This window comes from Theropithecus gelada, chromosome 9, assembly GCF_003255815.1.
Source record: "Theropithecus gelada isolate Dixy chromosome 9, Tgel_1.0, whole genome shotgun sequence".
Lineage (NCBI taxonomy): Eukaryota > Metazoa > Chordata > Mammalia > Primates > Cercopithecidae > Theropithecus > Theropithecus gelada.
This window is the reverse complement of record NC_037677.1, coordinates 85873056-86017234: the sequence shown is the minus strand read 5'-3', so window position 1 is coordinate 86017234 and position 144179 is coordinate 85873056. Positions and strand designations below refer to the sequence as shown.

Sequence of the window (144179 nt, the reverse complement as noted above, 5' to 3'; positions counted from 1 at the left end):
TGCTGAGGATGATGGTTTCCAGCTTTATCCATGTCCCTGCAAAAAACATGATCTCATTCCTTCCTATGACTACATAGTATTCCATGGTGTACCACATTTTCTTTATTCAATCTGTCATTGATGGCTTTCTGGGTTGATTTCATGTCTTTGCTATTGTAAATAGTGCTGCAATAAACATATGTGTGCATGTGTCTTTATAGTAGAATGATTAATATTCCTCTGGGTATATACCCAGTAATGGGATTGCTGGGTTAAATGATATTTCTGGTTCTAGCTCCTTGAGGAATCGCCATACTGTCTTCCGCAGTGGTTGAACTAATTTACATTCCCACCAACAGTGTAAAAGTATTCCTATTTCTCCACAGCCTTGCCAGCTTCTATTGTTTCCTGACTTTTTAATAATCACCATTCTGACTGGCATGAAATGATATCTCATTGTGGTTTTGATTTGCATTTCTCTGATGGTCAGTGATGTTGAGCTTTTTTTCATATGTTTGTTGGCCACATAAATGTCTTCTTTTGAGAAGTGTCTGTTCATATCCTTTGCCCACTTTTTGATGTGGGTTTTTTTTTTCTTGTAAATTTAATTTCCTTGTAGGTTCTGGATATTAGACCTTTGTCAGATGGGTAGATTGCAAAAATTTTCTCCCATTCTGTAGGTTGCCTGTTCACTCTGATGATATTTCTTTTGCTGTGCAGAAGCTCTTTAGTTTAATTAGATCCCATTTGTCTATTGTGACTTTTGTTACTATTGCTTTTGGCATTTTTGTCATGAAGTCTTTGCCCATGCCTATGTCCTGAATGGTACTGCCTACGTTTTCTTCTAGGGTTTTTATGGTTTTGGGTTTTACAGTTAAGTCTTTAATCCATCTTGAGTTAATTTTTGTATAAGGTGTAAGGAAGGGGTCCAGTTTCAGTTTTCTGCATATGGCTAGCTGGTTTTCCCAGCACCATTTACTACCAAATAGGAGATCCTCTCCCCATTGCTTGTTTTTGGCAGGTTTGTTGAAGATCAGATGGTTGCAGATGTGTGGTGTTATTTCTGAGGTCTCCGTTCTGCTCCATTGGTCTATATCTCTGTTTGGGTACCAGTACCATGCTGTTTTGATTACTGTAAACTTGTAGTATAGTTTGAAGTCAGGTAGTGTGACTTTGCTCTTTCTGCTTAGGATTGTCTTGGTTACATGAGGTCTTCTTTGATTCCATATGAAATTCAAAATAGTTTTTCCTAATTCTGTGAAGAATGTCAATGGTAGTTTAATGGGAATAGCATTGAATCTATACATTACTTTGGGCAGTATGGCCATTTTCACAATATTGATTCTTCCTATCCATGAGGATGGAATGTTTTTCCATTTGTTTGGGTCCTCTCTTATTTTCTTGAGCAGTGGTTTGTAGTTCCCCTTGAAGAGGTCCTTCACATTAGCTATATTCCTAGGTATTTTATTCTCTTTGTAGCAGTTGTGAATGGGAGTTCATTCATGATTTGACTCTCCGCTTGTCCATTGTTGGTGTAAAGAAATGCTTGTGATTTTTGCACATTGATTTTGTATCCTGAGACTTTGCTGAAGTTGCTTATCAGCTTAAGGAGTTTGTAGTGTGAATTTATATTAGTTATTTCTTGATTAAATAATGCCACATGACAATCATCATACCACAGTGGCTTTGACAATAAACATTTTTGTTTGTGCATGAGTGTGTAGGTTACCTGGGTGGTTCTGCTGATCTGAGCTCGTCTCAGTGGGCTCACTTGTGCACCTACAGCCTGCTGTGGGGATAGCTTTGCTGATCTTGACTGGGCTCAATTGGGGTGACTCAGGTTGGCCCAAATGTTCTCTCATCCAGCAGGCCATTTGAGGCTTGTTCTTATAGCAGTGCAGGATTCGAGAGAGAGCCAGATGGAGGTATAACCCCTTAAGGTCTGGACTCAGAATTGACCCACTATCATTTATTTTCCCTATTGGCTAAAGCAATCATAAGATGATGCCTGACTTAAGGAGTATAGAGATAGGCCTGGTTCTTTATGGAATGAATATTGCAAAGGATATGAAAATACGGGTGATAGAGAAAACCCCAACTATTTTTGCAATCAATCTACCCCAGAGTTAGACAGACCTGGTTTCATAAACAGGCACTGTTTACTACTTGCCTGATATTGGGCAATTCACTTAACCACTCTGAGGTATTTTTCCTCAATTGGAAACAGGTATTATGAGAACTGAATGAAATAATATATACACAGGGCCTGGTATATCATAGGAACTAAAAAATTTCAATAAATTTCCTCACAACCTTCTCTCCAAAGAATTGCTCTTAATATTATGAAAATTAAATAATTATATTTAAATTTAATTTGGAGAAACAGAATATTAAAACTGAACACATACTTCAGAAAATAATGAGACAAAAGTTTGAACAGTCATTTGAAAAGATTTTGAATAAATTAACTGGAAAACCAAGTTCAACATTATTAAAACCCGTAGATCCAACTGATCCAGTGGGAGCCAAAAAGGGTAGGTCATAAAGTCTGTGTGTCAGACCATAGGGAATGTGTCACCTCCTTTTCTTCATACTCCAAACTTGGTTGGGAGACAACACCAGTAACTCTTTTCTCTTTTCTGTTCTCCACTTAAACATATATTTCTACTCCAAATATATTCTCAGAAGAAGCCCTAGATGGTCAGAGAACTGCCAACCTGCACAGCAGCACTCAGCTAGAGAAACTTGATTTCAGGGATAAAGTATTGCGTTAGGTGTGGGGCCATAATGGTTCTGCTCAGGCTGCTGGCTTTGTTCATAGTAGATGCTTCAGCAACACTAACTGAATGAGTCTCCCAGAGGAAGAGCAACAGAGGTAAACAACAAAGGTGATATACAATGAACATTCACTCATTCTACAAAGCTTAAGTTTCTACTCTGTAGACATCGGGGGAATGGTAAATGAGACAGAGAGAGTTACTGCCATCAAATAGCTTACACTATTCACTTAAGGGAGGAGTATTTGTATTTTCTGCTAATATATATTGGGCACTTACTATGCTTCAGCTATTCTGCTAAGCACTGTATCCATTTTTTTTTTTTTTTTTTTTTTGGGACAAAGTCTTGCTGTGTTGCCCAGGCTGGAGTGCAGTGACACAATCATGGTTCATTGCGGCCTTGACCTTCTGGGCTGAAGCAATCCTCCCACCTCAGCCTCCCAAGTAGCTGGGTCCACAGGCATGTGCCACCACGCCTGGCTAAGTTTTAAATATTTTTTGATAGAGACAGGTTTTCACCATATTGCCTAGGCTGATCTCAAACTCTTGGGCTCAAGTGATCCTCCTGTCTTGGCCTGCCAAAGTGCTAGGTTTACAGGCATGAGCCACTGCACCCAGCCAGCTAAGTGCTTTATAAGTACAAATCTCAGTTAGCCTCCACAACACCTATGAAAGGTTGTTATTATTATGTTCATTTTATAAATGAGGAAAATTAGGTTCTGAGTTATTATACAACTCGCCCCAAATCACCCAGCTAGCATGAGAGGGAGCTGAGCCTTGAACTCAAGTCTGTTTGATGTATAAACTTGGGTTCTTAATGAATATCATTAGAGTTGGATGAGAAGACTTTGTGAATGAATTGGGAAGTTTGTTTTATCTTTAAGTTTTAAATTATTTTTATTTTATTATGACAATTTGAAACAGAAAAAAGTCAAAAAGATTATCCAGTGAACACCTATATGTTGCTACCTAGATTATAGATTTAACATTTTATTAAATTTGCTTTATCATATAACTATCCATCTGTCCATCCCTCTCTCTAACCATTAAGCATCTTTTGTAAATGCCTTTCAAGGGAAGTTACAGGTATCAGTAGAAGTTGGGATTTGAATTGGACCTTCAATGATGCCGTTAGATCTCCATAGGCAGAAGACAGAAAGGAAGGGGCAGCCCAGACATAGGAAAGAGTATGGGTGAAAGAACAGGGGTAGGAATGTGCATGACGACTTCACAGAACAAGAATGAGGGTGTGACAGAGGGTGCCAGTTAGTGTTGAGAAACATGATAATGAAGGGTGGATAGGAGGCTGTTGGAAGAGGGCTTTGGCCAACCAACAGGCAAATGAGTCCCATTTCGATGAAGTAAATACGGGGAATAGGAATGGCCAGAGTTTCCAGTAGAAAGAATATAAGGCACAGTGTCAAGAAATTAACTGTATAGTTGGGTGGGGAAAGAGGCTAAAGTAATGGAAGTATAGCAGTTCTAGTGAGCCATGCATGAGGGAAGATGAGTCTGGAGATCAGTGACAATAGATAGGGAGAAAAACTATTAAGAAAATATAACAGGCCAGACACCGTGGCTCACGCCTGTAATCCCAGAATTTTGGGAGGCCAAGGTGGGCAGATCTCTTGAGGCCAGGTATTCAAGACCAGCCTGGCCAACATGGTGAAACCCTATCTCTACTAAAAATACAAAGATTATCCGGGTGTGGTGGTGCTTACCTGTAGTCCCAGTTACTCATGAGGCTGAGGCATGAGAATCACTTGAGTCCAGGAGACGGCAGTTTCCATGAGCCGAGATCACACCAGTTCACTCCAGCCTATGGGACACAGCGAGACTCTATCTCAAAAAAAAAAAGAAAAGAAAATATAACAGAAGAAATTTGCTTTATTGATGTTTAAATTCAAAAATAATATTTGTTAGCATATAATAATAATTCATAACAATATAATCTAAATTGAATGTTTTTGTAAAAATAGTCTTCTACCTGTGATCTTCAGAGAACACCTCACCTTCACAGAGCTTCATGAATGAGTAGACATTCACATTCTGCAAACAGTGACCTGGGTCAGGCTATGCCAGCCACTCTCGTATTTGTCATCTCATGTAATCTTCAAAGCACACAGAGAGAAAGGCACTATCCCCCCTGGGACAGCACAGGAACTAAAAATATCAATAAATTTCCTCACAACCCTCCCTCCCAAGAGTTGCTCTTAATATTATGAAAATTAAATAATATTAGAACACTTAATTTGGATAAATAAAATAATAAAACCAAACACATATTTCAGAAAATAATAACATAAAAGTTTGCACAACCTAACCTAGTGGAGATATTTGGCAATATCTGAAAAAATTTTGATTATCACAACTAGGGCATTACTATTGGCACCTAATGGGCAAACACAAAAGATGCTGCTAAATGTTCTACAATGCGCAGGGCAGCCCCACAAAAAAGAATTGTCAGGCCTAAAATATCAGTAGTGCAGACCTTGGGGGTCTAACATAATTAGCACAGAGACTGGTATATGTAGCTGCTCAATCCTTTATTTGTTATTTTCTGTTTTTAAAGACTGGGTCTAGTTCTGTCGCTCAAGCTGGAGTGCCATGGCACGATCACAGCCTCGAACTCCTGGGCTCAAGAGATCCTCCCACCTCAGCCTCCCAAGTAGCTGGGGTTACAGGTGCTCACCACCATGTCTAGCTAATTTTTTAAATTTTTTTGTAGAGCGAGGGTCTCAGTATGTTGCCCAGGCTGGTCTAGAACTCCTGGCCTCAAGTGATCCTCTGGTCTTAGCCTCTCAAAATGTTGGATTACAGGCATGAGCCACCATACCCAGCCTCAATCCATGGTTTTTGAATAGTACTGGTGATTTTATTTTATAGATAAGAAATCTGATGCTCGAGAGGTGGGATGTTAAGAAATTTGCGGCCAGGTGCAGTGGCTTACTCCTGTAATCCCAGCACTTCGGGAGGCTGAGGCGGGCGGATCATGAGGTCAGGAGATGGAGACCATCCTGGCTAACACGGTGAAACCCCATCTCTACTAAAAATACAAAAAAAAAAAAAAAAAAAGAAATTAGCCAGGTGTGGTGGCAGGCGCCTGTAGTCCCAGCTACTCAGGAGGCTGAGGCAGGAGAATGCTGTGAACCCAGGAGGCGGAGCTTGCATTGAGCAGAGATTGCACCACTGCACTCCAGACTGGGCAATAGAGTGAGACTCTGTTTCAGAAAAAAAAAAAAAAAAAAAAAAGAAATTTGCTTAGTTTGTCTTGGTAAGAAGTGGCAGAAATGAGATTTTTTACTTTGGTTTTCTGATTTCAAATTCAATGCCTTTCAGTTATACCATGACTCCAGAAAGACAAATGGGTTAAAATGATGACATAGCTTTGAGTCATAGTAAATGAGAGAATGTTAGCACCAGAGACTAAGTGACATTGGAGAAGAGAGTTGTTGGAATCTAAGAGCAGATTGTAGTGATGACTTGAGTTCCTGATATTTTAAAATCTGAAGTGATGGTGTAGGGAGAATGCAAGTGAAAATATTCACTGGCTATCTGGCAACAAGAATTGGAGTTCAGAGGGAGGTCAGAACTGGAAAGGCACTGCCATTGACAGCAGGTGTTAGCTACGGTCATGGGGCTGGGATGGAAATAAACATTAAGAAAAGACAGTGGAAATAGGGGCTAAATTCTAAGAAAATGCTCATAGAAAAGAGTGGACTGGTGAAAGAGGAACCAAAAAAGATGATAAAGAAAGTGGACTCTAGGCTGGGCATGGTGGCTCACGGCTGTAGTCCCAGCACTTTGGTAGGCCAAGGCGGGAGGATCACTTGAGCCCACAAGTTTGAGACCAGCCTGGGCAACATGGCAAAACTCCGTCTCTACAAAAAATACAAAAACTAACTGGGCGTGGCGGTGGGCGGCTGTAGTCCCAGCTACTCAGGAGGCTGAGGTGGGAGGATCACCTGAACCTAGCTAATCAAGGCTGCAGTGAACTGTGACGATGCCACTGCACTCCAGCCTGGGTGACAGAGTGAGGCTCTGTCTCAGAAGCAACAAAAAAAGAAAGAAAGAGAGAGAGAGAGAGAAGGAAGGAAGGAAGGAAGGGAGGGAAAGAGAACGAGAGGACAGAAACAAAGGAAGAAAGAAAGAAAGAGAGAGAAAGGAAGGAAGGAAGGAAGGAAGGAAGGAAGGAAGGAAGGAAGGAAGGAAGGAAGGAAGGAAGGAAGGAAGGAAGGAAGGAAGGAAGGAAGGAAGCAGCAAGCCCACAGGACACGATGTTATTAAAGAAGTCAGTTGAACAGGAGTTTGAGAAGGCAGTTCTTCAAAAATTTGTTAATCGGAGTCTAAGGAAGAATTTCACTATTTTCTTTTCCATGTATTGCCTTAATCTGTACAGTTGACTATGTAAAATACTTGCATCTTATTTATGCTGTTTGTAGTTATTCCTAAAATCTTAATTAGTCATGAGAATAAAATTTCAAATTCTGTTTAGGCAAAAGCCTTAAGGTTTCATCTTCAACCCCCAACCTTCCAGTAGCTTCTATTTTGACCTGAACGCCCCAAATATTACTTATCTGTAGCCAATGTTCCCGTTTTTCTCTACTGAGTCCACATATTCTTGTTTGACCAAATAACAGGAACAAACAATTCCTTTCATAATGGATGTACCCTAAGGTGTCAGGCTTCTCAGAATCCTATCTGAAAATTAATTCCACTGAACCATGGTGCAATAGGATTTTAGTTAACACACTTGTTATTTATTGGCTACACATGCTAGGGATTTGACAAAATATGCTGTGCCTCCAGGCCAGAATAGTACAAATAGTACTCAATTCTGAGCAGGGAAGAAGAGGAAGGGAGAGAGTTAGAATACAACTATTAATGCATGTGGAGGTACCAGATCAGCTGACCATATCAGCGAAAGTTTACTTAACTAATAATGATGTACCATTAATGCCATGTCCCTGTTAAAGAAAAAAAATATTCAATGACACTTGTTACAGCATGGTAAAGAAGACTATTCAGGACCATTGAGACAGATAGAAGGGCCACTACAATGAAGGCTTGCATTAGGGTAGAGAGATGGGGCTCCACTCTGAATACAGCAGAGGAAAACGGGAATTTATAGCCAAGAAACAGGATATGGCACTCTAGTTAAATCAACCTAACAGGATTATTACTAAAAACAGGCCAAGGTGATTAGATATCACCTGGAGGACAGTGGAGAATGGGGGACCCTTGGGTGATCAGTTGTCAGTGGGGAGGGAGGTTATTGCCAAACTGATTCCGCCGGGTTCTTTGATAAACTGGAATTTACAAAGAAATACACACATGGTCTTAGGAGAAGTCTCAGGAACCTGACTAAAGTTTGGCCAAGGAAAAAATCTTTGTCATTCCCCAATATTTTTAAGGTAAAAGACTATTAATACTAATAAGGATTAATATTTTTTACACATTTATAATATGCAAAGCATTGAATTAAATACATTCTATAGATTAACTCATTTTGATTATCATAGGACTCAATGATGTAGGTATAATTTTCATTCTATTACTTGCTTTTGGACAGATGAGGTTCTGACTACAACTTGGAAAAGCTGAGTATCTGGGCTCATTTCTTTGCCCAAATCCTGGCCTCTAAGCATCACCGTGCAGTAGAACTTTCTATGACGAAGAAAATGTTTTGAGTGCTGTCCAGTATGGTAGACATTAGCCACATCTTGGAATGAAGCACTTGAAAGGTGATTAGTGCAACAGACTAGTAGTAAAAAAGAAAAAAGCAAAACACGCACAAGAAACCTCAGTTTTAATTATGATTATAATTAATTAACTAAAATGTAAATAGCCACATTTTATAGCCGTGTTGGGACTGTGCAAATATAGCACATTTCCATCACTGCAGAAAGTTCTGTTGGACAGTGCTATTTGGAAGAAATGTTGCTCCTTCCGTTTTCTCCTAGGTTGGATTCTAGGGTTCCACCTTTGCTTTGCTTTCCTCCTGCACAGTGATAGCAGTCCAACTTTCTCCACCCCCAACCCTCCAGCCTCAGTGAAAGAAGATTGCTTTGCTTTGTGCATCTCCCTTTCCTCCACTTCCATGCTGCCTACCCCCACGTCAGCAGCTATGTCAGGTCTTGAGTGCGGAACCCCAAAGGGGTAGGCACACAGAAGTGACCTGTCTATATCTGGCACTGCCTATACGCATTGCACTCACCATCACCATCATCAACCCACAATTACTGAACTCTTAAAGGATGAAAATCATCCTGCCAGAGATTGAATCAGATACACGAAATCTGAACTTCTAATGAAACAACAACATCCGTGACACAGCATTGAACAGAATAAACACAGTATTTGCTTTGGTCTTTGCTAGAGCCCCTGTAAGTGGTGACTTAGATGAAAGGAACACTTGTGCGGTGTCCTAGTCTCCAAGACTTTAAAAACTGTTGTCCTACATTATTTAAATGGAAAAGGAGACTTATTTGCTACCCAAAGCAATGTTTAACTGAAAGATGCATTTTTCTGAAACTCGAAGGTATTCAAGTCTTTAACCTAAAGACCTTCACAGCCGAGAGTTCAGGGCTCAGGGCAGCCTCTACGTTTATAGGTTCATTTTCAATGCTAATAAATTCTTTTACAAGCTGTATTTGTTCCTTCTTTTGTGTGTTTTAAACATTTATTCACAATCATCACTTAGATTTAACCTAGGGTTTTTCTTTGCAAGTGAAAATAGGACTTAAATTCAGATTTATAGTTAAAGGGCAGGAAACTGAGAGGAGGTGGAGACTAAAAATAGCCAGAGGGTAAAATGAGAAAGGACTTTACTAGGCTATTTAAAAAAAAACAAAAAAAACAAAAAAAAAACAAAAAAAACCCTAGTTTGCACAGTGGCTCATGCCTGTAATCCCAGTGCTTGGGGAGGCTGAGGCAGGAGGATCCCTTGAGCCTAGGAGTTCGAGACTGCAATGAGCTATGATCTCACCACAGAACTCTAGCCTGAGCGACATAGTGAAACCCCTTCTTTAAAACACAAACAAAGTGAGACTCCTTCACTGAAAAAAACAAATACCTGTGGTGCTGCATGGCACATGCTCCCTACTGTTGACCAGTAACTTTGTCGGGCAGATCACGAGGAGTTCGAGATCAGCCTGGCCAACATGGTGAAATCTCATCTCTACTAAAGATACAAAAAATTAGTCGGGCGTGGTGGCGCGCGACCGTAATGCCAGCTACTCGGGAGGCTGAGGCAGGAGAATCGTTTGAACCAGGGAGGTGGAGGTTGCAGTGAGCCAGGATCGCGCCATTGCACTCCAGCTTGGGCGACAGAGGGAGACTCCTTCTCAAAAAAGAAAAGAAAAGAAAAATTCCAAAAAGTCTAATTCATTTTGAAATTTTGACACACAGCGAAATCACCAGGGAATCTTGCAAAAAAATGCAGATTCTGATCCGCGGTTGGGCCTGCGATTCCGCATTTTTAGCAAGCACCCAGGTGATGACCTGGCTGTTGGTCTACCGGCCACTCTTGGAGAAGCGAGGCCGTAGGCTCCAAGATATTGGAACCAGACCTTGTCAGCTCGGAGGGCTTACTTTTGACAAGGAGAGGACTTTACAGAAAGTTCGCCTGGAACCTGTCCTATGTCGGGTACGTCCTGGCAGCTCCCTTTTCAGGCTTTGAGTCAACGTTTGGGGAATTGTATTACACTTCACTCATTCCATCCTCAGCAAACAACATGAAGTGGGCGCTATTTATCCTTTGTTTTACAGGGAAAAGTGGGGCTCAGAGAGTTAAGTTGCCCAAGGTTAGGAGATTTTCAGATGCGTTGAACCCAGGTCTTTTTGACTCCAAGAGATAACGCTTTTCACTAGCATTCTGGAGCTTCAGTTTCCTGTGCTGTGAAATGGGAAGGATTGGCTAGCAGGGTCCAGATCCCTGCCAGATACACCTAAAGGAGGCCTTGTATTTTTTCTCGAGATCTTGCTCTTTGACCCTGCGAGGAAAAGTTCTTTTTGGGAACACCGAGTTCCCCTCGGCTTGCCGAGGTCAGGGGTCATGGCTCTTCCCGGGGAGGGTCCGGCAGGCCTAGAGCGGTCTGGCTGGTGACACAGAAAGCCAGTGCATTACATAACTGCGAGACGTTCCTCCCCGCTGCGCCCCTCGCCCCTAGTCAAGCCGCAGCACTTAGACCGGATCCCCGCGCTAAATCCTCTTCGCCCGCCAGGCCCACTGCCCCGCCGAGCTGGCGGGGCTGAATGAGCCGGTGCATTTCAAAGGCCGAGCACTGGGATTTTCCGCGCCACGCTTCCCTCCCCCGGCGTTGCCAGCTGGGCCCCCTGCCCCAGCCTCGCCGGCGCCTCCGCCCAGTCCGCTCCCCGCCCCACCGAAGCGCGGATCGCGCCGCCTGGGGCCCGGGAAGGGGCCACCGCGCAGGGACGCGGCTCGGCTGGTGCGCCCCGGGGGCATGTCGGCCCACTACTGCCGGGGCTGCAGTGGTCCCGGCGAGGTGAGGAGGCAGCGGGGCCGGGCTGGGGGCGGGTGTGGCAGGAGGGCGGGCGGGGCATGGGGGTGGTCTGTGCGCTCTGGGCGGGCTGCGGAGCGCTGGAGCGCTGGGCTGTCCCGGGCTCAGTCTCGCCGGCGGCCCCGGCTCCCAGATCCCCAGCGACCGGGTCAAGAAGCTTCCTCGGCTCCTCCTCTTCCCTCTCCCTGACTCGGTTGTGCAGAGGGCGCGGTGGCTCAGGTGACACGGGCATCCCTCAAGGAAGGGCGGCGGGACGGCGGGGCGCTGGGGCTGCCCTTGGAGCTGGAGGAGGACGGGGACGCTCCATTCTCCGCTGCCCTAGCGCCCATCCCGCGCCGGGAGCCTGGGACCCTAACTTGGGTGCGTCGGCCCGCAGCTTGGGTTGGGAGGGAGACACGTGCCCACTTGCCCTCTCTGGGTTGGGTCTGCGCTGCGTCCGAGTTTTTGGGCAGGTGGCTGGAGAACGAGCGGCTTTGATCTCCATCTCTTGTGGTTTTCAAATGCAGACTTCTCGGTGGAATAGAGACCGTCTTTCTTCTGGATTTCATTCTGGATTTTATGTTTACAGTACATTTTTAAAATATCTCCCCTGTTCCCCACCTCAGACAACAATATTTATTTCCCCTGTGTTTTATATTACAAACACACTGACTTTCAGTGGATTGAACTCAATTTCTCAGTTGCTTCTTGTCCACAAAGAAACCTGTGATACCTGTATTGTGGACTCGGAAAACCGTTCCTAACAAAATTTGAAGCACAATTCCAGTAAGTCCTGGGGCTATTTGGTTAGTCTTTTGTTTTCACACATCAGCATTCTAAACCTCTCATACTATTTATTTATTTAGAGACAAGGTCTCGCTCTGTCGCCCGGGCTGAAGTGTAGTGGTGCGATCTCAGCTCATTGCAACCTCCGCCTCCCCGGCTCCAACGATCCTCCCTCCCCAGCCTCTGGAGTAGCTGGGACTAAAGGTGCGCGCCACCACTCCCGGCTAATTTTTGTTTTTTGTTTTTTTTTTTTGCAGATACAGAGTTTCGCCATGTCGCCCGGTTTGCTCTCGAGCTCCTGGGCTCAAGTGATCTGCCCGCTTTAGCCTCGCAAAGTGATGGGATTACAGGCGTGAGCCACCGTGCCTGGCCATAATTTTTTAAAATGTCGAGTCAGACGGGTCCTGCCAGGACACTGGTTAAACACTCTCATTTTGAAGAGCCTCTAATTAGTTCATGCTACCTGTTTCTTTGCTCAGAGCTAGGCACTCCCACGGCGCCACCAGCTTAGCCCAGGGGGGAAATCTTCCAGCGTTTCAAATTCAGAAACACATTCACTCCACAGGTGTCCAAGCTCACTAACATTTAAAATCATCAGCTAGCTGCCCTTGCATACTTTGTCGCTCCCCCTCCATAAATGTCATGCCGAACTATGGCTAATGGTGTTTGACATCCCCCCCACCCCCGCGTCCCCAAGGTGACCGGATGTTTGTTGAAGAAATGAAGGATGTAAAAGAGTAGTGGTAGTAATTAGGTGAACTGGATTTGGTCACTTATAATTATAGGGTTTAGAGAAACTTTGAAACTGAAAGGCTTTGGAGACCATCTACTAAATTGAAACCCTTCACCTTACAGCCCCGGAAGCTCAGATCCAGGTTGGCAAGGATTGGCTGAATTCATATTGTTAACTGGTGATGAAATCAACACTAGAATCCAGATCTCATTCCAACCTAACTCAGTTTTCCAAGGCATATTGCCTCTAGGCGTTTTGAGCAAAAATAATATGACTAGCATCACCTAATCATATCATTTTCCTGTTCTTATTTTTTATGTTTGTTTTTTTAACTGATGGGATTCTGAAATAGATGAGAAGTTGATTTAATCAAGTTGCTTTTGTGGCACAATTTTTAAAGATGCAAACCTTTAATTCTAAGTGATATTTTAAATTATTTATATTATGGATATGCAGATATATCTCAGGTGAATGCCCAGAAGAAGAAAATTAGTCCAAATAGACGGGAGTAAGTCTACTCCCATCTTTCCTTGGAGTCTTTTCTGATTCTCAGCACCCTCTATGGTAATGATTGATCAGAAGTAAAAACATGAATTATAGTGTTGAAGTGGTTTATATGAGGACTGTTTGTTTGTTGTGGTTAATACTATGACCAAAACAAAGCTAAGAAAGGAATTTCAAACTGACTTATTTAACATTGCATTGCACTGCATATTTTTCAATTTATTTCAATTTAGCAGATGTTTATTGAGTGCCTGCTGTATGCCTAGTGCTGTTCTGGGCATTTGGGATGTGTCAATGAACAAAACAAAGAACTTTGATCCTATGGAGATCAAGTTACAATTTATTCATTAGAATTTTTCCAGGATTTCTTAGACAGATACAAGAGAATTTCAGTTTTACCTAAGCAGGAAAATAATCATAAGTGATCCAAACTATCTTCCTTCCAATCCTACGATTCTGAGAATCTTATAATCATGGAAAAACAAAAACAAAACAACAACAACAAAAAACAAATTCAGGTGAAGTTACTTTGACTTTTATGAGCTGACATTTTACTGTAAATGAATTGCAGTTCCCACATTTGGTTATTTAATATATGTTCATTTGGAGTCAATGAAATTACATTTCCTTTATTGCAGGGACATCACCGTGGTGACTAAACTTGAAGCACGGGATGATTTGTTTTCTTAAGACTGTTAATGGTACCGTGTTAGTATTGGAGACTAATTAAATCAGTTTATAAGATGTAGCTTTTTATTTATTTATGAAGATGGTGTTCTGTTGTTGTTTTGTCTCACTTTACATTTTGTCCCCCACTTTCCTCCACGTTTATAGACTGCACAGTGTTACAACTTATTGGTAAATCCGTTTCCACAATAGTTTTTCTTTTTAATCAGACATTCCAGTTTTAAGCATTTTCTAATTCCCTCAATTGCTTTCTCTTCAAAACAGCATGGTTTGCAAGCTCAGGCATGTTTATTGTTTTTAACAAAGGCTTATCAAAATGAACTTGGCAGTTTTTCAGTCGTATACAGCCAAAGAAAAGTATTCAGTGCTGCTTTTGGGGTTGTTTATGCATTCCTCACCTAACCAGTGGCTTTGCTTTTAAAAATTGCCAATTTGGAAGCTATTTTCTTATGAGTACCTTTCCAGTGTATATAAAAAGTCACCCCTTGAAATGGTGTAATAATTTAATTGATGAAAACTAAATACACAGTTGAAGACGTTGGGGGATTTTGAACAGAAAGATTCTCTCTCTGATAATATTTTTAATGTGCTCTACATCAAAGGACATCAGAAAGTGTCATTATCTAACAATGTCCTGTTTGAAGGTGGTGTCTGTTGAACATCTGGAGAAGAGTCACAATTTCTGATGCATGCTAGGCACATGGAATAGCTGATTTTTTTTTCTTCATTCACCCACCACTGTGCCCCATCACATACACATCCTTCCTTCATTTACCGCACATTGACGAGTAGGGGGAATTGCTGTAGCCAGGTAAGACGTTGCATGAAATTAATTAATTATTTAATTCATGTGCTCATTCATTTATTAATTTAATGAATATTTACTGAACTTCTACTCCTTATTAAAAGATTTGTGTAAGGATTTGTGTGAAGATTGTGTTTTGAGCATCTCTTTTCTGGTGCTGGTGACAGCAGGACGTGTAAAGACACAGAACGTGCCTGCGATGCAGCTTACATCCTGGTATGGAAGAGAGGACATTGTATGGCTGGCTGTCATACCAATTCTAACTACCGTAAGAGATGCATAAGTACTTGGGGAATTAAACAGAAGAAGAGAGAGCAGGCAGGCGCTGTGAAGATTTGAGGGTTAGGGAAGACTTTGTAGAGAAGGGCACATTGGAGTTGCTTCTTGAAAGATAGTAAAGCATGGTAAAGCTTTTATAGAGGCAGAGGATATACCTGTCTTTACGGGAGCACATCCTTGCCTCTTTTTGAAGACACTAGAAAACTTCCTCTTGGGAACAAGTTGAGGCTGTGTTAGGTTGTATAATAGACACTTATCACCTCTCTGCCCCTCTGCATGCATCTGACTCTGTTCTGCCTAATGAAATACTGCCCAGCACTGAAACAACTCATTGGGTTAACCAGTGCTCTCCTTCTCTGAAACACATCCTGGTTGTGGCTCAGACACAGAGACCGCTGTGGGAAATAGCTGTCATCTTAATAAATTTGTATATTTGACTGTTACTAGGTCAGGTGCATGCTTACAGTCATGTTTGGTTACAGTCCAGTGTATGCCAGTAGTACTTTGCTATTGTATTATTATTTTTTCTTTCAGACAGAGTCTTGCTCTGAAACGCAGGCTGGAGTGCAGTGGTGCTATTTCGGCTCCCTGCAATGTCCGCCTCCCTGGTTCACGCGATTTTCCCACCTCAGCCTCCTGAGTAACTGGGATTACAGGCATCTACCACCATGCCTGGCTAATTTTTGTACTTTTTTTTTTTTTTTTTTGAGACGGAGTCTCGCTCTGTCGCCCAGGCTGGGGTGCCGTGGCCGGATCTCCGCTCACTGCAAGCTCTGCCTCCCGGGTTTTCGCCATTCTCCTGCCTCAGCCTCCCGAGTAGCTGGGACTATAGGCGCCCGCCACCTCGCCCGGCTAGTTTTTTGTATTTTTTTAGTAGAGACGGGGTTTCACCATGTTAGCCAGGATGGTCTGGATCTCCTGACCTCGTGATCCGCCTGTCCCGGCCTCCCAAAGTGCTGGGATTACAGGCTTGAGCCACCGCTCCCGGCCACTCTTTTTTTTAGTAGAGACAGGGTATCACCATATTGGCCAGGCTGGTCTCGAACTCCTGACCTCAGGTGATCTACCCGCTTTGGCCTCCCAAAGTACCATTGTACTTCTGTGATTTGTATTGTAATTTTTGATTTAATGAAATATTGCATAAACTGATGTAATATGAGTGCTAAACAAAGAATGATATTTCTGTGCGAACTAAGTTGATTACTATATGGGCCCATAAAAGTAAGTAATGTTAAAAAAAATATGTCAACACATGCTGCAACATGGATGAACCTTGAAAACATTATGCTAAGTGAAAGAAGTGAGATACAAAGACCACATGTTTTATGATTTATATGAAATGTCCATAATAGGCAAATGCATATCAACAAAAAGTGGATTAGTGATTGCCAGGGAAGTGGGGTAGGGGAAATAGAGAGTGATTGATGATGGATGAAGGGTTTCTTTTTTGGGGTGAGGGCTATGTTCTGGAATTAGATAATGAGGTGGTGAATGCACAGCATTGTAAATATATAAAAACCACCAAATTGTACACTTTAAAAGTGTTAAAATAGTGAAGTTTACGTGAATTTTATCTCAATTTATAAAAATACTGTAAAGCTTTTAAAAAAGCAACATAACAAGCAAATTACAAAAGAAAGAGGGATGAGTACTTAGGTGTGGCATAGTGATAAGAGATTTGAAGAGTACAGTAAAAATTTCTAGAATGATTTTGCATTCAGGTTTTTTCACAGGCTCTAATAAGGCCCTGCTCTTCTTTAAGAAATGGAAGCAGGAAATCTGGATGTGGATTAACCAAGAAAAATAACATAGAACTCCAATCATGACCCAATATCCAAAGATTAGTGAATGAATTTTTTGTTTATGATACGAATTGAAACAAAATGTTCGAAATATGTTGTATCAACTTTTTGACTCTGCTTTTCCTGACTTCTGATTACTGCTGAGAGCTTCTAATGTTTCCATTTCTGAGGGTATCCTGTATATTTTGAAAATAACTCATCTCCCTATGTAGAGAGAAATTCCATGTCTATGAGCCTCTTATAGATATAGCATTAGTCACTTAAGACTGTAAAGGAGGCCAGGCGTGGTGGTTCACGCCTGTAATCCCAGCACTTTGGGAGGCCGAGGCGGGTGGATCACCTGATGTCAGGAATTCAAGACTAGCCTCGCCAATATGGCGAAACCCCGTCTCTACTAAAAATACAAAAATTAGCTGGGCGTGGTGGTGCGTGCCTGTAATCCCAGCTACTAGTGGGGCTGAGGCAGGAGGATCACTTGAACCGGGGAGGCAGAGGTTGCAGTGAGGCGAGATCGGCCTGGGCAACAGAGCGAGACTCTTGTCTCAAAAAAAAAAAAAAAGACTGTAAAGGAAATTGGGACTCAGTTTCCAAACTTCCAAATCACCATAAAAATCAGCAACTGTTTCCCCCTAACACCGTCTTCTGGCTCCGTGGTTCATATATGTAAATAAAGTAGCTACATAAAATGTTACTACACCAATACTTAAAATTTATCACCCAAAACATTTGTAGACTATGTTTTTTTTTTCAAAATATTTCTGAGCACAAGTAATCATTTTGTGGTTTATTTGACATGTTATAAATTAGGGCCATAATTACTTATTTTGGGACCAACTGGTATTATTTTTGTAATTCCACTTTGCTTGATGGAATACTTTCCATGGGAGTGAGTTTGTATTTATCTACTGAAACCAGATGTATTTCTTGAAACAGCAATTTCAGCTCTCTGAACCTGTAACTTCAAAGCAACCACATTCATAGCCCGTGAAGGAACCACCAAAAAAATAAAAACTCGCAACAAAGTTAAATCTCATAAGGGAGAACAGAGTGCTGCTTCTTCAGGCAGCGATAGTTCAACCAGACAACTATCAAAAACCAGCCTTAACCATCATTGTTAAATAGTTATGAATAGCGGTAGCCCAAACTCACAGGCATAAATGATATAAAAAATAAATGGTCTGTTCAGGTTGACACCTGACAACCTAGTATCCATAATCAGTTGATTGAAGACTCTGTATCAATGGTTCTCAACCCCATCTACACATTAGAATCACCTGAGGAAGGAAAAAAACTGTTACTAATGTCCTACTCTGAAAAATTCTGATTCAGTAGGTCTGAGATACAGGGCTAGGGTATCGGTAGTTTTTAAATCTCTCTGGTGAATCTCATGTACAACCAGGGTTGAGAAACTATGGATATATATAATATTAATTTTATGCTTCCTTAGAAAAAAATTTTATTGAAACACAAAATTTCATATTGTGGTATCTTCTTAACATATAATGGAAATTTTTTGTATGGGCATTTTCTCTATAGAGGGCCCGTTCATTATATGAAAAGCTTTTCCCAAAGGTTGAATGAATGTTCAGTAATTTTTTTTCCTTCTCTGTGGAATTTACTAAGCTTATGTTTATAAGATGTGAAAACAACCAAATCAAGCCAATTGGTATAATTACTGTCAACCAATGAATTAACTAACCAGCTAGTTTCAAGTTTTTGATGATTGTGGTACCATATGCGTATTTTTGTTTAGGACAATAATTTGGCCTTTTACTCTACAACAATAATCTGTTTCCTCTAAAATACTTACAGATGTGTCCTTTATTATGTGTTTCTTTAAATTGATTGAGTTGTCAACCTTAATGCTCGAACTTTGTCTGAAAACTTTCTCTTTTTATTCTATTGTGTCAAATTGCATAAAAAGGTTTTCTTGGGACAGGGTCTCACTTTGTCACCCAGGCTGGAGTGCAGTGGCCTTATCAGGGCCCACTGCAGCCTCGACCTCCCAGGCTCAAGCATTTCTCCCATCTCAACCTCCCGAGTAGCTAGGACTACAGGCATGAGCCACCATGCCTGGCCAGACTTTTATATAAGAAAGATATTATATAGGACTCTTATGTAAGAAAGATAGACGTTTAAACCTTGCCCTATGTGACTTCAACAAAGTACGATTAATTTTCGAGTTTTCCTTGTCGTTAAGATTTATTGCTTTTGAGAAAATGTGGTGAGGTGACTGATACAGATTCTGAAGATGGATCTAGTGGACTGTTTCTACTTAGAATTCACCTCTTTTTTTCTTTTTATCTTTTCTCTCTCTCCCTCTCTCTCTCTCTCTTTTTTTTTTTAAAGAGATGGAGTCTCACTGTCACCCAGGCTGGAGTGCAGTGGTGCAATGATGGCTCAGTGCAGCCTTGAACTACTAGGCTCAAGCAATCCTCCTGCTTGAGCTTCCAAAGTAGCTGGAACTACAGGTGTGCACCACCATGCCCAGCAGAAATGGGGTCTTACTATGTTTTTCCAGGCTGGACTTAAACTCCTGGGCTCAAGCAATCCTCTCGCCTCAGCGTCTCAAAGTGCTGAGATTATAGATGTTAGCTACCATGCCAGCCCCTTATTTTTTAGTTTTTTTATTTTTATTTTTTGAGGTGGAGTCTCACTCTTTCACCCAGACTGGAGTGCAATGGCACGATCTTGGCTCACTGCAACCTCTGCCTCCTGGGTTCAAGCGATTGTCCTGCCTCAGTCTCCTGAGTAGCTGGGATTACAGGCACCTGCCACCATGCCCAGCTAATTTTTGTATTTTTGGTAGAGATGGGGTTTCACTATGTTGGTCAGGCTGGTCTCAAACTTCTGACCTCAAGTGATCTGCCCGCCTTGGCCTCCCAAAATGCTGGGATTACAGGCGTGAGCCACCACGCTCAGCTCAGCCACTTATTTTTTTAATGTGTTCTTATTTGGTTTTAATGCTCATGGAGATTCTCACCCACTGTTACCAGTTAGCTTCCCCAAATTATGCTTTAACTGTTGGTTTTGTAATAAAAATAAATAAATTTTTATCCACAAATAAAAGTCTTAATGGATTTTGACTAGTAGATTTTAAACTGTATCTTGTAAATTCCTGGGAGTATCAAGGAGCACCTCTGGAGCTGTTTTACAGGGCATGAGGGTGATGGGTGGCAGACTGATGTCCAACTTCAAACTTTGGGCTCCTTTCTGGTGGCCCCTTCTGCTATCTGAGCAGGTGTCCTGTTCTTTTTTTTTTTTTTTTTTTTTTTGAGATGGAGTCTCGCTCTGTCACCCAGGCTGGAGTGCAGTGGCCGGATCTCAGCTCACTGCAAGCTCCGCCTCCTGGGTTTACGCCATTCTCCGGCCTCAGCCTCCCGAGTACCTGGGACTACAGGCGCCCGCCACCTCGCCCGGCTAGTTTTTTGTATTTCTTAATAGAGACGGGGTTTCACCGTGTTAGCCAGGATGGTCTCGATCTCCTGACCTCGTGATCCGCCCGTCTCGGCCTCCCAAAGTGCTGGGATTACAGGCTTGAGCCACCGCGCCCGGCCAGGTGTCCTGTTCTTGATTTCACAGATTTGGTTTCCAAGTAAGATTTTATTTGAACAAAGGATTTCTTGGCCAAAATAAGTTTGTAAGTCACTGGGCCACATGTTTCTAAGTTTCTGCTTCCTTTTCCTTGCCAAACTTGTTTTATATTCTAGCAGCTCCTAATTGTTTCAAGCTACTACTGTGCATCTGTGTTGAAAAGCCTGGGAAATTTTTGGTTTTACTAACTTTATAACTTAGGTGCCTGTGGATAGAGATAACCAAGTGAGCAGTTACATATTTAGGGCAAGAACTATAGCTTGGGAGTTATCAGTATAGGGACTCAGTTCAAGTCAGATGTCTCCTGGGAGAGTGTTTCTAGAGAGAGGTGAGATGGGTCAAAGATAAAATTCTGGGGAATAGCCATACTGGGCTAAGTGCCCTTCTCTGTACTCATGTTAACCAAATGCACATTTTGGTTAATGAAGTTTGCATTTCTTATTTTAATCTTATAATTCTCCTACATACAGTTGTGCATAACTGCCAAAAGAGTTTGATGCATGGGTATACATGTGTGGGAGTGGGAGGTAGCGTGATGGGGTCAGAGGACAGGGCTTGGAAACCAGCCAAGGATGCTTATCCTTTCTTTGAAAACCCTGCATCATGCACAAATCACTGGGGCCCCTTCTACATGCAGGTTGAAGTGCACAATGAGAGGATAAACTTGAGTGGTTACCTAGTGGTTTGGCAATGCAGACAGCCGTTGTGGCATTTTTTGACATAAAATTATTTGTTAAGAAATATCATGGTTTCTTAAATTTAAAAATCCAGACATTTCCCCCGTATCTTAGTTCTCCCTTGTGGAACTTGAATAGTGACTGCCAGGTTTTGGGTGTGATCCTGTGGAGGTTTAGGGCCAATCCCCATTCCACATGGGTCTGTAGCTTATTGTGTTTTATTGACGCAGACTCCGCCCTCCATGCCAGCCAGCTCTTTGGCAAATTTAGTCACAAGGATCACCTGGCAACAGCTATTAACTTAATTAAAAAATTCAAAAACACTCTTAGAAAAAGGCAGAGTACTTAGATAAAGAACAAATAAATACTCATAAATAAGATACTTGTTAAAATTATTTTACTTGATAATTAAGGTGTTCCAGTGATTAAGGGACTCTTCATTTTATCAAAATTAAGCCCCACGCATTTTTTTCATTCCTTTCTTACTTCCTGAAATTGACTTCTTTCATTGTCTTCCACATTCAAAAAAAGATAAAATGTAAACAACCGTATATTCTGATTTTATTACAGATGAAGGTCTAACTAAAATTTCAAGTATTGCTCAGTAATTGATGGACCCAAATTGGCCTCTCAGAATGTTCCTGGCATATTCTGCTCTCTTTGTCAATTCTTGCATGATAGTATACCTAATTGACTGCTAATGTAGGCTCTGTTAAGGTTGAATTTCAGTTTAGCTTTTTTTTTTTTTTTTTTTTGAGATGATGTTTTGTTCTGTCACCCAGGCTGGAGTGCGGTGGCATGATCTTGGCCCACGGCAACCTCCGCCTCCCAGGTTCAGACAAATTCTGCCTCAGCCTCCCAAGTAGCTGGGACTACAGGCACACGGCGCCACGCCCGAGTAATTTTTTTTGTATTTCAGTAGAGACAGAGTTTCACCGTGTTGCCCAGACTGGTCGCAAACTCCTGAGTTCAGGCAATCTACCCGCCTTGGCCTCCCAAAGTGCTGGGATTACAGGTGTGAGCCACTGCGCCTGGCCTCAGTTTAGCTTTTAACATCTTTAAGCAGAATCTGTAGAAGAGACATTTGATTTAGATGAAATATAATTAATTACCTTTAAAGTCTCTAACAAAAAATATTGTGATTAAACAATGCTAAAAATAACTTCATGAATTTACCTCTTCCCGGGCAAACACTCACGAGGCCCTGCCATGTGTGAGGGTTCTTCTTCAAAGGCTTACCTTTTTCTGGGGAAGACACTTCCCATGAGATGGAAAGCCTTTGAGGAAGGGCCTTTGTACACATACAAAGTATTACAGCATTGGAATAAGTCCCACAAGCGATCACCTGCTATGGGCGTGCAGAGCCAGAGGCTCTTAGCGTTGCCGAGGTTGGTCAAACCATTAAATAAATGTAGAAATTCATGGGGCGAACCTTCTAGACAGTAGGAGCAACAGGTGCAAAAGCGCTGAGGTGGGAATTGCCTTGGAATTGAAAGCACTGTTCATCTTCGGGTGGTGTGGCGTGGCTGACGGGAATGTGTGTGGCCAGGGGGCTGGAGAAGACTAGAGGAGCAGGCTGGAGTGAGAGCATCAGGGTCTGGTACATCACACCACCAAGGGGTTTTGATTTTGCTTTGGCAGTTTTTGAACAAGGGAGTGGGTGGGAGTGGGGATTTGGTGATAAAATTAGCTTGTGTTTCGAACAGATAACTCTGAATGGGGTTTGCAGAAAGGCCCCAGAGGGTCTGTTAAAGTGGTGCAGATGGAAAATAAGAATCATGCCTTATCGTAAGACTTTTATTTATTATTTTTATATTCCTGGTGCTTGGTGCCCTATAAGGCATGTGGTAGAAATGTGTAGTAGAAAGTTTGATATTCTGGGCAAGAAATTCAAAATTGTATCATCAGCTAAGAAGCTCAGTTGAAATCACTTGTCTGGATGTCTTTTCCTGAGGAAAAGGGAAAGAGTGAGGTATGAAACAGGTCAAAGAACTTGGGGGAATAACTAGGCTGTGCTCACACGATACCCAGGGCATCTCTTGGTCACTGCACCTTTCGTTATATTCTCTAATTATCTAGCTGTGTTTTGGTCTTTTTCACTGGTCCAACAAGAGGGCAAGGACTGTGTCTTCTTTATAGCATCACTGCCATTGCACAACTTTGGATGGGGTCCTTCGTTTGCCTGTGTAGCGTGTCTGCACTGTGAATAGTGCCTGGAGTGGTGCTTCAGCTGCCTCTGCTTAAGTGGTCCTAGCAGCTGTCATGGTACCTGACATATGGTAAGAGTTTAATATGCTTGTTGAATGAATGAATGAATGAATGAATGATGACACAACATATAATGAGTTGTCAGAGGAAGAGAATCTAGTGAAAGAAACTAAGAAGCAGAGGTCAGTGGGGAAGAAAGATAAATAGAGATAAATAGTAGAGACTCCTATCATGGAAACTTAGGGAAAAACAAGTTTTAGTCATGACAGAGAGGTCAACAGTGCCACATTCTACAGAGATTGGCCAGTTAAGGATGCCAGAGTAACCACTGGCAATTAGGAGTCATTGGTGATAATGTCAAAAACAGCCCGAGTGGTGTGTGGAGGACACAGGAGGCAAATTCCCTTCCATTGAGGTGGGAATGAGAAGAGAAGTGAGGCGATTGTCAGTATAGACAGGATCTTAGAGGCTGGGTTTGTGAAGGGAGGAGACTAATCAGTGAGAGCCAGAAAGGGTGGTAAGGCTGAAGGGGAGTTTTCTTCCCTGCTTTTTCCTTCTCTTCCCTTCTTTTCTCCTTCACATTCTCCCTTCCTGCTTTCAAAAAAAGAGACACATGAGTAAATTTATAGGCTAAGGAGAACCCAGTGAAAAGGTCTAGGTTCAAAATACAGAAAAAAGTAAGATGGGATACTAGCTGGCAAGTATTTCAGCTAGTGACAAGCCTTTCTTCAAAAGAGGAAGAAAAAAGATAAGGATGCGTGTGGATATAAATAAATTGGAGAAATAGGAAATGGAGGAAAATAATAAACTGAAAGAAAGGAAAGGAAATGGAGGAAAATCCCACCTAAGGCCTCAATTCTGTCTACAAAATAGTAACTAACATGTTTTGGGCACTTTCTATATCGCAAGCATTGTTAAAATACCTTACCTAGATAACTCACTAAATTCTTTCCACAACCTTGTGAAGATGGAACTGTCCTAATTTACGATTGAGGTAACTGAAGTCCAGAGAGGTTAAGTTACTTGTCTAAGGTTATACAGTGACTAAGAGGCAGAACCAGGATGCAAAGCTGTGTACCATCATGCTGTACTGCTGAAAATGAGGGGCACATGGAGTACTTAAGATTTCAAATAACCAGTGTGTGTAAGGAACAGGTGCAATATATTTTTGCTGAGTCACACCAAGCACTTCGTTTCTGTTGGAATTCATAATTATGTTTTGCCATTAATCTCCAAGATTGAGAGATTTCCTCCAGTAAAACTTGATTTACCAGTTACAGGAGTGGAAATGTTTGGGTATTTGGATTGATGCAGAATTGGGGATTAGTAGTTTGAAACAGAGGTGCTTCTAGCAAGAGAGCAATTAAAGTGATGGATCATGAGGTCTAGCAGCCAAGAAGAGGGAAAAGAGAGCAGGACCAGTTAATGGAATGGGAGAAAGCGGAGCAGCAAGGGGCCCAAGGGCTTAAGGAGGTTGAAAACCAGGTGCAGTAAGAGTTAGGGTGTTGGAGATGGTTGGAGGATAGAAAGTTGGGATTCAAGAAGGCTACTTAATTCCCAATACATCTCTAGATTTCAGAAGTGAGGGCTGGCTTCACCTTGTGATGATAGGTAGATAGTGTGGCTTTGGGAGTGCATGGCTGAAGTGGATTGGAGGTGAATGCTATGGGACATGAGGTGGTCAAGCTTGAGGCTGAGAATGGCAAAACTGCTGGATAGATGTTGACTGGGCCCTGCCTCTCATTGGAGGATGGTTCCTGGTAGTCCTAAGGATGGTCTGGACTTCAGAAGGACACAACCCAAGTATGGGCAGTAATAGGGAAAGATACAAAAGGATAGCTGGTTTCTGGCATACAATAAAGACCACTTGATGATCTCAATAGAACATTGTCAAAGGACAGTTGCATAGCTTACATTTTGCATGGCAGTTTTTGAAAACTAACTTGAAGTATGAGTTAGCAAAACAACACACATCACAGGTAACTTTGGATGCTTCAGCCATATTACAATTGGAAGAAAAGACTACATGCCCTGATGAAACCTCCTCCTCCTCTTCCTCCTCCTCCCTCTTTCTTTTCTCCTGGCAATGTGCAATGTGACACTCTCTGGACAGAGAGAGGCAGCTGAAGATCATCAGGCTTCCAGATGTGGAGCTTTGTTATGACATGTGGGGGTGGGGGTCATGGGAGAGGGGCCAGAAGCTTCAGTGGGACTCAGTGTGGTGTCCTCTGCTTCTGTAGTTAGCCACGTGATGGGAAACCAGCAATATGTGTTTCCTTTGTACAGCTGTACATATCATTGTTTCTTTTTCTCGTCTGCCCATGCAGGATTCTAGGAAATCAAAGTTAGATCTAATGTAAGCTTAGAAAGCCCCACATATGAAGATATGGAGCTATTGCTCCCTGATAGAATATGTGTACTAGGTCTGATCCGTAAGTGCCATGACTAGAAAATGTAGTTGGTAGGATGTTTTGGGGTGTAAGAAACAGAAACCTCGACTTGGACTGGCTTTGCTGGGACTGGGATCAGTTACAATGGGATCAGCTACAATGTCCATGACAGAGACAAGGCATCATTGTCAGATTCAGACAGCCTTGGTAAGGGGAAAGAGCCTTGGCTGGCAATCAAGTCCCCAACTTCAGCATTTGATTGCAGTGTGAACTTGGACAGATTATCACCTTCCGTGAGCCTCAGTTGTCTCTTACAAGACCATTGCAGGGATTGAAAGCACTTTACATAAATTCTTAGTAGCTATACAAATGTGACTTACTCATTTAATAGTAAAAATAATGACAATAACAAGAATACTTACATTTACTGAGCATGTATGTGTTCCAGGCACTGGCTGGAGGCTTAACTGCATTCTCTTTATTACCCACTAAATCCATAACAAGCAATGATGATGTCTAGGTACTCTAATAAGTACTTTATTTCCAAAATCAGTTAAGCTGAGATCTGAAACATTAAGGCTCAAGGGCAGGGGCAGAGAACAGATATGGGTTCAGTTTCGCCCAGGGGTTCCATTTTCTTTTCTTTTTTCTTTTTTTTTTTTTTTGGCTTGTGTGACCCATTAGTGGCAGCTGGACATGGGGCCTTGGACAGTTACTTTTCTATCTGGCAGGGATTGTTGTTTGCTAACTAGTTCAGGGCTCACTGCACAGGTGATTTCCAAAACACAAGTGTATGTGTGCTTTTAAAACACTTGATGCTTTTGTTTCTACTGTTCCTTTATTTTCTGAAATATGAGCTTTTTGCATTTTTAAGCTTTTGAAATAGTTGAGGGATTTACAAATGCTTATTGAGTTCTTGTCTATGTATTGGCTAATTTGAACCTCATGAAGAAGTCAAGCATGAATTTGTATTGTATTGAGGCTTAGTGATCATGACACCTGTCAGTGAGGTTTGAAGTTAGAAGGTAGGGGACATAATTTTTTGATGTTGCAAATTGCCTTGCTTTGAGCACAGTGTGAGATGAAGTTTTTCCATATTTTTGGTTTATATTGTTATGATAGTTTTCCTGAAGCGGTGGGTCAAAGGGTTTGAACTTCTTTTTATATAGATTGCCTGATTGGTTTGTGGAAGCTTTTTGGATGGTGACAATGACATACTTGTAGTGATATTTTAGAAATATGCATTTTTCTCTTTGCATTTTTTTTTTTTTCTTTTCTTTTTTAGACGGAGTCTTGCTCTGTAACCGAGACTGGAGTGTAATGGCACTGTCTCGGCTCACTGCATCCTCTACCTCCCAGGTTCAAGCAATTCTCCTGCCTCAGCCTCCTGGGTAGCTGGGATTACAGGCAACCGCCACCACACCCAGCTAATTTTTGTATTTTTAGTAGAGACGGGGTTTCACCATATTGGCCAGGCTGGTCTTGAACTCCTGACCTTGCGATCCGCCCGCCTCGGCCTCCCAAAGTACTGGGATTACAGGCATGAGCCACTGCTTCCGGCCTTTGTATGATGTTTTATATGTCTGGGATTATAAAAGATTTCCAGAAAATCTGAGTCGTTCCGTTGCCATGTAACATTCTTTTCCTCAGACCCTCCACCCCCTGCAATGACAATGAAAACGGTGTTTCCATTGTTCAGCCTGTACTAGATCTTGAGGAAATCCAGCCTACATCAATTCCTGCCTATTAGTTCATAAAGTCTCGGGGGGAAACTAAACTTGTGCATCTGAATTCATCCTCGCCCTGGTGTGAGTTCCTTCTCAAGAGGCTTCCTGATCCTGTGTGCACATATACTCCCTGAGGGCCTATATTACAGACACATCTGCTTTTTATTCATACTTCCGGTTCTCACGCTGGGATCCCTGCTATACTCTCAAACAATTTATGAGTAAATTGATGGGGAAAAAGAAGTGGGAGACACCAGTTTTTGCTGATAGGGTATTTTTTTTTTCTTCTCTCAACTTTTGTTTTAGGTTTAGGGGATACATGTGCAGGTTTGTTCCATGTGTAAATTGTGTGTTGGTGGAGTTTGGTGTACAAAGGATTTCTTCACCCAGGTAGTGAGGATAGTACCTGACGTGTAGTTTTTTGACCCTCACCATTCTCCCACCATGCCCCTTCAAGTAGGTCCCAGTGTCTTTTGTTCCCATTTTTGTGGCACAGTATCAATATGGGATATGTGTTTTGGAGTTGTGGTGAAAGTGACAAGACTTTCATTCATATGACTGAATGTCCCATATAATTATTTCAACAATTCCTAAAATACTTCTCCCCAACTATTCTTACCTGCCCTAAGATATGCTAATGCTGAAGCTAGGTAGCAACCACCACTTTTCTTAAATAGATTTTTAAAATATCATAGTTGTGATCATAGTGTATATTTAGTATATAATATATATTGAGGGTTTATATTTTGTTTTTTGCCTGTACTTTTCCCCAGGTAATTTTAAACACCTAATGGGTTAGATATGATAACAGGAAAAAGCAAAAAGTGGGACCACCCCTGCCATATAAGGGTCCACCGGCAGTGACCAAGTGTGGCCAGGATTGTTGGGGAGGTGGAAAGAGAGTGCTCTTTGCGGGGTGCACCTCAGAGTAACCCTATGAGTAGGTAGAAAATGGAGGCCCAGGAGGTCACTGGTTCCAGATCACACAGCAAGTCAATGGAAAGCCTCGATTTCAGTCCTAATCTTCCTAAATCCAACTTGCATGTTCTTTGCCTTTCTTGGTTTCTTTTTCCAGATTTGAATTTTTTAAATTACCTTTAAAATAATCCAGACTCTAGAGAAGGGAATAAAGCAGATACTGCTCCCTCCACCGCCTCTCATACCTTAGGCTTGCACTGTGAACAGTTTGGTGTGCTCCCAGGCCACCTTCCTTGCATGTACAAATTGCCTAAGGAAACCAGCTATGCCTGTTTCCAGCCAGACAGAACAGCTGCTGGGGGTAGGGAGTGACTTGTCTTCTCCAGGACCTACCTGGGTGAGGCTTGTGGCATGTTGGGCTCTGGGGACCAGGACACACTAAAGTAATTTAACAGCAACAGAGAGAAGCCAGAGTGCCCTGGCAGCCAGCCTTTTGGGAAAGGAGAGCTATTTGTGCTCTCTGGCTTTCTGCCTGCACTGTTCTGACTTCCCAAGCAGAAAACAGAGTCTGTTACCAGTGGAGGGCTTCATGGAGGCCCAGGGACTGCCTGTTGTTTATCTCTGTTTTTCCTGTGTCTGCATTTATTGGTGCCCAGCTGTTGTTGCATGAAAGGATTGAAGATGCCCTAACCCTAGTTCTGCTGGTAAATCATTTGAGTGACTTTGAGCGACTTTGAGCAGGTCACTTCAAGATTAGAGGCCTAGTCTGTTTTCCCCAAGTCTAAGGTGCCCTTTTTTCCCTCCTTATTTTAATGTTTCTGAAATAAGATGGGATTGGCATCATAGGTGTATATATTTAATATAGTAGTGTTTCTTAATTTTTCCTTTTTCTTGAGAAGTTGTAATAGTGGGATAACTCACAATTTATGTTATTCTAGGACTGTGGGAATATGGCAATCATTTTCCTGAAGGATTGTTGGGATAGTGGCTACCTCCTATGAACTGTGAAGTTTTATATAAACATCAAGAATCAGAAAACTACCCAGCTGTGTTGTTACTGCCTAACCGCCCCTGTGTCATTATTTCTCAGAGATGCCCAGACAGGAACTTCTTCATTTAAAAAGTAATGACATTCCTCTATTCGATAAAGTTGGAGCCAGGTGCAGTGGCTCATGCTTGTAACCCCAGGGATTTGGGAGGCCAAGGCGGGAGGACTGCTTAAGGATAGGGGTTGAGACTAGCCTGGGCAGCATAGTGAGGCCCCAGTCTCTACAAAAAAAATTTTTTTACCTGGGCAAGTGGCATGCAGTTATAGTCCTACCTACTTGGGAGACTGGGGCAGGAGGATTGCCGGAGCCCAGGAGAGGTTACAGTGAGCTATGATTGTGCTACTGCATTCCAGCCTGGATGTCAGAGTGAGACCCTGTCTCTAAAAAAAAAAAAGAAAAGGTAGTATTATAGGTACATTTCTATTCTGTCCCATCGCCCTGCCCCCCATCGAACTCAATAAGCTATTTTATTTGTATTTTTTATTTTTTTGAGATGGTGTTTTACCTTGTCACCCAGACTGGAATACCGTGGCACAATTATAGCTCACTGCAGCCTTGAACTCCTGGGTTCAAGGGATCCTCCTGCCTTATCCTCCTAAGTAGGTGGGATTACAGGCACATGCCACTGCACCTGGCTAGTTTTTAAAACGTTTTGTAGAGATGGAGTCTTGCTGTGTTGCCCAGGCTAATCTCAAACTCCTGGCCTCAAGCAATCCTCCTGCCTCAGCCTCCCAAAGTGCTGGGATTATAGGTATGAGCCATCATGGCTGATACTATTTTTATTTCAAGTGAAACAAACAAACAAGCAAACATGACTTTTAAACATTTGAACTTTTCTTAAATTAGGCCTTAGCAAGAATCAATTGCTTACCATGGATTTAGTGGATTCCTGGCCCTTACTGGAAATATCATTAGGGTCACAAAACTCTTAAACAGAATGTTAGTCCAAAAAGAAGTGTTGGGATTCAAACTGAAAACAAGAAAGCCATTGAATGCCTACAATCTGCCAGGTAACATCAGGGGATCAAAAACAATTATTCAGACACTATTCCTGTCCAGATAGAGTTCAGTTTGGAGGGAGCAAAGGTTGCAAAGCCTAGGAACTGAGCTAAAATTTCACTTTCCGGCTTCATTCGGCCAATTTGCCCTAATACCAAGTCTGAAGGAGTTTACAATCTAGTAGGAAACAATTTACCTTGCCAGTTAAAAACACGGTGCTAACCAAATCACCAGTGGAAACAAGATCACAGAGAGAGTATTTACATTCCTAAAAGAAATCTCATCAGTCATTTAGAGTTTCTACTTTCAGGTTAATGGTCTATTACAGCATTTAAACCAGAGGTTGCAAAGACAGACATTTTGGGGGCCTCCAGTGTGAAGTAGTTGAGTGGTGACATCATCGGGAGGGGCTGGACCATAGCCAAGTCGGAGGGGACACGTCAGGGCTCATTCTCTCATCATTCGACAGATACTTAAATTCTGCTCTTGGTGATAGGGATACATCAGTGAACAAATTCAACAAAAAATTCCTCTCTCAGAGTTTACATTCTAATCTGCTGCTGCCTTAGAAAACAACTAGTAAGAGTAAATGAGTCAGACACACTGGTGTGTTCCGGTGAGTAAATTGTATGGATTTAGATTTTGTTCGCTTTTAGGCCCTTTTCACACAGCTACGATTCTGCATACATAAGATTTACTATATAATATAAGTAGAGTTAGTTTGTTTTTGGCATTCTGCTTGGTCTGATGATATAACTTGCCAAATGACCGTAATTATAAGATATTATTGGCTCTGCAAGGCGGTACCTGGTTTATTTAATTCTAGTTTTGCTGTTTAATTGAAAATGAAAAGCTCATTGTGAAAAATCCCATTTCTTTCTCCTGTTATGGTACTGATTGTGATGACTTTCTGTGGTTAATTCACGGTGAGTTAGTGATTTACCACGGCCACAGTCATGAATTCCATGGCTCCGGGCTGGAGAGTGCAGGGGTGCTCTTGCAAGCCTGGTTTTCTTTGGGCAACCCAAGCAGGGCTTTCTGCACTGTGACTCTGATGAGATCACTATAATAACAAGCCTGGGAGCTTGGACCTGGGAAACCATATGCCTTTTCTTGAGCTTCTTGTGGGAAAACAGGGATAAGAAGCATCTGGAACTGCACTTATCTTAAGTTTCAACAAGTGGAACTTCTGCTGTGCCTGTAAAGTGAGGCAAAATGGGTCTTTGTTGAGAGAGAAAAAGCAGGCGGCTGGAGGGGAATAGAGCCCTCCGACACTGACTTCAATACCCTGGGTGGATGTGTTTTAGCAAATGAATGAATACCGAGGATATGAATATCTGTGGCATGGATTCCTGCTTCAGGAGCCTCTTTGCATATGAACCTAGGAGCGCATTAATTCTGCCAAACAAGGGTCTTACCATTCCCGATGCGGGGGATTTTCCATTGGAGGGATTTGAGAGTCCTGACAGGCTGTACCTATTACAGAAGTGGTCTTGGGAAATCCATGTGCCCTCATGTAATCACATCATCCATTGAAATTGCTGTCCAGCACCTAACAGGCCCCTTTTCTTTTCTTTCTTTTTTTTTTTTTTCTTTTTTTTCTTTTTTTTGAGATGAAGTCTCGCTCTGTTGCCCAGGCTAAAGTACAGTGGTGCGGTCTTGGCGCACTGCGACCTCTGCCTCTTGAGTTCAAGCAATTCTCCTGCCTCAGCCTCCCAAGTAGCTGGGATTATAGGTGCATGCCACCATGCCTGGCTGATTTTTTGTATTTTTAGTAGAGACGAGGTTTCACCATATTGGCCAGGCTGGTCTCGAATGCCTGACCTCAGGTGATCCGCCTGCCTCGGCCTCCCAAAGTGCTGGGATTATAGGCATGAGCCACCGCACCCGGCCTGCCCCTTTTCATCTCTACAAAGTACAGTGGGCACTATTGTGGATTGATGGTTCGTGTCAACCCAGATTTATGTTTAAGACCTATAAACATTGAGGAAACATTGTCACCCCCAGTGTGATGGTATTTGGAGGTGGGGCCTTTGAGAAGTGATTAGGTTTAGATGAGGTCACAAGGATGAAGTCCTCATGATGAAATTAGTGTCCTGATGAGAAGAGGAAGAGAGAAAAATCTGTCTCTCCCCATACATGCTCTGAGAAGGGCCATGTAAGCAAGCACACAGCCAGAGGGCCATTGTCTACAGGCCAGGAAGAGTGCCTTCACCAGAACCCAAGCATGCTGGCACCGTGTTCTCAGACATCCAACCTCCAGAACTGTAAGAAAAATAAATGTCTGTTGCTTAAGCCACCAGCCTATGGTATTTTGTTTTAGCAGCCTGAGCTAAGACACTCACAATCCTCTGATAGTATCATTTCTTTCTTCTCTGACTTCAGTGACACCAAGCTCTCCTGGACTTCTCTTTATCTTTCTGGCCACACTTTCTCAATTTCCTTGCAACCGCCTCTTTTCCTAACCCTTCCTAATCTCTCTTTTCTTCCACCTTCCTGCAAGGCACCTTGCTACTCTTATGGTCTGTAGACCAGCGAAGGCGTCACTTGTGAGCGTGTCAGAATGTGAATTTCAGACTCCATCCAAATCTGCCGAATCTGAATCTGCCATTTAACAGGTGGTACCTAGGAAAATCTGAGAAACCCTGCTCTTTAGGATTTCAGTTACCAACTGAATGGTCTGACCTCCAAGTATACATCTGAACACTAGATCTCTCTCCTAGGCTCTTGACCAGTTCATCTAACCACTTAGAGGTCCTATAGGGATATCACACTTTTATCCATCCAGAATCTGACTTCTTTTTTCCCAAATATGCCCCTCCTTCTTTGAGCAACCCACAAAATATGGGACCTTTCCAGAAAGTTTTACTTAAGAATGCCCATTTAACCACATACTCCTGGGTTAAGTGGTTTTTTTTGGGGTCAGGGCTGATTGCCAGCTGGTGGGCACTGGTCTGGCTATTGCCTTGATCTGATCTCTGATTTCTCAGTGTTATCAGTCTCTTGCTAAATATTTTGAATTTTACCCATCGAGTCACATTTGATTAGTAACAAGTCTAACTTTTTATCCTCTGTGATGTTTCCAGGTGTACATTTTATAAATATATTAAGTATTAACAATTATATTTGTTATTAATTCATTACAGATGCAAGTGGTAAATTAATATTTTTAATGGTGAGGAAATATGATATTCTCTCATTTTAGTGTCAGATTTTCAAAATATTTGTGAATGACCACAGTGAATCCAAAGGAAGAACTGCCAGGAATGCAGTGTGACCTGATATGTCACATGATTGAATCACACATCTTTTTGGGAGAGAGAAATCAGAGATAATGTAACTGCCCAACAATAGGGAATTGGTGAAGTCAGTTACACTGCGTTCAAATAATCAAATACTTTGCAACCATTAAAATGACTGGACGGAGTACATTTATTAACATAAGTATACATCCATGGTATCATTGTGTGAAAAGAGCAATATAGATTAAATGATCACAGTTTCATTTTAATTATGGTAAGTGTACATAACATAAAATTTACCATTTTAATCATTATTAAGGGTACAATTCTGTGTCATTAAGTACTCAATAGGAAAAACAAACTGTTTTCCTCTCTAGTCTATTCTCAATACTTGAGAAAACTTTGACATCAGAGGTATGGGGTTTTCCACACTGAGTAGTCCTCCAGTTCTCTACAGATACCACCTGGGTGTCCTGCAATTTAACTTAGTTCTGAAACTATCTACCTGGAGATAGCAGATCCCACAGATTAAGGGCTCTGTCCCATAAGACAGCCCCCACTTCAGATGCCAATTCCACGTCCTGGTTGGCACCCATACTTTGACCCAACCTGCTATAAATCAGAGGTTCCAACCCTCACTTGGGTTTGATCATTTGCTAGAATGGCTCACAGAACTCAGGAAAACAATCTACTTTCTAGATTAGCAGTTTATTGCAAAGGATATATTGAAAGATACAAATGAACAGCCAGATGAAGAGGTACATAGGGCAAGGTCTGGGAGATTCCCAAGCTTCTCTCCTACTGGACTTTTGGCTTGTGGATGCATTCTTGTTCACCAGCTTGGAGGCTCTCTGAACACTGTTCTTTTGGGTTTCAATGGAGGCATAATTGCGTAGGCAATAATCATTAACCATTGGTGATTAAGTCAATCTTCAGGCCCTATTCCCTCCCCTAAGGTCAAAGGTGGCTGGGGTTGGGGCGGAAAGTTCCAACCCTCTAATCAGAAGTTTGGCTTCTCTGCAACCAGCCCCCAACCTGAGGCTGCCCAGGAACCCCCAGCCACTAGTCATCTCATTAGCGTGCAAAAAGAAACATCACTTACAAGGTTTGAAGTTTTCTTAAAATTCCTTATGATGGGGAGTGCAGAGACCAAATATTTCTCACTATGTCAGAAGTATGTTCACCATTCGCATTGTTGTGCATTAATCACCACCATCCATCTCCAGAACTTTTTCATCTTCCCAGACTGAAACTGTGCCCATTAAATACTAACTCCCCATTCTTCTCTCCCTCGAGCCCTGGCAACCACCATTCTACTTTTTGTGTCTATGAGTTTGATTACCCTAAGGACCTCACGTAAGTGGAATCATACGATGTTTGTCCTTTTGTGACTAGCTTTTTTCACTTAGCATAATGTCTTCAGGCTTCATTCATTGTGTAGTATATATCAGAATGTCCTTCCTTTATAAGGCTGCATAATCCATTATGTACCACCTTTTGTCTATCCATTCATCCATTAATGAACATTTGGGTTGCTTCCACTTTGGGGCTATTGTGAATAATGTGTCTATGAACATGGGTGTACAAACATTTGTTTGAGTCCCTGCTTTTAATTCTTTTGGGTATATATCTGAAAGTGGAATTGCTGGATTGTATGGTAATTCTGTTTTTTATTGTTGTTTGTTTTTAAATTTTATTTATTTGTTTTTTATTATTATACTTTAAGTTCTGGGGTACATGTGCACAATGTGCAGGTTTGTTACAGAGGTATACATGTGCCGTGTTGGTTTGTTGCACCCATCAGCTAGTCATTTACATTAGGTATTTCTCCTAATGCTATCCCTCCCGCAACCCCTCCACCCTCCGATAGGCCCTGGTGTGTGATGTTCATCTCCGTGTGTCCATGTGTTCTCATTGCTCAACTCCCACTTATGAGTGAGAACATGCGGTGTTTAGTTTTCTCTTCTTGTGTTACTTTGTTGAGAATGAGGGTTTCCAGTTTCATCCATGTCCCTGCAAAGGACATGAACTCATCCTTCTTTATGGCTGCATAGTATTCCATGGTGTATATGTGCCACATTTTCTTTATCCAGTCTATCATTTATGGGCATTTGGGTTGGTTCCAAAACTTTGCTATTGTGAATAGTGCTGCAATAAACATATGTGTGCATGTGCCTTTATAGTGGAATGATTTATAATCCTTTGGGTATATACCCAGTAATGAGATTGCTGGGATAAATGGTATTTCTAGTTCTAGATCCTTGAGGGGTCGCCACACTGTCTTCCACAATGGTCGAACTAATTTACACTCCCACCAACAGTGCAGTGTAAAAGCGTTCCTATTTCTCTACATCCACTCCAGCATCTGTTGTATCTTTTTTTTTTTTTTTTTTTTTTAGATGGAGTCTTGCTCTGTCACCCAGGCTGGAGTGCAGTGGCGCAATCTCAGCTCACTGCAACCTCTGCCTCTCAGGTGCATGCCATTCTCCTGCCTCAGTCTCCCAAATAGCTGGGACCACAGGCGCCCGCCACCATGCCTGGCTAATTTTTTGTATTTTTAGTAGAGACGTGGTTTCACCGTGTTAGCCAGGATAGTCTCAATCTCCTGACCTCGGGATCTGCCTGCCTCGGCCTCCCAAAATGTTGAGATTACAGGCGTGAGCCACTGTGCCCGGCCTGTTGTTTGCTGACTTTTTAATGATCACCATTCTAACTGGCGTGAGATGGTATCTCATTGTGGTTTTGATTTGCATTTCTCTAATGACCAGTGATGATGAGTTTTCTTTTTTATAAGTTTGTTGGCTGCATAAATGTCTTCTTTTGAGAAATGTCTGTTCATATCCTTGGCCCATTTTGATGGGATTGTTTTTTTCTTGTAAATTTGTATAAATTATTTGTAGATTCTGGATATTAGCACTTTGTCAGATGGATAGATTGCAAAAATTTTCTCCCATTCTGTAGCTTTCCTGTTCACTCTGCTGATAGTTTCTTTTGCTGTGCAGAAGCTCCTTAGTCTAATTAGATCTCATTTGTCTATTTTGGCTTTTGTTGCCATTGCTTTTGGTGTTTTAGTCATGAAGTCTTTGCCCATGCCTATGTCTGAGTGGTATTGCCTAGGTTTTCTTCTAGGGTTTTTATGGTTTTAAGTCTTACATTTAAGTCTTTAATCCATCTTGAGTTAATTTTTGTATAAGGTGTAAGGAAGGGATCCAGTTTCAGCTTTGTACTTATGGCTAGCCAGTTTTCCCAGCACCACTTATTAAACAGGGAATCCTTTCCCCATTGCTTGTTTTTGTCAGGTTTGTCAAAGATCAGATGCTTATAGATTTGTGGTGCTATTTCTGAGGCCTCTGTTCTGTTCCATTGGTCTGTATATCTGTTTTGGTGCCAGTACCATGCTGTTTTGGTTACTGTAGCCTTGTAGTGTGGTTTGAAGTCAGGTAGCATGATGCCTCCAGCTTTGTTCTTTTTGCTTAGGATTGTCTTGGCTATGCGGGCTCTTTTATGGTTCCATATGCAATTTAAAGTATTTTTTCCAATTCTGTGAAGAAAGTCAGTGGTAGCTTGAGGGGGATAGCATTAAATCTATAAATTACTTTGGGCAGTATGGCCATTTTCATGATATTGATTCTTCCTATCCATGAGCATGGAATGTTCTTCCATTTGTTTGTGTCCTCCTTTATTTCATTGGTTTGTAGTTCTCCTTGAAGAGGGCCTTCACACCGCTTGTAAGTTGGATTCCTACGTATTTTATTCTCTTTGTAGCAATTGTGAATGGAAGTTCATTCATGATTTGGCTCTCTGTCTGTTATTGGTGTATGGGAATGCTTGTGATTTTTGCACATTGATTTTGTATCCTGAGACTTTGCTGAAGTTGCTTATCAGTTTAAGGAGATTTTGGGCTGAGACGATGGGGTTTTCTAAATATACAATTATGTCATCTGCAAATGGAGACAATTTGACCTTCCTCTTTTCCTAACTGAATACCCTTTATTTCTTTCTTTTGCCTGATTGCTGTGGGCAGAACTTCCAATATATGTTGAATAGGAGTGGTGAGAGAGGGCATCCTTGTCTTGTGCTGGTTTTCAAAGGGAATGCTTCCAGTTTTTGCTCATTCAATATGATACTGGCTGTAGGTTTGTCATAAATAGCTCTTATTATTTTGAGATACGTTCCATCAATACCTAGTTTATTGAGTGTTTTTAGCATGAAGGGCTGTTGAATTTTGTCAAAGGCCTTTTTTTGCATATATCGAGATAGTCGTGTGGTTTTTGTTGTTGGTTCTGTTTATGTGATGGATTACATTTATTGATTTGCATGTGTTGAACCAGCCTTGCATCCCAGGGATGAAGCCAACTTGATCATGGTGGAGAGGCTTTTTGATGTGCTGCTGGATCTGGTTTGCCAGTATTTTATTGACATTTTTCACGTCTATGTTCATCAGGGATGAACTAAAATTCTATTTTATGGTCTAAAATTCTATTTTTTTGTTGTGTCTACCAGATTTTGGTATCAGGATGATGCTGGCCTCATAAAATGAGTTAGGGAGGATTCCCTCTTTTTCTATTGATTGGAATAGTTTCAGAAGGAATGGTACCAGCTCCTCTTTGTACCTCTGGTAGAATTCAGCTGTGAATCCATCTGGTCCTGGATTTTTTTGGTTGGTAGGCTATTAATTATTGCCTTAAATTCAGAACCTGTTATTGATCTATTGAGAGATTTGACTTCTTCGTGGTTTAGCCTTGGGAGGGTGTATGTTTCCAGGAATTTGTCCATTTCTTCTAGATTTTCTAGTTTATTTGTGTAGAGGTGTTTATAGTATTCTCTGATGGTAGTATGTATTTCTGTGGGATCGGTGGTGATACCACCTTTATCATTTTTTATTGTGTTTATTTGATTCTTCTCTCTTTTCTTCTTTATTAGTCTGGCTAGCAGTCTATCTATTTGTTGATGTTTTCAAAAAACCAGCTCCTGCATTCATTGATTTTTTTAAAGGGTTTTTTTGTGTCTCTGTCTCTTTCAGTTCTGCTCTGATTTTAGTTATTTCTTGCCTTCTGCTAGCTTTTAAATTTGTTTGCTCTTCTCTAGTTCCTTTTTTTTTTTTTTTTTCCCAGATAGAGTCTTGCTCTGTTGCCCAGGCTGGAGTGCAGTGGTGCAAACTCAGCTCACTGCAAGCTCCGTCTCCCAGGTTCACGCCAGTCTCCTGTCTCAGCCTCCCGAGTAACTGGGACTACAGGTGCCCACCACCACACCCGGCTAATTTTTGTATTTTTGGTAGAGATGGGGTTTCACCATCTTAGCTAGGATGATCTCGATCTCCTGACCTTGTGATCCGCCCGCCTTGATCTCCCAAAGTGCTGGGATTACAGGCGTGAGCCACCACACCCAGCCTTCTCTAGTTCTTTTAATTGTGATGTTAGGGTGTTGATTTTAGATCTTTCCTGCTTTCTCTTGTGGGCATTTAGTGCTATAAATTTCCCCCAGCTGAAAGGGTGGGTTGGAAAGTATGTTTGTGTTTTAGGGTTAGACAGCTTGATAAACCAGGGAACAGGTGATAAGGAAAGGCATTAGTTAAGAGCCTCTTTTCAACTAGTTAATGGACTCTTTACATGAGATCAACTGTTTTAATCAATGATCAGTGACCTTTTCAGGGAGCCTTTTTTGTTTTGTTTTGACAGGATGATTCTGGCTGCTTAGTTTCAGGGCCAAGAATTTGAAGCAACAGAAAAGAGAATTTCAGAGCTGTTTGAACTTGAACTATTTTGTGTAGATACGGGAAAGAGTGGTAAAATCTGATGACTAATTTTGAGGCCTCATGGAGATGGGAGCTGAAGCTGAGAAAACTGTGTACTGAGGACGCACAAGAGTAAAATTCCATTTCTTAATTATTTTGTAATTGAACAAGACATTGCTGTTCATTTCCTCTCAACATGTCTTCCTTGTGCTGTTTTCTTGCAGACTTCTCAAATGAGAAGCATTTGATCCCCTGGGGTTTTGGCTTGCTCTTGACTTCCTCCTTCACTTCCAGCCTCTGGCGATAGACTTGTCTTCCTCCACAGCCTCTGTTCAGGCCTCCCATTCCTTCCCGTTACTGTGGCCCCAGCTGGCTACAGTGGCCTCTGTGGCCCAAATTGTATGGGAACAATTGCATACTCCACCACAAGCATCTTTCTTTCCAGTCTCTTCTCGGTCTTATTGTGGACTTGCCTTCTCCAGTGACTCTGAACACACCCACCCTTCTTGACCTACCTGGCTCCATGGTCTTTTCAGGCCACTGCTTCTGACTCACTTGTCCACATCTCTTCTTTATTTGGGTGCATCTAGAAATCCATATGCTCCATGTCCTTACTGGACTTTGCCTTCTTTCTCTAACCCCATGGTGTGAAATCACTTCATATTTCGTCTACTTCAATCATGCTGTGCATCTGCATGGAAGAGGCAGAGAGCCATTAAGAGAGAGGTCTGGAGCAGGTTAATGGGATTTTATGGGGAACTTTTGTAATTCTAAGTGGGATTGGAACAGCAACTACGGATTAAAGGGCATTGCATTCATTGTTTGTGAGTTTTCCTATTTAACAAAGTGAGTCACCACCTTTTTAATCTTTTTCAAATAAAACAAGGCCTGTGTTTACATAAGGTTGCTAATTAAGGACCCACCACTTTAGTAAGGCATCTTTAATGTAAAAGAAAAATAATGTAAAAAAGAAAAGGTAGGAGTCAATTATGTGAGGAATAAGTCACTCTGATGTGTTTATAATTTACTAAGATTTCTTATGCAAAGAGAATGTTGCCTTGTTCTCTCTCATCCTATTGTTTCTAGTGACTTGGGGCTGCTTTTGAGAACATTCACTGGAGGGAGATGAACTAAGTGCTCATCTGCTTTGACAAGATCCTTATTACCAGATTGGAACCCGCTGATCCTGATCATAGGTTGTAGTTTTGATTGTAGATAGAGCACATTTCCTACAAGCTTTGCCGATCACCATTGCTCATCTTTTCAGTCTTTGATTAAGAGATAGGAGAAAGCAGACTGTTGGCTTCCTTGAACAGATGGAAGCCTAGTTGACATGAAGTTGGGAAATTCCTGATCCTCTGCCAAATTAACATTTATGAATCATGTTGGCCTCATGATTTATAACGCCAATATGATTTGGCAGCTGGAAACTGAAATGCACACTCCTTATGGAAGGGGTGTTGACTTTAGCAGTGTCTGACACGTGTGCAGCCAAGATCACTGGTGTTTATTTGCTTCTATAGTCTTCAGGGCTCAAGGCACATGACATAGTTTTGATAGATCTCCAGCGTGTGGCTCTGAAATGCTGCAAACTCCTGGGCAAGCTGCTGAGTTCTGCTCAGAAGCTTTACCCATAAGCAGGTGAATGCATGCAAGATCTAATTCTCAATTGTACCAGGAATTTCTGTGGGCATCACTTTTTTTTTTTTGAGATGGAGTCTCGTACTGTCGCCCAGGCTGTAATGACGCGATCTCAGCTCACTGCAGCCTCTGCCTCCTGGGTTCAAGTGATTCTCCTGTCTCAGCCTCCCAAGTAGCTGGGATTACAGGCTCCCACCATCATGCCTGGCTAATTTTTTGTATTTTTAGTAGTGACAGGGTTTCACCATGTTGGACAGGCTTGTCTCAAACTCCTGACCTCGTGATCTGCCCACCTCAGCTTCCCAAAGTGCTGGGATTATTGGCATGAGCCCCCACAGCCGGCTGGGCATCACTTTTGCCTAAATTCCAGCATCAAATGGTCATTCTGCTGTATACTACCCTACGTCCTCCCCTAACTGAGACAGTGACAGTTTTCAATCTGGGCTGTGTCAGCAGCCAACCTAGATAACTTAAAAGCAACACAATAAGGATCAAAATTATCTTCAATTCATGAGACAATTCATTTTCCAGTTTTGACAGGTACAGGTATTTATTGGGGAATTTTAAAAATGTATGTTAGGCATGTTCTAGGTACTGGAAATCCAGCCATGAAATAAGATAGGCAAGTGTCCCTCCTGCATGGAGCTTACACTTTGGTAGTGAAGACAAATAGTAAACAAATGAACAAATGAGACAACTTTAAATAGTGATAAATATGCTAGGAAGAAAATAAAACAGCCTAATTAATTATTTTTTTGAGATGAAGTCTTGCTCTGTCGCCTAGGTTGGAGTGTAGTGGTGTGATCTTGGCTTACTGCAACCTTCATCTCCTGATTTCGAGTGATTCTCATGCCTCAGCCTCCTGAGTAGCTGGGACTATAGGCATGCGCTGCCACATTCAGCTAATTTTTGTATTTTTAGTATAGATGGGGTTTTGCCATGTTGGCCTTTCCCCACTTTATGTTTTTGTTTGCTTTGTCAAAGATCAGTTGGCTGTAAGTATTTGGGTTTATTTCTGGTTTCTCTATTTTGTTCCATTGGTCTATGTGTCTATTTTTATACTTACTGTTTTGGTGACTATGGCCTTATGGTATAGTTTGAAATCAGGTAATGTGATTCCTCCAGATTTGTTCTTTTTGTTTAGTCTTGCTTTGGCTATGCAGACTCTTTTTTGGTTCCATATGAAGTTTAGAATTGTTTTTTCTAATTCTGTGAAGAATGGTGGTGGTATTTTGATGGGAATTGCATTGAATTTGTAGATTGCTTTTGGCAGTATGGTCATTTTCACAATGTTGATTCTACCCATCCATGAGCATGGGATGTGTTTCCATTTCTTTGTGTCATCTATGATTTCTCTGAGCAGTGTTTTGTAGTTTTCCTTGTAGTGGTCTTTCACTTCCTTGGATAGGTATATTCCTAAGTTGTTGTTTTGTTTGTTTGTTTGTTTTGTTTTGTTTTGTTTTGCAGCTATTGTAAAAGGGGTTGAGTTCTTGATTTGATTCTCAAATTGGTAGCTGTTGGTGTACAGAAGAGCTACTACTGATTTGTGTGTATTAATTTTGTGTCTGGAAACTTTGCTGAGTTCTTTCGTCAGTTCTAGGAGCTTTCTGAAGGAGTCTTTAAGGTTTTCGAGGCAATCATATCATCGGCAAACAGTGACAGTGTGACTTCTTCTTCACCAATTTGGATGTGCTTTATTTCCTTCTCTTGTCTGATTGCTCTGGCTAGGACTTCCAGTACTATGTTAAAGAAGAGTGGTGAGAGTGGACATCCTTATTCCAGTTCTCAGCAGGAATGCTTTCAACTTTTCTCCATTTAGTATAATGTTGGCTGTGGGTTTGTCATAGATGGATTTTATTACATTGAGGAATGTCCCTTGTATGCCGATTTTGCTGAGGGTTTTAATCATAAAAGGATGCTGGATTTTGTCAAATGCTTTTTTTTTTTTTTTTTGCATCTATTGAGATGAACATGTGATTTTTGTTTTTAATTCTGTTTATGTGGTGTATCACATTTACTGGCTTGCATATGTTAAACCATCCCTACATTCACATTCTGGCTATGAAACCCACTTGATCATGGTGGATTATCTTCTTGATAGGTTGTTGGATTCAGTTAGTTGGTATTTTGTTGAGGATTTTAGCATCTATGTTCATCAGGGATATTAGTCTGTAGTTTTCTTTTTTTTGTTATGTCCTTTCCTGGTTTTGGTATTAGGGTGATACTATCTTCATAGAATGATTTAGGGAGGGCTCCCTATTTATCTGTCTTGTGTAATAGTGTCAATAGGATTGGTACCAAGTCTTCTTTGAATGTATGGTAGAATCCTGCTGTGAATCCCTCTGGTCCTGGACTTTTTTTGTTGGTATTTTTAAAATTACCATTTCAATCTTGCTGCTTGTTATTGGTGGGTTTCTAATTCTTCCTGCTTTAAGCTAGGAGGGTTGTATCTTTCCGGAAATTCATCCATCTCCTCTAGATTTTCTAGTTTATGCCTGTAAAGGTATTCATAATAGCCTTGAATGATCTTTTGTATTTCTGTAGTGTCAGTTGTAATATTTCCCATTTTGTTTCTTATTGAGCTTATTTGGATTTTCTCTCTTCTTGGTTAATCTTGGTAATGGTCCATCAATTTCATTTATCTTTTCAGAGAACCAGCTTTTTGTTTTATTTATCTTTTGTATTTTTTTGGTTTCAATTTCATTTAGTTCTGCTCTGATCTTGGTTATTTCCTTTCTTCTGCTGGGTTTGGGCTTGGTTTGTTCTTGTTTCTCTAGTTCCTTGAGGTGTGACCTCAGATTGTTTGTGTTCTTTTAGACTTTTTGATGTAGGCATTTAGGGCTATGAACTTTCCTCTTTGCACTGACTTTGCTGTATCCCAGAGGTTTTGATAGATTGTGTCACTATCGTCATTCAGTTCAAATAACTTTTTGATTTCTATCTTGATTTCATTTTTACCCAATGATCATTCAGGAGCAGATTATTTAATTTCCTTGTATTTGCATGGTTTTGAAAGTTCCTTTTGGAGTTGATTTCCAGTTTTATTCCACTGTAGTCTGAAATAGTGCTTGATATAATTTCAGTTCTCTTAAATTTATTAAGGCTCATTTTGTGGCCTATCATATGGTCTATCTTGGAGAAAGTTCCATGTGCTGTTGAATAGAATGTATATTCTGTGATTGTTGGGTGGAATGTTCTGTATATATCTATTAAGTTCATTTGTTCCAGGGCATAGTTTAAATCTATTGTTTCTTTGTTGACTTTCTGTCTTGATGACTGGTCTAGAGCTGTCAGTGGAGTATTGAAGTCCCCCACTATTATTGCTTTGCCATCTGTCTCATTTCTTAGGTCTATTAGTAATTGTTTTATAAATTTGGGAGCTCCAGTGTTAGGTGCATATATGTTTAGGATTGTAATTATTTTCCTGTTAGAAAAGGCCTTTTATCATTATATAATGTCCCTTTTTGTCTTTTTTAACTGCTGTTGCTTTAAAGTTTGTTTTGTCTTGTATAAGAATAGCTACTCCTGCTCGCTTTTGGTGTCTATTTTCATGAAATATCTTTTTCCACCCCTTTACCTTAAGTTTATGTGAGTCCTTATGTGTTAGGTAAGTCTCTGGAAGGCAGCAGACGATTGGTTGCTGAATTCTTATCCATTCTGTAATTCTGGATCTTTTAAGTGGAGCATTGAGGCCATTTACATTCAATGTTAGTATTGAGATGTGAGGTAGTATTCCATTCATCATGCTATTTGTTGTCTGTATACCTTGGTTTTTTGATTTTTGGTTTTGTTTTTTAAATGGTATTTTTGCTTAGTAGGTCATATGAGATTTATGCTTTAAAGAGGTTCTGTTTTGATGTGTTTCTAGGATTTGTTTCAAGGTTTAGAGCTCCTTTTAGCAGTTCTTGTAATGGTGGCTTGGTAGTGGTGAATTCTCTCAGCATTTATTTGTCTGAAAAAGTCTGTATCTTTCCTTCATATAATGAAGCTTAGTTTCACTGGATACAAAATTCTTGGTTGATAATTGTTTTATTTCAGGAGGGTGAAGAGAGGGCCCCAGTCCCTTCTAGCTTGTAAGGTTTCTGCTGAGAAATCTGTTAACCTGATAGGTTTTCCTTTATAGGTTACCTGGTGCTTTTGCCTCACAGCTCTTAAGATTCTTTCCTTCGTCTTAACTTTAGATAACCTGATGACAATGTGCCCAGGTGATGATCTTTTTGTGATGAATTTCCCAGATATTCTTTGTGCTTCTTGTATTTGGATGTCTAGCTCTCTAGCAAGACTAGGGAAGTTTTCCTCAATTATTCCCCCAAATATGTTTTCCAAACTTTTATATTTCTTTTCTTCCTCAGGAATGCCAATTATTCTTAGGTTTGGTCATTTAACATAATCCTAGACTTCTTGGAGGCTTTGTTCATATTTTCTTATTAATTTTTCTTTGTCTTTGTGGGATTGGGTTAACTCAAAGACCTTGCCTTCGAGCTCTGAATTTCTTTCTTCTACTTGTTTGATTCTATTGCTGAGACTTTCTAGAGCATTTTGCATTTCTGTACATGTGTCAATTGTTTCCTGAAGTTTTGCTTTTTTTTTTTTTTCTTTTTGAGACAGATTTTCACTCTTGTTGCCCAGGCTGGAGTGCAATAGCATGATCTTGGCTCACTGCAACCTCTGCCTCCTGGGTTCAAGTGATTTTCCTGCCTCAGCCTCCCAAGTAGCTGGGATTACAGGTGCACACCACCACGCTCAGCTAATTTTGTATTTTTAGTAGAGGTGAGGTTTCTCCATGTTGGTCATTCTGGTCTCGAACTCCTGACCTCAGGTGATCCACCTGCCTTGGCCTCCCAAAGTCCTGGGATTACAGGCATGAGCCACCACACCCAGCTTGATTGTCTTTAATAAATAAAAATATCTATTTCATTGGTATCTTTTTTTTATTTCCCTAAATTGGGCTTTGCCTTTCTCTGATGCCTCTCTGATTAGCTTAATAACTAACCTTCTGAATTATTTTCCAGGTAAATCGGGGATTTCTTCTTGGTTTGGATCCATTGCTGGCAAGCTAGTGTGAATTTTGGCAGGATGTTAAAGAGCCTTGTTTTGTCATATTACCAGAGTTGGTTTTCGGGTTCCGTCTCATTTGGGTAGGCTCTGTCAGAGGGAAGATCTAGGGCTGAAGGCTGTTCAGATTCTTTTGTCCCATTCTTTTGTCCCATTCTTTTGTTCCTTTGATGTAGTACTCTCCCCTTTTCTTATAGATGTGGCTTCCTGAGAGCCAAGCTGTAGTGATTGTTATCTGTCTTCTGGATCTAGCCACCCAGCAAGTCTACCAGGTTGTGAGCTGGTACAGGGGGTTGTCTGCACAGGGGCCTGTGATGTGGACTGTCTGTGGGTCTCTCAGACATGGATACCAGCACAGTATTTGGGATGTCTCCCAGGTCCTACAGGAGCAATTCACCTCCTTCAGAGGGTCTGTGGGTCCTCTCGGGTTTCCTGATTTATTCCTGCAGTCGTTCTGGAACAGAACTTCATAATGTGAAGCTCCTCAAGCTGTTCTGTCTGTACGAGTCAGAGCTGCAAGAACTCTCTGATCATGACTGCCCTTTCTATTTCTTAACGTTTTGAAATATAATGTTACAGGTGTTTTATAAATATTTTACATACTTGATAAAAATGAGGTCAACCATATGTTGTTTTTCAACTTCATTTGTTCATATAGTTTTTGGAACACATTCCCTTGCCAGTATCTATATTTCAGCCAATTGTACATAAACAGGAAATCATTGTTAATGTAGTTAATCTCAATCAATTGAACTAGAAATGCCCCCTCCCCTCCCCTCCCCTCTTTTGACATGGTCTCTTTTTGTTAACCAGGCTGGAGTGCAGTGACATGATCAGGGCTCACTACAGCCTTGACCTTCTGGGCTCAAGCCATCTTCCCACCTCACCCCCGCCCCCCACCTAGCCTACCCACCTCTGAGTAGCTGGGACTACAGGCACACACCACTACACTCGGCTAGATTTTTGTAATTTTTTTTTTTTTTTTGAGATGGAGTTTCACTTTGTCGCCCAGGCTGGAGTGCAGTGGTGCGATCTTGGCTCACTGCAAGCTCCGCCTCCCAAGTTCACGCCATTCTCCTGCCTCAGCCTCCCAAGTAGCTGGGACTACAGGCGCGCACCACCACGCCCGGCTAATTTTTTGTATTTGTATTTTTAGTAGAGTTTGGGTTTCGCCATATTGCCCAGACTGGTCTTAAACTTGTGGGTTCTGCCTGCCCTGGCCTTCTAAAGTGTTGGGATTACAGGTATGAGCCACTGCGCCTGGCCCCTACTATCTTTATTTTTACTAGTTATAAAAATAAGAATTGTTTCTTGTTAAGTTTTTAAATAGTACAGACATAGATAAAATAATTATACCTACTTGTAACTTTATCTCATGTAGTTTGTGTGCCCTTATGATTTAAGATATTGGAGGTATAACTACATAGTAACATACACCATAAAATATAGCTCTGAGATCTCAATAGGAAATGTTGGTTTATATCTTATTAGAAAGAATCCTCTTTAATAAAGATCGACATGGCCTTAATGAAATCACCTTGGGGTTTTTTTTTCCTCTTTCTGATCTCTACCCCTATTAATTCTTTAATCAGTAACTGCACAGAGGATAGCAATAGCATGATGATGATGTATGCTAGCCTAGAAGTCAGGAGACTTCAGTTTAATTCTATTCTGCCTCTAACCTGCTGTGTATGTTTAGGAAGATTTGAGTTCCAGAGGCCCTAATTCAGTGCTCCGTTCCCCCACACCATTTAGAATTCTTCCTCTGTGCTTTCTAGTTATCCTGTTGTACCACTGTGCTTTTATTTTTCATTTGAAAAGACCTGGTCTTTGAGTTCTCAGCAATTTGGTCCAAAAAATATATAATCACAGTAGTTCAGTTTTTAAAATATATACATTTTTGTTTGTATAAATAGTATACGTTAACCTCTGAATTTCTTTGTTTCTACCTATGGTTTTTAAGAATAAATAAAAACCAAAAGAAACTTGCTTTTTAAATCAATCTGATGTGTTTGTATATCTCATGTGTGTGTATGTGTTTAATTAATAGACTTTATTTCTTAGAGCAGTTTTAAGTTTACAAACAGAAAGCACAGAAGTCCTGTATACTGTGTCTGCCTCTATCCCCGACTCTCCAGTTTTCCCTGTCATTAACATCTTACATTGGTGTTGTACACATATTACAACTGATGAATGAATAATGATACATTATTATTAACTAAAGCCTATAATTTACATTCGGGTTCACACTTTTCTCATTGTATTTTAAAACTGTATTTCTCTGATTAAAAATGACCACCTTTTCATGTATTCATTGGCCATTGGGTTTCCTTTTGTGTGGATTGCCTCTCAAAGTCCTTTTTCTATTGGAGTGTCTTTTTCATATTGATTAATAGGAGTTCCTTTTATATTCTTGATAGGAATCCTTTGTTGGTTATATATGTTGCAGGTATATTCTTCCACTCTGTCTTGCTTTTTTATTGTCTTAATAGCATCTTTTGAAATTATTAATTTTAATGTAGTCAAATGTGAAAGTGTTCTTCTCCTTTATAATTGGAACTCTTTGAACCCTGTTTTAGAATTCTTTCCATACCTCCAAATCATGAGGATATTAGCTCCTTAAAGCTTAATTATTTTGCCTTTCATATGCAGTTGTATAATACACCTGAAATCAACTTTTGTGAATGGTGCAAGACTGAGGGCTCTGGGTTTTTTGAGTAAGTTCATTGGATGCTCAAATGTAGGATATGTTTTTACAGCAGTTCTTTCATCATTCACTTCCCCTTGTTTTCTTTATTTGTGGGACTCCTATTAATTGAATATTAACTCTTCTGAACTAATTCACTAATTTTCCTGTTCCTTCTAATATTCTACATCTTTGCGATTTTGTTTACTTTATGGGATATTTCTTCACGTTTCTCTTCTGATCCTTCCATTAAATTTTCAATTTTCACAATTATATTTTAATTCCAAGCATTTTTTTTTAGTTTCCAAATGTTTCTTTATAGCCTCCTGTTCTTGTTTTATTTATGCATTATGTTTTCTTGACCTCTGAAGATATTTACTGTAGTTTTTTTCTTTGAATTTTTCTTTTGTGTCGTTGTATGTCTTTTCATGCCCTGAATTGTCTGTGTTTCCTCTGAATTTATTTCTTTCCCTTCCTAAAGCCCCCATCCCACTTCTTATGTTAATTGTTAAAATACTTATTAATTATATTAATAATTTCCTAATTATTTGGTAATTTCTTAACTATTTGATGATCTTTGATTGTTCATTTATTTCAGAATGAGACATTAAGAAGCTGATTAGAAGGAAGGATTTGTGGATTGGCCAATTGCATGTAGAATGAGCAACTCTGGTTCAATTTACAAATTTTTGGTTTTACAATGGTGCCAAAGACATGCACATTGAGTGGAAACTGTTTTTCACATTTTGACTTTTGATCTTTTTTTGAGCTGGTGATGTATAGTAAGATAACTTTCTCATGATGCTGGTCAGAGGCAGCAAGCCACAGCTCCGTCAGCCCCGTAATCATGATGGTAAACAACTGGTACTGTACTCTAAAGTGTCCTGTATTCAATACATTATGAGATATTCCACACTTAATTATAAAATAGGGTCTGTGTTAAATGAGTTTGCCCAACTATAGGCTAATTTAAGTTTCCGAGCACATTTAAAGTAGGCTAGGCTAAGTTAGGATGTTCAGTGGGTTAGGTGTATTAAATGCATTTTAACTTGGGATATTTTCAGTTTTTGATAGATGTGTCAAGATTTAACCCCATCATAAGTCTGGGAGCATTTGTAGTTTCTGAGTAACACTCCCAAGGGTTAACACCTAGAATTTCTCTTGGCTTGGTTAGTTTCTCCAAAGACAGTTGTCAGTAGTTTACCTGGACGCTAGAAACCTGGTTCCTAGTGTGATTTTTGTTTGTTTGTTTGTTTGTTTTTCTGTTTGTTTTTCGAGAGACGGAGTCTTGCTCTGTGGCCCAGGCTGGAGTGCAGTGGCGAATCTCGGCTCACTGCAACCTTCACCTCCCAGACGCAAGCGATTCTCCTGTCTCAGCTTCCTAAGTAGCTGGGACTACAGCATGCCACCGCGCCCAGGTAATTTTTGTATTTTTAGTAGACACTATGTGTTGGCCAGGCTGATCTCGAACTCCTGACCTCAAGTGATCTGCCCACCTTGGCCTCCCAAAGTGCTGGGATTACAGGGGCATGAGCCACTATGCCCGGCCAGTTCCTAGTGTTTTTAGAGTAATATAGGCCAGAGTTGTGGGACAGGGCATTTCACCATTCAGTATGATACTCATTTAATCCTCTTGTTTTTGTGTGGTGCTCTGCCTTCCCTTGCTACTCCCGCTGTATCTGCGATCTCCAAGAACAGTATGTAGCATTTCCACAGAGTAAAGACCAGTTTTCTTCCAGGGAGGGGAAGGCTGATTGTCTGAGGGGTGGGAACTTCTACAAACTTTCCATCAGTCCTATTTTTAGCTTCATTCCCACACTTGCTGTCTTTAGAAATCTTCTGTTCCTTCATTCCTGAGTCTTTCTGGGGTTCTGCAGTTTGGCTTCCTTCTTACCATCTCCCTTCCCTGTTGGATTAGGTTTCAGTGTTCTCTGTTTTGCTAAATCAGAACCCATCGGTTCATTCACTTTCCGGCTTCCAAAATGTGGTTGACATCTTTTGTTTGCTATTATGTTCTCTCCTGTTCTCTTTATCCTTGTGGTTTATTTCCTTTGATTCCTTTACTACCAGCAGTGTTTTAGGAGGAGAGATAAACATGTGTGCTCAATCTGCTATATAAAATTGGAAACTGAAAGTACCACAGCTGATTCCCTGCTAATGGAAACGTATTCCAATATTTGTAGTTACAAATAATGCTAGTGCATTCTTATATGACCATATTTGAGCATTTGGGGAGTGTTAACTATATGACAGATTCCTAAATGTAGAAGCATTGGGTCAGAAGTTGAGTACACTTGAAACTTACTGCCAAATGTCACTCCAGAACAACTGAACCGATTAATACTGCTGTCAACAGTGTGGATGAAATACAGCACATGTTTTTATTAATGAACTAGCTACGTGTCCTTTTCGATGCTGGACCAATGGCTTTCTTTGCTTGATTTAAAACATTTCCTCTATTTAATAATCTTGGCAGACACTTTCATGTTAGATCATTAAAAAACTCAATACTAAATATTACTGTATTATAGTTCTTCAAGAAAAAATATAGTGCGGGGGATTAAATTAGTTTACCAACAGGAATGGGGCCAATATGATTACTTCAACTTTCTTTATTTCTAATGGATTATTGTGGCTCACAATCTTTCAATTTCACAGGCTTCTAGAACTTTTAACATTAGAGGAACCAATGGCTAATTTTTTTTTTTTATAGTTTGCTTTGACAAAATTACTTTGGTAGGAACCTTTCATTTATCTGCTTGATGGTACACAGTCATTCTCTTTATCACCCTGCTTCTGACACGGCTCCTGGCCCATTTGCTTGTTAAGGTATTTGGGCAAAAAGAGAGAAAAATGCATTTGTTTAGGCCTGTAAAACACTGGTAGTATAACTGTGTGGAAAGGGGAGCCAATCTGAGGAAGGAAGAGGAGCCGTGGACTGGGAGTTTGACAGCTCTCTAAGCTTACATTCTGGCTCAGCCGCATATTTCTATGCAATCTTGGACAATCATATAAACCCTGACTATATTTATAGACAAGAATAACAGTGACTTTAAAAATTAGGACTTTAGGGTGCAAGTGACAGACATTAAACTCAGGGTGAGAAAAAGTAAAAAGTGAATTCATTTGGGAGGCCAAAGTGGGTGGATTACCTGAGGTCAGGAGTTCGAGACCAGCCTCACAAACATGGAGAAACCCTGTCTCTACTAATAATACAAAAATTAGCTGGGCATGGTGGCACATGCCTGTAATCCCAGCTACTTGGGAGGCTGAAGCATGAGACTCACTAGCACCCAGGAGGCAGAGGTTGCAGTGAACCGAGATAAGGCCATGGCACTCCAGCCTGGGCAACAAGAGTGAAACTCTGTATCAAAAAAAATAAAAAATAAAAAAGTGAATTCATTTATTTACTTAACAGAGAACCTCAAGGGTGGGATTTAGATATAACTGAGTTCAAATGTTTAAACAATTTCAGCAACACATATTTCTTGAACTCTTTCCTAGGCTGGCTTAGTAAAAACAAAAATGGCCACCTGCAGCTCACTGTTGGCATGCTGTGACTTGGGAACCCCATGAAAAGAAGCCACATCTTCCTTGTTGTTCTGGCGAATGTCTTATTTGCTGACTCTTATTGGTCAAGCTTGGTTCATAAGTCTTTGAATTAATCATGTCTCTGATTGGCCAGGCCTCCCCGGGAGGAGATAGGTTCAAGGTGCTTGAACTGAGAATGGAAATACTGAGGTATTGTTTCCTAAAGGAAAGGGCATAGATGTTGGGCAGACAAAGGCAGGAGATGACTATTAACCTTCTCTACCTTCCATACTAGATTAGTTTGAGACTTAGAAAGAGTAATATTTGTGAATATAAACTCCATGGTGCTATACAACAAATGTAGGTTGTCCTTTTTATCTTATGAATACTTAATTATGACTTACTACAGACTTGCCCAAATAAATTACTTATAGCTATTTTTTTTTTTTTTTCAGACAGAGTTTTGCTCTTGTTGCCCAGGCTGGAGTGCAATGGTGCCATCCTGTAGAGACTAAAAATACTCTTGTATTTTAAGTAGAGACGGGGTTTCTCCATGTTGGTCAGGCTGGTCTCGAACTCCTGACCTCAGGTGCCTCAGGTGATACGCCTGCCTTGGCCTCCCAAAGTGTTGGGATTACAGGCGTGAGCCACTGCGCCCAGCCACTTATAGTCACTTACAGTCCTTTTAAGCATAGGTGAGTTGTCCCCATTCTTGTTCCTAAAAAACTGCTCTTGTCTCGGGCCATGTACAAAAGGGAAGATCAATAATAACCTTTAGTGGATAATTATGTACATTTATCATCATCCTTGTAGTGTCATGTTTAAAATGCTTTGGCCAATGAAGTAATAATCATGGCAGATTATTTTATCTTGGTATCTATTGGTTGTGATCAATTAACACATGCACAGCTTTAAAATATTGAAATGGATCTTTTGTTTGTAAGTATGACATCATAAACAAATGAAGCCAGTGGGAGAACATTGATACCATGTCAGCTTCAGAGGTGACAACATCTTCTGAATATTTTCTCCTTGTCATAACTTATTTTGATATTATCCATGAATTGATCTAAACTTTTCCATAATTTATTTATACTTAAGTTGGTATTGCCTCTGGGATGACTTGCCTACTTTTTTTTTGTAGCTCCGGTCTATATGTTTTTCTCCCTTTTGTGTATATGGTATGGTGAACAAGCATCATTTGCAGAGTATAGTAAAACTGCAACTTTATTTTTCGACTCCTACTTTCCCTTTAAAATTTATTCAGTGGGAACAGCCTTTCCCCATCCCTGGATGAACACTTGGACAGGTCCCATGGCTTTCTGCTCATTGTTAGGTAACAGACCATCCTCTGGGTCATTTTAAGTCACAAACACAGTCTCAATTTAGAAATTAAAATATCTAATTCACACACATGATAAAAACTTAGAATTTAATTTAATATCAATTCTTACCTCCTCCCCCAGGCAGGGCCACTATAAAATTGTCTGTAGTGGGAGAAGGAGGAATGATCCTTTCCTCTTTCCAGCTTAATGTTTCTTCTTTCCCAGCTTTCTGGAATTAATTAAAAAAAAAAAAAAACTCCTCTAGGGTCTGGCTCAGTAGGAGAAGAGATTAGGAAAATAGGGCACAATCTTACTTGGTATGCGCACTTGTTAACTTTTTATGTAGTAGGTGGTTTTATGTTTCATTTTATTTTGATTTTTTTATGGAGGCTCCCTGCTTGTCCTTCTAGGCACACACCTGTGAGGCATGTAGTATATCTCTTTTGCCTGGTTGCAGCTCAGCTCCTGGTTCTCTTGTGGTTATGGACCCTTGCTGTTAGAAAACCATCGCCTCTGCCAGCAGGCCCTCTTGGGCAGGATTATAATGGCTCCAGGCAGCTCTTTCCCCAGAAAGCTCTGTAACTGGCCCATGAGAAACTCACACATCTTTTCCCTTAGGGAGAGTGGGGGTGGTAGTATAGTTGCTATTCATGGGAGGAGTCATGTAATAAAATAATAAATATGTATTTGGCTCCCTAAAACCTTTGGAATTTCCTAAGTATTAATACGAATGATAGGGGCATCTTTTGTTATCGTATTTGGTTTTTGTCTCCAGTTCTTAAAATAGCTCTGGAGTGAGGTAACTGTCTTTTGTTATTCATAACAAGCTAATTTCATCCAACCTGAGCTTTTGTTAATGAGACGATTTTTGAAAAGGCCCTAAAGATGGGAGACTGGTAGCTCCGTGACTAAAGGGTTGAACTTTCAGCAACTGTTCCCACTACCTCCAGGAGTACAGAGGGTCCGAAAGTTGGGTTTATCTGAAATGGTCAGTGATTTAACCAATCATGCTTACTTAATGAAGCTGCCATAAAAACCCTAAGTGAAGGGATTCAGAGAGCCTTTGGGTTGGTGAACACATGGAGTTGCTAGCAGGGTGGAATGCACAGAAGCTCTGCGTTCCCCATCTCGGCCCCCCATACCTTGCCCTGTGCATCTCTTCCATTTGATTGTTCCTGAGCTGTATCCTTTGTAATATACCAGTAAACATAAGTAAAGATTTTCCCCTGAGTTCTGTGAGTTATTAGGGCAAAGTATTGAGGGGGTTGTGGGAACCCTTGATTTATAGCTGGTCCATTAGAAGTGAGAAGGGAGGCCCAGACTCGTAACTGGTGTCTGAAGTGGGGGCAGTCTTGTGAGACCGAGCCTGTTAACTTGTGGGATCTGACACTAACTCAGGCAGATAGCGTCAGAGTTGAGTTGAATTGTTAGACACGGAGTTGGTATTGGAGGGTTTGAAAATCACAGAATACTATTTTACATATAACTTGACATGACCTCCTCCAGAAGTTGCCAGTAAGTTCTGAGATTTGATTGCAAGTCCAGGTTCACCGTTATCTGCTCATGATTATTTTATCATCTTCAAGCCCATCCATCTTTGACTCATTTCTTTGCCTATTGAAGAAAAGCCCTACTTTTACATTCCTCTTCATATAAAGACCCTTCATATCTTGAGTCACTATAGTTATCTATCTTTGACCCTTCAGAAATTGTTATAGTTTTTTTGATTTTCAAGTGAACAGAGTTTATGTAGCATTATGGATGCTAATGTTTTGCACAGGAGAAATACATTGTTTAGTTTGTTCCTGTTTCCCCTTGATGATGACTAGGGCCTATAATGACTTTTTTGGTCCTCAAAGGACAGTAGACATATCTTTAGGAACTAGTCAGCATTAATTTTTACACCTTTTTTCATCATATTTGAAATAACAGACCTTATTCTGTGTTTACAGGTATAAACACATGTAATAAAATATGGACTCAAAAATATAGTATAAAATATATTCCAAATGATATTATCGCCTTAAAAGTATTCACCTTAGGTTTTTAAGGTCAAGCTGTCATAGTTCACAATTTTTAAGATCTCATTTTAAAAAATTACTTTAAGAACTGGCACGGCAGCTCATGCCTATAATCCCAGCACTTTGGGAAGCAAAGGCAGGTGGATCGCTTGAGTCCAGGAGTTGAAGACCAGCCTGGGTAACATGGGGAGAGCCCGTCTCTACAAAAAGCACAAAAAAAGTTAGCCAAGTGCAGTGGCATTAGTCTGTAGTCCCAGGTAATCGGGAGGTTGAGGTGGAAGGATCCTTGAGCCCAGGAGACGGAGGTTGCAGTGGGCCTGGATCTTGCTATTGCACTCCAGCCTGAGCGACAGAGTGAGATCCTGTCTCAAAAATAAATAAAATAAAATAAAATAAAATTACTTTAAGTCTTTAGTATATAAAGAATAATCCTCAGCAGTGGCCAATCTCCAAGAAGGTGAAAATGATTTTTGGAAACATCAAAAAGCCATTGTGAACTAGGTCTAATCTGTGATATTCATGACCAAATTGGGCAGTAATGTTGGGGTCAAAATAGCATTAATATGTCTACAAAATGGTGAGCGTGGTTTCTTTATTTAAATGATTGGGCCGTGAAAACAATACCAACAGTAATTTCAAAGATTTTTCATGATGTTTATGTGTTATAATATGCCCACATTTCTAGAGATGATTACTTAAAAGTAAAATGTACAAGTACAAAATATACGACCCCCCTTTCTTTCATCATGAAAGAACCCTCCCTGAAGCTGTATACTGGCTAGCTCTGATAAAGCCACTCCCCAGTCACTTTCCTGATACATCAGTTTTCCTTTTGACTCTTGTCACACTACATCCTGGACTTATCCTGATATTACGCAGAATCATCCTAACCAGATCTCGATATCTCTGTGCATAGCATCTGTCTAGTTTACAGTGAACTCTCTGCATCCTAGGTTCTATCCTTCTTCCTAACATCTTTTACAAGGTTAGGGGGTGGTCCTCCAGGAATCCTCCAAACTGCTCAGAGAGGAGCCATCTACAGATTTCTAAGGCATCATTTGGTGGGAAACTGTTACTACTATCAGTTAGTCATTGCTCTTGCTGCTTTTATCCTAGGCATAGGCATTGGAATGACCCAATGCATTAAAGCTAACTTATTTGAGGTTCACAGAGCCTCTCCCATTGCCTATCATTTGAGAGCGAGGGAGTTTGTTTCCTAAGTCCTTATTAGCACTGCTATAGGCATGGAATTAATTCAGAAAGGAAAATGGAATTCTGCTGTGCAAGGTGTGGTACCATGCTGCTGAGTTCCACCAACAAAGAGCTGGCACCCACATCCTCTTCCAAATGACCGTAATGCGTGTGACTTCCTTAGCACTGACCCACAAATCAGTGCTGAAAAAATAGTAGCTGCTATTCATTCTTTAAAAGATTCATTAAAAAGCCCTCCTTATGATTAAAGGATTCTTTTGATGAATCTGTTAAAGAAATTTCTGTACACTCAGGCAATACATATGCAGGTTTTTTATATGGATATATTGAGTAATGGTAAGGTTTGGGCTTCTAGTGTGTCCCATCCTTGTTGCTGCAGAAAACATGATTTCATTGTTTTTTCTGGCTGTGTAGTATTCCATGGTTTTATATATGTGTATATGTAGATAAATAATATGTATTTATTATACATACACGTATATATTTAATATATATTTATTAATATGGTATAATAAATGTCATATATTTATTAATATGGTATAATAAATTATATATATATACACACACACACCCCCCACATTTTCTTTATCCAGTCATCTGTTGATGAACACTTGGATTGATTCTGTGACTTTACTATTATGAATAGTGCTGCAACAAACATACAAGTGCAGGTGTCTTTTTGACAGAGAAATAACAATTTCTTTTTTGAAACAGAATCACTCTGTTGCCCAGGTTGGAGTGCAGTGTTGTGATCTCAGCTCACAGCAACCTCTGCCTCCCAGGTTCAAGCCATTCTCATGCCTAAGCCTTCCGAGTAGCTGGGACTACAGGCACGTCCCACCATGCCCAGCTAATTTGTGTGTGTGTGTGTGTGTGTGTGTGTGTGTGTGTGTGTGTTTTTAGTCGAGGCGGGGATTTCTCCATGTTGGCCAGGCTGGTCTCGAACTCCTGACCTCAGGTGATCCACCAGCCTCAGACTTCCAAAGTGTTGGGATTACAGGTGTGAGCCACCATGCTTGGCCAACAGTTTCTTTTCCTTTGGGTAAATACTCAATAGTGTGATTGGTGGGTTGAATGGTAGTTCTATTTTTAGTTCTTTGAGAAATCTCCATACTGTTTTCCATAGAGGTTTTATTAACTTACATTCCCACCGACAATGTATAAGCGTTCCCTTTTCTCCACATCCTTGCCAACATCTGTTGTTTTTTGACTTTTTAGTAATAGCCATTCTGACAGGTGTGAGATGGTACACTATGATGATATTAATCTTCAGAATTAAAATTTTGAGTTCTCTTTTTGCCACACCATTCTGGGCATTTCCTTTAAACACCCAATTAATGAGTTAGATGTGATTTCCCCTTAGAGAAGGCTTGTTGCCTTGCCTCAGGGTGGTTGTGTTCATTCAGAGGAATCTGACCCTTTGTGTGGAGTCTGTAGAGCCCACAGCTTTCTTCTCAGTCAGCTGTAAAAGGGATTGCTCAGGATCATCCACTAGCCTTTTGAAGCACTGCCTATTGGAAGTGAAAGGGTATACGTTTCATCCCATAGTTCCAAATGTTGTCCTGGAGTGTCTTTTGACTTCAGGGGTTGATTTGGTACCAGCCCACACACATCTCTCTCTGAACACTGTATCTGTTGCTTTTTGATCTAGAACCTTTGATTTACTAAGCAGAAAAGCAACATTTTCCTCAAAGAGTCACAGTTCTCTTTATTGGAAAACAAAGGAGAGAAAAAGAAAAATAAGGTATCCAGGACATCCCTTTTTCTGTGATACTCATTTCCGAGTCTCTGTTTCTATACTTATTTCTACTTATTTCTTTTTTTCTCTTCTTTTCTTTCTTTCTTTCTTTCTTTCTTTCTTTCTTTCTTTCTTTCTTTCTTTCTTTCTTTCTTTCTTTCTTTCTTTTTCTTTCATTTTTCTTTTCTTTTTTTTTTGAGACAAGGTTTCACTCTGTCACCTAGGCAGGAGTACAGTGGCTTGATAATAGCTCATTGTAATTTTGAATTCCTGGATTCAAGAGATCCTCCGATCTCAGTCTCCTGAGTAGCAGAGACTACAGGCACATGCTGCTGTGTCTGATTCACTTTTTTCTATATTTTGTAGAGAAGGTTCTATCACATGTCAGAGTCACATAGTTTACTTATGTATTTGACTCTCTAAATTCAGTGATATTTTTATGAATCATAAATCTCCTGAGTGATGGAGCAGGAAGGCCAATTCTCAGTCTTTGTGGTATTTTTCTTTCTTTTTTTAGATAAGAAAATAAGTGAACCATACGGAGCTTTTATGTACAACCCAGATCATCCTCAGTACCAGGCAGTGAGCTCGCTGCCTTCCAACCCTGCAAGACACGGGTCATGTCCCCCAGAGTATAGAATAGGGAACTAAGGAGCTTATTGATTAAAAATTACATTTGGCTGATTACCATAAATGCCAGGGATTTCTGCCTCTTCTTTGGTCATTTTACATCTTCAGAAAATGCCGCTTGTTGAACGTACCTGATCATGGATTTTACGGATAGGATAAAGTTTGCACTCTGTTGTGATGGCTTACCAAGAAAATTTATATTCCCAAAGTACTTTTCTTATATGCATGAATTTTTATAAGGATGAATGAAGCTTGGTACAGTGACAGATATGTGAGTCTTTATTACAATTGTATGTCCTGATGCATCTTTCAAAACTGTTACCTCTTAAATTAATTTCTTTAACTTCCTCAGTTTGCACCTACTGATCCACGCAGGCCGCTCTCCTTTCTGCACACAAACACGCTATGCTTATTGGGGCTTCTTTGCCCTGACTCATTTCTTCTTTCACCTGCATTGTTCTTCTCCTTTCCCTGGGCTTTTCTCCACATGTCCTCTCAGTCTCTGTGTTTCATACACTCTTCCCTCTGCCAGAATCCCTCTTCCTGCCATCCTGAGTTGTTCTCCCCCAAACCTATCTCAGGTATCTTTGGTTGCAGGTAGCATAAACTCATTAAACTGCTGTTAGGAAATGGAGAACTTCTGTGGAATGGTAAGTGGGCATGAAGAACATTGGCCATAAAGGACCTCAGGGCACCTGGAGCAGGGTGAGCCAATAGGTGTCACGAGCAGCTGAGTTCGGGACCTGGGGAGGCATTGGAGCCAATGCAGCTCATTTCTCCATTTCACCCTCTTGTTGAAGCCACATAGTTTCTTGCTCTAAGTCTCTATCAGACTTTCTCAACCTTGTCACTGTTGACATTTTGGGCAAGATCATTGCTTTTGTTTTTCAGGACGTCCTGTGGAATGTTCAGCAGTATCCCTGGCCTCTGCCCCCTAGATGCCAGTAGCACACCCTGATTGTGACAACCAAATATGCCTCTGTAGACATTGCCAGATGTCCTCTGGGCAGCCAAATTGGCCATGGTTGACAATGACTGATCCATAGGAAACTGCTTCCTTGTTCCCCTGGTTCTTGGCTGCTCTGTGTACAGGCAGAAGGTGGCTCCTCAGCCTTGCTGTGCTGTACCTCCCAGCTCCAGCCTGACTCAATTGCCCACTCCAAAGATGTAGAATCTCAGAATTTGATTCGGCCTTTGAATTGGTTCCTTGGGATGATATGTAGACTCCCGGTACAATCGGCAGGGCCAGGGAGGCGCAGAACAGGTAGCACAAACATGGCTGTAGCTCACCTGGCCTAGATCGTGCTGGGAAGCGGAATTTCCCTTGTAACTGAGTGCATACTCCATTAAGTACCTAGTATTTCCGATTTACATAGGAAAAATTCTAAAAATATTTTAAGGAAGCAATGCCTTCTTAGATTATATTGCACATAGATAAAACGTATGTGACTTGTGGAGATGGGGCAGTGCAGTGGTTAAGAGCACAGGCTTTGGAGTTAGACTGTCTAGGTTCATATTCATCATACTGCACGACAGCTGTGGCTTGGACAGACTATTGGATCTCTCTTTGTCTCATTTCCTCACCTACACAATGGCAGTAATAATAACAGCAGTAATAATAATAATGATCAATTGTGTATTACTCACTGGATATGCCAGGTACTGTTTTAAGTGTGTTAAATTAGTTTACTACATATCCACAACTGTGAATTTAAACTCTTTTCAGAAATCTTAGGACCAGATTTTTTTGTTGTGGTATGGAGAGCAGATATTTATAACCCTCTAGCAGGATCTGAGGGAGTACCTGGTCAACCATCAGATATTCTATAATAGAACATAAGAATATTTTACTAAAAGAGACATATAAGTAGTTTAGGTCTTGTCACCAAATGTTTACACTGCCAATATCTGGGAAAACTGTGGGTTTGTTTTCAGAACTTTTTGGAATTATACATTTGTATATTTATCTTCATTTTACAGATGAGGAAAACTGAAGTTCGAAAAGACTTAGTAACTTTTTTCTTTTGAGACAGTATCTTGCTATGTTGCCCAGGCTGGTCTCAAATTCCTGGCCTCAAGAGAGCCCCCCACGTCAGCTTCCTGAGTAGGTGGCTGGGATTACACGCATGTGCCACCACACCTGGGTTCTGAGACTTAGTAACATGACCGAGTTTATACAGCTAGAAATGGAGAAGCTGAGGCATTTGAACTTAGACATTTGGATGCCAAAAGACTATGCACTTGACCACAGTGTTATACTACTTCATGTATCAGAGGGTTTTTGTGAGAATTAAATGAGTGACATGTGTAAAAAGCACTAAGGACAGGCATAATACACAGTGAATGCTATTTAAGCATTAATTATTATCAGGATTTTCTTCTTCTTGTTGTTGTTTTTTTTAAAGAGGCAGCATCTCGCTATGTTGCCCAGGCTAGAGTGCAGTGGCTGTTCACAGGCACGATTATAATGCACTATAGCCTCAAAGTCATGTACTGAAGCTATCCTCCTGCCTTAGCCTCCTAAGTAGGTGGGACTACAGACATGTGCCACTGTACCCAGCAGGTTTTGTTCATTTTAGAGGGTTATTGTAATTTATTATTATAATGGTTGGCAGGCAGTGATGTATTCAATTTGATAAGGCAGTGCTTCCAAACCTCTCTTGGGGAGGCAGACCTCAAAAATCATAATCTTTCTAAACCACATTGGAGTAAACCATGACACTGTTACTGGCCCTGGTGACTCTGCAGTATGGCCACCAGAAGCTCTGCCCAGCTGCCTCATGAGCTGAGGGTCCTGTTATGGACTCAATGTTTGTGTTCCCACCAAATTCATATGTTGAAGCCCTAACCCTCGATGTGATATATCTGGAGATGGGCCCTCAAAGGAAGTAATTAAGGTTGAAGGAGGCTCATAAGGGTAGGCCATGATAGGATTAGTGTCCTTAGAAAAGACGCCAGAGAACTCACACCCCCTCTCCTCCAGCACATGCACATGCACTCAAGAAAGGCCATGTGAGCACATTACAGAGAAAAAAAAAAAAGGTGGCCATCTTCAAGCCAGGAAGGGAGCTGTCCCCAGAAACTGAATTTGCTGGCACCTTAATCATGGACTTCTAGCTTCCAGAACTGAGAAAGTAAATTTCTGTTTTAGCCATCCAGTGTCTGGTATTTTGTTATAGCAACTGGAGTAGACTAATACAGATTCACGTCATGCTGGAGTCCGGCTCAGCAATTGGGAAGCTCTGGATTAAGGTGGTGTATTGATGTGTTTCCTTCTACACAAAATGATTTTGCTCTGCTAAATTTTGGTTTTTTCTTCTTTTTTCTTGGTCTATTCTATTAGAATTTTATTTTATTTTTTATTTTTATTTAAGACAGGGTCTCACTCTTGTCACTCAGGCTGTAGTTCAGTGGTGTGATCTCATCTCATTGCAACCTCTACCTCACAGGCTCAAGGATCCTCCCACCCCAGCTTCCCTAGTAGCTGGGACTACAGGCCCATGCCACTGTACCTGGGTAATTTTTTTTGTATTTTCTGTAGAGACAGGGTCTTGCTATGTTGCCCAGGCTGTTCTCAAACTCCTTGGGTCAAGCAGTTTGCCCACCTCAGCCTCCCAAAGTGCTGGGATTATAGGTGTGAGCCATCACACCTGGCCTCTATTAGACTCTTAACTATGACTTCTCATCCTTGATTATACATTGACCGTGATACTATTTTCTGCCACACTGTGATTAAAATTTATTATTGATGGATCTAAAACCCATAACATCAAACTTGTTAGTATAGCATACATAGTAAAAATACATTGACTACACTGGCCTTTGGAATGCTTCTAAGAATGTATATTAACTTTGTACCATACTCTGTAGCTATACTTTAGGCATTTTTTTTTTTTTTTTTTTTTTTTTTTTTTTTTGCTGTGTTCTGGAGAAATGAGAATCCAAAGTAAACTGAATTTGTACTATTTGACACTCTATTCTAAGTGAGGAGTATGGATTTAAGACACAAATCATTAAGTACAGACTAAATTGTACTTTTCAATCTTATAGATGATTAATTATTTTTCAGAAATTCAAAACATTTATTTTCTCTGTTTGGGCTATTTCATTGAAAGATTCTAAAACTATTCAGCATAGCTCAAGCCTTTACTTATTTTTATCCTGAAAATATTAACTTGTTTTTCTCCTAGCTCCTGGTGAAGACAATTTTATCATTGTCAGCATTCTCTCAAGAAGTTTATGAAAGAAAAAGAGAATGATTTCCTCATGCGAGCCTGAAATGCCATGAGAAAGAACATTGCATTCTCATTCTGTCTAGTGCAGTTGTCCTAAAGTGGACTTTTTCGTTCCATGTTATTTACTCATCAAATGTTGCATCACTTTGTAAAAGGAAAACAATTTTTGAAAATTATAGTGAAAAACCATAGTGGAATACATTTTTTTTTGTTTTACACACACACTCTCTCTCTCTCTCACACACACACACACACACACACAAAAAAAAAAAAAAAAAAAAACAAAGTGTCAATTAGATAGTAGCCAACCTTGAAAAAATAGTTATACAGTTTATCTATCCACCAATAGATTCTTGTTTTTAGTTTTTTGGGCAGATAAAAAGTGAGGGGGAAACTTAATCCATGTATGAAAGAGTAGTCCCAAAAGCAAATCTCTCAGGTATTAGTGGAATGATAAAATCTCAATAAGTTTAAATAAAGAGAGCAAACCTAAACATATATATATATATAGACAAATGTCAGCTATGCCAAGTATATAGACAAGCTGATGTGAACTGATGTTAACTGGAAAAGAAATAAAATGTACACACTTAGTTGCCTCTATGTACAAGTGATTTTATTACTTTGTATAAAAAGAGCATGAGTATTCCAGGAAATTCAGAAAATACAGGAAGAGCTCATTCATGATCTCACTTTCCTCACACAGCTATTTTCTATTTTGGTGCATTCATTTCTTATTTTGTCCTTATGCATATGTATTTCTACAGTTATACTCATAGCATGTACATTTTGTGTTCTGATTTAGAGTTAATATCCCAACATAGATGGGCATTTTTGTGTGCTGCTACAGTCCTCAGAGCTGTCATTTATAGAGGCTTTTAATAGTTCAGGGATTGGACATAGCATTTGTGTACAACTTAGGAAAAATCATTAAAAAGGAAAGAACATAGACACAGATATTTAGTATACAGATATTTGTCTGTAAAGAATTTCAGTGGAAGTTCAAAATAAAGAATCAACTAAATACTGCAAAGAAGTGAAAATTAGTTTAAATGTTCAAGAAACATGGCATTTCTTGGATTTATGGTTCTGCCTCTTATTTTCGTTTTGCCAGTCTCCCTCACTCCATTTAACTCTTTAGTGTTGTCTGCATAGCATAAGGGAAAATTGACTTGGAAGGATGAAGACACTGGGTCTGTTTTCCTTTTGATACTCCCATAAAAGAAATATGTGTACTTTCAGTGATGATGAAGATATCTATTTACTAATTTTCTAATCATGTCACTATTTGATCTAGTAACTGGTAGATGTAATAACTTAGTTAAGCATTTTTTGTACCTACTGTATGCTCCTGTATAGCTACTGTAGTGAACAGTCTCTTACTTTTTAGTTTGGAAAATTATTGAAAGAAATAAATGAAGATGAAAAATGTATTTGCTGGTATTATAAGGAAGAAAATTAGTATTTGTTAGTATGTGAATATTTAATAGGTATCAGATGCTTTTACATGTATTTTGCTATTTAACCCTCATTAAAGCCCTATTTAAAAGGAAATATTCACTGCAATGTATACAGCAGGAGAGATTCAGAAAGCTAAGTTGCATGTCAAAATCGTTGAGCTAGTAATTATCAGAGTAGAGTTTCCAAGCTAGATATGTCTGACCTCATGCCAAGGGCACTGTTCCATGGGCTTCAAAATGTAATGTGGTATTCATACTTGCAACAGTTTTAATGGCCTCAAAGAGTAGTATTATAACTGGGGGTGAAGTAGGATGGCAAAACAACCCTGGAATTACTGAGAGAGGGGTGTCCTGTCAGAGGAATGTGGGTTTCTTTTTTATTTTTAAAAATCTTTCTGAGCCATGTTGTGTTACTATTTACAGCTGCATCATGACTTAAAGGGCCTCTTATAAGCCTCCTTCTCAGATGAATTCTCTTTCAGAACATTTTTCACACCCAGCCTCAGAACACATGTAAATGCCTCTACATAAAGTCTTTGGATAGGGAATGCTGATAGAGCTTCTTTGCAGTTTATGCAGTTCTACTTGATGTAACTATTATTCTCCAACAGTATCATGACATAAAAATCATAATCATAGGATATTGAAATTTTAAATTCTTTATCCCTTATGTGAGGCTCATGGAGGCAGTCTATAACAACAACAGTAGTAATAGCTAACATTTATTTGAATGCTTACTATGGACAGGACCTATGCTGTGTGATATAATATGGGTTACCTCATTTCATTTTCTCAACAACTCTGTGTGGTAGGAATTGGGATTTGAAAGGACCAATACTAAACATTCATAGTTTCCCTAAGTTGTAAGCCAATTTAGAGGTAGAAACAGGTATTAAACAGATGAAGATCAAAATGCCACCCTAAAGGCTAATAATACTGATAATTAAGGAATGAAGCTTAGGACAACTAGCCAAGTAGGGTTGCAATACTTTGCTCATGAAAAAGAGCCAAGTTGTGGTCACTGGCAGCTCTTAAACAACCACAGGCCTCCTTGCAAGGGCATCGTCCCCTATTTTATTTATAGCACAGAATTGCAGAGGAAGATGAGCCTCTCTACAAATAGGCAGATCCCACATGAAAAAAAAAAAAAGAGAAAGAGTGTGAGGTGAGTGTATGTAGCGATTTCTCCCAAGGAAACAGATAAGCAACCCCTCTTATGGAGAAAAGTGAGGAGAAGGAGAAGAGCCAGGAGTGTTAACTCTACTGGAGTCCCCACCCCACAGAATCATGGAAAAGGAGGTCTTTTCCCCAGCTGTAGGTACTAAACATGGGCCTACCTGCAGATAAGGAATGGGGCACTGACAGCTCACTATTAGTAAGTGGCAGAGAAGTGTAAATAAAGTCAGTCCATAAGTAAGAGGTAGAGTCAGGGCTGAACAAGCCAGGCTAGGATGGGCTCAGTTTAGGAACAAGGCAATGGAAAATAAAGATGGGAGGGCAGATGTGAGAGGAATTACAAAAAATAAGTGATAAGAGTTGGATTCACTTGTAATGAGAGTTGGGGTGGAGTCAAAATGACTCAAAACTTTTAGCATTTCTAGTTGGAAACAATGAGAGCATTAAGAAAACAATGTTTCCAGGAGTGATTAGCCAGTGCTTTTTTGGACATGAGAGTTTGACTCTCATGCAGATTACTGGAAATTTGAGTCTGTAACAGGGGAGAAAGATCGGAAGCAGAGATGCAGGTTTTATAGTTGTCCATTTAAAGGTGACAGGTGGCTGAAACTAAGGGAGTGCTTAAGTCTGAGCAGTGAAAGAGGAAGTTGGTTTCACAGATGAGTTTCCTCTTTGAAATATGCTAAAAGATTTGAGTTGGTAGACATCAGCAACTGATCTAGTTTAAAGACAAAGCCCAGCGTGAGCTCAGGACTTGACCTCACCTTTTTACATAGCCCTAGAATGCTGCAGGGCGAGCTTATGGGTCACACTGGTATGCAACACAGTTTGTTTGCCCCCTGCAGGTTCACTGTTCATCCCACTTCCACCCTGTTCTCTGACCTGCGAGGCTGAAAACATTTATGGGCTGCTTCAGTTGGACTCCCATTGGGTTGAATCACCTCTGAGACTTGGAATGCAGGAGGAGGTGTGGCTGATGTGTTTATCTCCTTGGCTCTTTGACTGTCAGATCCTGTGGACTGACTGCTTCCCTTTAACAGGGACTTTCTACATCAACTCTCCACGATTCCAGTAACTGCTCTTCCCCTCTGCCCCCTTAAGTCTAGAGGCGGTAATAGTTTCCCACTGTTACTAGGCCCAAGGGACTCCACTTCCTTTATTAAGTTCTACCTGATGTAACTGTTATTCTCCAACACTATCATGATATAGTGTTGTCAGATTTTATTCACACTGCTCATACCTTTATAAACAATGTCTTTGTTGAAATCTTCCCTTCCCAGTTCCTTAAATAATATACCCAGTAAACCAGAAAGAACTCATGTTCTCCAAGGCACAAGTCGTACTCTTAATAAACAGAGGGACTTCATCGGGGGTTGGGGGAGCGGCGCGTGGGAGCTGATCTCAGAACTGGAAGGGAACAATAGACTTAGTACAAGGATTGTACATCCATATGTACATGTAATATTGGTGGACAGAATATCTTACACAGTTACAAGATTCTTCGAATGTGTAAGTGCCTTAGTGATTCGTAAGAAAATTTATTTGAAAATGTCATCAAATTTATTTTGCCTATTGTCTTTATACAGATTCTTAATGAACAAATGGCTTATGGCTTATATTAAGAATATAACTATTGCTTTGTTTGGCTGAGGACATCTTCTTTTTTTTTTTTTTTTACGGAGTTTTGCTCTTGTTGCCCAGGCTGGAGTGCAATGGCACAATCTCGGCTCACAGCAACCTCAGCCTCCTGGGTTCAAGTGATTCCCCTGCCTCAGCCTCCCGAGTAGCTGGGGATTACAGGCATGCACCACCACACCCAGATAATTTTGTATTTTTAGTAGAGATGGGGTTCCTCCATCTCTGCTGGTCAGGCTGGTCTCAATCTCTTGACCTCAGGTGATCCGCCCGCCTTGGCCTCCCAAAGCGTTGGGATTATAGGCGTGAGCCACTGTGCCTGGCCTGGACATCTTTTTAAATGTACAGATTGTACTAACATGCAAAGAATCGGGTAATTACTTCCAAGGACTTTGTTAAACGTTCATCAAACTTTCTTTGGTTCTAAACTAGAGGGAGGTGGAATGAACTGGTTCAACAATAACTACTTCTATCAAGATAGGAACAAAAACAATCATCCGTATCTTGAAGGAATTTTTGTAAAATCATTTCTAACTCTTTCATTTCACAGCAGAAATTCAAGTCCCCAGTCTTACAAAAAGAGTACACCACATTCTCAACCTTGGCAACACCTTGTCCTTTGTGTGACCTGCTGTGGCTCAAGCCGTGAGCAGAGTCTACAGAACACAAAAATAAACATCTCTACAGGCCTGTGGAATTTGATGGGCGGCGTAATGTGGGGCAGACTGTGGGCCGAGTGCCAGGCCCTGTAGGTGAGCCCTCCTGCGGCCCACTCTGCAAAAGCAGAAAGAAGGGGCAAACCTGCCAGTGAATTTCTGTTTCCAACTTTGGCCTGGTCTGGGGTCAGGGCCTAGGCACGCCCCTGTGTGCCCAGTGAGATAGATTCAGTTAGGATTCTCTGACTCCAGTGCTGGGAAGGCTGGGTATGGCGGATAAAAAGATCAAAGAAAGGGTTTCTTGCTCCCATTCCTCAAGCTCCCTGTACCACTTCCTCATGTAATTTGAGAAATTATCCTGAACTAGAGAACTGGGGGGAAGTTTGTTCACTAACTGCTTATTGAGTCCCTGTTCTCTCCCAGGCATGATCCTAGGCGCTAGAGATACAGTGGGGAGTGGGAGCCTCCCCGGTCCCTGCTCTTAGGGATCTCACACTCTGAGTGCAGAACTGTGCTCTTCTGCCTGCACTCTTACAAACACCAGTTCTCCATAGTACTCCATGACGTGAGGGGTTAATTTCTAGCTGACTGAAATAATGGACTCATTGCCCCTCCCATTTCAACAGCATGGCGGGTGGCAGTGATTACAGAGTGAGGGAAATATTGTGGTATGGACGGCAGCACTGTTCTCAAAAACAGGCTCTCTAATGACGAACAAAAAGACTCTGAAATGCATCTCAAACTCCCAGGTTCTCCTTTGCAGCCAAGATGCCTCTGATATAATCTGACTTAATAATGCCATACTCTGTAAAAGTACAAAATTAGAATAAAAGAGTTTTCCAAGGCACTGAGTTGGACACAAAAATTTATTCATGGAACTACACAAGTATTGAGCACCAACTTTATGCCAGACACTATACCCAACTTTATACCAGAATCCTATTACTGCAGAAAATGTAGTTGGAGGCAAGCTCCTGGTTATGAATTGCACATTCAGCAACTCAGAAGTAAGCATTTTTCTGATGTTGCCTAGAATCAGTGGCTCTGTGGATTAGGAGCTGAAAGGGTGGGAAAGAATTTTGCTTTCTACTGTCTGCCTTGTATGTGAATCACAAGTTGTACAGTTTTCTTCCTTTCTGTAGACCAAATACCATATAAATCACTCTGCTGTTTATTCTAAGTCTTATGTAAAGTGTTCCTGTCCTCAAAGCATCACACACAATGTAGAAGCTTTGGCAGTTTCTTTAGCAAAGGTCAGTGTTTCAGTTTAGTGCCCAAAGGTCTCTGACAAACATCCAAAAATTTCTGGTTGAAGTCAGTAATTATTTACTCCCGTTACCAGGATCTGTTTGAGGACTAAGCAGAGAGAAGCAGAAAGGAAAAATAAGCACATCAAAAAAAGCAGGCTTAGTCTCTCTTCACCTGGAACAATATATATGTATTGTCTCATGGCACATGTGTAATGTCACTGAACAATAAAAATAAATAAATCTATTTCCAGTTGAAGGCATCTCCAGGATCCAGAGGCTCTAAGTGGATGAAAACAATTGGGTGCTTGGGCCAGAGACTGTGCAAGCTTAAGCAGAGAGAGAGGGGTTCCTTTAACTTCCCTCCCATGTTCAGTCCCTTTGGAACTCGAGTTTGCCCCTAGGATAGAAGTCTGTAAGGCTACCAGCTGGAACCCTTTGCTACACTGCTGTAAAGGCTGTGCAGAAAAAAATGTTGGAATTCTCTCATACTTGGAAAATTGCCCTTTAATACACGTGGTCTCCTCTCTGTTTCCCAGCCATAGGCCAGGATGTTAACTGGGGCGGGGTAGAGGCAGACATTTAATTCTTGTTAAGAGGGAGTAATAACATGTGAAGTGATAGGGAGCCAAACTGTCGTTTTCTGAATATCCACAAGAGGCTTACATTTAGCAACAACATTTAGCAAACACATGCCAGGCGCTGTTGAGTTGCTGGGGACACAGCATCCCACATGACAGTTATGGCTTCTACCAAGACACAGCTTAAAGGCTGAGGAGAGACGATGGTTTGCAGTGAACAAGAGCACAAGCTTTGAAGTCAGACCTGAGGTAGAATCCTGGATACAGCATACCTTACTTTGTCTGTAAAATGGAGATTATAATACCTACCTCACAGGGTCGAGATGAAGATAACATGGAATAACATATATAGAGCAGTGAATTCAGAGCCTGGTGGATTCAGTGCCCCTAAAGAGTAATAATCATCGTTACTGTTATTAGTTTGTGGCTTATTCTGTGTTCCAAGAGTCAGACCCTTGAGCTCTAAGTGCTGGCTGGTACCTCCATGACATGAATGCCATGCTCTGGTGTGCGCTGTTCAGAGAGAAGCTGGTTGTGTTAAATACTCTTCCTTTTCTGGTTATAATGGTTGATTTTCTTGCTTTGTGAAGGTTAGACCTCTCTGATGAAGATAAACTGCTTTCCATGTTTCTTTCAGCTGAATGGCCATTTAAAAACTAGTGACAGTTATTTATGCTTTTATTTCTTGTGACTTGAGGGGGTTCTCCCTGGTGAAGGCAGAACTTATTTCATTCATTTATTAGGCATTGAGTGAGCTCTTATTCTGAACCAGGCAGTGTGTTTGAAAGTGTGGAAGAAAGGAATTTGAAGGTAAAGGGAATAGCATGTAAAAAGATATGAAGCCTGAGTTTTTCAGTGAGTTGTAAGAAATTTATAGTGTAGGATAGGTGGGTGTGGTAGTGATGGGCTAGGAGCGAGGCTGATATTTGGCTAAGGAGATGGTCATATTTACGGGCCGAATGTGGCTTCTGCTGAGGACTTCAAGGACCAGCCAATCCTCAGGCCAACAGATTATGGCTGAGGACACTGAGTTTCCACGATTAGAAATACTATCTGTGTGTTCCCCTCTTGCTTCTCTACAGAGACAGGAGTAGTGTGTAGATCAAAGAGCTTCAAATGGGACACATTAAAGGCTACAAATGTACCCTAAAAGAGTACCTCCCCACTGCAGAGACAACAGTACAGTTTATTTAGAAATTTAGAAATCTTCTCTAGTGAGTTGTGGTAGTGTTGAAACTTACTCATAAAGCAATATAGATATGGAAAACATTACAACTTATTTGTTGCTGTAATAAATTTAAACTTCTTCATAAGCCTCCATTTTAAATGAAGGCAAGAGTGGGGAGTTTATTTTGCTGCTTTTGTCCTCTCTAAAAAACCTTTGCCTATTCCCAAGTTATAAAGATCTTTTCCCTCTGTTTTCTTCTGTAAATTTTATAGTTTTCTTTTACGTTTACATCTTCTATCTATAGGTTTTGTATATAGAGTGACAATAAGACTCAAGATTCATTTTTCCCCATTTGAATAAATGTGTAGGTCTTTATCTGAACTCTCTATTCTGTTCCACTAATATAATGTGCCAATATCACACTGTTTTGATTACTTTGGTTTTAGAACAAGTCTTCAATCTTTGTTCTTTCTTTTAAAAATATTTTGGCTTTTCTAGGTCATTTTCAGTTCCACATAAATTTTAGAATCAGCTTGTCAGTTTCTATTAAAAAAAAAAAAAAAAAAAAAAAAAGACTGCTGAGGCCAGGTGTAGTGACTTATGCCTGTAATCCCAGCACTGTGGGAGGCCGTGGCAGAAGGATCACTTGAGCCCAAAAGTTTGAGACCAGCCTGAGAAACATAGTGAAACCTCATCTCTACAAAAAAATACAAAAATTGATTAGGTGTGGTGGTATGTGCCTGTAGTCCCAGCTGTTTGGGAGGCTGAGGTGGGAGAATCACTTGAGCCCAGGAGGTCAAACCTGCAGTGAGCCATGATAGCGCCACTGCACTCTGGCCCAGGTGACAGAGTGAGACCCTGTTTCAAGAAAATAATAAAAAAGAAATTTAAAAGAAAAAATACCAGCCAGGTATGGTGGCTCACACCTGTAATCCCAGCACTCTGGGAGGCCAAGGCAGGTGGATCCCTTGAGGTCAGGAGTTCGAGACCAGCCTGGCCAACATGGTGAAATTCCATCTCTACTAAAAATATAAAAATTAGCCAGGCATGATTGTGGGCGCTTGCACTCCCAGCTACTCGAGAGGCTGAGGCAGGAGAATCGCTTGAACCTAAGAGGTGGAGGTTACAGTGAGCTGAGATCACGCCACTGCACTCCAGCCTGGGCAACAGAGCGATACTCCATCTCAAAAGAAAAAAAAAAGAAAAAGAAAAAAAAAGAAATAATGCTGCTGGAATTTTGTTTGGGATTTCATTGAAACTATCAACTAACTTGGGTAGATATGACATCTTCCAAGTCTTCCAATCTATGAACAGGATATCTCTCTTTCTTTTTTAGGACTTTGTAAATTTTTCTTAGTGCTGTTTCATAGTTTTAGTGTAAAAATAATGCACATGTTATGTTGAATCTATTTCTTGGCATTTCATTTTCTTGAAGCTACTGTAAAGTGGTATTTAAAACTTTTTAATTTCTAATTATTCACTAATATAGAGAAATGCAATCAACTACAGAAGAAAAAATAATAAATTTCAACTCATCAAAAGTAATGTCTTCTGCTCTTCAAAACACACCACTAATAAATGAATAGGTAAGCCACAGAGTGGGAGAAAATATTTCTAACACGTATATCCACAAATAACTTGTATCTAGAATATATAAAGTATTCCTGTATCCCAATAATAAAAGACAGACCTCCTAGTAAAATATGGGCATAATACTTGAATAGACACTTCACAAAAAAGATATATGAATAGTTAATAATTATTGGGAAACTGGTTAATATAATTAGTCGTTGGGGAAGTACAAATTAAAAGTACAATGAGATACCGTTTGATATCACTAGAATGACTAAATTAATCACACTATCAATACCAAGTATTGCCGAAGTTGTGAAGCAATTGGAACTCTAATTTAGTACTGGAAATATCACACGACCACCTTTAAAAACAGTTTGGCACCTTCTTCTAAAGTTAACATATACATTTACCCTATGATTGGGCAGTTTCTTTCCTAGGGGTTTACTCAAGAGAATGAAAACATACATCCACAAAAAGACTTGTACACTCATGTTCATAGAAGTTTTATTCATAATGTAAAACTGGAAACAACTGTAACAATTATCAGCAAACGAATGAATAAACTCATTGTAGTATATCCGTAACACATGCTAATATTCAACAATAAAAAGAATCAACTGCAGATACACACAACAAACTGAATGATTTCAAAACAGTATCCTGAGTGAAAGAGGCCAGAAGCAAAGTAATCCATGTTTGTTTGGTTCTATTTTTGTGAAATTCTTGACAGAATTCTATCTTGACAGAAAGCAATCTATATTGACAACTAATCTTTATTGACAGAAAGCAAATCAGTCATATTCTGGTGCTAGGGCTGGTGAAGATTGATTGCAAGGGAGTGTGAGGGAATGTTTGGGGATGATAAAAATGTTCTGTGTCTTGATTGTGGCGGTTGTGATTACATGAGTGATGCATTTGTCAAAACTCTGAAATGTAGGCTTAAAATGGGCATGTTTTATTGTATGTAAGTTACACCTCAATTTAAAAATGTTTAACAGTCTTTCAAATTTAGTATTTTTCATCTAAGATCAGCTTCCTTTGCATATTATTCAGCTAAATCTGAGGTTACTCTGATTATTAGGGTTGTTCCTCCCCTCTCTTGTGTTTATTCCTCCTTCTTCATGAGTGTGTCTGGTCTAGGGGAGAGCACATGTGTCCTTGTGGTAGTGGTGGGGGAGGTGGTTAGCATCCAGGCCCTCTGGTTGTTTTCTAAGTTCTCACTGGCCCATGCAGAGATTTTCCTAGTATTGGTTACTGGGCATCCTCCTGGCCTCCTGAATGTCCATATAAATTGAAACTCATCTTGGTGCTCTCCAGGTGATGGCTTCTGTCCTCCTTGTGTACTTTGCTGCTGGAAACTTATGTTTTGTATTCTCCATACGGCCAGGGCCTGGAGGAATTCCCCACCTTTCTTGTTGTAGTTCTTAAGGGTCACCTATGGTTTCCATTTGGCTCAGCACATTTGCCATGGCATCCCTCTTCCGTTTGCTGTGGCCCTGGCTCTCATCTCAGCTATCTTCTATGTCTCCATTGAGAACATGGGAGAATCCCCCCATCACTTCTGTGCCACCTAGGAGGTGAAGGACTGTCAGTGGGCACTCTGTTTCTCTCTGCTTAGACAGAGGGGACTGGTGAAGTTGTGTCTTCCCAGAGTTATACACGGCACACATAGCACAGGCCTCCTTATCGGCACTTCTCTCTCAGCTACCTAGGTTAAGGGAAAACTATCTCTTCACCATACCACATACCTGTCTGGGCCAAGACTTAGGGAGTGGGAGACATAGTCCCTAAGAAACCTGGGCAGCTCATCACCTTTCCTTTAAAATCCGTTTCTCTTTCCTCTCAGGGTAGGCTTGTACTTTCCCTTTCTGTGTGGTGGGAATGTCCCCTATAACACAATCCCATGATTCCTTGCCCGTGGATGCATTTATTCTGCATGGGGCTTATGTCTCATTCCCTATAGCAATAGGCTTCTTGACTTAGCCTTAATGACATAAGGGAACATTTAAAGGAACCTGGCTTACCAGAAAGGGGTAATACATCAGAAGAATTTTTTTTAAAAATTACCTGTAGTATAGGAATATTTTAGAAATGCCTAAAAAAAGGGAGACTGGCAAATTTCATGATTCTTAAGCAATAACAAAGAGGAATTGTCTCTACCTTGAGTTATTAAGTAAACAAAAAGCAAAGTTAATTAGAATTTTACTGAGAGTGCTTATCTGTACCAGTTAACTTACATATTAGGGAAGATGTAGTTACTAGTCATCTGGTTTAGAAGACAGGCATCAGTAATTCAATATCCTGATTTTATTAAAGAGGAAATAGCAGCAGAAAGGAAGTGATTCATACAGGGTCACTGGGACTCAGCCCAAATGCCCACCGTTGGTATTTTTCCATCATACTCTATCTCTTTTGTGGCTACAGACCAATTTATAAGGTAAGAATACAGCTAAAGGTGAAGGTGCTGGAAATAGAAGGAGTCAAGGAAGGAAAGAACAAGGGAAAGTCAATGTTGGAGGCCTTCCAAAACAAGTGCTTCTAAGAATACTCTTCCCTTTATTCTAGTTGCTTACTGACTATAAGAAATTTGTGGGTTTTCTAGTGATAAAAGGAATCTCTTCAGAAAACTTTACTGTAGGCAACATGGAAGAGTTGCCTCACAAATGGAGTGCTTTACTGCAACGTTACTGAATGTTAGCAAGAATTTTTTGCAAATGATTTTTTTTTAAAAAAGCAAAGAGGATAAAGTGAAATTGAGAATACATCCCAACTTACACTGTAAGGAGTAATCTTAGAAGAACATCATCATATAGTACTTCTTTCATCTCAGAAAATTTTTCTGAAGCCAGAATGGGATACAGAATACTGTTCCATTTGATGAGTAGAATTCATCAGTGGTTGATGTCAAAATAATATGAATCGGAGGCTGATTAGTAAAACGAAGAGTTGCGAGATGGTAAATGCTTCCCTTGCTTATAGTTTTGGGCTGGGGTGCAGTGGCGTGGTTTCAGCTCACTGCAACCTCCATCTTCTGGGGTTCAAGCAATTCTCATGCCTCAGCCCCACAAGTAGCTGGGATTACGGCATGCGCCACCACGCTCAGCTAATTTTTGTACTTTTTATAGAAATGGGGTTTCACCATGTTGGCCAGGCTGGTCTCAAACCCCTGACCTCAAGTGATCCTCCCATCTCGGCCTCCCAAAGTGCTGGAATTACAGGTGTGAGCCACCGTGCCCAGCTGCAATACTATTAACTTAATAAAAGACCTGGCCATTATATTTGTCTATTATCAGGTGGGTTAATTATTTACAAGAATGCTGAGGTTAATGTTGTGGGAGAACTTCAGACTGCTTCAAAGTCTCCAGGAAACAAGGTTTGCCCTGTCTAACCTGCACATTTCTTCTGAATATGTATAAATCTATTAAATGACCTGTTTTGAAAGAAACTCACATGCGTTGTTTTGTGAACAGCCGTATACCCTTGTGATAACCTTGTCGGCTTCTCCCCCCTTCCTCTTGTCGTGGTCACTCACATGAATGGTGCTTAAGCGTTAGCATTGCTTGGACATCTTGTTGACAGAAACGCCAATAACAATTTTGAAATCTCAGAGCGGATGGACAAGTGCACCATCCAAAGTCAGCCAAAGCTACTTGCCTCCATTTACACTCACATGCAGTGTTGTCAGGGGAGTCCTTTCACTTCTCTGAGCTTCAGTTTCACCACTGAGGAAGAGGGAAAGACAGCATTTATCTCTGCGGATGGTGAAGATCAAATGCGCTTACTCATGAGAAATTGTCACTAATAGTATTGCATACAAATGGTTGCAGAGAGGCTCTTTCTCCCCACCCTGGTGTCCCATGAGGATGTTCCTTGTCCCGTGGTTTTACCCAGGTTGACTCTGTGACTTACAACAGACCTTTGTTCATCATGCTATCACCACAGCTATCTTGGGATGATTATTTAAATTTTTTATTTGGATTTATACAATTGGATTTTTGGGATATCTTATCAAATCAGTTCTTAACTTATTACATGTGGAAATGCCAAACAGAGGATGCTCGCCTAAAACAAATGAAAAGGGAATCATGTGAGTTTAGCAGCAGCAAAGTAAAAATTAATGATGCTTAATATTTTTGTAAAGAAACAGAACATTTTATTTTGCCAGGGGCTTGTTGCCTACAGTGTGTCCGCTACTGAATAATCACCTCATTTTCTTTTTTTTTTTTTTTTTTTTTTTTGTTGAGACGGAGTCTCGCTCTGTCGCCCAGGCTGGAGTGCAGTGGCCGGATCTCAGCTCACTGCAAGCTCCGCCTCCCGGGTTCACGCCATTCTCCTGCCTCAGCCTCCCGAGTAGCTGGGACTGCAGGCGCCCGCCACCTCGCCCGGCTAGTTTTTTGTATTTTTTAGTAGAGACGGGGTTTCACCGTGTTAGCCAGGATGGTCTCGATCTCCTGACCTCGTGATCCGCCCGTCTCGGCCTCCCAAAGTGCTGGGATTACAGGCTTGAGCCACTGCGCCCGGCCTAATCACCTCATTTTCAATGTGCCATATCAATAAATGATAGCTATTTTCAGCCCTTGAGAAACTGTCCAAAAGAGACTTTTGTGTTCACCGAAGGAATAGACCTGAAATATCTATTTAAGAAAATTATATGTAAAATGATATTTAACACAGTTTTGCAAATGAATAATAATCATGCCAGCTCAATTGTATTCCTTTTTACATATTCTTCCTACTTTTTGTGACAATTACAGGCATACAACTTTTACAGAAGCTTTACATAGCTTCCCTCACAAAGTATATGAGGGTCTTTTCTTGGCTTTAACGTTGCATCATGATAGTTTTCCGTATTACAATATTATCTTCCTGTTTATAATTGTAATGAATTGCACTCTTCCATTTGTTGAACATGTCATAATTCTCCAGACACTTCCTGGTTGTTAAACATTTAGGTTGTTTCTGTTTTATGTATTATTGTTAATGCAGCTATTATTTTTTGCCCATAGTGGCTTCTCTTACATTGTTTTCTTAGGATAGCCTCCCAGAAATAGAATCACTGTTGAAAGAATGTGGATACCTTTCTAATTCATGATCCATCACATTATGTTTCTTTTTAAAAGGGCTGTTGCACAGCTCTGGCTGTTTCAGTCTTCTTTCATAGCATAGGGCGGCACTAAGGATGGTCCTTATACCAGATGTTTATGGACAGGTGGATTTATAGTCTTACACTGGAAAACAACTTAACCTTGGGGTTTATTTAAATGGAAAAGCCTAAGAAGAAGCTAGGACTATACCAAGGCAGAAGTTTCTAAGTTGTGCCTTTTTTTACTGGTACAACTGATGGTATCACATCATAACACTTGGCAGCTAATTGTGTCCAACTGGTGAGTTATTCCATTGTGTGTGTTTGTCACAGGTGTAGGTAGACTCTTAAATGCCGGTTCTATCGGAATTGAGAGAAAGAGAGGGTGCTAGGCATAAAACGTACCATAAACGTGACTCACATGGCTGTTTAAAAAGCTTTGATTTATGTTAGCACAGTGTGGGCAGAAGTTGAAAATCTTACTGCCTCCAGGGGCCTGGCAGGTAAAGCACACAGGAACTGCACACAAATGTGTGCAGGACAGGGTGTCAGGGATAGGGTAAAGCGGAAGTGCAGGCCTTGTCTGAAAGGGGGCACTGCTGCTTGGCCCCATCTCATGGCTGCCACAAGGGAATGCAGCCCAACGTATTTTTAGAGCTTGCAGTTTTTCAAAAGAATTTGAAAATTTGGATAGTATCTGATCTTTACAAGTGTCAACTAATGTAAACATTTAAAAAACACTGTAGGCATAATGAAACTGTCCTGAAGTTTGATTGGCTCGTTGCTGTCAGTTTGTGGGTGCTCTCATTTGACTATAGCTATGATCCTGTGAAGTAGGCCAAAGGTAATTTTTTATACAAACAAGGAAGGCTTAGAAGTTATTGTTCAACAGTTCATGAACTGTGCCTGTCCCACTAGGATGTGAGCTTCATGAAAGCGGGGCTATTGTCTCTTTTCTGCAATGCTCATAGCTGCAGCTCCTAGAATAGTTTCTGGTGCATATTGGACACTCAATAAATATTGAATTAATGAGTGATGAACAAATGAAAAGAGGTTAACTCACATGGCAAATAATATCTACATTTATGTGCCAGGTATTCCTCATGTTTTTTCTCATTTTAATATATACAACATTTTGTGAAAGTAAAATTATTACCTCCGTTTTATGGGTAAGTAAACTGAGGCTCAAAGACATAAAGGAATTTGCTTGAACTCATATAACTCTTAAGATGCAGAGTCAGAACCCAGATCTTCCAACTGGGTCTTGGCTCATTGACTTTGTCCTCAAACTAGCTTCTTTCATGGTTAAGAGGTGGCTGCTATAGATCCAGTTATTACATCCAGAATCTACAGGAAGAAGAGGGGCTTGTTTCTTCCTCGTATCTTTTCTTAAGAACAGAGAAACATTTCCCAGAGGCTTCTCTCCATAGGTCATTGGCTAGATACTTCCCATTCTGTGCCTCATCACTCATTGACATGGAAACGGGAGACCAGTCCAAAACCAGTCCCTGAACCAAGGGACTGGGCCCAGATGGCCACTGGAGAGAGCAGCTAAGAGTTGAATGCTAACAAAGCCAGGGTTATGATGGAATAGAGGAAGGGATGGACTACCGGCTCTGTCTGCTGCAGCAGGCTGTGTGTGAAAGCAAAAATACAGGTATGGTAGATCTTTTAAAATAAGAGTTTTTCCTTGAGCGTTTCATTTTGTGGAAGAAAGTAGATGACTGTTAAAGCTACTTATTCATGACACAAAGTTATGTTTTGGAAAAACTTACTCTGAAGCTCCAGAGTGTTAGAGACACCTTTAGAGGGTTGGTTTTGCTCTGAAATTTCACAGCTGGTCAAGTCAGTGACCTACAAGAATGTTTCAGGGAAATACCAAGGGTACCATTTAAAGAACTGCATTTATAGCTACGTCAGGCTGCAATTCACATCATCCTAGTGGTGTGTCATCAGCAAGAATTATGTGTATAATTAGACAAAAATGTTTATGAATTTATACCAAGGAATAAGGAAGCGTAGTAGAAGCAGTGCAAGGCATTGGTTAGGAAAACTGGCCTTGGAATCAGACCAAGGTCCATAACCCATTTCTGCTGCTTCATTATCTAAAGAATAATAAGGCAAATTACTTAATCTCTTTAACTTGAGTTTCTTTACCTATAAGATAAGGATAATAATATCTACTCTTTATGGTTCTTGTAAGGATTAAATGAGATACTGTCTGTAGTGATGCTTGCTAGAAGCTTGACCTGTGGCAAGTGCTTTGTAAACAGCAGCTCTGTATCACTGTTATTTTCACTTAGCGCCAACACCAGTATTTTGGCTATTACTCAATCCCCAGGCCAGTGTTTCGCAATATTATAATTTCCAGTAATAACTTTTTTTTCTTTATCAATAGGTTTAGTATTTATGCCAGTATTGGTCTCCCGATACTTTTGATAGATTTATAATTTCAGTTGTACACTTAATCACCTTTGTCAGTCTCCTCAAAGTCACCAGATGGTTAACAGCATGACGATGAAGACCTGAGGCTTCAAAAGGAGCAAACCTAAGTGATGTATGTGGGAATTATTCTTGTTGCCTTAGCCTCACTACCCTGCTCTGTATGCACTCTCTGAAATAATCAGCCACCAATTTGTTCCATCTTCAAAGATGCACACTTACAAATTTCTGTTATGAGCCATTTTCTTGAGAAAGTTGTGTTCTTAAAGTAAATGCTTTTTATTAGGCAATTTGTTTTGCTCGTAATTTACCAGGTGGTACATAGTCTTTGTTCATCAAATAATCCACACATTGTCATAGTTGAAATGACATTTCATTTAATTAATGTTAGGATTTCTTCCAGTGATCACAATAAAATTATAAAAGCAACTGGGCAATTTGCTCAATTCTGTAGAAGAAGTAGGTGTTGAAACTCTTATTTTTCCTCTCAAAAAATTCATCCCTGACTGTAATTAAGAAGCCTGTTTGACAAGCCTTGGAATACCTTAAGAAGCACCTTATCTCACAGTTTCTATGGGGTCAGAATCCAGAAATAGCTTAGCTGGGTCCTAGGCTAAGGGTATCACAAAGCTGCTGTCAGGTTGTCAGTGAGACCGTCCTTAACTGGAGGTTCAATTTAGGGGAAATTCTGCATCCAGGCTCACTTGGGATGTTTGTGAAAAAGCAAAAAACAAAAGACCCTGAGATCTTCATGTTTCTTGCTGTCTGTTGGAGGCTGCCCTCAGCATCTACAGCCTGCCCATGGTTCCCTGCCAAATGGCTTTCTCCTAGGTGTGCAGCATGGCAGTTTGCTTCTTCAAGGACAGTGGGAGAGCGAGAGTGGCTAGCAGGCCTGAGTCATATATAACATGACATAATTGTGAGAGTCAGGTTCCCTCACAGGTGTCATATTCTGTTGGGTAGAAGCAAGTCACAGGTCCCTCCCACGCTCAAGGGAAGGGATTACATAAAGATGTGAACGACCAGAGCCAGGACCATAGGGGTACCTTAGAGCCTGCCCACCACAAGGAGCTTTGTGTATTGTGACCACTACTGAATCCTTAGTGCCCTAAAATGGTGCCTGACACATGCTAGGGATTCAATAAATACTTACAGTTGAATGAATGAATGAATGAATGAATGAATGCAGATATTACTTCTTTGAAGTATGTATTGCTAATGTTTTGTCCCCAAGCCTGTGGCTTACCTTTTGGTTTTGTTTATTAATCACATGTTTTAATACAGAAATGTTAAATTTTAATTTAGACAAATTAACAATTTTTTTTTATCTTGGTTTGTTTTATTACTTTACATCTCAGGGAGTTTTCCTATCTAGAGAACAGATAAATATTTGCCAATATTTTCACCTAGGTTTTTAACTACTTCTTTATTTTTTTTACATTTATTGATTTATCTGGAAGGTCAAGAGCTAAATGGAGAGTTGAACAGAATGTGGTAAATAATACTTTTTTTCTTCACTAATCTTTTTCTTTTTACCTTATTTGGATTGTATTAAAATATTATATACTAGTTTCTGGGCTCTCTACTTTGTCTCATTTATTTGTCATTCTCTTCTTACTTCAATTACATGCTTAAAAATTTATAGCATTTTAAAATATGCCAAGAAGTTTCTCTCAGACTCATTCTGTATAATAATTAGGCTATGTTATAAGCTGTCGTAACAGAGAGACTCCAAAATACAGAGACACAAATAAAATGGAAGCTTATTTATCTTTTGTGTAACAGTGTAGAGATGTGCAGAGTCCAGGGTAGGAGGGCAGGTCTCCCCAGAGTCATCTGGGGACCCAGGCTTCTTCTGTCTTGTAGCTCTGCCAGCCCCTAGACTGATGTCCTGGTCTGTGTGGTTGAAGTGATTTCATATCCACATCCATCTTTCAGTCAGTTGGAAGAGGGTGCTGGAAGTCCTTGAAAAGTACCTTTGCCTTTGAGTTGATGAACCAGAAGTGGCACACATGACTTCTGCTCACATCCCTTTAATGGAGACTACACTTTATTGCCACAACTACCTTCAAGAGAGGCTAGGGAAAAATGGTATCAAATAGAGTAGACATGCATTTGACTACAATTTGAGAGGGTCTATTCTATTTTTTAAAAAGAAAGTATGTACCAAGGACAGCAAATAGTCTGCCCCAGTCTAGTATTCATAGTTACAAATACTCATATTTAATAGGAAAGTAATAATCATGTTTTACCAAGTGAAGAAAAATTAACCTTTGGACATAGCAATAAGATATAAATATGTCCTGATTTTTGGTTTTAGATGGCGAGTAACCCATGTGCCAGGTAGCGTTCTATGCCAACCTTGAATGCCAACAGGAAGTCACTGGACAGCAAACTCTTCCAAGATCATAACTGGGCTGTTGGAGCAACCTGGAAAAGAAGAAAAAAGAAAAACGATGGCAAAAGTAAATAGAGCTCGGTCTACCTCCCCTCCAGATGGAGGCTGGGGCTGGATGATTGTGGCTGGCTGTTTCCTTGTTACCATCTGCACCCGGGCAGTCACAAGGTAGGTAGGATTTCCTTCTTGACTTATTAAGATGACCTGGCCTGTCTTTTCTTTTAAATCTGCTTCATTCTGTTTCTGAACCCATCATTGTGAAGATATGTGTGTGTGCATGTGGTGTGTGTGTATTTCCATTGACTGCTCAGGTATTGTTTCCTTTGCAAAGTATGTGATTCTCTGACACTTATGAGTCCCAGATAGTGGTCTTTTCTATCATATCTGATATTTAAACCTGGAGTCTTAGGACAGTTTTAGGCCAATGCTGTGACTATTCCAGTCGTTCATTTTCATAAGCAGCTCTAGAAGATGTGGAAGGAAACATTTATTTCTTTTCACTCTTCATCTTCCACTCTTCATTAATAGGAAATAGTGAAAACTCATCACATATGAAATAGCATGGGAAATGTCCTACAGTATTTTCATAATGAAATCACTTTTCTGGGGATTTTAAAGAATTGGTAAATGCACACCTGAGAAGGTAATTTAGCTTAAGCCGGCATAGCTCCAGGGGAGGGTAAGATCATTTCTACGAATGTGTTTCTCCAGAATTTTTAACTCTCTCATCTTAATGATAAATCTGAATTAAGATAGATCTTATTCATTAAAGTTTTACAAAGCTAATAGGATGTGTGATCTACAATTCATAAATAAAAAAAAAAACACTATGGTCAAACTGATGACAAGAGATCATAATCATGATGGTGTGATGTGGCTTTAAGTCTAGCGGTGAGGAAAACAGGTGCCAGGTGATAAGAGTATGATTATAAAGTTTGTAGTGGATGTGTGAATGTGTCACACAGAGTTAATCTTACACAGGGTTAGGGTCTATATTCATCCCAGAAAGGATAAAACTTGTAAGGCCAAAATAATCCTGGAAAACTCCTTTGCTCCCTAGGGCTCATTAAGCCCCTGGAAGCTTAAAACCTAGAATTTAAATTATTTTGCTTTATTTTGCATTTTGGCTCTTGTGGTGAAGGCTGACTTCTAGGTTGAAGGAGAGCACAAACATAGATACAGGGATTCTCTCATTCTTGCCTGCTCTCTTCTCCCTCTTACTTTTCTCCAAGGTCACAGTGTTGAATATGCTTAAGTTAGATGCATGTATGTTAGGATTCATCCATCTCATTTATATTTGGAGTAAATATGCATTTGAAGTCTACATATGTTAGCTCTTTCCTCTACAGGTGCTTTCACTCAAATGGAAATCTTTATTTCTCTCCTCTGGCAGCAGACCCTTACAAGAAAGTAATTTGGACTAATTATTTGATGGCATCATCAGTAGAGGCATCAATGTCCCTCCCATAGCAAAGATACAATGCAGGATAGAATAAGATGTTTACCTTTGCTACAGTAAGGTTGGTTGATTGTGTGTCATGATAAACTACAGATTTGTTCAAAATAATACAATTGATGCTGAGTGATTTTACGCTGTTGGTGGGAATATAAATTAGTCCAGCTATTGTGGAAGACAGTGTGGTGATTCCTCCCTCACCTAGAACCGGAAATACTATGAAGTGTGTTTTTTTTTGTTGTTATTGTTGTTTGTTTGGGTTTTTTTTTTTTTTTTTTTTTTTTTTTTTTTTTTTTTTTTTTTGAGATGGAGTCTCCCTCTGTTGCCCAGGCTGGAGCGCAATGGTGCAATCTCCACTCACTGTAACCTCCTCCTCCCAGATTCAAGCGATTCTCCTGCCTCAGCCTCTCAAGCAGCTAGGATTACAGGTATCTACCACCACGCCAAGCTAATTTTTGTATTTTTAGTAGAGACAGGGTTTCACCATGTTGGTCAGGCTGGTCTCGAACTCTTGACTCAGGTGATCCACCCGCCTCAGCCTCCCAAAGTGCTGGGATTACAGGTGTGAGCCACTGTGCCGGGCTGAAGTGTGATTCTTAAGAAGACCTCTGTAAGAGGAATTGGGATACAATTATCCCTTTGACAGTGTGACTTCTCATCACTGATATGACAGCTCCCTGGACATTAAGAAGTCTAGATTATGAGTCTATAATATGAGTCTATAAAACTCATCTATAGGCCAGGCGTGGTGGCTCACACCTGTAATATCAGCACTTTGGGAGGCTGAGGCAGGTGGATCACGAGGTTAGGAGATCAAGACCATCCTGGCTAACACGGTGAAACCCTGTCTCTACTAAACAAAATACAAAAAGTTAGTCAGGTGTGGTGGTGGGCGCCTCTAGTCCCAGCTACTCAGGAGGCTGAGGCAGGAGAATGGTGTGAATCCGAGACGCACAGCTTGCAGTGAGCCGAGATCGCGCCACTGCACTCCAGCCTGGGTGATAGAGCGAGACTCCATCTCAAAACAAACAAACAAACAACAACAAAAAACTCATCTATATTATGAGTCTTGTGTTCTGGGTTTAAAGAAGTGTGGAGTTAAAAGGAATCCTTTTCATCTTAGTCCTTCATATAGAAGCTTCCATCATTCCCATGATGAGGGAGTTCTGGAAGTGGGCACAATGCTTTAGAAGGAGGGATCATGCTGGAATCTTGGGGGTAGTTGAGTCTTCATGATGAAGTTGCACTTTTGTGGAGTTGCCCATAGTGCTTTTCAATGAGATATTAAGATAAGTCTCCCGGCCGGGCGCGGTGGCTCAAGCCTGTAATCCCAGCACTTTGGGAGGCCGAGACGGGCGGATCACGAGGTCAGGAGATCGAGACCATCCTGGCGAACACGGTGAAACCCCGTCTCTACTAAAAATTACAAAAAACTAGCCGGGCGAGGTGGCGGGCGCCTGTGGTCCCAGCTACTTGGGAGGCTGAGGCAGGAGAATGGCGTAAGCCCGGGAGGCGGAGCTTGCAGTGAGCCGAGATCGCGCCACTGCACTCCAGCCTGGGCAACAGAGCGAGACTCCGTCTCAAAAAAAAAAAAAAAAAAAAAAAAAAAAAAAAAAAAAAAGATAAGTCTCCCAATCATGTAGTCTCATGTGAGCCTTGTGATTTATTCACCCTCTATTTAATAGATTAGGACACTGATGCTCAGAAAGATTGACTTGCCTACACTTATTTTATTTTTATTTTTATTTTTTGAGATGGAGTTTCACTCTTATTGCCCAGGCTAGAGTGCAGTGGCATGATCTCAGCTCACTGCAACCTCTGCCTCCCGGGTTCAAGTGATTCTCCTGTCTCAGCCTCCTCAGTAGATGGGATTACAGATGCGTACCACCATTCCCAGTTAATTTTTTGTATTTTTAGTAAGATAGGGTTCACCATGTTGGCCAGGATGGTCTCGAACTCCTGACCTCAGGTGATCTGCCCGCCTTGGCCTCCCAAAGTGCTTGGATTACAGGGGTGAGCCACCGTGCCTGGCCTACATTTATTTTTGTCTAGCAGGACAGAGTTGGACTGGAATTCTAGTTTTTTGTTTTGTTTTGTTTTTTACTTCTCATCTTATTTGTCACTGTACATACATTCATAATCCATTGACTCTTGAAACAAACACACACACACACACACACACATAAACACAGAAACCACTATGGTCTTTCCAATACATAATTCAATAGCTTCCTAAACTATTCTCATACGTACACCACACTTCTACCTGCCCCTGCATACACACTACAAACACACAAACATACACATACACACACAAACACGCAAACTCTGCAGCTTATCCTTTGGAACAACTGTGTATTAGAAGACATGGCTTTTTGTTTTTTGTTTTTTTAAAAATGGTTATGGGAGTCACTGTCTTAACATGGGCAACTTCTTAATACCCAGTGAGCTGTCATATCAGCGATGAGAAGTCATAGTACCAAGGGAATAAATGTCTCCAAATTCCTCTTACAGAGACCCTCTTAAGAATCACACTTCAGACTAAGGAACCTAGGAACCAAGGAATTAATTATCTTTTCTTCTCATAAAATGTCTATCTTAGTGCAAAATTTTTCCATAGGAAAAATTGCAGAGGAACAGGTATTCCTGAGTGCTCCTCAAATTTTCTCACTTTCCACAGTGTTTTACTTTAGTGTAAACTTCTTAGGCTTGCCCCTCCTCTGACATACCACAGACAAATAGGAAAAAGTTAAACACATCTTACTTGCACAATTTTTTTCCAGTAAGATCAAAAGTTAACTCAGGATCCTAAAGTGGTTTGTTAACTCACCCTACATTGCAATTTATAGGAAGGGGATAATCCATCCTGATTTACCATCACCCCATGATTCTTTCTATTCTTTGAAATTCAGGATTGGATGCATTTTAAGAACTTAAAAACTGTTTAAAAGTGTCAGGAATAATCACTAATAATGCCTCTTTACCACCTTGTTCCCAACCAAATCCTAATTAAGCAAAGCTCTTCAGTATGTGAACAGTAAAGGCAATTTATTCTATCTGCTCAATATTAAGCTGTATCCAAGTATCAATTTGATGATGAATAGAAAGGCAAAATCAGTTCACTCCAGAAATACCTTCCGGTGGCAGAATGCCTGTCACTTTAGTCGTTTCCTTAATCATAGTTGGTGCGCTTATGCCAAATCTTTCAATTGGATAACTAAGGGAGCTTAACTCTTAAATCCTCTGTACACCAAAAAAGAAGTAAGTAGATGGTTCCAAAGTGCCTATTACTGTTATTTTTCAGACAGGCAAATAGACCCAAAGGTCAAATTCTCATACTTCTGTCTGTAGAAGAACCATGAAGAGAATGAAGCTCATAGACGCCCAATTTTGTGTTATCACTTGCCCAATCTAACATGTTTGACTGAAAACTCCTGCCTCGTTTGACCAGAGGTATATGGGCTAATGCATATTGGATTCAATTGGTGATGAAACTGGAGGAGATTCTAATAACAGCTGCTTAGATTTGGCAGCACTATAAACAATTTTATCTTTATCAACAGCAAATGGATGCTGGTCCTTTAAAGAAGAAAAAATTTGCTAATCCCTCTGTCTGAAAAAGAACTTCTATAGTATGCTCCTATCTACAAGTAAATAAACAAACCTCCTAGGTGGAACCCAGGTCATCCACACATGCTAACATCTTTCATTATTGATCCTCAGGGACACAGTGGATGTTCTACAGAGTTTTCCAGGCCCTTCTCCATCTTTAGGATATAACTTAGGACACCACAATCACAATCAGACTTGGGATAAATATGTTTATACTGCTGCTCTCAGTTTCCACTAAGCAAATTACAATAACATTACAGTCTGAATATTTTTGAAAAAGGTACAGGGGGAGAGATCTTTGCTCCAAAAAGAAATGGTAGCTAAAGCAGGATGGAATAAAGGGTGCTCAGTTCAGAACATTCTGGCTAATTCAGTGTTCTGTATAAAATTAAGTACATGTGTTCTCTGCCTAAAAAAAAAATGTAGTAACTGGTTGTACATAAAAATATTCAATAAAGTTTGAAAAAAAAAATCACACTTCATGGTATTTCTGGTTCTAGGTCTTTGAGGAATCACTGCACTGTCTTCTACAATGGTTGAACTAATTTATATTCCTGTGAATAGTGTAAAAGTGTTGCTATCTCTCTGCCGCCCTGCCAGCATCTGTTGTTTCTTGACTTTTTAATAATCACCATTCTGACTGGTGTGAGATTGTATCTCATTGTAGTTTTGATTTGCATTTTTCTAATGATCAGTGATGTTGAGCTTTTTTCATATGTTTGTCGGCTGCATAAGTGTCTTCTTTTCAGAAGTATCTGTTCATGTCCTTTGCCCACTTTTTAATCGGGTTGTTTGTTTTTTTCTTGTAAGTTTGTTTAAGTTCCTTGTAGATTCTGGATATTAGACTTTTGTCAGATGGATAGGTTGCAAAAATTTTCTCCCATTCTGTAGGTTGTCTGTTCACTCTGATGATAGTTTCTTTTGCTGTGCAGAAACTCTTTAGTTTAATTAGATCCTATTTTTCAATTTTTGCATAGAAATACCATTTGACCCAGCAATCCCATTACCGGGTATATACCCAAAGGAATATAAATCATACTATTATAATATAAAGATATGTGCACAGATATGTTCAGTGCAACCCTATTCACAATAGCAAAGACATGGAATCAACCCAAATGCCCATCAGTGATAGACTGGATAAAGAAAATGTGGTACATATGCACCACTATGTATGTACTATGCAGCCATAAAAAGGAATAAGATCACGTCCTTTGCAGGGACATGAATGGAGCTGGAAGCCATTATCTTCGGGAAGCTAACACAGGAACAGAAAACCAAACACTCCATCATCTCAATCATAAGTGGAAGCTGAACAATGAAAACACGTGGACACAGGAAGGGGAACAACACACACTGGGGCCTGTCTGGGTGGGGGAGTGGGAAAAGGGAGAGCATCAGGAACTTAGCTCCAAAGAGATTAATAACCTCTTATCCCACACAAGCCTAGAAAGTAGTGTGTACTGCACACTTAGACTATATCATATAACCTATTGCTCCTAAGTTATAAACCTGTACAGCATGTTACTGTATGATACTGAATACTGTAGGCAACTGTAACACAATAGTAAGTGCTTGGGTATATAAACATAGAAAAGGTACAGTAAAAATATGATACTATAATCTTATGAAGTCACCATTGTATATGTAGTCTATTGTTGATCAAAATGTCATTATGTGGTACATGTCTGCATTTTATAATGAGGGCAAATCCAATGAAACGTTGTTCACTTAAATTGAAGTCCTAGTGGTTAGGAGAAAATAACCTTTTTAGTATTAGACTAGCAATCTTTAGAATGTTAAGAACCATCATAAGGTTTTTGTTATTGTTTACACTGAATTAAAGCTAGTTTGACTGTTGCAGTTAATCAATGCCAGGCAGTTCATGTTACCATTCTCTCTGTCGTTGGGTGTGACTATTTAGTACTCCAAGTTCTGACATAATTATTAATCTAGCATCAGATCTGCTGCAGCATGTGTGGTTTCTTAAATCACTGGATAGAGAAGGACCACTTTTTATACCCCTTTGACAGAGATTACATATAGCATTCAGTGTGGCATACAAGAATGGGACTGTGGTGAACACAGAGATGCGCCACTCACTTGGCCTTAGCTGCAGGATGTACAGTCAGCAGAGCCTGCAGCTGTCAATTCTTAGGTCCTCCTCACCTGCAGAAAGCTGCCTCTCCCAAGAGCACACCCTTGGGCGTAGAGGGGGTACTCACCACCAATGACTGATTGAGGATGTGCATCAGGGCTGGACCATTTCATCTGGAATTGGCTGAGAATTTGTTAGGCCTGCATTGCAGTTCGACCTCTCTGCCTAATCCTGCATCCTTCCCTTTCCTTCTACAAGTGTTGATCCTTACTATATGCCCTGCATGCCAAACTTCATCCCACCTTTTGCTGGGACTTAGAATTTAGCTCACCACACTGTTCCATTTTCTCTTTCCTACCACTAGGATCAACAACAAAATTATAGGGCCCAGCGCAAAATGAAAATGCAAGGACCCTTGCTCAAAAAGCAGGGGGAAATGCTGTTAAATGTACTAAAATAGAAAGCTTTTTCCTTTCTTCAGTGGTCTCTTTACATTTTTCATGATGTTTAAATTTGCTATTTAGTGTTATTCTAAGTAAAGTAAATGAGAGTGTGAAATAATTAGAATGAATTGACCATACATCTTTATGTTATGCAATGTCAGCTTTAAATGCAAATATGAGTCTTGAACTCATATATGGAATCACTGAAGTCACACAACTCTTATTTTGTAGCTCATACATACTTACTTCATTTTCCATCAGAACAATAGAAACCCTGCACAAAACTAACTCAACTGTTTTCCTTTGACTTCCTGAGACTTGCACATCCTATCGACATTCTCCTACCTTCAGCTTATTGATGAGTAAGGAAGGACTGAAAGGAAATGGAAATAGCGTTGGCCGATCTTTCTCTTTCCTTCTATGCCATCACCCTCAGCATTAGTGGTTCGCTAATACAGGGAAGTGATATGAATGAAAAAGGGTGTGATAGGAATCCTTGGTCCTTTGTGATTCTTAGAACACCACTGCCTTCTTTCTGCATTTGAAGCAGGTTTTGGTTCAAAAGGAAAGCATAGCCTCTTGGGGCGGGTAGACACTTCATTCCCTATCCCCAGGCCTGCCAAGTTGTAGATGTAACACACTTTCCTCATACTGGCTTTGAGTCTTAACTGAACTCTCTCGAATCGTGGGCCTAGCAGAATACTGTGCTTATGGGACATCTCTAACACTATGTGTGAATGGTGGATCACAGAACTGCAGAAACACATATTGCATGTATCTCCTCTGCTTACATAAAGTCTCCATTGTTCCATTGCACTGCACGTATGAAACACAAATTCAAATATTAAATTATTAAGCTTGTAATCCCAGCACTTTGGGAAACCAAGGCAGGCAGATCACCTGAGGTCAGGAGTTCGAGACCAGCCTGACCAATATGATGAAACCCCGTCTCTACTAAAAATACGAAAATTAGCCGGGCATGGAGGCACGCATCTGTAATCCCAGCTACTCGGGAGGCTGAGACAGGAGAATCGCTTGAACCTGGGAGGCAGAGGTTGCAGTGACCCAAGATCACGTCATTGCACTCCAGTCTGGGCAACAAGAGTGAAACTCTGTTTCAAAAAAAAAAAAATTCAGTCAGTGACAGTCAAGCATTAAATCAAGTTTCATACTTCTAAGTGCCAGGCTCTATGTGACTGTGTAGGCTGCACTCCCATGAAGTTGGCCCTGCCTAACACAGCAGTCTTGTTTATACCTGGTTCTCTCCCTTCTTCTCCAAGCTCTTCACCACCTACTTTCACATCCAGCAGCAACTGGAGAGGAGAGGGAGAGTGAACATAACAGGTTACTATGGATTGTTAAAGCACGATTAATTGGAACTTAGCTCCAAAGAGATTAATAACCTCTTATCTCATCCCCAAGCCACAGGCCTGATTTCTTCCCCTGTTATTACCAGGCTATAAAAGCTTCCTACCTGAATGAGGACACCATGCTAATCCATATAAGGCTCTTCCAAGTTGCACAGTGATGCAAACTATTGCTTCTTGTTCACATGTCTTTCTCTAAGTAATTAACTATTTTTCAATGTAAATATTTCTTTCTCTTCCTCTGCACATACACACATACACACACATATATACACATTTCTGGTTACATAAGAAATCATGTTTATTGAAAAGTAATTCAAAATGCTGAATAAAGAATAAAATAATTATTTCTGATCTCACTATTTACATATAATGATTAGGTACATTTTAGTGTATACGCTTTCAGGAAATTTTCTTTTTTTTTAATTATACTTTAAGTTCTAGGGTACATGTGCACAATGTGCAGGTTTGTTACATAGGTATACATGTGCCATGTTGGTTTGCTACACCCATTAATTTGTCATTTACATTAGGTATTTCTCCTAATGCTATCCCTCCCACATCCCTCCACCCGACGACAGGCACCAGTGTGTGATGTTCCCTGCCCTGTGTCCAAGTGTTCTCATTGTTCGCTTCCCACCTATGAATGAGAACATGCGGTGTTTGGTTTTCTGTTCTTGCGATAGTTTGCTCAGAATTATGGTTTCCAGCTTCATCCATGTCCTTACAAAGGACATGAACTCATCCTTTTTTATGGCTGCATAGTATTCCATGGTGTATATGTGCCACATTTTCTTAATCCAGTCGATCATTGATGGACATTTGGGTTGGTTCCAAGTCTTTGCTATTGTGAATAGTGCCACAATAAACATATGTGTGCTTGTGTCTTTATAGTAGAATGATTTATAATCCTTTGAGTATATACCCAGTAATGGGATTGCTGGGTCAAATGGTATTTCTAGTTCTATATCCTTAAGGAATTGCCACACTGTCTTCCACAATGGTTGAACTAGTTTACAGTCCCACCAACAGTGTAAAAGTGTTCCTGTTTCTCCACAACCTCTCCAGCGCCTGTTGTTTCCTGACTTTTTAATGATGGCCATTCTAACTGGTGTGAGATGGCATCTCATTGTGGTTTTGATTTGCATTTCTCTGATGACAAGTGATGATGAGCATTTTTTCATGTGTCTGTTGGCTGCATAAATGTCTTCTTTTGAGAAGTGTCTGTTCATATCCTTTGCCACCTTTTTGATGGGGTGGTTTAATTTTTTTCTTGTAAATTTGTTTAAGTTCTTTCTAGATTCTGGATATTAGCCCTTTGTCAGATGAGTGGATTACAAAAATTTTCTCGCATTCTGCAGGTTGCCCATTCACTCTGATGGTAGTTTCTTTTGCTGTGCAGAAGCTCTTTAATTTGATTAGATCCCATTTGTCTATTTTGACTTTTGTTGCCATTGCTTTTGGTGTTTAATCATGAAGTCCTAACTCATGCCTATGTCCTGAATGGTATTGTCTAGGTTTTCTTCTAGGATTTTTTTGGTTTTAGGTCTAATATTTAAGTCTTTAATCTGTCTTGAATTAATTCTTGTATAAGGTATAAGGAAGGGATCCAGTTTCAACTTTCCCCATATGGCTAGGCAGTTTTCCCAGCACCATTTATTAAATAGGGAATCCCTTCCCCGTTTGTTATTTTTGTCAGGTTTGTTAAAGATCAGATGGTTATAGATGTGTGGTGTTATTTCTGAGGCTTCTGTTCTGTTCCATTGGTCTATATCTCTGTTTTGGTACCAGTACCAGGCTGTTTGGGTTACTGTAGCCTTGTAGTATAGTTTGAAATCAGGTAGGGTGATGCTGCCAGCTTTGTTCTTTTTGCTTAGGATTGTCTTGGCAATGCAGGCTCTTTTTTGGTTCCATACGAACTTTAAAGTAGTTTCTTCCAATTCTGTGAAGAAAGGCATTGGTAGCTTGATGGGGATCGCATTGAAGCTATAAATTACCTTGGGCAGTATTGCCATTTTCAAGATACTGATTCTTCCTATCCATGAGCATGGAATGTTCTTTCATTTGTTTGTGTCCTCTTTTATTTCATTGAGCAGTGGTTTGTAGTTCTCCTTGAAGAGGTCCTTCACATCCCTTGTAAGTTGGATTCCTAGGTATTTTATTCTCTTTGAAGCAATTGTGAATGGGAGTTCACTCATAATTTGACTCTCTGTCTGTTATTGGCGTATAGGAATGCTTGAGATTTTTGCACATTGATTTTGTATCCTGACACTTTGCTGAAGTTGCTTATCAGCTCTAGGAGCTTTTGGGCTGAGATGATGGGGTTTTCTAAATATACAATCATGTCATCTGCAAACAAGGACAATTTGACTTCCTCTTTTCCTAATTGAATACCCTTTATTTCTTTCACTTCCCTGATTGCCCTGGCCAGAACTTCCAACACTATGTTGAATAGGAGTGGTGAGTGAGGGCATCCCTGTCTTGTGGCAGTTTTCAAAGGGAATGCTTCCAGTTTTTTCCCATTCAGCATGATATTGGCTGTGGGTTTGTCATAAATAGCTCTTATTATTTTGAGATACGTTCCATCAATACTTAGTTTATTGTGATTTTTTAGCATGAAGGGAATGTTGAATTTTGTTGAAGGCCTTTTCTCCATCTGTTGAGATAATCATGTGGTTTTTGTCTTTGGTTCTGTTTATATGATGGATTACATTTATTGATTTGTGTATGTTGAACCAGTCTTGCATCCCAGGGATGAAGCCAACTTGTTCTTGGTGGATAAGTTTTTTGATGTGCTGCTGGATTTGGTTTACCAGTATTTTATTGAGGATTTTTGCATCGATGTTCATCAGGGATATTGGTCTAAAATTCCCTTTTTGTTGTTGTTGTGTTTCTGCCAGGCTTTGGTATCAGAATGATGCTCACCTCATAAAATGAGTTAGGGAGGATTCCCTCTTTTTCTATTGATTGGAATAGTTTCAGAAGGAATGGTACCAGCTCCTCTTTGTACCTCTGATAGAATTCGGCTGTGAATTCGTCTGGTCCTGGACTTTTTTTGGTTGGTAGGCTATTAATTATTGCCTCAATTTCAGAGCCTGTTATCGGTCTAGTCAGGGATCCAACTTCTTCCTGATTTAGTCTTGGGAATATGTGTCCATGAATTTATCCATTTCTTCTAGATTTTCTAGTTTATTTGCGTAGAGGTGTTTATAGTATTCTCTGATGGTAGTTTGTATTCTATGATAGTAGTTTGTATTTCTGTGGGGTCTGTGGTGATTTCCCCTTTGTCATTTTTTATCATGTCTATTTGTTTCTTCTCTCTTTTCTTCTTTATTAGTCTTGCTAGTGGTCTATCTATTTGTTGATCTTTTCAAAAAACCAGCTCCTGGATTCATTGATTTTTTTGAGGAGTTTTTCTTGTCTCTGTCTCCTTCAGTTCTGCTCTATTTTAGTTATTTCTTGCCTTCTGCTAGCTTTTGAATTTGTTTGCTCTTGCTTCTCTAGTTCTTTCAATTGTGATGTTAGGGTGTCAATTTTGATCTCTCCTGCTTTCTCTTGTGGGCATTTAGTGCCATAAATTTCCCTCTACACACTGCTTTAAATGTGTCCCAGAGATTCTGGTGTGTTGTGTCTTTGTTCTCATTGGTTTCAAATAACATCTTTATTTCTGCCTTCATTTTGTTATTTATCCAGTAGTCATTCAGGAGCAGGTTGTTCAGTTTCCATGTAGTTATGCGGTTTTGAGTGAATTTCTTAATCCTGAGTGCTAATTTGATTGCACTGTGGTCTGAGAGACAGTTTATTGTGATTTCTGTCCTTTTACATTTGCTGAGGAGTGGTTTACTTCCAACTATGTGGCCAATTTTGGAATAAGTGCAATGTGGTGCTGAAAAGAATATATATTCTGTTGATTTGGGGTGGAAGCTCTGTAGATGTCTATTAGGTCTGCTTGATGCAGAGCTGAGTTCAAGTCCTGGATATCCTTATTAACCTTCTGTCTTGTTGATCTGTCTCATATTGACAGTGGGGTGTTAAAGTCTCCCATTATTATTGTGTGGGAGTCTAAGTCTCTTTGTAGGTTTCTAAGGACTTGCTTTATGTATCTGGGTGCTCCTGTATTGAGTGCATATATATTTAGGATAGTCAGCTCTTCTTGTTGAATTGATCCCTTTACCATTATGTATTGGCCTTCTTTGTGTCTTTTGATCTTTGTTGCTTTAAAGTCTGTTTTATCAGAGACTAGGATTGAAACCCCTTCCTTTTTTTTTCTTTCCATTTGCTCGGTAGATCTTCTCCATCCCTTTATTGTGAACCTGCATGTGTCTCTGCATGTGAGATGGGTGTCCTGAATACAACACACTGATGACTCTTGAGTCTTTATTCAGTGGGCCAGTCTGTGTCTTTTAATTGGGACATTTATCCTATTTACATTTAAGGTTAATATTGTTATGTGTGAATTTGATCCTGTCATTATGATGTTAGCTGGTTAGTTTGCCCATTAGTTGATGCAGTTCCTTCCTAGCATCGATGGTCTTTACAATTTGGCATGTTTTTGCAGTGGCTGGTACTGATTGTTCCTTTCCATGTTTAGTGCTTCCTTCAGGAGCTCTTGTAGGGCAGGCCTGGTGGTGACAAAATCTCTCACCTTTTGCTTGTCTGTGAAAGATTTTATTTCTTCTTCATTTATGAAGCTTAGTTTGGCTAGATATGAAATTCTGGGTTGAAAATTCTTTTCTTTAAGAACATTGAATATTGGCCCCCAGTCTCTTCTGACTTGCAGGGTTTCTGCCAAGAGATCCATGTTAGTCTGATAGGCTTCCCTTTGTGGATAACCCGACCTTTCTCTCTGGCTGCCCTTAGCATTTTTTCCTTCATTTTAACCTTGGTGAATCTGACAATTAGGTGTCTTGGGGTTGCTCTTCTTGAGGAGTATCTTTGTGGTGTTCTCTGTATTTCCTGAATATGAATATTGGCCTGCCTTGCTAGCTTGGGGAAGTTCTCCTGGATAATATCCTGAAGAGTGTTTTCCAGCTTGGTTCCATTCTCCCCATCACTTTGAGGGCCACCAATCAAACATAGATTTGGTCTTTTCACATAGTCCCATATTTCTTGGAGCCTTTGTTCGTTTCTTTTTACTCTTTTTTCTCTAAACTTCTCTTCTCATTTCATTTCATTAATTTGATCTTCAATCGCTGATACCCTTTCTTCCACTTTATCAAATCAGCTACTGAAGCTTGTACATACGTCACATAGTTTTCATGCCATGGTTTTCAGCTCCATCAGGTCATTTAAGGTCTTCTCTATGCTATTTATTCTAGTTAGCCATTCATCTCATCTTTTTTCAAGGTTTTTAGCTTCCTTGCAGTGGGTTTGAACATCCTCCTTTAGCTTGGAGAAGTTCGTTATTACTGAAGCCTACTTCTGTCAACTCGTCAAAGTCATTCTCCATCCAGCTTTGTTCCATTGCTGATGAGAAGCTGTGATCCTTTGGAGGAGAAGAAGTGCTCTGGTTTTTCAAATTTTCAGCTTTTCTTCTCTGGTTTCTGCCCATCTTTGCGGTTTTATCTACCTTTGGTCTTTGATGATGGTGACCTACAGATGGGGTTTTGGTGTGGATGTCCTTTTTGTTTATGTTGATGCTATTCCTTTCAGTTTGTTAGTTTTCCTTCTAATAGTCAGGTTCCTCAGCTGCAGGTCTGTCGGAGTTTACTGGAGGTCCACTCCAGACCCTCTTTGCCTGGGTATCACCAGCAGAGGCTGCAAAACAGCAAATATTGCAGAACAGCAAATATTGCTGCCTGATCCTTCCTCTGGAAGCTTCGTCTGAGAGGGGCATCCGGCTGTATGAGGCGTCAGTCGGCCCATACTGGGAGGTGTCTCCCAGTTATGCTACATGGGGGTCAGGGACCCACTTAAGGAAACAGTCTGTCCATTCTCAGAGCTCAAACACTGTGCTGCGAGAACCACTGCTCTCTTCAGAGCTGTAAGACAGGGATGTTTAAGTCTGCAGAAATTTCTGCTCCCTTTTGTTCAGCTATGCCCTGCCTCCAGAAGTGGAGTCTATAGAGGCAAGCAGGCCTCACTGAGCTGCAGTGGGCTCCACCCAGTTTGAGCTTTCAGCCACTTTGTTTACCTACTCAAGCCTCAGCAATGGCAGGCGCCCCTCCCTCAGCCAGGCTGCAGTCTCACAGTCTGATCTTGGACTGCTGCACTAGCAGGGAGCAAGGCTCCATGGGCGTGGGACCTTCTGAGTTTGGCATGGGATATAATCTCCTGGTGTGCTGTTTGCTAAGACCATTGGAAAAGTGTAGTATTTAGGTGGCAGTGTCCCAGTTTTCCTGGTACAATCTGTCACGGCTTCCCTTGCCTAGGAAAGGGAAATCCCCTGACCCCTTGTGCTTCCCAGGTGAAGCAATGCCCCACCCTGTTCAGCTCACCCTCCATGGGCTACACCCACTGTCCAACCAGTCCCAGTGAGATGAACCAGGTATCTCAGTTGGAAATGCAGAAATCACCCATCTTCTGCATCAATCACACTGGGAGCTGCAGACCAGAGCGGTTCCTATTCGGCCATCCAGGAAATTTTCTATTTACATAGACTGTTTTTACAAAATAAGTTCTTACTGTATGGACTGTTTGGTAACTAACTTATTTTTTACTTAACACTATATTGCAAATTTATTTCCAAATCAATACATACAGATCAACATCATGATTTTTAAGACATACTATTTTATTTTATTGATATGCCATAATTTATTTAACCAGTCCTTTATTGATGAACAGTCACATTAGTTATGATATTTGGCTATTCTCCAGAATATATCCTCTTATATATCTATTATTATTCTATCCCTCAGAATTTATCATTTTATATACATATATAATTTTATAGACTAAACTAGTTCTCCAGAATATATCCTTTTATCTATCTATCTATCTATCTATCTATCAATCATCAATATCACCTGATTATTTCCTTTATATAAATCCTAGAAATGACAATGCTGGTGATATATAATTCTTTATTGTCAAATCTTAATTTGTATAATAACCTCTTAGAAGAAGTTAGCAAAATACAAAAACAAATAAGAATCCATGTTCTTGACCTGCTTTTGTTTCCATAAAACCTTCTTTAGAGCAGTGGTCTTCACATCTACTTGGCTTTAGTATAGCCCATGTGGTGGTTGAACACTAGTTCTTCTTGTTCTCCAGCATGGCCCAAATGGTCAACTTCTGATTTCCCACTTATTATAGTCTAGCAATTAAAACCCTTGGAGACAGGACCAGCTAATTGAACCAGGCATTTTAAGTTCTGGCTCAAATGCATGCTCATTCACTTTTTGTATAAAATGCCTGCATTGTATTTTTCAGATGTATCTCAATTTTTTTTGTGGAGTTCCAGACATACTTCACTCAGGATTATGCACAAACAGCATGGATCCATTCCATTGTAGATTGTGTAACCATGCTCTGTGGTGAGTATCACTTGCTAGGATAGGGAATTACTGGCCACTGTTGAACTGCATATGACAATGACATTCCACTGACTTTGATTACCAGTTTTTCCAAGTAGAAGGGCTACATTAAAAACTGGCCAGGACTATATAATATAAAGAAAAGATCAGTCCTACCTTCAGCCAAAACCAACCAGACTTGCTCTTGTAATTAATGGTCTTCGCTGATGTCAGGTAGAACAGTTAGATAATACACTCAAAAGAACCCATAAGATTTGGTTCTTCCATATAGCGATAGGATGCTGAACATTCTAGAACCTGTACTGATTTTGGAAGCAATTTACAGTATATGCTTGGCTTCTCTCTTCCAAATGCTATGGCCTTCTCATTCTCCAGTTATGTAAATGGTTATCGATAGTACCATGAGCCATTTCTATACAGTAATGCGTGCCAACAGTGTTGTATCACATCTCAAGTCTTGGATTGCATTCTGTTCCTTTCCCAAGGACTTGACATTTGGCTCATGGATTTCATCTTTATCATGTATAAATCTTCATGCTTACAGAAGTATTGGGGAAGGATAGGATTATGTCGTCATGAGATAAACATATTCATTATGGCTGTAATTTCATTCAAGAAACTCCAAACGTGTTATATAAGGTATATAGGGTGTTCTAGAAACGTATGGAATTAACATTCCATCTGTGTAGTAGAGGACAACAGACCTGGCATTTGTTTAAAATAAATTTCACACTCACATTATTAAACTGATGTCTTAGAGAGTTTCTAAGATTAAATCAAATTGTTTTTAGCTTAGACCCACTTAATCCATTCATTTAAATGAGTTCTGAGTATTTTAGGAAATGTTCATCTCTTCAAGCCATGTCTTAGTGGCAAAAGGGAAATAATACCTGTATTCAGTAACTCATAGTACCATTTTATTCCATTCTAGGTACTGACTCATATTTCTTTTTGGAAAAAAATACACATACTCAGGAATCAGTTAAATTGTAACTGAAATGTATAATATTTGTTTAGTTGGGGGGAAGCTGAGAGCAGTTCTAAGACTAAAAGCAGATTTCATGAGAAGGCTAAATCAACTCCACTCTTTCAACTAATAAGAAGGTCTTAAGGGATCAAAAAATCATATATTTGAGTTTTAGAGCCTGTCTTTTTTTTTTAAACCACTTGATTTTCAGGGTCTCATTATTAGTCACAGCATTTGCATCAGCACACCAAAGAAGCCATGCTTGTCTTCTCAGAGGATAAAGGTGACTCATTTCCCTCATTTCTGTCTTTTGGAGGATAGTCATAATCTCCCAAATAGGGAGAAATGACCTTAGGTGACCAATATGGTCCCAATGACTGTGTGAAGCTTTGAGTAGGGTTATGTCAGAAGCAACATATTTAAATTCTATGCAAGATCAAGAGGCCTGTTGTAAGCAATTACCATATACCTACCTCCTCACCTTGTAACATAATATTAGAACATTAAAGTTCAGAGTATGGATGAGAGTCTGCAGAATCACATGTGGGACACCCACTGGGAACGGATCTGCTCTGTGATGAACAGAGAAGCTACCAGTTGAGTTGGCCCCCAGTTTCAGTCTGATCGATACGAAAATGATCATACTCTTCAAACACCTAGAAAATCAGCTCTTCTGATCTTGCTACTAAGAGTTACTGATGTCAGCATGAATTTTTCCTTAGAAGGAAACTCACATGCCTTCCTCACCCATCACTCCTGCCATTAGTCAGAGAGACCCAAAGAGTAAGGGGCAGAGATAACCTCACAATCAGTGTTAGGTGCTCTTGTTGGTGACCTTGGGCCATGCCATATACCCCTGAACTTCAGTTCCTTTTTGGCCTCTTCTGGCTTTACTTAATGTTCTATGAGCCTTGAGGTCAACATAATTCTGATACACTGACTGGTAAGCCACAAATCGAGTGAGACCAACCAGAATGTCACCATGTGCATGAAGCATTTTGCTTAGATTTTCTGGGCTTTGATATCTCAACTACAGGGCCTGCTGAAGCCTGAAAACAGGGCCAGATTGTGGAATTTGTCTATGATCTCTCTCCCTGGTCTTTTACTGCATAACACTGCTGGTCACATGGTGTTATCCACTTTCTTTCTCCACCAATTAATTGTCACCATTATTGCTAATGATATAGGATCAACACTATAGTAAGCATCCCTGTGCAAGTGACATGTAATTTAGAGAAAGTTGATCCACTGTTTAAAAAGCACCTTACAGTCCTGCCAGTGTGACTATAATAGAATGAAGAGGAATGAGCCTTGAAATGCAGGTCAGGACACTTGAGTTCTATTCCAGCCCTGCTGCTTATTGTCTGTGGGACCGTGGACAATCACTTCCTTTGTCTGGGCCTCAGTTTGCAAAGCTGCAGAATTAATAGGGTGGGCCCAATGCTTTAAAGGTTCTCTGCTCTGTCAATGCCACATCACAGCCTTTTCACAGTGCCCTCAAGGCCTTTCTGTTGAACCTATTTCTTATTGTTTTTGAAGCTCCACTTGGGAGTGTTGTCAGTAACCATTTATCCTGTCAAGTGGGAATCATGCTGGGTGGCTTGCTTGCATCTACCGGACTCATCCTGAGCTCATTTGCCACGAGTCTGAAGCATCTCTACCTCACTCTGGGAGTTCTTACAGGTAAGGGCACTTGGTACCACCTGTCTCACGCCACTCCATCCAGGGGGTTCCAAGCACATCAACAGAGAAGTAACTCATAAAATATTCGTTTTGTTAGATGTATAATTTAGTTGACCTAGCTTATGTTTACCTACCTAGCAGTTAAACAGAGCTGGAAATGAGATTATATTACCCTAATGAAAATGCATCTCCACTTTAATTCAGCCAGATGGCAAAAGCAACTGCAGCTTTCTCTTCGGAATTAGTGTATGGCTGAGATTCTGTACTCAGAAGAAACAAGATATTACCCAGGGCAACGTGAATTTTCAGCAATGGTCATTCTTCCAACCATTGCCAAGACATTAAAATACTATTGACAGTCAATCTGAGTTGCTCCTGCTTTGTAATGAATATTGCTGTCCAATAAACGGGAGTTTCTAATTTTAAAAAAGCCCTTTATTGTGAATATTCTTATATTACGCATTCTTTCTCAATGCTATAACTTTAGCAAATTATAATAAATCCCACGGGTAAAAAACAATATGTACAGTCAATAAATCACACTTACAGAGACGGCATAGGATCAAGATGAGTTGGCTGTGGGACTGCAGTAGGAGTTTGCCCATCACTCAAAGGGGTGTGGAGAGTAGCGCCAACTCCTGTCTGGGCATTGTGCCATTGGTGTGGCATGAATAAGGTCAATAAAGGATGTAACCTCATAGTGAGGCTATAAATTTGGCTGTGTTAGCTAAAGAAGGTACATCCACCCCTAATAACCCAAAGAACCTGACTGCTGCTATGGTGACCAGTGGATCCCAGTTTACCAGGCACTGTCCTGGTTTTAACACTGAAAGTCCCACATCCAGAAACCCCTGAGTCCAGGCAACTCTGGGTTGCTGGCTACCCTACACTGCAGATGAAAGCAGGAGCTTCAGAAGGTGATTCTCTTTTTCCTTCTCTGACATTCTAGTTGCCATAAAATCTAGGCTCAAAGCCCCTCAGATTTTCTTTACTTAAGAAGTCATAGAAGTTGATCTTTTTTTTTTTTTTTTTTTTTTTTTTTTTTGAGACAGGATCTATCTGACCCTGTCCTCAGGCTGGAGTGCAGTGGCACAATCTCAGCTGCAACCTCTGTCTCCTGGGCTCAAGCCATCCTCCCCCTTCAGCCTCCTGAGTAGCTGAGACTACAGGCGCATGCCACCACACCTGGCTAATTTTTTTTTTTTTTTCCAGAGATGGGGTTTTGCCATATTGCCCAGGCTAGTCTCAAACTCCTGAGCTCAAGTGGTCTGCCTGCCTCGGCCTCCCACAGCGCTGGGATTACAGGCATAAGCCACTGCACCCAGCCCAAAAGTTGAAGTCTCTAGAAAGCTTTCTCTGGAGCGTCAACATTTGTCTCCTGACCTTAAGAGATGTTTTCACATATGTGAAAATATACATTGCTATGTTCACATATAAAACTGGCATAATGTTTCCCAACTATGTAAAATTACCCTGGAATTTTCATAGTTGTATATGCTATTTGAATCCAAATTCCAGCGTGGTACAGATTATCAGTGTTGTGTCTTCATAGGCAGTGAAGAGTTGAGGCAATTGTCTGGATTATTTAAGTTAAAAAATGGAGGAGGTGATGAGTTTCTTTGGTTGATATTATCCAGATTTTCTAGTGAATTCCAATATAGTTCATGTAATGCTTTTTATGTTCTTCATTTAACTTTGTTTATGAAGTCACATTTCCTTAAGGGTGTTCTCCCTAAGAAGAAAGTCATGTATATTCTACATTTGCCAAATTGTGAATGACTGGTGAGGGGAGACTCATTTTAAGCTTGGTGTAAAAAGCAGCTTTAAAAGTGTTTAATGAGAGGTCAGATTCTCTTTAATATGAATCATTGTATTCTGAGATATCGTTGGCTGTTTATGGTACATCAGCACTCATAGAGTTCTCTTTATCCTCAGGTCTGGGATTTGCACTTTGTTACTCTCCAGCTATTGCCATGGTTGGCAAGTACTTCAGCAGACGGAAAGCCCTTGCTTACGGTATTGCCATGTCAGGAAGTGGCATTGGCACCTTCATCCTGGCTCCTGTGGTTCAGCTCCTTATTGAACAGTTTTCCTGGCGGGGAGCCTTACTCATTCTTGGGGGCTTTGTCTTGAATCTCTGTGTTTGTGGTGCCTTGATGAGGCCAATTACTCTTAAAGAGGATCACACAACTCCAGAGCAGGACCATGTCTGTAGAACTCAGAAAGAAGACTTTAAGCGGGTGTCTCCCTATTCATCTTTGACCAAAGAATGGGCACAGACTTGCCTCTGTTGCTGTTTGCAGCAAGAGTACAGTTTTTTACTGATGTCAGACTTTGTTGTGTTAGCCATCTCCGTTCTGTTTATGGCTTATGGCTGCAGCCCTCTCTTTGTGTACTTGGTGCCTTATGCTTTGAGTGTTGGAGTGAGTCATCAGCAAGCTGCTTTTCTTATGTCCATACTTGGAGTGATTGACATTATTGGCAATATTACATTTGGATGGCTGACCGACAGAAGGTAAAATTCATGAAACTACAATTGGTTCCCCACCAAGGGACTTTAAGCCTTGAGTTTCTCCTCAGCTCCTTACCCTGTAGAATACCTAGGTCTGAATAATGTTAATAAGTCTGCAGTATCTGAAGGCATCTCCCTTGCTGGTTCTTCTAGATCAGAGGTTGGCAACATTTTCTGTAAAGGGACAGATAGTAAACATTTTTGGCTTTGTAGGCCAAGTGTTCTTCATCACAGCTATCCAACTCTGCTATTATAGTACAAAACAGCCACAGACAATATGTAAACAAAAGAGAGTGGCTATGTTCCAATAAGACTTTATGCAAACTGAAATGTGAATTTCTCTTATAATTTTCATGTGTCACAAAATATTGTTCTTTTGATTTTTTCCAACCATTTTTAAACGGAAAAACCATTCTTAGTTCACAGGTAGTACAAAAAGAGGTCGTGGGCCAGATGTGCCTAAATTGCAGAAGCCTAGGGTAACTACAGGTTCTGGTGGTAGATTTAAGATTTAATTCCATCCTAAGATGAGTCAGTCCTCAAGCAAGGCAACTTCTGGCTGGGTGTGGTGGTGTTAGTTTATTTTGAACCACTCCTGACTGGCAATGGAAAAAGGAGCAGAATCCAATTCAGGCAGGAGGGCCAGGGGCAATGATAACACATTATCTGTAGCCACATATTTATGTTTGACAATGCAAATTGCAAATAATTTCCTTGTAATTGTAGGCTTAGAAACCAAAGTTATAAGAAATCTACAAAGTAATTTCTTCAGCAAATGCTCATCTGTTTGGACTGAAGAATGCAGGCCACTTATATTCTCCTAAATGGTGAACCATTCACACTTGAGAGGTGACTTGCAGAGCTAATACCATCATGTAGCTTCTCACAAATTATGTTTTTGGCAATTAATCAGGATCCAACTGCCATTCTCCAGTGTTATGAATATGATATTTAGTATTAATTGGACATTTGTAATGGTTAAAGAAGAAGGAGAAGAGCAAAGAGTACCTATTTTCACAATCAAATAACTCAGCAAGAAGCAGCCAGGTGTAGGTCTAATGGAGGCATCTCTAGTCTGAGGCATACTAGACCTAAGTTCTTGCACTGGCTCTGCTCCTTATTAACCCTGTAACCTACAGAAAGTCACCTAATCCTCAGATCCACATTGATCTCTCTCTGTAAAATGAGCCAGTGCAATATTTGCCTGTTGACCTTATTACTGTTTTGTGAGGTTCAAATGAGGCTGTGAGTAGAAAAATGTTTGTAAAGCATAAGCTGTTGGAGCTGACATTATACAGAGTCTTTGAAATAATTCATATCATAGATGGGTTTGGAGTTATCAGGAAAATTAATGGGAATACCACTAAGACTTTGTCCTAGTCCAAGACCTCCATCATCTCTGGCAAACCATTTTAATGTCTTTGTATTACAGTTTCCCCTTTGTGTAACCACTTGGGTTATTGCGTATTTATATACCAATGGATAACATATCTAAAAGCATCTAATAAGGTAGACTGCTAGGAAAATTACCCTCCTGACCCTTTACGTCAAGCTTGTCCAACCTGCAGCCCATGGGCTGCCTGCAGCCTGGGGTGGCTTTGAATGTGGTCCAATACAAATTTGTAAACTTTCTTACAACACTTTGAGATTTATGCACACACTCTCTCTCTTTCTTTCTTTCTTTCTTTCTTTCTTTCTTTCTTTCTTTCTTTCTTTCTTTCTTTCTTTCTTTCTTTCTTTCTTTCTTTCTTTTCTTCCTTCCTTCCTTCCTTTCTTTCCTTTCCTTTCCTCTTTCCTTTCTTTCTTTTTTTTTTCATCAGCTATCATTAGTGTTAGTTTATTTTATGTGTGGCCCAAGACAATTATTCTTCTTCCAATGTGGCCCAGGGAAGCCAAAAGATTGGAGACCCCTGCTCTACATTTTATTTCACGACTACTTTCAGAGTAACCCTGTGAGATAAGTAACCTTTCCATTTTATAGCTAAAGAAATTGAGTTAGGCAGGCAGTGGGTGGCAGAAATACTTTTAATATTCTACCTTTCTAATTTTGAAGCATATATTCTTTCTACCACACCATGCTTACTGGGGAGATGAATTCTTGCATTTGCAAAAAGGAAAGATAGGAAGACAACATAGATAACACACAATGGGAAAGCCATCTCTGTAAATAACTGCAGTGCTTACTGCTACATAGCCGTGGCTCTAAAGCTCTTTTACAGAATGTGTACATCTTGCACTCATTCTTGTTCTTCATATCAACAGGTGTCTGAAGAATTACCAGTACGTTTGCTACCTCTTTGCTGTGGGAATGGATGGGCTCTGCTATCTCTGCCTTCCAATGCTTCAAAGTCTCCCTCTGCTCGTGCCTTTCTCTTGTACCTTTGGCTACTTTGATGGTGCCTACGTGACTTTGATCCCAGTAGTGACCACAGAGATAGTGGGGACCACCTCTTTGTCATCAGCGCTTGGTGTGGTATACTTCCTTCACGCAGTGCCATACTTGGTGAGCCCACCCATCGCAGGTAAGTTTCCAGAGAGAAACCCCAACCACCTTTTCTCTCTGGCATATTGATGTGAAAACAGCAAACTCACATGCAGTCAATGAAAAGAATTGTCAAGAGAGTTGGGGAAGAGTGAAAGAGAAAAGGAACATATGAGCCCTCAAAACTATCTTGGTCCCACCTACATCCTTGTTTTATAATCTTCTTCCAACAAAGTAAGAATCTTAGCCTACCTGGAAAGAGTAAGTCCCAAATTAGGGTCTTGATTGCTTTCCATATTAATGATGGGAGCAGGGGGATGGAGCAGTTGTTTAGCTTTATAAATAAGTAGGGTGCATTCAGAGGGAAGTCTCAGGGGAGAACAGGATTCCAACAGGGGGCAGTGGGTGATGAGGCTGAAATTATAAATGCCTGTGTCATAGTGGAGTGTTTTGGGTGCCTGACAAAGGAACTAGGCTCTATTCTTCAGAGACTATGGATAGTATTAAAGTCTTTATGTAAAAGGATAATATGGTAAAGTGTATATGTTAGAAAATGTGATCTAGCAATTGATCTAGTAACTTAAGAGAGAGGTAGCTAAGATTCTATTCTAATGGTTTAGGAGGCAGCTGATAAAGGCCTAGCTAGGGCTGCTGCAGCAGAAATAAAGATGAGCTCTGGGGGCAAGGAGGGTTTTCAAAACAAAATTCAGCAGAATTTAGCATACAGAGGTGAATGAGAGATATAAGTCAAGGATGACTTAGAAAATAATGTCATGGTTGAGAAAATAAAGAAATTAGAGAAAGTGGCTTTGCCTGAAAAATAATGAATATGGTTTTTAGATATGTTGAGATTTCTGAAATATACAGGTAGAAATGCTCAATAGAGCTGTTTAAAGATGAAATATGAGCTTTAATGGATGGCCTGATTTATATATAGATTTGGGAGTCATCATATAAAGCACCCAGAATGTTTTATAAACTCTAAAATGCTATAGAGTAAAGCATGATTAAACAAATAATTTGACAAATATTTATTGTATGCATTAAACAAGTAATTCAGCAAGTATATATTGTGTATGTAACTAGCATTGTGTTTATCATGCTGGAGAGACCGGAGTAAACAGGTTGGAACTTGTTTCTCCTTCCTAAAGCATGTGGTCTTACACCACCTGCATCAGAGTCTCCTAGGGACCTTATTAAAAATGCAGATTCCTTGACACTCCCACCTAGATCTGAATGTTGAGGATGAGTTCCAGAAATCTATATTTTCAACCAGCTTTGTTGTGATGCTCATGCATGGTAAATATTGAGAATTACTGTGCCATATTATTATCTGCCTAAATTAAAACTGAGAGAGTGAACAAGGTCTCTGAAGACAGGCAAAAGAGAAATAACCCAAAACTTTGCCTAGAAAGAAGGCAGGAATTTTTTTGAGGAAGACACGGTTTCTGCTATTAGCTATTATTGTGAATAGACAGTTTCAGGCTATTTCCAAATCCAGCAATTGGGGTGGAATAAAAACAGCAAACTAGGGGAAATTGTGGCCGCTTCAGTGGTGCAGATGAAAAAATCCTGTTCAGTTTAAACTCCATGGTGATCTTTATGTTTAATGCTCCATTTTTGAAAACTGCCCCCAAAATGTTCCCACGTCCTCCCTCCATAGCCTATTTTAGTGCTCACCAACCTTTAGAAACAGTGTCATCCTATCAAAGGTCACAGGACACAAATGAAACTGGGATTCATGAATCTTTTTTTCAGTTCGTGGCCTTCATTGGCAAATCAGACACGATACTCATTACTGGGAATTCGAGGATTAATTCTTATTGTATCATTTTCTTACCTATTTACCTTTCAAATAACAACTCTCTACTCGGTCTTTTTTGTTTGGTGCTATAGAAATGCACAAGTAAATCAAACAATAACTAAAATATCTGAGAGCAGTTTAAATTCAGGAAATTTTGTGGGACTTATAACAACTTCTACATGCCATTTTCAACTAATGGATTTGAAGTGGGTAAAGAAGAAATCATATACTTCTCTGATGGGTTTTCTTGGCAGATCAGAAAGTTTGAAGGAATTTTAAAAAACCTTGGTTAATTATAAAATAATTGCCTGATGAAGTATAATGTTACCCCACTGGTTTTCTGTCATCGTGGCCCCTATTTTGCATATCATATGCCCGGTTTTCCTCAAAATGTAGAGCTGAGATAGATATTGAGATTAATTTGTTGCAACAAGAGATAAAGAAAAAAAAGCTAGTTTGCATTTGCGAATTCTAAAATGGCCCAAAGTTCTGATTTTTCAAACTGGATAGAGTATAATGACTGAATCCAGTTGAAAATGTGATACTGCTTTGAAGCGTCATGTTACTCAAAATAGTGTATGGGTGCTGTGACTACTACTAGCATTTTTTACAAATACGTTCTTTTAACACCCTAGGTGAATTATTCCGACTTGAATAATTTAAATGATGCTATTTTTATCTTTTTACCAGATTTCACGGGGTTAATAATAACTAATATTTACATTGTGACTACTAAGTACATGATGCTCTTCCAAGCACTTCACATAACAACGATCAATTCACTCTAGAAGTTTTCCTGGAAAACAGAATGTGTTTTTCAGTTGCTGCACAAAATTACAATTGGTGGTGCTGTTGGTCTATTATTAACCTTACAAAGTATTAGAATTTGAGAGTGGGTAAGCAATTGAATTTTCAACTTAACAATATCATTTTGCTGTTGTTTGTTACAGGATGGCTGGTAGATACCACTGGCAGCTACACTGCAGCATTCCTCCTCTGTGGATTTTCAATGATATTTAGTTCTGTGTTGCTTGGCTTTGGTAGACTTGTAAAGAGAATGAGAAAAACCCAGCTGCAGTTCATTGCCAAAGAATCCGATCCCAAGCTGCAGCTATGGACCAATGGATCAGTGGCTTATTCTGTGGAGAGAGAATTAGATCAGAAACATGGGGAGCCTGTGGCTACAGCAGTGCCTGGCTACAGCCTCACATGACCAATGGCCTTGAGCCCCAGAATCTTCAGATTTGAGAGAGGTGTGGGGCCAGCAGATTCTTCGTGTTTCTGAAACTTTTTATTTTGGCAGAAGTATTGCCTTCCAAGGAAACTATTATTATTGTTTTGTTAACATATTAATATCACGGCCGGGCGCGGTGGCTCAAGCCTGTAATCCCAGCACTTTGGGAGGCCGAGACGGGCGGATCACGAGGTCAGGAGTTCGAGACCATCCTGGCTAACCCGGTGAAACCCCGTCTCTACTAAAAAATACAAAAAACTAGCCGGGCGAGGTGGCGGGCGCCTGTAGTCCCAGCTACTCGGGAGGCTGAGGCAGGAGAATGGCGTAAAAACCCGGGAGGCGGAGCTTGCAATGAGCTGAGATCCGGCCACTGCACTCCAGCCTGGGCGACACAGCGAGACTCCGTCTCAAAAAAAAAAAAAAAAAAAAAAAAAATATTAATATTTATAAGGGAAAATAGCACATAATAAGGAAAGCTGGACTAGCCCAGAGGCTTCTCATTTGGGATTTGTACTCATAACTGAACTCATATCTTTTGGTCAATGGGCATAGCTCTGTGAGAAATGTAAGGACACAGCTGATATAATTAGCTGTAATTAGGGATAATTTCAACGCATAACCAAAGCAGATGACACTGGGCAGCAGCTTTGTCCCAGTCTCAGCCCCTTCATGTTCCCTCGTCAGAAAGAAAATGGAAACATTAACGTGTAGCTTTGCTAACCTTGTTCTGGTTAGAGAAAGGAGATCAGCTTGGGTGTGGTGGTGAAGAGTGAAGATGCCATACCTTTTTCATGGTGGAGTTTCTCATTAGGGTTTTACCTGGGGTTGTTAAAAGAATACTTGAGATTCTTCAAAAGGTGGTGATTAATATAGAAAGAAACTCTTATTTTTTTCTCTCTTAATCTTGCAGCCAGCCCTTGCCTCTGCCCAAGGGTAGACACCACTATGAGAATCCAAATAATCATGGAGTGCCATGGTTGGAATAGATCTCAAAGGGTGGCTGGTAAGATCTATTTGAAATTATCCACTGGAAACTGAAAGCTCTTTTCCTAAGACCGGGTTCCAGGCTCTCACCTTTGTTACCATCACATATAATACTTACTCTAAATTTAGCAGAACACACTTAGTCACAAGGACAACCTCTCAATCTTACCTGAAATGTTAACACCAAAAGTTCTCATTTTTTACCTTCAGAGAAAAAGCTCTTATTTAAACTGCAGACGCATTCCTGTTAGGATGAAAAAATGTTGGCAGTATTCCAGTTGGGCAGGAACTGAATTCTTGAATCAGCAGGTCTCTGGTGAGAGTTTTCTTTGCAGATCAGACATTTAGTTTTATCATTACCCAAAAGAGGATAGGAGGGGGTCAGTTATCTGAACAAATATTATGCTAGAGATATTCTGAAGGTGAGATTCCTTTCTCCTTGTGTTAATTCTTGTTCCACTGTCCACTGCTCTTCATCTCTTTGTGGATAATAATTAGAAATCTACTCATTGGATTAGAAGTTGATTCATTCTCAAATACTCCACTTTTCTATGGTTTGGGATAATTTCTGAGTCTTCAGATTGAAGAGGGAAGGCATGGAGGGAAGAAAAAGTCCAGATGCCCCAGCTTGTCTCCAACCATTTTAAATCCAAAGGATTATAATCCTGAATCTCACATCATGTCACACCTGTAAATAGGGGCAAATTATGCAATCAATTTTAATTATCAGGAGTTTAAAATCCAAATGTTAAGGAACTGTTTTGACCCTGAAGGCTATTTAATCCACTGTCCCCTACAAAGCCTCACAAGTGCTGAGGAAAAAAAAAAAAAAAAACCAACCAGCAGTGAGGAGGATCCTGGGTTACTGTGTATGCTCAGCAAGAGAGTTTGCCTATACTTTGATTATTTCATAAAATCACATGTTAATACATTGCTTTCAGAATGAAATACTGACTTGATTTGATAGGAGAAAATGGTAATATTTCATGTTGTTTTCCAAAGAGAAATGTAAATGTTATCTGTTATCTCCTTACATAGTTTAATAATTTAGTTTTGAAGCCCACACTGGACTGAAAAGAATTTACTTTTCATTGACTTTGTTATTTGCAATTTTAAAAATATTTGGAGCTGGGCATGGTGGCTTACGCCTGTAATCCCAGCACTTTGGGAGGCTAAGGCGGGCAGATCATGAGGTCAGGAGATCGAGACCATCCTGGCTAACATCGTGAAACCCCGTCTCCACTAAAAATGCAAAAAATTACTTGGGCATGGTGGTGGGCGCCTGTAGTCTCAGCTACCCGGGAGGCTGAGGCCAGAGAATCACTTGAACCTGGGAGGCGGAGGTTACAGTGAGCCAAAATCATGCCACTGTACTCCAGCCTGGGCAACAGAGAGAGACTCCATCTCAAAAAAAAAAAAAAATATATATATATATATATATGTGTGTGTGTGTATATATATATATTTATATTTGAAAGATATCTGTAAAACGTCAAAGTTAAAACGACGTTATATCTGTTTGGAATAGCACTTTGCCCTAAATATCATTTTTTGAATTTCAAGCCTAAAGATTTTTAAAAATATGAATAGTTACAAATATTCTTATACATATTTTTTCATCGTGATCACAACAAAATTTTGTTTATGTGGTTCTGCAATATAATTTCTGTGAAGTATTGTAAGTATGCAAAATGAGCATAGTGATCAGAACTTTTAAAGATTTTGTGTAAAATCATTTGGGAGATTTGACTTTATAAGTGCATAGATTTGCATTTTACTTTCCCTTTTGAAGCAGCATTTTTAGAAAATTCGTAAGAAAAATGTACATCTTAAGGTCTACTATTTTACATTTCTACACAGAATTTTGGTGTTAATGTTCCATGTGTCTATACTGTTTATTTCAAAACTGAGAAATTCATGGGAATGATGTATTTTGTGGAATCAAGAACAAAATTATAGCGGGATAATTTTACATCTTAAATATTTCTTTCTACTACTGTAAGCTCTACTTTGGGATTATCTGAGTAGAAAATCAGAAGACATTATCTAACTTTATAGATACACTGTATGATTGGGCTCTTTGTTCAGATTGTAATTTCATTAATAGATGAAATATTTATGCTAATATTTTCTTATTTCAAAAGCAAAATAAAATGAGTTTATTGTCCTGTGTTTGGAAAGACATTTTTCCCTTGGACAAGAGGTTTGGATTGGATGGTGAGTGGGCCTGTCTGGATCATGGTAAGATGTGGTCAGCATTTTAAGATGTGTTAAGTAATCAAATGATTTACAAAAACCAAAAGTCTTTACTGAGTTTTTCCAACGTGTGAGCTATTATGCCAGCTACTTCCTATGCATTGTCTCATTTAATCCCCATAGTGACTTCTATCATTATTGTTTTGGAGATGTGGAAAATGAAGCACCAGTTCCCACAGCTCAGTATCCACTGCACTCCTCTAGTGTGAAATCCTGTAAAACTGGGATGCTGCTGATTCTGAAGCCCTGTGTCCTTCCCCTGTGCCTACTTGAATCATCTTATGTGGGTTCAAGAAGCTGTTGGGAAACAGATGCTCCCTTGGACAGATAAAATCCTTTGGATTATGCTTCAATCGTCTAATCAATATTAAAGGAAGATTCTAGATTGGAGATTTCCAAGAGTTTTCCCAAGAGGATCTCTCAAAACCACTACTTCCAGGCTCAGTGGTTTAATTTGCTGTCGATTGATCCAGGCTTCTTTTGGGGAGCATTTAGGGTTGAGGGGGTGAATTGGGGAGCATACTTTGTCCCAAAAGTGAGCTAGTTCCACTGTTTGCCTTCCACATTACCAAAGACAGGCTTTCTCAGGAGTTGAGTTCTTCTTGAAGTGCCTTCACCATTGCCAGTGATAATGAAAATGGTAATGTCTGTTTGGCACTCCCCTTCCTGGTCCCAGTAGGGCAAATTCTGAAATTGTTTACTGAAATGAAATAGTACATGTGGCCGGGCGCGGTGGCTCAAGCCTGTAATCCCAGCACTTTGGGAGGCCGAGGCGGGTGGATCACGAGGTCAGGAAATCGAGACTATCCTGGCTAACACGGTGAAACCCCGTCTCTACTAAAAATACAAAAAATTAGCCGGGCGTGGTAGCGGGCGCCTGTAGTCCCAGCTACTTGGGAGGCTGAGGCGGGAGAATGGCGTGAACCCAGGGGGCGGAGCTTGCAGTGAGCCGAGATTGCGCCACTGCACTCCAGCCTGGGAGACACAGCGAGACTCCGTCTCAAAAAAAAAAAAAAAAAAAAAAAAAAAAAAAAAAAAGAAATGAAATAGTACAAATTCGGCTGGGCGCAGTGGCTCACGCCTGTAATCCCAACACTTTGGGAGGCCGAGGCGGGTGGATCACCAGGTCAGGAGATCGAGACCATTCCTGGCTAACACAGTGAAACCCCATCTCTACTAAAAATACAAAAAATTAGCTGGGCATGGTGGTGGGCGCATGTAGTTTCAGATACTCGGGAGGCTGAGGCAGGAGAATGGCGTGAACCCGGGAGGCAGAGCTTGCAGTGAGCCGAGATTGGCCACTCCAGCCTGGGCGACAGAGCGAGACTCCGTCTCAAAAACAAAAAGAAAAGAAAAAAAGAAATAGTACAAATTCGGGGTAGATATCTGAGTTTCTTTCCTCACACTGGAAAGTTTGAGTTAAAAAAATGTTTTTTAAAAAACGTAAAAAATGTTTTAACTCTGTCAAAGAATAGATTTTCATATTTTCATATCTGTTACCAGCACAGCTACCAATGACAGATGACTGAGGTTTTGTCCCATAGCACAGAAAACTATTTGGTTGGGGGAGTGGGAAGATACTAAATAATGATAAAAGGACTGACATTTAAGACAAAACGTTACGGTATTTTTCAAACATATACAAAAGTAGAATGAATAGTGTAAAGAACTTCAGGTACCTATTCCCCGACATCTACAATTATCTACCCATTATCCTCTCCCTTGATGAAGCAATTTGAAATGTATTAACTTGTGCGCAGCTCGTGTTTCTTTCAGCTGCCAGGGAATACCTGAACTTGGCCAGAATAATTTGTTCATGCTAACAGGGACACGTGTGGTTAGTATCACCTATTAATGAGCCACATCATTACTTACAAAGCTGATTCGGGCCCCTTTCTTGCTATGGGCTTTGAGTATCAATTGAAGATTAAAATTTTCTCCTTCTCTCCCTAGCACCCTAAAGGGTCTATCTACCTGAGGCCCAGGGCTGTATTAAATAAGTTAAAAGGGCCTTTTTTTTTTCTTTTCTCTCTCTCTCGTGACCCAAGAGAGTCAAACCAATAAAAAGGGATTTTGAGGTTTAGATGAGAGTGATCATTATTACTCTCATTATTGCTCTTAATTGTTTAAGGGTCAGAGGTCTTTCTGAGGGATCTGGGAACTAAGATTGGTCTAGAATTAAATAAAAAGCAGTTTATTTTTGAGGGTTGAGTTGGCATTAAAAGGCTTTAGAATTAGCATTTCAAATGTAGCCCTTTTCAAGTTTTTCCATAAATGTTTCTTTTGTGATGACAAGTTAGACCTTTTCCCTCTGACCAGTGTAATGATAGAAGAGTTCTCAAGGACCTTGTACTACGAAAGATGAAGACCTGTACTCATTCTTGGATAGCTTATTTTTGCAACTGGGGGCAGAGCAAGGTGTGGGTATGGGTTAAGGTAGGGAAGAGTTTGGGAGTGGGAGAAAGAATGGGGGGCAGCCTCTGTGTAGTTACCTGAGGCTCCGGCCCACGTGCAGGTGGATGAATCCAGATATCTGACCCTAAGTTTCTAAAGCTCAAACAAGGAAGAGCAAAGTCTTTTTCAGAGTCACAGAACTGACAGGGCTGGTGTGAGCATTCAGTGCCCACACTGGACCTACGAGGTCACACAGGGTGTGGTTCCTGTCCTTAGGCTACATCCCCCATCCTCTACTACACTCTAGTGCCCAGTTTTTCTATCAGTTCCTCCAAGCACCAAGCCTCCCCTTTCTACCCCTGACCTTGGGGCATTTTGCATATGTTGATCCCTGTGATCACTCTCTTCTCATATTTTGGGCCTCAGTTTAAATGTCACTGCCCTAGAGAGTCCATCTTTAACCACTGCCCTTATCTAAATTATACATCCCTCCCCCGCCAGTACCACCCACATTCTACATGCTGATAGCATTCTGTTATTTTCCTCCAAAGAACATCTTTTAGTTACAATCATATATATTGATGTGTATTTTTATTTTTAAATTTCGTCTGCTTCACAAAACCACAAGCTTTCTGAGGATAGGGATCATACTCACTCATTCACTATTTAGAGCTGTGCCTGACCCAGAGTAGGCATTCGATGAATACTTGGTGAATGAATAAATGAGTGTAAAGAACAAATAAATGAAAAAACTGCTAAGGAGAATTGTAACATTAGTGAGGGTGGGGCGGATTGAAGGGTTGGGGTGCAGGTTTGTTTGGGTACAAATTGCTCTTGTACCCAGAACAGATAGGATACGTTAGATTTGGTGTGTCTAAATAGGACACCTTGTTAGAAGTGTCACATAAACACTAGAAGCTGTGGAACATTGACCATTATGGAGCAGGTTTTGGAAAGGGAATAAAAGTGGCAAAGAGAAGAGTTGATCAAAAGATACTAAATAACAAACTTTTGATTGAGGCCTGAATGTAAAAAATGATACTACTGTGTTCAACCCAGACAGGCTTAATTAAATAGCTGTTGTGCACAAATGAATGGAAACCCCAGGGAAGAGGAACTGTTCACACAAGGGAGCCCCGGAACGTTGGGAAAAGGTAGATTGCACATGCCTCAAACATGAAAAGATGGGGTTTCAGTTACAGGCACCACACAAACTGCTTTTACACGAAATCTTTATGCCAGGGTTTTGCCAGGTGCAGGAGATGTTTCTGACTGAAATATTTGTCCTGACCAGATGTATGGCTGCCCCTAACTCATAGGGCATTGTTGAAAATTAGACAGTATGCTGGCAGACTTTTTAAAGAGATGGTGAAAGGAGTTAAGCAACCGACTATTTATCAAGCACCTCTTTGGAATCTAGAACCATGTTATATATATGGTGGAGAATTAAAAATACACATGGCAACCCCTTCATGATCTCAAGTTTACTGCCTAATTGGTAAATTGAAACCAACTCAGGTTAGAATAACACCAAGAAGTTACTAAATATTGACCTGAGGCTAAGGGCATGTGTAAGTACTTTGAGGGTTAGGAGAGGAAGAATTCACTATGGGTGAAGAAATTTGATTCTGGGGAATCTGAAGACAGGATTGAACAGATTGGAATCAGCCCTTACTTTTTTCAGGGCAAGAGGCTGGGAGTGAGGGAAAGAGATGTGAGACAGCTGCTTTGTGTGGCTTCTTAAGGTTTCAGCAGGCATCTCAAGCCAGTGCAGAACCAAGCACACGTGGACGTAAATGTTCTGATGATGGGTCCATAAAGATGTCTGGGACTTTTGGGGATTGAAGTTGCCTTCTTTAAGTACAAAGCAGGGATTTTCAGGGTATGGGGTTATAATTCAATATTCATCTCTCAACTGTAGAGTGTCATTCTCAAGGATCCAAAGTTTGAACAGCAGGGAAGAGCATTTTAAAATTGACATCTTATGCAGCACTGCCATCTGCTGGAATTAGCAAGCACACTTCCCAGGAGTAGGAGATCTCCAGTTGTTCAACTCCCCAAGGCCTGCCTTAGCACAGACATTCAAGTTTGTTATTGTTTCCTCCTCTTCCAACTCCCCCTTGCTGGTTACCCATCCCACATTTATCCTGTTCCTCTTGCAAGTATAAATACTGGGATAAAGATGCTGTGTTGCAGTTTTCAGCTTTTGGTTACCTATATCAGTTCTGCAACATGGAGTATCAAAGTTAATATGAATGACGATTTTGACTGGCTTGACTAGGGATAGTCATTGGTAAAACATAATGTTAAAAAAATTTGGAGTCCTCTGCCTTTCTCAGGAACCCAGATTGTCAGCCTTCTCCCATTCTTGTTCCCACTGTGACCCCTACTAATGTGTTAATTTATTTGTTGTGAGTTGATAAAGGAGTTAAAGTGTGAGACACAGAATCTCAAACATATATCAGAAGCCAAATGTTAGAAAATGTTGAAACCAAATGATAGAGAAGGATGGATTCCATGTGGATTTGAAAACATCAAATATCAGATTATACTGTACAGCAATAATGACAAAGTTAGTGATTAAATTTACTTTAAATGTGTAGTGCATGTGAAATTGTGTGGGGATGCTATTTATTTATAACTGAAATTGCTTTCAAAGGAGAATGGATCATGTTAAAATGAAAGTTCTTATGTAGAACTAAGCAACTCAATGAATTTGGTTACTCATCGGTGGGTTTGTGACTGAGTATGAGGATAAGAGAACAGAGTTGCTCTGTTTAAGAAAAATGGAAGAATGGTTTTGAAGGGAGAAGAGGAGACACAGGGAAAGAGGCAAAGCTCAGAATAATGGAAAGAGGTAGGAATATCAATAAATGGTTGGGGATCTTTCCTTCTTTTCTTCTTTCTTTACTCCCTCCATTATTTTTTGTTTCCTTTCTGTCTCTCCTCTCCCAATATTCCACCCTCTCACTTCTCTCCCTTTTTCTTCCTGAAAAACAGAGATTACCTAATATTAACTTTAAAGTTGTAGATTTTTCTGTCTCCTCAGATCTTCTCAATAAAGGGTTTTTATATAGAAATGACCTGTAAGTGATTTGAGTTTTGGTGTTTGTTCAGTTTTGGTATTTGTTGTTGTTTGTTTGCTTTGGTGAGATTTGCTGGAGTTGATGTGGTATGGAAAGGAAAAGCGTGTGAAGAGAGATGAAGTTACTCTTGAACCAAATTAATATTTAATAGAATTAGGGACTCACAGCCACATTCCAAAGTCCATGGCCTGGAGGCTCAAGGCAAACTCAGGGGATGTTAAAGCGCAGGTGACCCTAGCCCTAGTTGTTACAAGTGTTCCAGCACCCTCCACCCCTCCTCATCCCCCACCCCTTCCCTTTCCTTTTTAAACTGACAAATAAAAATTGTATATATTTATCATGTACAATATGTTTTAAAATATGTATACATTGTGGAATGGCCAAATCCAACTGTCTCCTTGCCTTCTTATTTTGCTCTCCACACTGGGTGAGGGTCTGATGCTGGTTGGTCTTTGCACAAGGGATATATCCTTCCTTCCAACGATGAAGGACTGGGTATGTATTCTGGCTTCTAATTGTTTACTGGTTCTTCAATCTTCCAAAATACACAGCTTCCTTTTGTGAGGAATTTATTCCAAATCTTTGAATTCCAAAATCCAGTTCTAGAAGCAAAACATCGCTTAGATCTGTATCTTTTCCGTCTCTATTTTTCTGCTATGGTTTGAATGTTTTTGTCTCCTCCCAATTCATGGATTGGAAGCTTAATCTCCAATGCAACAGTATTGAGAGGTGAGACCTAAGGAGAGATGTTCCTGAGGGCTTGGTCCACATGACTAGACTAATGCCCTTATCAAAAGGGCTTGCAGGAGTGGGTTCTTGCTCTCTTCTGCTTTTCTGCCATGTGAGGAACAGAGTTCCTCCCTTCCAGAGGATGCAGCATTCAAGGTGACATCTTGGAAGCAGAGACCAGGCCCTCACCAGACACCAAACCTGCCAGCTCCTTGATCTTGAACTTCCAGTCTCCAGAACTGTGAGAAATAAATTTCTGATTGTTAAAATTACTCAGTCTCAGGTATTCTATTATAGCAGCACAACAGAAACTAAGACTATTTCCCTTACCTCTCTTCCCCCTTCTCTTTTCCAAATCAAATATTATAACATTGGAAAGATTTATTTATTTATTTATTAGACAGAGTCTCACTCTGTCGCCCAGGCTGGAGGAGTGCAATGATGTGATCTTGGCTCACTGCAACCTCTGCCTCTTGGGTTCAAGTGATTCTTGTGCCTCAGCCTCCCAAGTAGCTGGGGTTACAGGTATGTGCCACCATGCCCAGCTAATTTTTGTAATTTTAGTAGAGATGGGGTTTTGCCATGTTGGCCAGACTAGTCTCGAACTCCTGGCCTTAAGCAACCTGTCTGCCTTAGCCTCACAAAGTGCTGGGATTATAGGCATGAGTCACCACACCCAGCCATGTTTTGTTCTTTAATCATAATTACTGATCCACAAAGTTGAAGAACAATAAATGACATTTATATTATGTAAACATTATTTACATATTAGCCAATTAGAGTCCTCTAATTACATTTTTTACACACCCAGCCAATTAGAGTCCTCTAATTACATTTCTTTCACTAGATGTGTCAGTTTGATCTAAGATGGGATGCTGAACGTGCAAGAAATGTATTCGGGGAAACACCTCTGAGAAAAAATGGGAAGAGAGCAGACAGAGGCTGGGAGAGCCATCCAACTGTGATGCAGGTTTGACCCCATATGTAGGGGAGACAGAAGGAAGAAAAGTTGGGTAAAAACATCTTAGATTACAGTATTGTTTTAAGGAACATTTGGCAAGGCTGGTGGGGAGTCCTTGAGCTGAAATTGCTCGTCAGAGGAGTATTGCATCTCTCAGGAGAGGGCATGACTTAGTATCCTTGCCACACTGGGAAGCATGGCCTCAGTGTAAATGTAGTGATAGACTTCAATGTGTAGAGATGGGACCTTCAGACAATTATAATCCCTGTAGCTAGAGATCTGAGAGGTGCTTCTCATTGCTACCACATTAGGGTTACAATGTTATTACACTTGAACTACTCAAAGGAGACTTTCCAATTGTCAAGGCCAAATGGATTTTCACTTCTTGTAATTTGCCAATTATATAAAAACTTGCCACATTGTTTTATAGTTCCGTCATGTTCTTTAATCTCAGTAATGAACATATTCCATAAAAGGACTCTCCTTGGGCCCGCCTGTGTTATAGTTGATGTCACATAAGCATAGTCGTATCATGGCCAGATAAACTCTGTCAATTGATGTTTAGCCTACAACAAATGATTCCCGGTAGAAACTATAAAATGGGCGTAAGTGCTACTGAACCAGCAGCCAGGAGAAAAAAATTATGGTCCACAAATTAGTTGTGAAACCTTAAGTCGTATCACCAGTCCTGGTCTCAATTTTCGTATCAATAAAGTTGGTTGGAGTAGGGATTTTCTCAAGGTTCTCCTGATTTTAAAGTTCTGTGTTCTCTACAAGGTTGTTCTTGAACTGAAGTAATCTTCATCGTTGACTCAATCTAGAAAGAAATAGTGACAGTTTATATTGCTTTTGAAACTCTGGCTGATAGCATGTGATCAACTGCTAAGACTATTTGGGCACCCAGAGAGGACAGCAAATATCTTTAAGAGCTCCATGACTGGGAAGCCAGTTTTTCTGCCAGCTGATTTGTCATTTGTTGAAAGGGCTTTTCTCAGCTTTTATGAGTCAGGGAGCCTACCTTTAGTGCTGAATGAAATAGTTTCCAAGAGCACCTTCAAGATTTGGAGAGGAGGCATTTCTTTTCCGGAAGGGCCAAATTACCCTGAATAGCAATCACAGCCACTTTTCTGGGCATATTTATAAGTTTGTCTAATAGGCAAGAAAATAACTTGGGCCTGGAATCATAGGATTCTTATCAGGCTTGACAGGATGAGTTCATCTAACTAAGTAGGATTTGGACCCATTTCAGAGACTTTGAGTCAGTTGGTAAGGGCAGCTTTCAGAGGTAGGTGTAGGACAATATACAATTTAACTCAGGCAGCTTTTATTAGAGTATTATATACCAAGTACAAGATGAGGAGTCCAAATGCAAACCAGATATTCAAGGAACTTAGGATTTCCTGGTTTAAGCCTATTAGCCTAATTAATTTTATTCCATTTATACTTACTTTTCACATTGTAGATCAGTAGCTCCCAAACTTTGCTGCACAAGTTCCAACTGGGAAATCTAAAAATCATGATGCCCGGACTGCACCCCATGCCAAGTGAGTCATTCTCTATGGGGTGGGACCCAGACATCTATGTTTTGTTTTAACTTTTTAGGTGATTCCAATATGTAGCCAAGTTTGAGGAACAATATTGTAGACATTACTACTCAAAATGTAATTAGAAGAACAGCAGCAGCATCCTCACCTGGTAGTTTGTTTAAAGGGCAGAAATCTCAGGCCCCTTCTGTGTATGAACACAGCTCTGATTTATAAAAACAAGTTAAATGATGAAGCAAATAATCTTTTCTATGATTAACTGTCTGAGTAACCCCTGAATGTGAGTTTTTTGAATTACGTAGCAAGCGATGGAAGTTATGTACTTTCAGGTGGGAGAAATGGCCTGCTTTGCTAGAATATCCTAAAATATTTCAAAGGGACAAATGTGTCTACTGATAGGTCAGGACTTCAGTGCTGACTTTCTGAAATTCTTGAGAAAAGATCATTCCCTTCCTTGTTCTTCTTTAATAGCTCAAACATAATAATAATAATAAACAGAATTAAGTAAAACAAAAGATTAAAAAATTAATACATGAGATACACTGCAGTATATATGTACGTCTGACTACGTATAGAAAAAAGATCTGGAAGGATACATATCAAATTGTTATAAGTTTACCTTGAGGGTGTGAAACTGTGGTAGGGTAAGGGGACTGCTCTCATTTTTAAATTCACATATTTTTGTAATTTTTTTTTGGAAATTTACAATGAGAATTCATTATTTTTATAACAATCAAACCATAATAGAAATTTTAAAAATAATAAAAAACAAAAAGTAAAACACACACTTACATAATAATTTTAAGAGTTACATTGGAGGAATGGAGAATTAAATCACATGGTACGTTTCCACTAATACTGTGATGGTACATAATTGTGTAGTCTATAATCAAAGAAACTACATTAGATAAGCCACATTAAGTAACATACAAATTAAAAAGTCCCCTGGGATAAAAGCCCTCAAGCAGTAACCCCTGAAGGTGGATATTAAAACTGAAAGCCACGCTTAACTCTTCCTGGAGTATTTACATGAAAAAAACAACACTCTGAAAATTTCACATAAAAAAAAAAAAGCTTCGTAGAAGTCACTTTGAAATGCTAAAATAGTCAAAGGCCAGAAATTGAGGGTATAAAAACGCTATTCAGAACAGATTCAAAATTAGTACACTGAAATATTGGTAATCTATGGGGGTAGGTTAGGGACATCTTCTTTTTCCATTTGTTTATCTTTTCTCCCAATTTCCCAATGGCTGCTTTATATCTCAATAATTTTAACCTAAAAATATTGTAATTTTAGCTGGAAGGAATAAAATTAATTGCATATAGATTCATTGCAGATTTTTTTTAGTTAAAAAAAAAAGGAACAATTTGAGACTCACTATTTTCCATTATTTATTGTTTTCCCACATAATTATTTCTAACTACTTAATAAACATTTGGGAATTGAATCCCTGAAGTTACATATTTAAAATTTGAGGAAATCTTTTTTCTTCTCTTCTAGTTTTTTCATTTTATTGAAGTCACTAGAGATGACAAACTTTTTTATTATAAACTTTTTTCCAACAAAAAAGATATTTTAGGTGACTATTAGATTGATAGCTAAATATCCTCATCAAAGTCAAAACATCTGTAACTAAAAAGTGCTGTATTTTGCAAACTACATAGTTAAGAGCTTAACTATTAATAATGTAATTTTGTACTCCTGGAAGAGTATTCCTGATCTAGGTATCAAAGGTTTACATAGGAATATATTTACTACATAATATGAGAAATTTGCCAAAATGTAATCTGCAAAGTGTTACAAAAAGCAGAGATGAAAAGCTCAGATCTAATGGCCATACCATTTTTAAAAGTTACAATAGCTAGAATATTGCTATTTCTCAACGGATTATAGTATTTTAATTAAAAAGAAAAAGAAAACTACACAAGATTCATCATAATGCATATAAAGTATTTAGCACAATGCTTGGTACACAATAACTATTCAATAAATATTAGCTCTATAATAAACAATGGATTAAAACAATTAAAAAAAAAAAAGAAGAAGAACCCAAAATGGAGGGAAAAACTTAGAGCTAATTTCCTAGAGTGTGTATTTAAATGGAAAGTCGGAGATCACAGAGCGCAGTAAGGAATTCTGCATTTTCTGGATCTATCTTTTGTGCCTTCTCATAGTACTCAGCAGCTTGCCTCTTTTCTCCTTCCAGCTTGTAAACAAATCCTAGGGCACTTAAACTCTGCACATCCAAAGCATTGTGACAAAGCCTCTTGGTAGCCAATTTCTTCAGAGCACTTGTCAGTTTGGTGCGAAGGGGTGATCTGTCTTTGACCTTTAAGGCTTCTAAATAATGATGGATGGCAGTATTTTCTGATTTACGGTGAAATTCCTGAAAGCGGCCATAGTGGTAATGGATCTGATGTTTGTGATCATCGGTTATGTTCTCCAGACGAAGAGCTTTCCAGAAAATGTCCTCAGCATTGCTATACTGGCCTCCTTCAGCATACATGTTGGCCAGGTCTGTGTAGGCAAATGCAAACATAGAGTCTCGTTCCATGGCTGCTTTGAAATGAAATATAGCAGATGAAATCAGCTCATCAACCTTTAGTTTATCCTTTCCTTTAGGTCTGTTGTGTGTGGCCTTCTTGATTTGGATCATTTGTGCCCTGTAGCAAAGTCCCATCTGGTGATGCAGGAAAGAAGAAGTTGGTGTCACCTCCAAGGCCTTTTTTAAAAGTTCGAGAGCTTTGTTCCAGGAATTTTTTCTCCTGTAGAATTTGGCTGCATAACGAAGGACATAAGGCTGGGATGATATTTGGTCCAGGATTTCTTCAACATACTTTTCCCCTTCAGCTTCTGCATGTACATCTTGAAGCTTCAGTGCCAGAAAAACCTTAATGTAGCTGTTATCTGGGTTCAGGGTAACAGCCTTTCTCAAAGGCCCCAGAGAAAAGCTCTTTACAGACCCCTCTCTATCAGAATCATCCAGCCGATACACTGTGATAGCATAGCCGATGTTAAATTCTGGATTGTCAGGTTCCACTTCCAGAGCCTTCTCAAAAGCCGCTTTAGCCTTCTGATAATACTTTCCTCCAAATTTCAAGAGTGCCCACCCTTTCTCACAGTCAATCTCAGGACACTCCAACTTGTAGTTAGAAGGACTGGACAATTTCTTGCAGACGTTCCCTATCTTACCTGTATACTTCTGAGCTTCCTCAAGCTGGTTCATGTGATAATACACCCAGGCATAGTTTCCCCAAGTGACCAGGCTTCGTACTTCTTCTTTGTCTGAGTGTTCTCTCTGGATTATTTCTTCTGCTTCTTCCAAGCACTCAAGGGCGTCTTTATTTTGGCCTTTTAGGTGTTTCACATAGGCCAATAGGTTATAAAGTGCAAGTCTAGATTTTGTGGTAAGAAATTCAAGCTGTTGCCCAATTGTATCTTCCACCTCAAACAGATCAATGTCTTCCTTAAGTAAATTCCATGTAAAATGACATTCTAACTCCAACAGAATGGCCTTCAAGGGGTCCTTAGGAATTTCACTGTCAAAGATAAAATACTTTTTAATTTTTGAAGAAATACAAGAAATAATTTTCTAAACCTTAAACATTGTTCTTTGCATAACAACTAATTTTATCCCTATTTGATCTTACAGTTAAAGCATTAGGTTCCCATAACTTTAGAGTTTCTTCTATATACAGTTATGTCCTAGAAATATTTCATTTAAATTCTCACTATTTATTGCAAAAACAGTTCTGGAGAGATGACAGAGCTTTCTGTATTACATGCATCTATTTCCTTTTGGCAATCACTAAACCACTGAAAATTAGGAATAAAGATATACATATTCAATAATTAATATGAAAATTCCATTTCTGTATTGAGTACTGATTCTGACTAGGAAACCTGGTAAAATTGTTCCTTGGTAATTGTTCCTTTCTCTAGTATAACTGTACCAAAAACATGGGCAAGACATGCCATGTCCTTACAGCCTGCTCAAATCTACAATATTGCTTTACCAGCCCTCTGCCTAAAACAAACGCTTGTTTTGAAGGTCTCTACCAGCCCAGCCCAAGGAGGATGAGGAGGGCTGCTCAGGTATTATGAATGTGGTTGTAAGATCTCAAAGGGACATTCAATCAGGTACTGAAGTGGTTTGTCCAGGCTCTGGAATTTATGCACAACTGGACACCATGAGAATTTTTACTGTTTAAACTTTGTCTACTTAATTTTGTAACTCTGTCTCTGGGAAGCTGATAAGAGAGAAGCTATTGCATCAGAAGAGGGTATCTTTCAGTAATTCTGTTCTTCTGCTAGGAAGAAGCAGTCTTTCATTGTCCTTGGGAGACAGTCCCCAATGGGGCCCAGCCTTTTTCCTCCCCATCCTGCATATGTACGGTGCACACCACCCTCCTTTTTTTTTTTTTTTTTTTTTTTTAAGCCCCTTCCTGATAGCACTCTCCTTTCTTAAAAATGTTACATGTGGCCAGGCACAGTGGCTCACGCCTATAATCCCAACACTTTGGGAGGCTGAGACCGGCAGATCACGAGGTCAGGAATTCGAGACCAGCCTGGTCAACATGGTGAAACCCCCGTCTCTACTAAGGAGACAAAAAATTAGCCATGAGTGGTGGCGCACGCCTGTAATCCCAGCTACAAGGTGAACTGAGGCAGGAGGATCACTTGAACCCGGGAGGCGGAGGTTGCAGTGAGCCGAGATTGAGCCATTGCACTCCAGCCTGGGTGACAGGGCGAGACTCCATCTCAAAAAAAAGTTAGATGTGTGGGTGGCACTTAAACCTTTTTTTAACTTATAATAATGAGAATAGTTAACATTTATTGTGCAAGAATTATGCGCTAAGCAGTCAATTGCTAGGATTTATTATTGTCCTTTTCCACAGTCCCAAGAGATGGTCACCATTAATTTTTACAGATAAGGAACAGACTCACAGAGTTTGAGAAACTTTGGGGTCACTCAACTAGTAGGAGCTCAGTCAGGATTTAGAACAAGGGACTATCTGCTTTTAGAGCCCAAGACCTTAACCTTAACCTCTTATTCCTCAACTCATTAAATGCGGAATGTTCACTAACCACGTGCAGGGCAGGGTACTAGCCCCTGGGAATACAAAATGATTAAGAAAAGGACGCCATCATACTGAATCAGTAAAGGAGTCAGATAAAGAAATCCTTATAAAATAGCGGATTGGGTGGGATGATAACAATCTGTGCTTGGTACAGAGGTAGCTCCCCGGAAGGGAAGAACTCAGACCCAGAAATCAGAAAGGCAAAATGGCAGTGGCAGGCGAATGTGACACCTGGAGGGCTGCGGCGAAACCGCGTATGCCACACCGAGGGAATGGCAGCTGGAAAGAGAGGCACGCGATAGGACCTAAGGAGACTCTGCATGTAGCAGCTGCCCCCGGAACGGCCCCGGGGGACTCTGCAGGCTCTGACCAGTTTCCCGGAGGCGGCGTCCGCGTGCCCAGCACGGTCTCCGTCGCCGCTTCCGAGAAAAGCCGTCGGGTCGCGCGGGGTGGACAGGCCTCCTGGGGGAGCGTCGCCCGGCACACGCCCTGACAGTCCCGACCGCAGACGCCAGGGATGGGGCAGGCTGCTGGGGAGCATCTCCTGTTCCTCCTCCCTGACTGGCCTCCTCAGGCGCTCGGGAGGGACCGGACTCCGGAGAAGCGTCCACTCGGCCACCCTCCCCGATAGGCCCGACTTCAGACGCCGCGCGCCGGGACAGAGCGCCTGGGGAGGGTCCCCAACGCAGATGCCTGGCTGCCGGGCGCGAGGGGCTTGGCCCCTGAAAAGGCCGCAGAATTGCGCTGGAAATGAATAAAAGATGCCCGGTTTGAAACAAAGGCCAACCCGGGGCTTGGGAGGAGAGGCAGAGGAAAACTCTTACCTCATGATGGCAACGCTCTGCAGGCCGTCAGGGCGGCGCAGTCCCTCGCGCGCTCTCTCTCTCCTCAGCACCTGGGACCGAGGGCAGCCGCGCAGTGGGAGGGCGGGTGCGCGTGCGAGCGCGCGCGCGCGCCCGCCAGGCTGCGGCAGCCCTGGGAGTCGGCCGCGCGGCCCGTCTTTGTTAAAGGAGGTACCCCAGCCCCAGCTAGAACAGGAAACTGGAAATTGAATGTGATGCCCGAGCTCTCAGAAACCGAAACTTAAGAAATGGAAACTTAACGAAGCTTCAGAAACCGAAACTTAATAGAAGAGCTCAAGAGCCGCGGCCAGACGTTTGCGGAGTCCAGGGTTTTTCGGAGTTGAATTTGCAGCTGGGCTCCTGCACTTTGGTCTCGGCTCTTACCTGCCTCTCTGAGTCCGCTGAGTTCGCGTGCTGCCCGTTTAACTCTTTGTTTATTTGAGACAGGGTCTCACTGTGTTACTCAGTCGTGATCTCAAGCGATGCACCCGCCTCTGCCTCCCAAGGTGCTGGGATTACAGGCGGAAACTGAAGTCCCTGCTTCCACTCCAGTCTTTTGATTCAACAAGAAACACGGCAATGCTGTACATCTATCTATGCTGTTATTTCTGTTGGGTGTAAGCTAGAGAAATTTGGAGTTAAAATCTATATACATTTTAAGTTTTGACGGATATTGCCAAATAGCTTTAAAAATCCACTCCTACCCACAATCGTAGGAGAGTGCTTCTCTTCCAACCTTCGCCAATGGTGCTTTGTGTAATGAGTACCCAATAAAGACAAGAGTGGTATTGGGATCTAGGCAGAAAATGTCAAACACCCACCCATACCTTAAACATTTTGTCCCCTCTGAATTCATTCGGCAGATGTTGACAAACAACTGTAAGAGCCAGACTTTGTTCAAAGTACTGTCAATATAACAATAAAGAAAACAGACTCGGGCCTTACCCTTATTGAGTTAATGTCTGTATTCAAAATCTCAATATCCTGTCCGTAATTCACCTTTTGCATTGATTTTTTTTTTTTTTTTTTTGAGACAGGGTCTCACTCTGTAGCTCAGGTTGGAGTGCAATGGTGAGATCACAGCTCACTGCAGCCTCAACCTCCAGGGCTTATGCGATCCTCCCATCTCAGCCTCCTGAGTGGCTGAGACTGCAGGTGTCCACCACCATGTCGGGCTCATTACTTTATTTTTTGTAGAGGTGGGGTTTTGCCATGTTGCCCACGCTGGTCTCCACCACCTGGGCTCAAACATTTTTCTAATCCTTAAACATTGTTCCACCCACCTTGGCCTCCCAAAGTGCTGGGATCACAGGCATGAGCCACCATCCCTGGCCTGATTTTGAATTTTTAAAAACATATTGCATTGAAATATTGTCTACCTTGATCACTGAGCTTCTTGGCACCCCACCCCCTAAGACTTAGTGCCTGAAGCTAGTGCCTCATTTAAGGCAATCACTTCTAACAGTTGTACTGTCTTATACAGAAACTGCTGGTCACATGTGGCTATTAAAGACCTGATTTTTAATTTAATATAAATTTAAAAACTGATAAGTTAATAGAAAACTTTAAAGAATATTTGGAAAAACTTAGGTACACGAATCTACTTTTTAAGTTGCAAATTTTATGAAATCTAAATACAGAGCAAGTATATCCGATGATTATCCTCAGCAAACTAATGCAGGAACAGAAAATCAAACATTGCATGTTCTCACTTATAAGTGGGAGCTGAATGATGAGAACACATGGACACAGGGGGGAACAACACACACTGGGGCCTGTTGGAGGTGGGGTTGGTGGGAGGGAGAACATCAGGAAGTACAGCTAAGGGATGCTGGGCTTAATATCTAGGTGATGGGATGATATGTTGGTGATGGGATGATCTGTTCAGCAAACCACCATGGCACATATTTACCTATGTAACAAACCTGAACCTCCTCAACATGTACCCCTGAATTTAAAATAAAAGTTGAAGCAAAAAATGTACTTCCAGTGAAAATTTAGCATTTAATTTGAGATGTGCCATAATCTCTGTCAGGACAATGGATGAAATCAGTATCTACTGGAAGGAGTAACAATATTAAATAATTGAAGCAAAATGGATTGGAAGCCCAAAATTTGGAGATTTTCTTGGGGTGCTCTGTAGTAGTAAGAATAATGCCCCCCCAATGGTATCCATGACCAAATCTCTAGAACCTGTGAACATGTTACTTTACATAGCAAAAGGGAATTTGCAGATGTTATTTAATCAAGGATGTGGGGATGGGGCAATGATCCTGGATTGTCCAGGTGGACCTGGTGGGTCCTTAGAAGAAAGAGGCAAGAGAGTCAGAGGAGAGAAGGCGATGTGAAGAAGGAAGCAGAGAGAGAGAGATGTGAAGCTACTACACTGTAGGTTTTGAAGGTGGGTGAAATAATTCAGGCAGCCTCTGGAAGTTGGAAAAGGCCTAGAGCCTCTGGAGGAGTGTAGCTGTGTCAATACCTTGACTTTGGCTCATTGAAACCCATTTCAGGCTTCTGACCTCCAGAACTGTAAGATAATAAATCTGTGAAATTTTAAGTCACCAAATTTGTGGTAATTTTTTACAGCCACTACAGGAAGCTAATATATTCTCCCCTAAAACATATACAAGAACGAAAGCTCAAAAACATTGCTTCTTTATTTTTTCCTTCTTATAATATTATGTGTTGTGCATTGCCTTTCAATAAAATGTGATTATTTATAATCAAAGGTGATTGTTACCAATGATCTCTGATTATTTAGCAACCTTTCATGTAATATTTCTTGATTTAACTAGATTAATATCAGCAAATGACTTAGTAAATAGTGCTTCAAATAAAATGGCATAAAACAAGATAAACTCCTTGGAACACTTTCACGTTGAATTAAACCTGAAACATCTTCATGGAGAAAGCTAACCTTTAATTGACTGTGTACTGCTATCTGTGTTTCTCACTAGATTGTAAACAGCATGAGGTTTGGGAAGAATATTTGCCTGTGTATTACAGTACTTTTGGTTTCTTGCACTGAAAGCTATTTGTTGATGATGTTGACATAAAATCACAAGCAGTGTACATTTGGAGAAAACTTTTTTTGTGTTTTTTTTTTGAGACAGGGTCTCGTTCTATCACCCAGAATGGAGTGCAGTGGCAAGACTCACTGCAGCCTCAAACTCCCCGGCTCCAGCAATCCACTCACCTCAGCCTCCTGAGTAGCTGGAACTGCAGTTACAGTTGCACGCCACCACACCCAGCTAAGTTTTTGCATTTTTTGTAGAGATGGTTGGTTTTGCCGTTGCCCAGGCTGCTCCTGAATTCATGGGTTCAGGTGATGTCCTGCCTCATCCCCCCAAAGTGCTGGGATTACAGGCATGAGCCACTGCAGCCTCCTCTCCCACAACCTGCAGCCTGGGAAACAGCCTACCATAGCAACCAAAAGCAGGCTCTTGGAGTGAGGGAGGGTATTACAGAAGTTTTATGCTTGGTAGGTTGGCTGGACACACATATTTAACAGGTTATAGGGGGCTATGAATGTTCATGAGGAGCAGTCACAGAAGAGTGGTACACAAGCATGTATGTTACAAGCATTCTGTGTTCACTTTATGGTGGAGACTTAACATTAAAATGCAGCAAAATTAGGCTTCATATGTCAAAAGGTGAAACAAAGGACATTGAGGCACCCTGTGTGCAGCCTCCATGGACTGGCCAGAACCAGTCTGTGGGCGGTGGTCACTTATCAGGAGGGAAGGCTGATCAGTTGTCATGTGGAACCCGCAAGAGGGGAAGGGAGACTGGCCGTGGTGCTAGGTGGAGTGAGCTAGGTGAAGTCAGCCAAGGAGTGAGTCTTCTGTTCTTTGTTTTCCATGGGTTTCTGTTTAACTCATTGGAAAAAGTCCAATGGCAGTTAGCAAGGGAGGGAATATAATGAGGTGTGAATGATCTCTCATCTCGTCATGGTTGGGAAACTTAGTTTTTAAGGTTTCTGGGGTCTCCTTGGCCAAAAGGGTCTGTTCAGTTGATGGAGGAGCTAAGGATTTTATTTTTATTTCACAATAAAATGAATGAATTAAACATTTAGTGTAAGTCCAATATTTTATTTCCTACAAAGTTACCTAACATTTTTTCTTGACTACATAGCACTCATACAAATGATTTCTCTCTTTCTTACATGCACACACACATTGTTTCACTAATTGTTGACTGCAACTAATATTTTATCAGATGTAATTATTCAAGAATGACATCATTACAGTGAATTATAATGTTTCTGAAAACAGTAAGCAGAAAAGATGATTAGTACATGTTAGCATAAAATGAAATGAAATGTGAAAGTGGCTGATATCTGGGTGCCTAAGGACCTTGTCTCACAGAGTTCTCAAAGTCAGCAGCCAGTCTCAGGGCCCGCTCATAGTACTCCAGGGCTTCATTCATATTTCCTTTCAATTTGTAGACAAATCCAAGGAGGCTCAAGCTTTCGAGATCTAATGCATTTCTCTGAAGTTTCTTTAAAACCAATTTTTTCAAAGAATTGATACTTTTATCTCTTATGAATGATGCCTGTTCTATTTTTATGGCTTTTAAATAATGGATAATTGCATTGATTTCTGATTTCTTTTGAAATTCCTGAAACCGAGCATACTGCAAATGTATGTCTTGCATTGTTTCTTCTACCACTGGTTTCATGCATAACAGTTTTTGAAAAGTTTCTTCAGCTTTTCTGTGATTGCCTGCTTCTATATACATTCTTGCCAGGTCTAGATGAGCCACCTCAAATGTGGGCTTTTTTTCCACTGCAGATTCAAAATGAAATATGGCTAATCTTATCATTTTGTCTATCTTTTCTCTATTCTGCCCTCTAGGCTGCCCTTTTGTAGCCTCCTTGATTTGAATCATTTGTGCCTTGTAGCAAAGCCCTATCTGGTGATGCAGTAAGACCGAAGTGGGTGTTTCCTGCAAGGCCTTTTTTAATAACTCAAGAGCTTTATCCACAGAGCCTTTTCTTCGGTAAAACTTGGCTGCATATCGAAAGACGTAGGTCTGTGAGGACATGTTGGCCAGAGCTTCTTCAAGGTACTTTTCTCCTTCAGCTTCCTGTCCATTATCCTGAAGCTTCAGGGCAAGGAGAACCTTAAGATATCCATTGTCTGGATTTAGACTGACAGCCTGCCTTAGGGGAAGCAAAGAAAACTGCCTGTAACCCTTTGTGGCTAATTTAAAGCCGTCCAGGCGATAGGCAGAGATCGCATACCCAGTGCTGAATTCAGGGTTTTCATGGTCCCCTTCAAGCGCCTTTTCAAAGCAGGCTTTGGCCCGCTCATAATTCTTTCCTCCACACTTCAGCAAGGCCCATCCTTCTTCACAGTCTATTTCTGGACACTCCATTCTATAGCGGAAAGGATTTGAAGGCTTCTTGCAAATGTTCTCCACCTTGTCCAGGTAAGCCTGGGCTTCTGCCAGTCTGCCCATGTGGTAATATACCCAGGCAAAGTTGCTCCAAGTCACCAGACTCCTCACACTTGCTTGGTTGGCATGTTCTTTCTGCATTAAGTCTTCAGCTTCTTTTAAGCTCTTCAGGGCTGCCTCATTCTGGCCTTTCAGGTGTTTCACATAGGCTAGTAGGTTGTGTATTCCCACATTGTATTTGGTGTCTAGGAATTCAATCTGGTCCAAGACTCTATTTTCTAAATCAGGCATTTCATCATCTTCAATGAATAACTCCCATGTAAAGTGACATCTCAATTGCTCCAGACTCTCCTTGACCTGATGATTATCACCATTTGTACTGTAAAAGCAAAAACAGATTTTCTTTGTTAGGTGAGGAACAGCCAGAAGAAAAACATCAGATAAGACACCTTGTATTTTAGTACTTATCCTTGAAAGGGTCACACTTACTTAGACTTCATTAAAGTTAATGTATTTTTAAGTTATTCATGGACTGTTGATATTGTTTGCTTGGCTTCATAGGCTAGCTAGAGCAATTTCCAGCCAAGTAACTATTCTGTACTTGAGTCCTATTTGTAGAATGGAGATAATGATGGTATTTATCACACTGGGTTTGGTGAGGATTAGTAAACTTATATGTGTAAAGCACTGAGAGCATATTATATGCTATATGAGAGTTTCTTATTTTAATATTAAGATAATTAGGACAGAGGTCAGTTAGAAATGCAGAACCTTAGGAAACATTGACTTTAGGACCTTACTCTGCATGGAATGCAACAAATTAAGATCATATGACAGAGAGAATATTTGACCAGGGTTTTAATTTTTTTCATTTTTTTACTTGGAAATAATTATAGATTCACAGAAAGTTGCAAAGACAGTACAGAGATCCAGTGTATCCTTCACCCAATTTCTCCAGTGATTCTGTCTTACACAACTATAATACAATAGTTCAAAACTAGAAAATTGACATTGGTACAACAATGCTTTTGTATAGTGCTATGTCATTTTTTTCACCTGAGTAAACCTATGAGACCACCACTTTGATAAAGAAACGAAACTACTCTTCACTACCACATATCCCTCATATTACCCCTTTATGGTCACATCTGTCACCTCCTCACCTTTACTCCCCTAATCCTTGGTAACCACTAATTTGTTCTTCGTCTCTGTAATTTTGTCATTTCAAGAATGTCATATAGGCTGGTCGAGGTGGCTCATGCCTGTAATCTCAACACTTTGGGAGGCTGAGGCAGGCAGATCATTTGAGGTCAGGAGTTTGAGACCAGCTGACCAGCATGGTGAAACCCGGTCTCTACTCAAAATACTAAAAAAAAAAAAAAAAAAATTAGCTGGGCATGGTGGTGCATGCCTGTAGTCCCAGCTACTTGGGAGGCTGAGGCAGGAGAATCGCTTGAGCCTGAGAGGCAGAGGTTGCAGTGAGCTGAGATTGCACCACTGCACTCCAGCCTAGGTAACACAGTGAAACTCAGTCTCAAAAAAAAAAAAAAAAAGTCATCTAAATGGAGACTTTCATATAAAAGGATAGTTCAATATACAAAAATTAATCAATGTAATGTATCACATTAACAGAATGAAGGGAAAAATACATGACCATCTCAAGTGGCGCAGAAAAAGCATTTGACAAAATTCAACATCCTTTATGAAAAAAACACTCGACAGACTACAGACTACTCATAGAGGGGAATGATCTCAGCACAATTAAAGCCATATATGAAAAACCTACACTTAATATCATATTCAATGGTGAAGAAATGAAAGCTTTTCCTCCACCATCAGGAATGAGGGAAGATGCTGCTTTCACCACTTCTATTCAACGTAGTACTGGAAGTTCTAGTCAGAGCAATTAGGAATGAAAAGGAAATACAAGGCATCCAAGTTGGAAAGGAAGGAAGAAGTAAGATTATTTCTGTTCACAAATGGCATAATTTTATATATAGAAAATTCTAAGGATTCTACACGTTAACAAATAAATTCAGCAAAACTGCAGGATACAAAATCTACATGAAAAATCAGTCATATTTCTATACAGTAACAATTAAAAAATCCCAGAAGGAAATTAAGAAAACAATCCCATTTACAATAGCATCAAAAAGAATATAATACTTAGCAATAAACTTAACCAAGGAGGCAAAAGACTCGTACACTGGAAACTATAAGACTGCTAAAAGAAATTAAAGAAGCTATAAATAAATGGAAAGACATCCTCTGTTCTTTAGAAGATTAGAAGACATTTAGTGGATTAGAAGACATAATATTAAGATGTCAATACTATCCAATACTACTCAAAGTGATCTACAAATTCAATGCAATCTTTATAAAAATCCCAATGACATTTTTTGCAGAAATAGAAAAATTCAACATAAAATTCATATGAAATCTCAGGGGATCTCAAATAGCCAAAGCAATCTTGAAAAAGAAGAACAAAGTTAGATGTCTCACAATTTCTGATTTCAAAACTTACTACAAAGCTACAGTAATCATAATATTACAGCATTGACATAAAGACAGATGTATAGACCAGTGAAATAGAATAGAAAGCCCTGAAAAAAAACCCTTACTTATCTGGCTGTATTAGTTAGCTCAGAATGTCATAACTCAATATAACAGAGTGGATGTCTTAAACAACAGAAATTAATTTTCTTATAGTTCTGGAGGCTAGAAGTCCTAGATGAAGGTGACAACCAATTTGGTTGCTGGCAAGGAATATCTTCCTGGATTGCAGATGGCTCCTTCTTGCTGCATCCTAAAGTGGCCTTTCCTCGGTGGCAGAGAGAGAAAGAGAGTGAGTTTTGGTATCTAAGGATACCAGCTCTGTTGGATTAAGGCCTTGCTCTTGTGATTTTATTTAACCTTTATTACCTCTTTTTAGATTCTATCTTCAAATAACAGTTCAACATAAGAGGGTTAAGGCTTTAACGTAAGAATTTGGGTAGGGGTGGGTTGGGAGTGCACAATTCAGTCCATAACAATGGTGGAATGATTTTCAGTAAGAATGTCAAGACCATCTAATGGGGAAAGGATGGTTTTTTCAATAAATGATGTGGGAAAGCTGGATATACAGATGAAAAAGGGTAAAATTGGACCCTTGCTTTATGCCATATATAACAATTAACTCAAAATGGATGAAAGACCTAAATGTAAGACCTAAAATTATAAAACTCAGAAGAAAACTGAAGGAAAAATCTTCACAACATTGTATTTGGCAATTGGCAATGATTCGTTAGATATGATACCAAAACCACAGGCAATAACAGTAAAAATAGTTAAGCTGGACTTCACCAAAATTAAAAACTTTTATGCATGGAAGGATACTATCAACAGAATGGTAAGACAAATCACAGAATGAAATAAAATATTTGCAAATCGTGTATCTGATAAGGGATTAATATACAGAATAAAGAAACTCTACAACTTAGCAACAAAAAACGACGATTAAAAAAATGGGCAAAGGACTTAAATAGACATTTCCCCAAAGAAAATATAGAAATGGCCAATAAGCATATGCAAAGGTGCTCAATATCACTAATCATTAGTGAAATGCAAATAAAAACCACAATGAGATACCACTTCATGTCTGTTAGGTTAGCTATTATTTAAAAAAAAAAAACCAAAAAAAAAAAAAAAAACCAGGAAATAACAAATATCGGTGAGAATCTAGAGAAATGGAAACACTTGTGCACTGCTAGTAGGAATGTAAAAGGGGGCAAGTGCTGTGAAAAATGGTATGGTAATTCCTCAAAAAAATTAGCCATAGAATTACCATTTGATCCAGCAATTCCACTTTTGGTTTTATACCCAAAAAGAAGTGAAAGCAGGGACTCAAGCAGATACTTTTTTGTCCATATTCATAGCAGCATTATTCACACAGCAAAAGGCAGGAGCAACTTAAGTGTCCATTGATGGATGAATGGATAAACAAAATGTGGTATATACATACAATGGAATATTCAGCCTTAAAAAAGAAAAGACATTCTGATACATGTTACAACATGGATAACTTTGAAGGTATTGTGTTAAGTGAAATAAGCCAGCCACAAAAGTACAATATTGTATGATTCAATTTATATAAGGTACCTGGAGTAGCCACATTCATAAAGACAGAAAGTAGAACAGTGATTAACAGGGACTGGGGTGCCGGGTCTGTCCCGCAGACCCTGGCTGACGGATGAAATGAGTACTCAGACACAGGTATGCAGTGTAAAAGCAGCGAGGTGACTGCCTGGCTCTAATGGCCAGAGAACATCTCCGAGAAGCTGGAGATGCTTACTTTTATTCAGTGCAGGCACAATGCCGAAAACCTGGAGCCAACATAACCTGTAGGTAATTAACATTTATAAGTAAACAAGCCTGTTTAAGATAAATTCCCCCACACTGCCTTGTACCTACTCCTTGCCCTCTGCCTCAGGGTTATAGAACAGCTGCCTTCAGCTATTCTCCTCCAGGGCTCTGCAGAACCTTCTGACCTTTCAGAAGGTTTGCATTCTTTCCCTATAGTTTTTCCCATCACTCTGACTGATCCTCCACACTGGGGGAGGAGGGAATAGGAAATTATTGTTTAATGAGTACAGAGTTTCAATTTAGGAAGATGAAAATTTTCTGGAGATGGATGGTGGTCATGGCTGCACAATAAAGTGAATGTATTTAATGTCATAGAACTGTACACTTAAAATGGTTAAAATTATGAATTTTATGTTATATATGTTTTACCATAATGAAACAATTTATGATTTATTTATGGCAAAGGTGCTCTAAACAAAGTAAATAGAAAAATAATAAAAATATGGAAAATGTTTTTAATATGGAGAAGATTCTCATTTGTAATATATAAAGTGTTTTGCAAATTGGTATAGTTCAACAGACCACTGCAAATCTATATGAATAGATAATTGGTAGAAGAGCAAATATAAATGGCCAATAAATATGAAAAAAAAGTGCTCTGGATCAGGACAATGACTCATGCCTATAATCCTAGCACTTTGGGAGGCCAAGGCAGGAGATTTGCTTGAGGTCAGAAGTTTCAGATCAGTCTGGGCAACACAGTAAGACCCTGTCTCTATAAAAACAAAAAAGATGCCTTAGCCTCTAGTCATTAGAGAAATGCAAATTAAAGAAGCAATAATTTATAACTTTATTCCACTCAGATTGGCAAGAGTTTAAATGGATGAGGACACAATTTCTGAAGCCATGAATTATTATGGCCTTCAAGATCAATCGGATGATAGTCATGAAAATTTAAAGTAATTAAAATTAAAAATTTAATTTTAAAATCAAAATTAAAATTAATGATAGTCAGTAAAATTATATTTCCTTCAACAAAGTAATTCCACTCCTCAGAATCTATCTCCCAGAAAAAAATCACCAGTACATAAGGATGTATGCTCAAGAATATTCATTACCAACACTGTATATATTAGCAACAAACTGGAAATATTAACAGGAAATGGTTAAATAAATTAAGTATATCTATACCATAGAATATTATGTAGCCACTAGACTACATGAATTAGATCAAAACTAGTTGAGTTTGATGGACTTTCATAAGATACAGTTAATCAAGAAAAGTGAATTGTAAAGAAGTGTCCAAAACACTACCCTATTTTTTGTTTTATAAAGAACCAAATCCTTATATATTTGTTTGTGTGTGATTACTCATGTATGGAGAAATATATGTAAGTATACTTATAGCTCATCGACAAGAAGACAAGCAACCCAATTTAAAAATGAGCAAAGGACTTGAGTAGACAATTCTCCAAAGAATAATCACAAAGGACTAGCAAACACATGAAAAGATGCTCGACATCATTAGCCACTAAAACAATGCTAACCAAAACCATGAGATATCACTTCTCACCCACTAAGTTGGCTACAATGATAATTTTAAAAAAGGAGAATAGGTGAACAAGTATTGACAAGTGCTATGGTTTTGATACAGTTTGACTGTCCCCACCAAATCTTCTACTAAAATTTGATCTCTAGTGTCACAATTTTGGAGGTAGGGCCTAGTGGGATGTGTTTGGATCATAGAGGTAGGTCTCTCATGAATGACCTGGTGCCATTCTAGTAGCAGTGAGTGAATTCTCATTCTCATGAGACTGGATTGGTTCTTAGGGGAATGGATTAGTCCTTTGAGAATGGGTTGTTATAATGTCAGGATGCCCCCTGGGTTTAGACCCTCTTTGTATGTGCTTCCCCTTTGACCTTCTCCACTGTGTTTTGACACAGCACCAAAGCCCTCACCAGAAGCTGAGAGGATGCCAACACCATATTTCTTGTACAACCTGTGGAACTGTAAGCTAAATAAACTTTTTTTCTTTAGAAATTGCCCAGCCTCAGGTATTCTTCTATAGCAACACAAAAAGGACTAAGACAATAAGGATGTGGAGAAATTGAAACCCTCATACATTGCTGGTGGAAATGTAAAATGATGCAGCTGCTATGGAAAACAATGTGGTAGTACCTCAATAAGTTAAACATAATATTTACCATATGACACATTCCTGGGTAAACATTCCTGGATGTTCCACATCTGGATATATACTTAAGATAAATAAAAACAGGTGTTCAAATAAAAACTTGCACACAGATGTTCATAGCAGCACTATACATAATGGCCAAAAAATGGAAACAACCCACATGTTCACCAACTGATGGATAGAAAAATGTTAATATATCCCTAAAGTGGAATGTTATGTAGCCACAAAAAGGAATGAAGTACTGATACATGACACAACAGGGATAAACCTTGACAGCACTACACTAAATGAAAAAAACTGATCCAAAAGGTCACTGTTGTATTTTTTTTTTTCCTAATTTGGTCTTGAGGTCTCTCTCATGAGAGTGGCTACAATCTATAGCCCTGACTTGAAAGAGTTCCAGGGTATTTGGTCATGGATATTTACAATGTGAGTTTCTTGGGGTATTTCTTTATTTTGATGAATAGCCTAATGTCTAAGTGTCTGATCTATGTCTAGGTGTCCCTTTTTATAGGAAACTTGTTTATACTGGGCAGATGCCCTTGTGGTTCTTGCCTGACATGTGTTTAGTTTATTTCTGCCGAGATAGCCTCTCTCTCGGAAAGCCATGATCCGTGAAGAAGTTGGGTTTGAGTGTGTTGGTCAGGTGAGATACAAAGGAGGCAATTGAAAAAAAAAGTATATGAAATAACAGAAGCAGCTTATTACTTACAGATCCAGAAAGAAGAGGGCAATACGCCTTGCAGGGCCAATGGGAAAGGGGGAACCATTGAGGACATGCATGCTCAACCAGCGAGTGGGGAATGTGGGCCCAAGCCTTTATGGGAGGCCAGGGTGTTACCTAGGTGGGTTTCCTGCTGAAAGTTCTATTTGGTGGGTTTAGAGCAAGCAGGTGCAAGTTTTGCCAAGGGGTCATGCTGTGACTGAGAGGTGGTCACCGCAGCACATCTACCTGGTCCATACCGGGGGGTGAGGTCAGTGGGGGCAAGTCAAATAGGTCATACCCTGCTATGCTATAGGAAAGTGGTCACCAGGAGGTAGTTCTATAAAGCAGATATCTGGATCAATCACATTGAGGAACTGGAAAAAGGTGAAGAACTAGAAACTGTGTCAAGGGTGACTGAGTCCTGCTTCTGGAATGAGAAAGTCCAACTTAATATTCAAAAAGGGATGCTTAGGAAATATAAAATTATAACAATTCAATATAGCCACATAGCATGTGTTTCCATTTATATGAAATATCCACAACAGGCAAATCCACAGAGACAGAAAGCAGATTAACAGTTGCTGGGGCCTGGGGAAAGGGGCAAGTAGGGAGTGACTGCTTAATGGCTATGGAGTTTCTCCACATAGTGAGAAAAATGTTCTTGAACTAGATAGTGATGATGATTGAACAGTAGTATCATGAATATACTAAATACTACTAAATTGTATACTTTAAAGTAATTAAAATGATAAATTTTATTTTACATATATTTTATCACAATAAAATATTACATTGCTAAACTGAATAAAATTCTACAAATTATATATACATATATATTTTTTTTTTCTGTAGTACATGTTGACATAAACATAAAAGCAGGAAAACATAAAAGCAAACGAGTTTGCCATCTGAAAAAATCTCATGAGCCCCCACTGGCACCCTTTGGGAAACACTGATTTAAAGGTTTAATGAAATATCATTGAATGTAGAGATCCTGGTCCATATCTCAAAGCTACCACTTATTGTCTATGTGATCTTAACATTTCTAAATCTAAGATTCCTTATTGTAAAATCAGGATCATACAGCCATGCACTGCATAATGATATTTTAGTCCACAAAGGACCACATATTTGGTGGTGGTTCTATAAGATTTTAATGCCACACTTTTGCTGTACCATTTCTATGTTTAAATATGTTTAGATAAACAAATACTTGCCATTGTGTTGCAGTTGCCTACAGCATTCAGTACAGTAACATGCTGCACAGGTTTATAGCCTAGGTGTGTAGTAGGCTACACCATCTAGGTTTGATGTTTGCACAATGATGAAATTGCCTAACAGCTAAATTTCTCAGAGTGTATCCTCATTGTTACATGATGCATGACTGTGGAAGTTCCTGCCTCATAAGTATCTTTTGAGAATTAAATGGAATAATTTACATAACACTTTTAGAAGCCAGGCTGGCACTTAATAAGAATTCAGAAAGTGAGAACTACCTTTATAACATTTAATATTATTATGATTTAATTATCAGTACCAACTCCATCTGTTTACAGAGGAGGGTTCATCATAGGCCCGTAATGTGCATTTTCTGGAATTTTTACTCCTTCAAAATTTTGACCACTGGAGCATTGAGGGGAAAATTTACAAATCAGTATTAAGTAATGGTGTTTTGTTTTGTTTTGTTTTGTTTTGTTGAGACGGAGTCTCACTCTGTTGCCCAGGCTGGAGTGCAGTGGTGCAATCTCAGCTCACTGCAACTTCTGCCTCCCAGGTTCAAGCGATTCTCCTGCCTCAGCCTCCTGAGTACCACCATGCCCATTTTTTTGTATTTTTAGTAGAGATGGGGTTTCACCATGTTGGCCAGGTTGGTCTCGAGGTCCTGACCTCAGGTGATCTGCTCACCTTGGCCTCCCAAAGTGCTGGAATTACAGGCGTGAGTCACCTCGCCTGGCCTAAGTAACAGTTTTTAAATCAGCTGAGGAATTCCCACATTAAGCCCTTTAGGTAAGGAAGATATGGATCTTCCCAAGCAGATGTGGATCATCTTCAGTCAAGGATATACCAAGAGCCTGGATTTTCCAGGGAAGAGGCAATCTGTTTATCTTAAGCTCAGTCTGATTAAGAAAATCTGTTGTAAGAGGCCAGCAGTGCAGAAAGTGAGACCAGTAGCCTACGGAGGAAGGCTGTGAGCTTTTCCTAACACATCTCCACTGTATTACCCACAAGACATCAGAGAGGCTGCAACTCTGAGGCTTTCAAATTCTTGTGGGTCCTGCTTTTTCTCTGTGGTAAGAAACCAGCAGAAAGCAATGCCTCTACCCAGCAAGCTGTCCATTCCTTCCCCAGATCAGACAGAAGTGAATCTGATGGGAAGGAATCTCTCAGATTGGGATCATTTTCTCCCTTCCTGCAAAACTCTTTTCCCATTTCCCTCCCCTTCTTTGGGCTACAGCATGAGGTAAGCTTCCTCAAGTTCACACTAACAAACTAAAAATGCATTAATTAAACAATTTATGTATGTGCGAATGTGCACACACATGCATGCACACATTCAGTCCATAAGCAGATACTCAAATTGAGGAATTAGAAAACGTTACCTCACTGAGATCTAACCTGTTGAAATAGTATTTAATTATCATTTTTTCAAAAATTTTAGATATTATGGCAGAGAAGCAAAGAAATCCTTACCTCATGGTTGCTGTGAATTAGGCAGCTATTCTGCAGGGTTTTGCTTAGCCAGGCTCCTCTGAGATCTGGCTATTCTGTCTTGTGGATTTTCAGTTACGTTTAAACCCCAAGACAGGGTTATATAAGGGAGCTAAACAGCAGCCAATGGTGTAAGCTGTGGGTGTGTCCTTGCAAGTTGGAAACTTCGGAAACCGAAAGGAGAAAGTGAAAGTAAAGCTAGCTGAATTCCTGCTTGGGGGAAAATGAAACTTTGTTTCTGTTTTGATAAAACAGATAAACTGCAGACCTGCAACCCTAGATGTTTCTAGTGCTGCAGAAACCCAATCACTGGCCAGCATTTGGATCCAGATTCGCATCCTCCCTAAAGAACATCAGTCCGTTGTTGCCTATTGTGGCAGCTGGTGGCTGGATTCTGGATGACTACACAGAAAAATGAGAATTGAAGGAGGTAGCTCTTTTTTCAGTTTCTATATTTAGAAGGAATCTACTATCAAATCTAAAAATCTACTCTTCATTGAGTAATAAGGCTTTTGGTTGCTACTTTTGGTTTCAGCTTGATGGAAATAAGTAACCAATCTGGTTTAGGAATGAAGGAAAGAGGACAATACCTAGAAAGCCTTCTAACCCCTGATGACTTAGGCAGGAGGTAAAAGCAAGGAGCTATGATTTGGAATAGAGAGCCCTGTATTCCTGCAGCATGGACACTGTCTTCTGAATCAAATTCCAGTACAACCTCAACTACAGTTCATGGAATTTGAGTTTAAATAGTTAGCAACTACTTGGCACATAGAAGCATGCAAGTAAGTGGTGATGATTATTCTTATTATTTTCAGTCATCAAGTAAAAAATGATTCTTGGCTGGGCACGGTGGCTCATGCCTGTAATCCCAGCACTTTGGGAGGCCGAGGTGAACAGATGACGAGGTCAGGAGATGGAGACCATCCTG

General features: G+C 40.2%; 3 protein-coding genes across 5 annotated transcripts; 1 reads left to right on the top strand and 2 right to left on the bottom strand.

Annotated features, from left to right (window-relative positions):
* Positions 1 to 82854: 82854 nt before the first annotated feature.
* Positions 82855 to 110057, top strand: SLC16A12 (solute carrier family 16 member 12). Its single transcript, XM_025397616.1, has 6 exons — positions 82855 to 83054; positions 99237 to 99340; positions 101847 to 101990; positions 103926 to 104505; positions 106765 to 107024; positions 109739 to 110057. The coding sequence occupies exons 1-6, from the start codon at positions 82855 to 82857 to the stop codon at positions 109999 to 110001; spliced, it is 1551 nt and encodes a 516-aa protein (XP_025253401.1). The 3' UTR covers positions 110002 to 110057.
* A 13799-nt stretch (positions 110058 to 123856) lies between these two features.
* Positions 123857 to 128837, bottom strand: IFIT5 (interferon induced protein with tetratricopeptide repeats 5). 3 transcript variants are annotated; one of them, XM_025397862.1, is made up of 3 exons: positions 127883 to 128837; positions 125048 to 125516; positions 123857 to 124903 (listed from the first exon to the last, which is right to left on the bottom strand). In XM_025397862.1, the coding sequence occupies exons 1-3, from the start codon at positions 127885 to 127887 to the stop codon at positions 124073 to 124075; spliced, it is 1305 nt and encodes a 434-aa protein (XP_025253647.1). In that variant the 5' UTR covers positions 127888 to 128837; the 3' UTR covers positions 123857 to 124072. The 3 variants fall into 3 exon arrangements, with proteins under 3 accessions (XP_025253647.1, XP_025253646.1, XP_025253645.1); XM_025397861.1 differs by having other exon boundaries at positions 123857 to 125516; XM_025397860.1 differs by lacking the exon at positions 127883 to 128837 and adding an exon at positions 127547 to 127679 and having other exon boundaries at positions 123857 to 125516.
* Positions 128838 to 131970: 3133 nt separating this feature from the next.
* On the bottom strand, positions 131971 to 143405 carry IFIT1 (interferon induced protein with tetratricopeptide repeats 1). Its single transcript, XM_025396448.1, has 2 exons — positions 143234 to 143405; positions 131971 to 133679 (listed from the first exon to the last, which is right to left on the bottom strand). Exons 1-2 carry the CDS (start codon positions 143236 to 143238, stop codon positions 132248 to 132250), a joined length of 1437 nt encoding a protein of 478 aa, XP_025252233.1. The 5' UTR covers positions 143239 to 143405; the 3' UTR covers positions 131971 to 132247.
* Positions 143406 to 144179: the final 774 nt, after the last annotated feature.

Excerpts from the sequence above, each read along its gene's own strand:
- SLC16A12 (XM_025397616.1), top strand. The coding sequence starts at position 82,855 with ATGCCAACAGGAAGTCACTGGACAGCAAACTCTTCCAAGATCATAACT. Across the intron at positions 104,506-106,764 it reads GGATGGCTGACCGACAGAAG|GTGTCTGAAGAATTACCAGT; the intron begins GTAAAATTCATG and ends TCATATCAACAG. Across the intron at positions 107,025-109,738 it reads GGTGAGCCCACCCATCGCAG|GATGGCTGGTAGATACCACT; the intron begins GTAAGTTTCCAG and ends TGTTTGTTACAG.
- IFIT5 (XM_025397860.1), bottom strand. The coding sequence starts at position 127,599 with ATGCTCCCCAGCAGCCTGCCCCATCCCTGGCGTCTGCGGTCGGGACTG. Across the intron at positions 125,517-127,546 it reads CTGCGGTCGGGACTGTCAGG|TGAAATTCCTAAGGACCCCT; the intron begins GCGTGTGCCGGG and ends TATCTTTGACAG.